The sequence below is a fragment of the Gigantopelta aegis genome, chromosome 3 (assembly GCF_016097555.1).
Source record: "Gigantopelta aegis isolate Gae_Host chromosome 3, Gae_host_genome, whole genome shotgun sequence".
Classification (NCBI taxonomy): domain Eukaryota; kingdom Metazoa; phylum Mollusca; class Gastropoda; order Neomphalida; family Peltospiridae; genus Gigantopelta; species Gigantopelta aegis.
The window spans coordinates 81,275,566-81,390,234 of NC_054701.1; the positions used below are offsets into that span (position 1 = coordinate 81,275,566).

The 114,669-nt window shown below is 37.2% G+C and overlaps 1 protein-coding gene across 5 annotated transcripts; it reads left to right on the plus strand.

The window, feature by feature from the left end:
- The first annotated feature begins 12,996 nt into the window (after positions 1-12,996).
- Positions 12,997-112,417, plus strand: LOC121369154 (protein kinase C delta type-like). Of its 5 annotated transcripts, none has more exons than XM_041494036.1 (18): positions 12,997-13,241; positions 62,685-62,766; positions 76,620-76,776; positions 93,911-94,107; positions 95,804-95,870; positions 96,639-96,801; positions 98,190-98,221; positions 98,792-98,877; positions 99,670-99,799; positions 100,459-100,595; positions 101,288-101,485; positions 102,927-103,100; positions 104,796-104,887; positions 105,844-105,906; positions 107,137-107,275; positions 107,855-108,043; positions 109,517-109,657; positions 110,374-112,417. In XM_041494036.1, exons 3-18 carry the CDS (start codon positions 76,656-76,658, stop codon positions 110,515-110,517), a joined length of 2,073 nt encoding a protein of 690 aa, XP_041349970.1. In that variant the 5' UTR covers positions 12,997-13,241; positions 62,685-62,766; positions 76,620-76,655; the 3' UTR covers positions 110,518-112,417. The 5 variants fall into 5 exon arrangements, with proteins under 5 accessions (XP_041349970.1, XP_041349973.1, XP_041349972.1 ...); XM_041494039.1 differs by lacking the exon at positions 12,997-13,241 and adding an exon at positions 29,268-29,883; XM_041494038.1 differs by lacking the exon at positions 12,997-13,241 and adding an exon at positions 38,308-38,915.
- Positions 112,418-114,669: the final 2,252 nt, after the last annotated feature.

Below are 114,669 nucleotides of genomic sequence, written 5' to 3' on the forward strand. Positions count from 1 at the left end.
GTCACCCGTGGCAACCTTTATTGGCTATGGGCGACTAAGAATTTTACAAATTTTACATGTGGATATAACACCAGCCAGTTGGAGCTCATGTCCACCAATCAAAACCTTACTTGTAGAATCCTGCCAGTGATTTAAAAATATTCCGAATTATCCTGAGGGTATACGACATGTTTCGTGTGAATTACAAATGCCTTAAAACATGTTTTATTTTATAAAATAAATAATTTGTAATGTAAAACTGAAGACTGATACGTATTGGTATGGTTCGCTGTACTAAAATAGACTCGCCCGATATTTTTTGAATTTGTATGCTCCCAAATAACATTATAAAAGGCGAAGTGTGATTGGTCAATATTTAAATTATTATTTACAGACGAAATGTTACCTGGACATTGGGGACTACGCAGTGTTGTTAGCAATCTGATTAAAATTAGTTCTACTGGTCTAAATAAGGCGTTCGTAATTCACATGAAACATATAGTATACACTCAGGATAATTCTGAATGTTTTCAAATTATTTTTAAATCACTGGCAGGATTCTGCAAGCAAGGTTTTGATTGGTGGACATGAGCTCCAACTGGCTGGTGTTAGATCCACATGTAATAGTGGAGCTAATTTTAATTAGATTGGTTTTTATTACAGCAAACAATCACTATCATTCATAGTCTGAAGGGACATAGAAAGTGTGGTTCTTAAGAAATCATTCATATCATATTTAAAGTGTTTGTGGCAGGCCCATAGCCACGATTCTTTTCTTTTTTTTGGGGGGGGGGGCGTTTAAGTTTATGATTAGTGCCTCACACCAGCACGCTTCTGCCCCCCAACCCACGCCACCCACCCCACCCCATGCCACCCTCCCCTCCAATGGCTATCACTTTTTAAATATGTTGCACCTTCCTATGCCACTGGCTACGTCCAGCCGGTCCAAACTTAAACAAAACAGATTGGTATGGGTTTCAGGTTTTCTATCCACCATTAATTATCCATTAATTATATTTAAACATGCCTGTAGTTGGGACACAATGTCTTGTCAGGGAACACAATTTCTAGTAGAGGGGCTTTCTTTTTATATAGAGTAGGTGTGTGGGTAGCCCGAGTACTCTGACTGTAAGAGAGCTAGACGGACATTTGGACATAAATACGCTCTCATTAGTCAGAGACCAACCTATGTATATTTTTGGCAATTCCCGACTACCAAACGGTAGGCAAAGATTCCCGTCAAATACCTTTAGATCGATCATTTTCGAGTTAACCGATATAAAAAAATCCACATATTAATCACTAATACATATGCTACAGAAAGAAATCCAACAGCACCCCCATTCAGCTACGCTTCGTGACACTCCGTCGCCATAATTACAAAGCTCGGCGATCTATTTCGAGACGTAGATCACGTGATCGCACACTGGGCGATTCTGCCTTGTGCAGCAGTTACAGGGGCCGTCTCATACCAAGCGACGTTACAACATGGAAGATTTGGCTAATGCCGTGTACAAATTCCTATTCTACGCAGCCGTCCACTTTTATCCTCGAAACGTTCTTTACAGCATGCACATTCCATCGCAGAAACACAAAAAGAAACTAATCCATGTTGTAACGTCGCTTGGTATGTGACGGCCCCTGTAACTGCTGCACATGGTGGAATCGCCCAGTGGCGATCACATGATCTACGTCTCGAAATAGATCGCGGAGCTTTGTAATTGTTGCAACGGAGTGTCACGAAGCGTAGCTGAATGTGAGTGCTGTCGGGTTTCTTTCTGTAGTATGTGTATTAGTGATTAATATGTGGATTTTTTTGTATCAGTTAACTCGAAAATTATCGATGTAAAAGTATTTGACGTCAAACATAGGATTGTTGTCGTATTAGAGCGGAAATCTTTGCCTACCGTTTGGTAGTCAGGAATTGCCAAAAATATACATAGGTTGGTCTACGACTGTAATGAGAGCGTATTTATGTCCAAATGTCTGTCTAGCTCTCTTACAGTTAGCCCGAGTACTCTGACTGTAAGAGAGCTAGACGGACATTTGGACATAAACATGCTCTCATTACAGTCAGAGACCAACCTATGTCTTTTTTTTTGCAATTCCTGACTACCAAACGGTAGGCAACGAGTCCCGCTCTAATACCACAACAATAGTATGTTTGACGTCAAATACCTTTACATCAATCATTTTCGAGTTAAGTGATACAAAAAAATCCACATATTAATCACTAATACACATACTACAGAAAGAAACCCGACAGCACCCACATTCAGCTACGCTTCGTGACACTCCGTCGCAACAATTACAAAGCTTGGCGATCTATTTCGAGACTGGGCGATTCCGCCTTGTGCAGCAGTTATTGGGGTCATCTCATAAGAGGAGGCAGTACGTAGCACATACCTTTGCCGTATCCTGTCGATAACACCCCAAATGTATCCTCCAAATTCAAAATGGAATCAATAATGTGTAATTGTTTTGGTTTAATGACGTAATGAAATCCAAATTCATCCAAAACGGCATTAGCCAACTCTTCCATGTTGTAACTTCGCTTGATATGAGACGGCCCCTGTAACTGCTGCACAAGGCGGAATCGCCCAGTGCGCGATCACGTGGTCTACGTCTCGAAATAAATCGCCGAGCTTTGCAATTGTTGCGACGGAGTGTCACGAAGCGTAGCTGAATGTGGGTGCTGTCGGGTTTCTTTCTGTATTAAGTGATTAATATGTGGATTTTTTTGTATCACTTAACTCGAAAATGATTGATGTAAAGGTATTTGACGTCAAACATAGGATTGTTGTGGTATTAGAGCGGGACTCGTTGCCTACCGTTTGGTAGTCAGGAATTGCCAAAAAAAGACATAGGTTGGTCTCTGACTGTAATGAGAGCGTGTTTATGTCCAAATGTCCGTCTAGCTCTCTTACAGTCAGAGTACTCGGGCTAACAGTCAGAGTACTCGGGCTAGTGTGTGGGGAGGGGAGAAAGGGAGGCACAAACATCCCATCCGTATACGGGCCGGTTAAATAATATTTTAATACAAAAGATAAGCCTACCGTTTTTGGACCATTTATGATACTAGCAAACATGTGCTTTAACTAGCTTATGAATATTCCAAATACTAAAACGCAGCCAAACGATGTCCCTTCAAAATGGTTTCGATGACGTCGATTTCCTGCACGTCCGTGCAGCACGTGTTTCAGAGGTGTCGCCAAAACATACCAGCAAGGGAGGTTACTGTGTATGGGTTAATATCCGCACGAATCTGGCATCAGATCACAATTAATTTCGCTATACGTTTCTATATAGCCTTAGTGGCTATAACATTTTTTATTAATATAAGCAGGCCCGTGGATTTTTGTATGTTTAAACAAACACACCCTCTAAACCAGGCCGGAGTACACCCATTTTACACAAAAAGCACTACTTTTGCATGGGCCGGAATTACCATAAACAAGTCTTCAATGTCAACAATTTACACATGTTTACAAACTACATGCTCTCCCCTATCACTTCAGTCAAATAGTAGCCACTTCATAATCACATGTTATAATCACAGTCAAACAGCAGACTACTTGCGCGGACAATGGGAAGATAACTGTAATCTGAGGCCATCTAAGCCAGAGTACTCTGACGTCATAACCGTCCAAATGTCCGTCTAGCTCTTTTACAGTCAAAGTACTCGGGCTATACTAGCATGAATCATGATTATGGGGTGCGCTCCTTTCACTCACCCGAAGAGCCAGAGTACTCCGCACAGCAATGGAGTGAACGGGAACACTGTCTAGGACTTACTCCACCTCTGCCAGTCGATGACTTGATGCAGCGAGAAGATAAGATGGCGGACAATTCAAGTTTTGTTTTTCAGGGAAGCAGAAATTACTAATTAGCTAGCCAAATGCGAGTAACAAATTCACAAGGACTAAGTAAACAATATAACCACCAGTCCAACAGGCGACATAGTTGTTCTGATTGACTGTAGTCTGCAATTTAAAGCGTTTATTTTATGTTGAATACTTGAAACGAATGCGTGACGACACAGTGACATTTCGCCGTGAAACCTATTGTGCTTCAAATTTAGATATTTTGTGTTGTGCATGGTTCATATTTGTTGTTGTCTGCGTTGTGAGGTCCCATCCTCCTACAAAATTGTTTTTGTAAATAATTTCAGTTTGGTTTGACGTAAGAAGAAAAGTAAAAGTGTTTTGGAAATAACAATATCGCCAACGAACCTAACTGCTTCCAACTCTGTTCGGTTTGTTTTCTCGTGCACTGTTCGCGCAATCAACATCCGATTTGTTGTCGTCTGCATGTCGTTCATTTGTGAGGTTTTTCTTCACAATTTATGAACATTTTGATTGACAATAAAGTGCAGACAAGTAAGTATCTCAATACAAAACGTTACAAACCCTTAAAACCAATAATTTTGCACAGTAACGATATCTGGAGAGGGGATACAACTTGGGGTTGGGGTGGGAGGGGGAAGGTGAGGTTACAACCTCTTGCATTTTCGTCCTTGTGGTGGCGGGGGGGGGGGGGTGCTGTTGATTAGCGTTACTTTATCATTACATTAATATATTTAAAAATTGCTTTGCAAACGTTTTCATTGCTACTTGGACCAACAATGCATAATTCAGGAGCGTACCCTGATCAAAATCCTGGGGATGGGAGGGAGGGGGCACTACTTTTTTTTATGAACAAATGAAACCCTATAGGCCTACAAATTAAACCCTGAGATGTGTATGCTATTTTCTGGAGTAAAAAGAAAGAAAAACAATGAGATTGCCCCCCCCCCCCCCCCCGGAGGGTACGTCCCTGTCATTAATGCCATCAAATGTGCAAACATGATTACAGTTGGTCTACCTTCGCTCACTGAACGAAGAAACGCAGGGGCCTAAGTTAATTTTTTCACTTAAATTTATTGTACATAACACTCAAAATGAGCAGGTACAAAAACAATAACAATTACATATATGTACATTGCATAGTAAAACATGTAGGCCTATGGTTAACAAAGTAACGATATCACGACTGCACTTCTGTGCTGTGAACTTAAACAAATTCTAGTAGTTTGCTTATGAAAAATACAAATGGCGCGACTTAACTGGGTGCGACTAAACAACAACTACTACTACTACTACTACTGCTGCTGCTACTACTACTACTACTACTACTACTACATGGGGGGGGGGTCGATGGGTTCGACCGAACCCCCCCCCCCCCCGAAATAGCTTTTTTATAATTTAATATATCTGACATTATTATATTTACTCAACATAGAAATATATGCCCAATATCTCTGCAATCTATTTTGGAACCCCCCTTTTCAAAATCCTATGTACGCCCATGTACTACTACTACTACTACTACTACTACTACTACTACTCAGGAGACAGAGCAGGGGGAGGGGCTGGGGATGTCTGAATAATAAATATTATTAGTGTTAAATTATCAGGGGTGGCGCAATGGTCCAGCCAGTGCACCACGACTGGTACATCAAAGGCCGTGGTATGTGCTATCATGTCTGTGGGGTGGTGCATATAAAAGATCCCTTGCTGCTAATCACAGAGTAGCCCGTAAGTGGCGACAGCGGGTTTCCTCCCTCAGTATATGTGTGGTTCTTAACCATATGTCCGACGCCATATAACCGTAAATAAACTATTGATGCCTTGGTCACAAATGGCCTGCGGAGTGTTGGCGGCGGCCTAAGTCCCCAAATTTGCCATAACCGTGCGGTGGCCTCACGGTAGAATACGGTAGCCGTGAGGCAATCTTAAGGTTTTTTGCTTGTCGAGGGGCTTACGATTTTTTAAATTTGACATTAAACTTCTTTTCGGAAATCGCAAGGCTAGCAACCCCACCGCATGTAGTATCGCACGGTCACTGTACGGTGGCCGTGAGGTGACCTTACCCTGTCTGGTGTGCCTAGAAAATCGTACGGCAGCCGCAACAACCGTGAGGCCTCTTTATTGTCACCTCACGGTGGTCTTGCGGCCTCCGTGAGATGACCGTACGATGTTCTATATATCGTACGGGGCTTACTCCCTGTGACGGTACATGCTCTTAATTTGTTTTCGCCTGTGGCGATTTTACTTGTGTTAGAGGGCCGTGTGCAGTTTAATTGCACTTAAGCCCAGATGGGCAACTTGTTACGTAATACTTCTGCGCGACGGTCCTCGATCGGTACGCCTAATACACACCCAGCCAGGTGCGGAGGCCATGTGGCTAGTAGTTACGTAATATCTCCGGTAGGGCTGTTTATGGCCAGGAGATTGCTCGCGGTTGGCGACAGCCAGACTGACGATCAGAGAGAAATATACCGACTCTAGTAGAGGTAGAATATGAGATGATACGTGAGGTACCGCCTTGTACCCCCAGGCAAAATCCTGATTTATAATAAATAGCTAGTGTTTTAGAGATATCGAGGAGAACGAAATGGACGGCTTCCAGGGAACGTAGTCCGTTGGACTTTGGTAAATATTTTTATTTCTGCTCTGTGTATAACCTTAATGTGATTGATGTGACTTTTAAATATTTTGATACTGTATTATACCAATATTCTTTAGACAGTGTCTTCGGTCATTGGACGAAGTAAATCGTAGACTTTTTGTTCTAACATTATACGAGTATTTGGTAATATAAAGCTTAGCCAGTCATCCTAGACGACCTAGGTAAACTGTAGGTTATTGTCTTTATTGTGATAGGTACCCATATTAATTCAGTGTCACAAAGTTACTGAATGAGTAGTAAGAGTTAACTAAAAATTAACCTGTTAGGAATAGAGCTGTAATTCCTTTATTAATTAAGTTCCCCTGGAAGCGTTTCTAAATTATCACACGTTACTGAACGAGTAGTAAGGGTTAATTAAAAATTAACCAGTTAGGAATGGTGTTGTAATTCCTTTATTAATTAACTTCTCCTGGAAGCGTTTCTCAATTATCACACGTGTGGGTGTGGTGTAACGGTGAAGTGATTCGCATATTGTGTAACTAGACACCTAGAGATTAACTAATTAAGTTATCAGTTCTGGGTTGTTATTATTGCTGTTATTAATTAACTACTACGGCTGTACATTTGTCAGCGTAGATTAATACAGATTCCAAAGTGTATTGTGTTTTTGTTGTGTTTTCTAGAGAACTAACGTGCTATAATAATATATACTTATATAAGATCGTATCTCTGATCATACCTAGAGACGAGCCATACTAGGGTTTAACCGCCTGTTACAGAGAGATCTAATAGATATACAGTTAGGAGAGATATTTTGATAATCGTGTTTTATTCAGTTACGGGTATTACAGAATCCCCGTGACACTCCCATTTGGTCGAATTCCCAACTGGTCGAACTGCTAAAACAACAATAGATATGGTTCAGTCTTCTTATTGACATGCATGTTGTTACCTTAAGTCATTATAATGAACTGTTCCAGATTATTTGGAAATCGATTATTATTGTATAAATGGTATAGATATTGCTTAACGCATAAAGTATGCAAATAATATGACAAATATCCAAATGAAAATTTGTATAAACAGAGTTTTATTCACAAGAGGCCATGGAAAAACTATGAAAAAACTGGAGAAAATATGTTTATGTACGGCAACCAGTTTATGTACATTGGTCAATAAACCATTGTCCGTCTATAATCAAAACTTGTATAAACATGAAGAGGTCATGTTCATTACATACACAGGTAACCAGGCAGTGGTTATATAACAGACGAGTACTTATTTTTCGACCAATTGGGAATTCGACCTTGCGATTGCCTTGCGGTCGCCGTGAGGGCGCCTCGCGGTTTGTTAACTAGCGCCTTGCGGTCTCCTCGCGCATTTTGATTTCATGACTTTTACGATTGCCGTGCGGACCCCGTAACATTTGTGAACACTGCTTCCGCAGCCCGCAAAGCCGTGCGATTTGTAAAAATCCCATCTACAAACCGCAGACCACAGAACCGTGCGGCGGCAGCATCATATGTGACCGAGGCATGAGTGTGTCGTCCTTCCTTCCTAATTGCTAATAACAATAGGTTAGGCACTCGTACTAAACCCGTGACCGGTGCGGTGCCGAATAGCGGTTTATACAAAATATATAAAATTTATTATTTCAAACATTGTAGCATAGTCAATATAGTCAGTGATGGACTATCATCATCATTATCGTCTTATTCCGATTTCAGTATCATGATTGCTGCAGTAGCCACATCCTCAACACAAGCAGCCATGTTGGTGAAGTAACTTCCTGTTCCAAACTCATTCCTTTCACTGTCCAGAACAGAACAATTGGAACATGTCCGGGTGGGGGGGGGGGGGGTGAAAGGATTGCACCCTAAATGTCCGACGCCATATAACCGTAAATAAAATGTGTTGAGTGCGTCGTTAAATAAAACTACGGCCGTGTATTTACGACACTACAAACGGCAGTGTTTAAAAGGCCTAGACCTATATTAAAGATGCTATGATACATTATATCAACGTTGCAGACTGGCGACATCCCCCAGAACTATTTATTCAGGCACGGCGAAGCAGGGGCGGGGGGGGGGGGGGGGCTATAGTCCCCCAATAATTTTGAATCAAAACTGTTGTTGGTAGTAGATATACTCTTCCAAAAAAGTGGGGGAACTCTAATAAGAATTTACAATTGCCAAAATTATAAGGTATATTAGCTGTGGGGAATGGTTATATGATAATTATATGATAATTAGAACCGGTAGTTCAGTATTACAGTAGGTTTTATGGCCACCAAAAATCTTGAAAGACGATTGGGGTCAGAAGTGAAATTTGAAAGTTAACCTCTTTTTTTACGCCGCATGGCAAATTCAAACAATAAAAATGACTAAACAAAACAATGGCAGCTGTATGATCAACAGAATGAACACGATTGACAGAAATAATATTCCACAGTGATTAATCGACCTTCCTGGAAATTGTCAAATTCGAGAATGACACCCCACGCACGTGTACGGGGCAACTGCGTGATGCACGTGCAAACTATGGAATGGTTTCGATGTGTTGATAAACAGACCTGAACGTTCTTTACTTGGAAAGAAAAAAAATGTTTTATTTAACGACGCACTCAACACATTGTATTTACGGTTATATGGTGAAGGACCACACAGATATTGAGAGAGGAAACCCGCTGTCGCCACTTCATGGGGTACTCTTTTCGATTAGCAGCAAGGGATCTTTTATATGCACCATCCCACAGACAGGGTAGTACACACCACGGCCTTTGATATACCAGTCGTGGTGCACTGGCAGGAACAAGAAATAGTCCAATAGGCTCACCGACGTTCTTTACTAGGATGTCTGTGGTCAAAACGTATATTCAGTCTAATAGTTGATATTAACATTAATATTTCAGGTTCCCCATCTTTTTTGAAGAGTATATTAAGGCAGAGATGAAATTTACTTGTAGAATGCAGGTTTATGCATTTCAGGACACCTAGTTTTGAAATTTTTACAGGGGAAAATACCCCCGAACCCCCTAGAAACTTTGCTTTGCACTCTCGATCTCATTCAGCCCCCACCCCACCCCCACCCCCATGTCTACTTGCTTCCACCGTGCCTGTTATTAGCATTTGTTTTGAAATGTAAACACTATTTATGCCCATAAGAAATTATACAACCAAACCCATTTTTATTCTTCGTCTTATTTTAATTCACAGATACCCTATTACAATTAAGTAACTGTCCCAAGATTGGGACAGGAAAGGAAGGAAGGAAGGAAATGTTTTATTTAGTGTGTTGAATGCGTCTTTAAATAAAACATTTCCTTTCTTCCTTCCTTTTCTGTCCCAATCCAGGGGGAAAGGGACAGGTCATCTACATGACTCAGGAATGATGTGGGCTGACAACCAAACAATTTAATTTTCTATTAGAAAAAAATGATTGAAGAATCCTAGCTTACTGGACAATCAACAGAATTGAGCGCGTTCATCTGAGGCAAAAACACGGAGGCGGGATTTGCTTGCGTCGTAGGATCGAACCACCTCGATGGATCAGTTCAACTGTTTGGATTTTTTTCTCTCTTTTTTAACCAGTGCACTACAACAGGTCAAAGGCTGTAGTATGTGCTTTCATGTCTGTGGGAAAGTGCATATAAAACATCCCTTGTTATACGTTAGGAAAAATGTATCGGGTTTCCGCTGATGACTACGTGTCAGATTTACCAAATGTTTGACATCCAATAGCTGATGATTAATTAATCAATGTGCTCTAGTGGTGTCGTTAAACAAAAAGACTTTTAAACTGTCGTTATCTTTACCGACGCCATATAAACGTAAATATAAATATATTGAATATGTCCTTAAGTCAAACATATATTGTTTTTATTCCTGGGCTCATTTGACTAGACTACTTCTTGTTCCAGCCGGTACACCACTATTGGTTTATTACAGATCGCGGTGTTATGTGTGCTGTCCAGTCTGTGGTAAGGTACATATAAAAGACCCTAGCTTAATTGCTACTAATGGAAAAATATAGCGGGTTTCCTCTCTAAAGACTGTATATCCTATTTACCAAATGTTTGATATCTAATAGCCGATGATGAATAAATCAATGTGCTCTAGTGGTGTCGTTAAACAAAAACAAAATTATTATAAATGCCTGGGTGGCGTAGTGGGTAAGCCATTAGTATATTTTTGAAGCTAAATAACGTTAAACAAAATTAACAAACTTTCACAGTAATTTAGCCATACTGAACGCGACTCTTTACAACGTGCAGGCACATGACATGAGAGAGAGAGAGAGAGAGAGAGAGAGAGAGAGAGAGAGAGAGAGAGAGAGAGAGAGGGGGGGGGGGGGGGGGTAATAACCATAAATATAATCTAAAATGCGAGAAAAAAACACCCCAAAAACCAAACATATAAAATGTATGTAAAAATGGGGGAAAAAGCAACTCCAACAATATATAAATGTTATGTGAAAAGCAAAACAACAACAACAAACAAAAAACCCAAACAAACAACAAAATATTTATGTAAAAATAGTGAAATACAGCACAGTAACTGTAATAGAGCACTTTCAAACAACACTATATACTTCACAATACTTGTAAAAGGTCGTGGTTTTCAATTATTATTTTTGTACTACAATTAGATTTTATAAACAAAACAGCAAATATTATTGTCACGGTAAGAACATAACTAATCAGTGCACTTTGACAAATAAATTTTTTTTTTTTAAAATCTTCTGTATTTGATATTAAAATATTGTATCTCAAATACGTATTTATAAATGTTTTATGTGTTTTTAAAAAGGTATTTTATTTTAAGCCCATAGCGTTAAGCTTACAGAATATTATGTTTCATATTACATGTAAGCCAGTAGAGATAATTTTAATCGGATTGCATATAAAGAGAACTAAAATACATTTTCGTAATAGGATACAGGATATGACATTAAATCTTTCCTTAGAAATAAATAGATTTCTTAAAACCATATTATTATTATTTTAAACAAATATAAATTACATTTGAAATTTCTAAGCGTGGGTGCTCATATATATAATGATAAAAGAAAACAAGTGTACAGTATATAGGAAAGGAAATGTTTTATTTAACAACGCACTCAACACATTTTATTTACGGTTATATGGCGTCAGACATATGGTTAAAGACCAAACAGATATAGAGAGGAAACCCGCTGTTGCCACTTCATGGGCTACTCTTTTCGATTAGCAGCAAGGGATCTTTTATATGCACTATCCCACAGACAGGATAACACATACCATGGCCTTTGATATACCAGTCGTGGTGCACTGTACAGTATTATATGTATTTAAAAATAATAATTAAGAAATAATATCCTTTTACATGTTTCAATTATTCATCTGCAGAAAGGAACTGCTATATTATAAAGAAATGAACAGGCACGGCGGAAGCATGTAGACATTGGCCTGATTGTGTGTGTGTGTGTGGGGGGGGGGGGGGGGGGGGGCTGACTAAGATCGAGGGCGCAAAACAAAGTACTTTTTTCCTAATTGAAAATTAAATGGTTTGGTTGTCAACCCACATCATTCATGGGTCATATAGACGACCTGTCCTTTTTTCCCTGGATTGGGACAGTTACTTAATTGTAATAGTGTATCTGTGAATTAAAATAATAAGAACAAAAATTGGTTTGGTTGTATAATTTCTTATGGACAAAACAAAATAATGCTAATAACAGGTACGGCCGAAGAAAGTAGACATGGGGAGATCGAGAGCGCAAAGCAAAGTTTTTAGGGGGATTCGTGGGGTATGCTCCCTCATAAAATTTGAAAATTAGATGTTCTGTAATGCATTTTCCTGCACTCTACTCGACTGGTATATCAAAGGCCATGGTATGTACTACCCTGTCTGTGGGATGGTGCATATAAAAGATCCTTGCTGCTAATCGAAAAAGAGTAGCCCGTGAAGTGGCGACAACGGGTTTCCTCTCTCAATATCTGTGTGGTCCTTAACCATGTCTGACGCCATATAACCGTAAATAAAATGTGTTGAGTGCGTCGTTAATATTTACTACCAGTACAGTTTTGGTTCAGAATTATGTGCCTGAATGAATGCCACAAACTTGTCATGTTACTATTTTATAACGTGAAAACAGACGACAAAAACCAAAACCAAGTTATTGCATGGGTAGTTATTATTCTTTAAAATATTTATTTAAAAGATCCCTTGCTGCTATTCTAAAAGAGTAGCCCATAGAGTGACCGCAACGGGTTTCCTCTCTCATTATCTGTGTGGTCCTTAGACATATGCCCGACGCAATAAAACCGTTTAAAATAAGCACGTGTTTGAATGCGTCGTTAGATAAAAAAAAGAAAAAAAGAGAAGAGTTTTTCCTTCCTTGTCCAGTGACTCCTTAAAAGGTATTTGTATTGACAATGACCAGCTAACAATAGTATCAACAATCACGTTCAATTTTAAGTACAGGCTATATTTAGCCTGTCCATGATTTCGTGTGCGTCACAGCGAGGTTACTTGAAGTGATTTAGCCCAAACAATGTGCGACTCTCCATGACAATTCACGTCTCCACGAATATTAATCTAAGATGTTGAATAAGTTATGTATGTAACGTCACACACACTTGTTGGAAATACCCTGTGACGTCACAGTGACTAACTGAAGCAAACTTTATTACGAAGAAAAACTCTTGGCGGAAATCCAAAAACAAAAAGAAGAGTCAAGCGAACTCGTGTGTCCGTGTTGACAGAAATAACCCGACAATATAAGTTATCAGAAGGTGCTGTTCAAAATACCGTTGGCGAAAGTATTAGTCTGTAAGTATGTTTTGAAAATGTTTTGGGTGACCTTTCGTTCTGTTTACTTGTTAAACAGTGATGTGTTTACTTGTAAAACTGACAGTGACATCCTTTGTAAGTTTTACACTCAACCAGGAACTGTTTAACAAAACACTGTGGTTGTCAAAATGTGTCCGTTGTATATTACCGGCCTTGGTGGCGTTGTGACAGGCCATCGGTCTACAGGCTGGTAGGTAATGGGTTCGGATCCCAGTCGAGGCATGGGATTTTTGAGTGAGTGCTCCGCAAGGCTCAATGGGTAGGTGTAAACCACTTGCACGGACCAGTGATCCATAACTGGTTCAACAAAGGCCATGGTTTGTGCTATCCTGCCTGTGGGAAGCGCAAATAAAAGATCCCTTGCTGCTAATCAGAAGAGTAGCCCATGTAGTGGCGACAGCGGGTTTCCTCTCAAAATCTGTGTGGTCCTTAACCATATGTCTGACACCATATAACCGTAAATAAAATGTGTTGAGTGCGTCATTAAATAAAACATTTCTTTCTTTCTTTCCGTTGTATATTGCACGACACAACACATCGACACATGACATGTACACAGTTATACTTAAGCAGTCATATCTTTACAATGAAACAACAGATATATATTATTATTATTATTATTTCAAAACATTTTGCTTATAAAATATCCGTTTGGTGTGTGGCATTAAGTTTTTATTTACAAGTAGTGTTAATTTTTGTCTTAATTGTTTAAAAATAATATCTAAATGGGTATTGTTGTACTGTATAACAATAAAATAAAAACTTATGAGCTAAATAATAGTAACATTTTATATCTGATGTTAAACATTATTTATTTTTTTGTTTTTGACATTATGTAGAATATCAATGTAGTAGGGCAGGGCACAGGGGTAGGGGATGTAGGGGAGGGATGTGGTGGGGGTTGTGTGCTAGAATAAAATCATGTAACTGATCCGCTTCTCTCTGAACTGTAGTCCGAAAGGATGATGTGGAGTCAAATGTAAATTCTAAGTATGGGGAGTAACTGATCACCATGTGACCCCTCAATTGTTTTCACAGTGAAATCTGAGAAGGGGGATTTTAACTGCATTATTTTTCATTTTAACTTGATTTTTGTGTTTGAAGCCTTGTTTATAAATATATACAATTAACTATTAAGGTTCATGTATTTAATCTGGGACATATATCTTAGCTGTCTGTCATGGACAACACTGTTGCTAGTGACAGAGATGTCAATATTTACAAGCAGGGCACAATATTATCAGTGAAATTCTGCTATGGTGATTGCTATTTACAAAACACTCGTCTTTTGACGAGTAGATTATTTGCCAGCACTTATCTATCATTATGGCATAATTTTTATTTTATGTACAGTATCAGTCAGCATCTGACTGTCAGACAACACTATAAATTGATGATCCTAACTACAAACTCCTGGTTTAGGACTGTTTGTTTTGTGTACAGTGTCAATCAGCGTCTGACTAGACAACACTGATGATCCTAACTACAAACTCCTGGTTTAGGACTGTTTATTTTGTGTACAGTGTCAGTCAGCGTCTGAGTGTCAGACAACACTATAAACTGATGATCCTAACTACAAACTCCTGGTTTAGGACTGTTTGTTTTGTGTACAGTATCAGTCAGCGTCTGACTGTCAGACAACACTATAAATTGATGATCCTAACTACAAACTCCTGGTTTAGGACTGTTTGTTTTGTGTACAGTGTCAGTCAGCATCTGACTGTCAGACAACACTATAAATTGATGATCCTAACTACAAACTCCTGGTTTAGGACTGTTTGTTTTGTTTAACACCACTAGACCATATTGATTTACTAATCATTGGTTAATGGATATCAAACATTTGGTTATTTTGACATATAGTCTTAGTGAGGAAATCCACTACATTTTTTCCATTAGTAGCAAGCCTTAACGGCATGCATTCGACATGTATGACAGCAATGCGACGGTAATTCAATTTCTGGAAGATCTGTAATTTGTTATTTTAACTTTGTAAAGTCTTTGAACCAAACCGACAATGCGTGTCAATTTGAATACACATGCCAGTTCAGTGCCGAAAGACACGTAGACTATCCCAAGAGCTGAGTTCAGCCAGATCGAGCGAAAACAAAACATTCGCTACACTGGTTTGTGCACTTCACGTTAAACCAAATGGACACGACGGACACCAATCAAATAGTTCGCGAACGTTAGGAAGAACGTTCATTGGCTGAACCGAGGAAAGCTCTCGACGCGAATATACGTCACGCTTCAGAGTCAGCTGACACCCACATGTCAAGAGGCTTCGTTGCGGACATTGAACAATATGATTACACAGAAGTAAATTTGTAGAAAAACAATAGTTGTTTGCATCAATGAATACCTAACGGCAGTTTCATTTATTTCCTTTGTCTTTGTTAATTTTGTACCTATGGTCGAGAGATCGCGATCGCGGGAAATGAACATGCAGTATAAATTTATACAATTTTACAATAATCATATTTGTTAAATAATGTTAGATATATATTTGTAAGAATGTGAGGTGACATTTAATAATTTAGCTGGATTTTAAAAAGACCGTAAATTTTTATTTTATTAACGGTTTTTTTGTTGTTGTTTTTTTAAATTTTGTAAATGGAATATACTGTGAAGTCGGCATTCTTAGCCTAGGTATTTACAAGCAGAAATCAACAGCAACAACATGGTACAAGTTATGAAATTGTTCGGGGTGGGGAATTGGTGGGCTACTTTAAAAAAAGCACGATTAACTGGACTGAAGGCAAACACTTAACTGTTTTCAACTCACTACCCCACTTATTTTGGTTTGATTTGTGTTATACTGATGTTAAAAATGTAAGCGCCTTAAAAAAATCCTGGGGAAAGGCCTGCAAGGGATCTTTTATATGCATCATCCCATGGACAGGGTAGCACAAACCACGGCCTTTAATATACAAGTCGTGGTGCACTGGCTGGAACGAAAAATAGCCAAATAGGCTCACTGATGGGGATCGATCCCAGACCGACCACGCATCAAGCAGGCACTTTACCACTGGGCTATATCCCGCCTCTGGGACAGTTTGTGAATCATGCATATGGAACGTCACATTCGGAATTTTCAACTGTTTAATACTTTCTTATTAACAGTGATTCAAATACATCCATATTATACTCAGGATATATATGTTGCCTAGCTAGTGATTGTATTCATTTACTAGCCAGTTGGCAAGTAAATAAAAAGTGCTGCTTAGTTTCCGGATAAATGGTCATACTCTAAGCTATTGCACCGTCAAAATCCAGTCAAGATAGTACCCCACACAGGGATGCAAACCCAGTACCTATCAGTCTTTGATTTGTCCACGAGTATGAATTGATGTCAAATCCTACAAAAAGTCACCACTACCTAATATCTGGAGCATTGAGGGGGCACAATCTCTGGTGTGGGGTCACAGTTTTTAGTGGGGGGGGGGGGGGCACAAACCAGATTTTTACCTTTTTGACAATAGAGTAAGACCCCAAAAACATACATTTTTGTGTTCAGTTTAGGTGAGGGACACCCTCCCCCCGCCCTGCCACCATCCAGTTTGTACAGTCCTGCCACCAAAGCCTATAATTGCATCAAGAGAAACCTGATTGTAAAGCCAAGCTGTGTACACTTGAGAATGTTCAACACCGAACCTGTTACCTGTCGTGTAACTGCATGCTTCAACAGGCCCATATGAACAATATCTGGATTTGTTGGGGTACAAATGTCAATGTCTAGGGAACTTCACAGCCTCGAGGGGTGGGGGGCACAAACCAGATTTTTATCTTTAATATATATATAGTGGGACAAAAACATGCATTTTTGTCCTTAAATGGGAAGGGGGAGGGGAAGCACCCTTTCAGCCTGCTGCTAAAACTCATAATTGCATTAAGAAAAACCTGATTATAAAACCAAGCTGTGTGCACTTCAGGCTGTTTAACACATAACCTGTTAACTGTTGTAACTGCAGGCTTCATTTAACAAGCCGAAGAACGTGTTTTTCTCCTTGTTGCATGATTCAGCTGATTCATTACACAATTCCTGCCAGCCCAGAGAAGGATCAACAACCGTAGCTGGTGCAGGTAACTAGATATTAAGACAATTGGCATGAAGATTTATAGTAGCTGGAAATGTAAACAGACAATAATGATGTTGCCACTGTTGGTCAAAGATATATGGTTAGATTTATTGCATGTGATTGTTGAGCTACTTACTGAAGATTTAGTTAATAGTTAAAGAGGACTTTACATTGCACATCAATGCTACTTAAGCAATAAATGCTGTACCTAAAATAAGTATACTCAAAACAAAGAGGCTCAAATTAGGTACAGACATGCTGACCTAAAAACAGTTCACCTTAAAACCACTGAAATATGCTTAAATTATATTAAAATAACTTGAAATGCATTTCTGAATTTCTACAATGCTTCAGTAGTTGTTAATGTTGTTAATAACATTATTGTGCGAAAAACGACCTTGCTGAACTTTGAAGAGACAGAAACCTTTTGTGCTCTAATTATTGAGATTGAAAGCCCTGTTGATGATTTCAATCTGAAACAAGTAAACTCATTTTTCTAAAAGTATTCTGATACCCCTCTCCAACTGGTATGGCCTTAAAAAAATAAAAATATATATAGTAATAATAATATGGCTGTATATCATTTTCCCTATAGCTGTGTATGTACATTCATGATGTACATGTGTGTGTGTGTGTATATATATATATATATATATATATATATATACACAGCTATAGGGAAAATGAAATACAGCCCTATTATTATTACTATTAAACAACCTGCAAAACTTGGTAAAGGATTATCACAGTTGGACAGTAAAAGAAGTTGAAACATAAGACCGGCCTCGATGGTGCAGTGGTTAAGCTATTGGACTACAGGCTTGTATAGTTACAGGTTCGCAGCCTGGTACCGGCTTCAACCCAGTGCGAGTTCTTAAGGATTCAATGGGTGGGTGTAAGGCCACTACACGCTCTTCTCTCTCACTAACAACTAACAACTAACCCACTGTCCTGGACAGACAACCCAGATAGTTGAGGTGTGTGCCCAGGACAGTGTGCTTGAACCTTAATTGGATATATAAACAAGAAAATAAGTTGAAATGAATGAATGAATGAAACATAAGAAGAGAAGCCAGATCAGGAAGAAATTAGATGGAATTCAATGGGAAAAAAAAAGGGAAGGTCTGTGATGGAATTCAATGAAAAAAAGGAAGGTCTGTCAGATTTGTTTTGGGTGGGGTTGCAGGAGGCACATTGTCATCTCTTTGTTTTGAAAACCTAAGTATTTTAACCCAAATTGCTCAAAACTATTTCACACATAGGGAACATTTTGTTCAGTATCACATCACACTTCGATATATGCCAGTTTCAGAAATCGTAACTCAATTTTAAAACATTAAACTTAAACAATAGTTGAGGGGCGATCTTGCAGTGCGATGCTAAAAGACTTGCAAAGAGGATGCTTTGTTGTCTAGCAGAGCCTAAGCGAGCTTTGTGAATTAGGCCCATCTCACAGTGCAATGCTAAAAGACTTGCAAAGAGGATGCTTTGTTGTCTAGCAGAGCCTAAGCAAGCTTTGTGAATTAGGCCCATCTCTCAGTGTAATGTTAAAAGACTTGCAAAGAGGATACTTTGTTGTCTAGCAGAGCCTAAGAGACCTTTGTGAATTAGGCCCCAGGCCTCTGATAATTGAACATTTGCGTGAACCAGTTATGGGTTACACAAAAACAAATTCAGGTAACCCATTTTGTTTTTAAGTAACCCGTCATGAACATGTAAATGATGTCATAAATTCAGGGCTTTCAGAATTTTTATAAAATCCTTCAGTGATTTTAAAAAAATTACTAGCCATGATTAAAAATTCACTAGCCCTACTTTACTGTAAGTAAATATAATTTTACTAATTAATAGTAATAATCACATATGTCACCTAAAAGGGAGATAGAGCTTGAAAACACTAACATTTGGGGGTGGTGGTAGGGCAGGATATATATATATTTACAAAATAGACTTAAAGGTAGGGTCAACTCAAACAAGAGCCTTATGTGTTGGAAAGATGCATACCCGGATCACCAACACATACTGACACTTTAACAAATGAAAAACGCGTAATTTTAGAGTTAATAAAAAAACATGATTATTCCTGCTAACTGGGGGCAGCCATTTTTTTTCATATTTGTGACGTCCGATGTCTAGCTTGGGGCGAAGTGACGTCAGCTCTGTCCATGTCCTCTGTGCACAATGTAAACAAACGCTCTAATTTACGACAAGGCGCTTCACTTTTATCAACCTGGCTTGTAAAACGACATAAATGACTTAACAGTATAATAAACTATTTAACTAAATATATTTCAATTTGCATCAATAGAACGAAATGGAGTTATAGTATTTTTCTTTTTAAAAAAATCCAAAGAAAAATGCATATTATTAGGCCTATTGGTAGGGTACTTTCGAGCAAAAACGACCACTCACGATACCCAAGTGATACTTTTTTTTTTTTTTGGTCAGTTTTGTGATTTTAGATGGGAAAGTACTTAATCAAGGGTTTTACAGAATTACTTACAGTAATAAAGTGATAATGTCCATTACGATTTGAGGGGTGTTCGCGCGGCTATCAGACAATACCTTGTGACCTTAATAAAAGAGGCATGTCTTTTTAGTGTGTCTAGACACAGTGTCTGGGCGACCGTCTAAATATACACCTGCCAATCAAGAACCACAGATACAGGCCACGGAAAAAAAAGACCAATTAACCAAGAACATTTTTGTTTCTTCAGTTCGAAGACTAATTCCTGATGTGACACGGTAGGTATTACGTAACCACCAGCTCGCCCGAGGGCGTATTCACTGGGATGGTACAAAATGGCTGTGCCCATTATATATAATAGCCGTCACATTTAACCGTTTTATGAATTAACTATACGATTATACTTGTTGATATTAAGCAATAATGTGCATTATATATCGTTTAATATGCATACCAGGCCAAATGCCTTAATTGTCCCCTCCTTTAACTGCAGCAATTGACAAATTACAAAACAGACATAACTGTAGCATTTGACAAATTACAAAATAAACTTAGCTGCACCATTTGACCCAAAAAAATCACTAGCCGTCGGGCATGGCAATAGTAGCTATTTACTAGCCCAACATGGAATATCACTAGGCATGGGAGTGGGGCTAACATAATCTAGAAGCCCTGAAATTCAATGTGCAAATGAAAAATTGGTTATGCACAAACTATACTTACGCAATCAACACATGAATGAAATTATCGCTCTCACAATTTTCAAAGGCCTGTAGTTGCTAATCATTTTTTAATTGACTTGAAATATTGTTAATTAAAATTGAAAAATACTAAAATGTTCCTTGCAAAGTAGAAAGAAAATCCTAGCATGCCCACCACTGGTTAAATGTTAGATTTGTCCCTGAATATATTTGTTTTGAACCCCATGTTTGACCTTTGGTATATTGGTATTGTACATTTGTAAATATTACGGTTTGTTTTGTTTGACGACACCACTAGAACACATTGATTTATTAATCATTGGCTATTGGGTGTCAAACATTTAGTAATTTTGGCATATAAGTCTTAAAGAGGAACCCACTACATGTTTCCATTAGTAGTAAGGGATCTTTTGTATGCACCATCCCACAGACAGGATAGCACATACCATGGCCTTTGATATACTAGTCCTGGAGCACTGGCTGGAATGAGAAATAGCCCAACCAACAGATATTGATCCCAGACCGACCATGCATTAAGCAAGCGCTTTACCACTGGACTACGTTCTGCCCTATTTGTAAATGTGCCGTGCAGTTGAATGAATGTTTAAACACATACACTCTAGCACAAAAAAAAACATATCCGCTTTTGGCTGTCATTTTTATTTATCTTGAATTATTGACATGCCATCAGCCTTAGATACAGGCAACAAAGGTATCTAGGATAATTTTTAATGCCTTTTTATGAAAAATGTCAAAATCATAGTTTCCTTAACATAATACTCACATACAAGTATGACCCTTTTACAAGTTTTATGCAAATGATTTTATATACTCTGTATTTTACTTCAGTAACATTCCATTGTCAGGGTTTCTGCCAAAGGATAAAACGGGTATGATGCCATACCCAAATGTTTTGGCAGATTTAATTTTTTTAAAGTTAACTTTTTGATTTTCTTAACCCTAACCCTAAACTTAACACATTTTTTTTCTGGGGGAGACTGCTTGCATTAAATTCCATAGCACCATACCCAAAAATTTCTTTCTGGCAGAAACACTGATTATGTCATTATTAAAAGGATGAATGCAGGATTTGTATTAGGGATGGGGTGCAACTTCAAAAAGAGCACATACAGCATACATAAAGTACAGTAATACTATGCCTTAAAAATATATCAATCTTCCACTAAAACACACAGCCTGGAAATATAAAAAAATTCACACTATAAAACCATTATATTTATTGGTTTAATACTGCATTTTCCAGGTTCTTCATTTGGGGTGAGGTGCATTCCATCACCACCTCCCCTTGGCTCTGCATCTGTAGTAGTAGTAGTATTAATTACATCCTAAATTTAATGCATGAACGAAAAATGAGTCGCGCAAAAGTAGATTTGCAGGAGTGACAAACAGACAAATATATCATTCTTGCCATTTCCAGAGATTTGTAACAGTGGTGTTGTAGGTCCAGTAATAAAATAAAATACTTTATTTGGTCAATGTTTGTAAAAATTATTTCCTGGCTTTATAAATCTGTGAGCTGTGATTGCTGTGATTGTCTAGCGGGTTTTAAAGCAAGTTCGCAAAATCTCGTGTTCATTGAGGCGTGAAAAGGTCTGACCTTTCATCTCTCGGAGGACAAAGAGTCCTAATTTGATAGAGCCTTGAATGGTTGAAATTAAGTACTATTGGAGATTAGAGCCAAAGATGTCTGCACAATAATATTAATTAACTTCAGGCCATTCCAGCTTTATTAGCCGTTGTGTAAAGGGAAATTTTATCCAAACAGTAGAAAACTGCTATTATAGTACTATAAACAAAAGAACGTTTTGGTTTGTACAGTACATGTATGTATGTAAAGTACATTGTTTTTGTCTTGCCTTTTAAGAAGTATAGTAAAACCTGTATAAACCAGACCCTGAAAAATCAGAATCAAAACCGGCCAAGTTCCATGGTGACATTGGTCCCGAATTTTCTAAATTCTAAAATGCGACCATCTAAACACTGGATTCTGTTTAAAACGAATAAGTATTAGGTCCCTGCCATGATGTGGTTTAGACATGTTTCACTGTACTTCTTTTCCGATGGCGGCAGCGATATCGCCAAGTTTTTGTGTTAAAGAAATTAACATTAAAGTTTCTTGTTTACATCAGTTTCTCATAAACTTTAAGTTCGGTCAGTCAAACTTGGTTTATAGTTGCAACTGTGGAGAGCACTGACAATTTTTGTGGCAAGCAAGACATTTAATTTTGCAGAATTCCTGTTAAACTTGGAATATATGGTGAAAACCTTAAAAATATAACTTATTTTCCTGATTTCAGCTTTATTGTGTAAAATGATTTTCATAAAGAACGTAGACCGGATTGATTTGAAATGCTGAAAAATTACTTTTATTTACATGTTGATATGGTAATAGAAATTTCAGTTCTTTAAAGATCATTTTCAGCTTTATTTTTAAATGGGGTTCATGTCTTTTATAGTGTCATGTTCCTCCAAGGCTTAATGAATGTCAAACTTGTACCAGGCTAATCAGTATGTTGAGTGAAAATTAGGCACATGCATGCAGGAACATAAACACATGCATTTCTCGATTGTCAAAGTCAACCATCTACACAAAACACAATGATATTCTTTATGTAGAACTATAGTCCATCCCATCCTCCTATAAAGATGTTTTTCGTAAATAATTTCAGTTTGGAGGTAAAAATCCCAGTAAAAGTGTTTTGAAAATAACAAAAAACAACAACAATTTTTGTGTGCAATTTAGGAAACAATCGGCTCAGAAATAAATAACTTGCAGGAAATTTCATAGTATGAAAGAAGGACTATAGGTTAACTTTGACAAACAATACAAAGTGGGGTATTTAGTCATTGTTTTTGCATAAACATCAGGGCTCGAACTTAACAACTGCGCCGACAGCAATTGCTGCTGTTGAGATATAAATTATTGTAGGTAGAGAGCATCACCGACGGCACTTTTGTGCCATCGGTAAAGCTCGTCAATGATGGCAAAGTGTATACACCTGGTGTACATTTTCTGCCAATATTTAACATTTGCACATTTGAAATATGTCTACATACAGCAAAATAACCCTTTAATCATGTGTATTTGCTGCAAATGTCACTTTAAAAAAATTGCCATAGGCAGACTCAAAATTGCCGTCGGTGGGCCGTTTCACCTTTGGAATTTCTTTTTAAAATTGCAGAGGGAGACAAATTCTTAAGTTCGAGCCCTGAAACATCAAGGATTGTTTTCTGCATTCTCTGTTTAATATACCGGCCTTGGTGGCGTCGTGGTTAGGCCATCTGTCTACAGGCTGGTAGGTACTGGGTTCGGATCCCAGTCGAGGCATGGGATTTTTAATCCAGATACAGACTCCAAGCCCTGAGTGAGTGCTCCGCAAGGCTCAATGGGTAGGTATAAACCACTTGCACCAGCCAGTGATCCATAACTGGTTCAACAAAGGCCATGGTTTGTGCTATCCTGCCTGTGGGAAGCACAACAAAAAGATCCCTTGCTGCTAATCGGAAAGAGTAGCCTATGTAGTGGCGACAGCGGGTTTCCTCTCAAAATCTGTGTGGTCCTTAACCATATGTCTGACGCCATATAACCATAAATAAAATGTGTTGAGTGCATCGTTAAATAAAACATTTCTTTTTTTCTTTTTTTCTTTCTCTGTTTAATAAAGCAGACATAAGTGTTCTATCTAGTCAATTGAAAGTTCATCTAACTTTTGATAGCGTGGTTAATACTACCAGTCTTGCCATAGGTGATAACTGTGACAGTGTGCGTTGTTAATAATTATGTATGCAGTTTTATTCCATCCTGTTCTACTCTGTCAAGTACCCTTGAGCTTTAAACACATGTGGAATACCTCTAAAACGATGTACAATAAAACCCCTTTAAACACATGTGGAATACCTCTAAAACAATGTACAATAAAACCCCTTTAAACACATCAGGAATACCTCTAAAACGATATACAATAAAACCCTTTAAACACATGTGGAATACCTCTAAAACGATGTACAATAAAAACCCTTTAAACACATGTGGAATACCTCTAAAACGATGTACAATAAAACCCCTTTAAACACATGTGGAATACCTCTAAAACGATGTACAATAAAACCCTTTAAACACATGTGGAATACCTCTAAAACGATGTACAATAAAAACCTTTAAACACATGTGGAATACCTCTAAAACGATGTACAATAAAACCCTTTAAACACATGTGGAATACCTCTAAAACGATGTACAATAAAAACCCTTTAAACACGTGGAATACCTCTAAAACGATGTACAATAAAACCCTTTAAACATATGTGGAATACCTCTAAAACGATGTACAATAAAAACCCTTTAAACTAGACACCCATGGAACCATACAAGTAAAAAATCCAGTTATAAGGATATCAGGTTTAAAGAGGTTCTGTTCTGCACTGATATTTAAAAGGGGACCCTGAAATCCAGAAAAGTGTCCGGTTTTGAGGAAATTCCAGTTTACTGAGGGTCCAGTTTAGAGGGGTTTTACAATACTATCATTTGTGCAAAACTAGAGGTGTGCTAAAAATAGTTATATTAAAAACAAGCCTTGGATATTGTCACCTGTGGGATTCTATTTGATATTTCTCAACCTATATATATATATATAACCAATTTATAAACCCGTGCGCGTGCTGTAACCTCACCGTGGTGCAGGAGTGTAACATTCTCTTTGAGAATGGCCAATACAGCACAAATTGAAATATTGAGTAAAAGTCAGTATCTATCTGTTATATTTGTATTTTTGCACAGTTCTTTACACTGTTTTTATTTAAATCTTGAATTTTTATATTGATGTTGATCATCACCTTATTTGTTTGCATTACCATAGTTTGACACCCAATAGCCGATGTATTTTTCGTGCTGGGGTGTCATTAAACATTCATTCATTCATTCATTCATTCAATTTATAAAATGCTAATTGTTATATTTTCCAGTGAGTGAAATCTAGGGGAAAAGTCCTTTTCTTAAACTACCAGTATTGTACATGTACATGTGTATATCAAATTCTAAATTTTAAACTTATTACAACTTCCGACAATAATTAATGTTTAAAGGGATTTATTTCTCATCAGTTTTCCATTGACATTTAGTAATCAATTTCACATCACGTTTTTTTTTTTTTTTCGTTTTTTTTTACAAGTGTTGTAGGTGATGTCTTTTCTGTCTGCCAAATGATAATTGCACTCTTAATAACAGTACTCTTCAAAGCTGCTGTTTGGTAGAACTGCCAACTAATCTGGTAACAAGATTGCAGATAGTCGCAGCTACAAGCCGACTTGGCTGAACTGGTATGGGGATTGATGCACAGTCGAATAACATCACTCAGTCAGTGTTGTCACATTCCAAATGATTTGTGATTTTCTTTGCTACTCTCGTAGCATTTCTGAGGTCTTCCACAGTGTTCATACCAAGTGCAAATGTATGACCTTACATAGTGAAAGAGCACACATGGCCTATGGGTTAAATGCAGAAACAAAGTTAGGTAACCCATTGTCTGGTAGATTATTAAAAGGAGGGAATATTTTGTTCAGTATCTTGTAGCGATTCGCTACACACGTTTTATAGATCGCTATGTAATTTTAAAACAATAAACAGTAGTTGCTAAATCAATTTTCATTTGACTAGAAATATTGCTAATCAAGAGTGAAAACAAAACGTTCTCTGTAAAGGCCATGGTATGTACTGTCTTGCCTATGGGGAAAAGCACATATGAAAGATTCCTTACTGCTTTATTTGTAGGAGTATGTTGTGGCAGCAACAGATTTCTTTTCTTTGACTATCTTGACTAAAATGTTAAAATACTAGTAACACCAAATAGCTGTAGTTTAAAATTTAAAATGTGTGCAAGTGTCGTTAAAAGCACAGACCCTAGTTTCAACCCTGTGAAAATGGACACTAAGTTTGGTTAATCTATAAACCTGTAATACATCGGAATAAAGTTACAAATAGTGTGAAAGGAGAGTCTGTGATGTTAAACAGGGAAAATAAGACTAGAGCTCATCTCTGTGACCGTTACTTCTCAGAGGTACATGTATGTGCATTTTGAGAATTATAAGAAATGCATTTTGTGTAATTACAAACATCAGGATGACCAGAAACACTGGATGTACACAAATGGATATAATCTAAACAAGAAAATGCAAGCAATGTCTAATTTCAGTTATCAAAAAAACACTGGCACTACAAATATTGAAAAAAACCTAGGATCTGTCACTTTAAACAAATATGGCCTCTTATTTCAGTTGTTGCCTAGCACAGTGTGCCAATTTGTTGTGGATCTAGAAAAATTCTGTGGTATATATTGTCAAAGTTAAAGTTTGTCTTTGTTTGACAACACCATTAGAACACATTGGTTTAAATAATCATCGACTATTGAATGCCAAACATTTGATAATTCTGACTCGTAGTCATCAGAGGAAACCTACTACGTTTTTCCATTAGCAACAAGGAATGTTTTATTGTTGTTGCCACTTTGGTTTTGATTTGAATCATTTGGTGACACTGTGATTGTGGAAGCATTTGCCTCAGTACACTCTGAAGAGGCCATTCACTTGTTTTTATCAACAAACAAACAGAAACACAGCAGGCATGTTATTAACTCTTTTGAACATGAAAGGAGAGACGTTAATGTAGGCAGCAATTAGCGTTTCTCTAATCAATATACAGCCGTTATTACCAACAGCACACTGCATATGCGTTCTGATTGCTGACCCGTGCAAAGGCTCTGACTTAATGGCTCCTAATGTTTGTCACTTGTTGATGGCCGTCCTTGAGAGAATGGGATGAACGCAAGTGCTTCATTACTTCAGGTGTGATGAAAAAGTAAAGGAATGTTAGCTTTAAACCAATGCTATGCAGCACTTGTTTAAACAATGGCTGTTTTGCTGGTGAACGTGCAGTAATTGTGACATTTGGTCTGAGGAGAGAAAAGGGGAATGTTAGCAAGAGGTATTTTATATGCACTTAGATCCATTAGTGTCATGCTGTAATTAACATAAAAGAGATAATGGCAGACTGTAATGTCAAAATGCCAGAAAATGGAATGAGCCACGGATTCTTTAATGATGGAATGATATTCTTAGAGAGATGCCATGGTGCCTAATTCTGAAATAGTAAAGACTCAGTCAGATATCTAGGATTTAAGCTGGATGACAAAAATTAATAGCAATTTGGTGAATTTGATCAGAAAATGTGTAGCCAAATGCAACTTTCAAGTAACATTTAGCCAAATAATTTTTTTAAATAGCTGTACATATGCAAATGACACAGTTTTCAAATGAACCTTATGGTGAATTGGTAATGACATATACATTGTATTTGCCAAATTCAACTTTAAAATCACTTTTGGTGATTTGTCTAATGACAATTTCTATTTGTGACATGAATTCAACCAATCAGACATCAATTCTGCCCTGGTATATGGAAAAATGCAGCCAGTGCTGAATTAACGATTTTGAGAAAATCATGTTTTATAGCTATAAAAGCTATAAAGGCTTTATCAAGCAGTTGAATAATTTTGTGTCTCTAGGTTAGTGTTTCAGGAAGGTATTTCTTGGGGGGGGGGGGGAGACGTAGCCGAGTGGTACAGCGCTCGCTCGATGCACGGTTGGTGTGAGATCGATCCCGGTCGGTGGCCCCATTGGGCTATTTCTCGTTCCATTCAGTGCACCACGACTAGTATATCAAAGGCTGTGGTATGTGCTGTCCTGTCTGTGGGATGGTGCATATAAAAGATCCCTTGCTGCTAATCGGAAAGAATAGCCCATGAAGTGGCGACAGCGAGTTTCCTCTCTCAATATCTGTGGTCCTTAAAGGTAGGGTCAACTCAAACAAGAGCCTTATGTGTTGGAAAGATGCACACCCGGACCACCAACACATACTGACACTCTAGCAAATGAAAAACGCGTAATTTTAGAGTTAATAAAAAACCATGATTATTCCTGCTAACTGGGGGCAGCCATTTTGTTTAATTTTTGTGACGTCCGGTGGGATAGCTTGGGACGAAGTGACATCAGCTCCTGACCATCTCCTGTATGTACAGTGTAAACAAAAGCAGTAATTTTCGACAAGGCGCTTCTCTTTGATCAACCTGACTTGTAAAACAGCATAAATGATGTCATAATATAATAAACTACTAGTATTTAACTAAATATATTTCAAGTTGCAGTAACGGAACAAAATGGGGTTATAGTATTTTTCTCTGTTTAATAATCCAAAGGAAAAATTTACACTATTAGGCCTATGGAATGCTATGTTGGAGCAAAAACGACAACCCACAATACCCAAGTGATAATTTTCTTTTCTTTGGGACTATGTAATTGGTCAGTTCTGTGGTTTTAGATGGAAAAGTCTACTTAATCAATAGTTTTACAGAACTATTTACAGTAATAAACCATTACAGAACATTGCAATGTATGACTATTTATCATCCCGCGAAAACCAGGTAGATTGTGTTTTTCTAGTTCTAAGGCTCATTCCTGACATTACGCATTAAGTATTACGTAACCACCAGCTCGCCAGAGGGCGTACTCACTGAGATAGTACAAAATGGCTGAGCCCGTTATATATAATAGCCGTCACATTTAACCATTTTATTAATTAACTATATGATTATACGTGTTGATATTAAGCAATAATGTGCTTTATATATCATTGAATATGCATACCAGCCCAAATGCCTTAATTGTCCTCTCCTTTAACAATATGTCCGACGCCATATAACCATAAATAAAATGTGTTAAGTGTGTTGTTAAATAAAACATTTCCTTCCTTCCTTCCCCTACCGGTCCTACTGGAGGGAACTAAAGGTTTCATATTCATCCTTATTTCTGTCTGAAGCGATTTTATAATTCAATTTGGCGAATACATACATGTACAATGTATATGTCTTTACCATTTCACCAAAAGGTTCATTTGAAAACCGTGTCATTTGTATAATTATGTACAGCTATTTTAAAAAATAATTTAGCTAAATGTTACTTAAAAGTTGCATTTATATAAAGTCAGTATGCAGTGTGTATCTAGGGGGAGGGGAAAGAGAGTGCACACCTCACCCCAACTCATCACTAGCAAAATTCAGCATCCACCCCTGGTGTGTAAGCTTGTAATCGTGAGAGAGTTTTCCTGGTGCTGCTGCATGTGATCTACGCGCACTCGCACACAATGAAGGGTGATTATCGGCAGTGGACCATGGCACCAGATGTGCTATAACCACTCCATGCTCTTGGTATGAGGCTTCCAGTGTTGTAATTACCTCACTATAGTGGAGTGGAATATTCACATTGTTTCAGTGGAGCTGCTTGTTTCAATAGCTGTATGAAATAAGGTAATTATAGTTGAGAGAGAATAGGAAAATTTGTAAGGAGGGGGGGGGGGGGGTGTAGACAAAGAGAGATAATGACTGAATTCTTTACATATGATGACATTTTCCACCCTCAAAAATAAATTGGTTGTTGTGAGTCAGTGGTAAGGAGGGTAGGTGGGGGAGAGATAGGGGAGGGGGAGAGGTAGGGGAGGGGGAGCGATAGGGGAGCAGGGAGAGTGTGAAAGAGAAAGGGGACAGAGATAGTGCAGGGCTTAGTAGCTCTGGCACTCGCTAAATTAAAGAGAGGAAGGGAGGGAGACAGACAGACAGACAGTGAGTGTGTGAGAGAGAGAGAAAGAGAGAGAGAGATATATAAAGAAAGAAAGAACGAGAACAGCAACATCCAGGTCTATTTACTTTCTTTTGGAGGGTGGGGTGGAGGGGTAGTGGTAACATTTAACTTGGTAGAAGAAGATTTTCTAAGATTTACAAGTTCTGTAATCACTATCTTATTGCAATTTTTAATTAATTCAATTTCTGTCTACTTATGTTATATATGTTAAAATATTTCCATTCCATTATATATTTAAATGTGATGAGAAATACTGAATTCATCCCAATATAATTTCAGTTCAGTATTATTTATCATGAATTGATGAACAGTTCAAGTTTAAAGACCATCTATAGACATTATGTGCGAGTATAATGTCCTTCATATCAGTGTACCACACAAGTATATACAGCTTTTAGTTGTATACATGTATAATAGTATATTTGTTTCTTCTATATGCTGTAAGACATGAGAATAAAATCCACTGTCATTGTCATGGTAATCTACTGTACTATGATAGGTATACTGAATGCTAACTGAACTTATTTGTTGAACAAAGATCCCTTCCATGTTGTTCGGGGTGTAAACAAATCTCTGTAGCCTGTTAAGATGACCTCATTTTAAAAGTATCACAGTGTTGTGTTTCCTATATTTAACGTTTCAGGTACAGTCTTCAACGGGTTAATATAGGCCTGAAGGAAAAGAAAAGAAAAACAATTTGTTTACTGACACATACATCAGCAACTTTTAAATGCTGAAATATCCACTGGCCCTTAATTGATTTTGTTGAATATACTAAAGATAATCTAATGATAGCAGCTTAAACTATTGGCTATTTCTATTCTATCACAGGGGATCAATCCCCTATAGCGGGCCCATTGGGTTATTTCTCGTTCCAGCCAGTGCACTACAACTGGTACATCCAAGGCTGTGGTATGTGCTATCCTGTCTATGGGATGGTGCATATAAAACATCCCTTGCTGCTAATTAGAAAGAGTAGCTTATCAAGTGGCAATGACAGGTTTCCTCTCTCAATATCTGTGTGGTCCTTAACCATATGTCCGACGCCATATATCCGTAAATAAAATGTGTCGAGTGCATCGTTAAATAAAAGATTTCCTTCCTTCTAATATAGGGTTATTTCAGCACTTGGTCAACTGACAAGAAACCTACTGCTGTCACATTGATTGTTCACAGCAAAAAGCAGCAAGTGATCGTTTATATGCACTTTATCCATGGACTGAATAATATAATTCCATGATCTTTGATGTACCAGTCATGAGGTAGGTAGCCTTACACCTACCCAATGAGTCATTGCACTCGCTCGGGGTGAGGGTGAGGGTGATGGTGGGGGTGGAGAGGAAGGACGGGCAGAACATAGCCTAGTGGTAAAATCCTTACCGTATCAATCCTTGTTGGTGGGTCCATTGGACTGTTTCTTGTTTCAGTCCGTGCTCTACAACTAGTGTTAAATTACAAAGGTCATGGTATGTACTGTTCTGTCTGTGGCATGGTAAAAATAAAAGATCCCATGAATTGAAAAGAGTAACCCATGACATGGATTTAGCAGTTTCCTTTCTCATTAATATGGTCCTTGACCATTTCTAATGTAATATAACTGTAATTATTAAAGTGTGTTTAATTCATTGTTAAATAAAAAAAATACTTCCTTTGTTGGAATGGAAAAAACCCAAGTTACTCGAGGGTGATCCGATCCCATTGCACATCAGATTAGCACTCTATCACTAAAGTTCACCCTGTCCTAATCAATCCCACAACCCTTTGCTCCTTGCTCCTTAGGCAAGGGACACTACACCTATTAACAGGGCTGTAGCTGATTCCAACCCCCATGAGGGGTGGGCGTGGGAGTGATGGTAGTAATCAATACTGATTGCTAATTGACATGTACTCATTTACGCACGCTGTGCTCATTGACAGGTTACAACATTCATCATGTCATCTGGGATCATCCGACACAACCATGTCTAGCTGCAGAACTAAACTGCCTCTGGCTGTGATATTATAAGCCATGTAGGTTTATCATTTACTTAGTAGCTAGACATGTGTTAAAAGTTTGCCTTATAGCTATCTATAGTTCAAAGTGTATTTACATCTAGGTGTCATTAAACATCTATTACTTTCCTCTCCTTATACTATAAGTGGCTCTTCATTTTTGTGCCTTCATTTATATTATAGTTAATTTTGTGCTTATATACCCAAGTAATGTTCAAGCATGCTTTCCTGGGCACACACCGTGACTATCTGGATTGTCTGTCCAGGACAGAGGGTTAGTGGTTAGTTGTTCATAGTTAGTGAGAGAGGACAGAGTGTAATGGTCTTACACCTACCCCACTGAGTCATTAAACTCACTTTGGGTGGGAACCGGTGTACCAGGAGGCGAGCCCAGGACTTACCAAGCCTTAATGTCTAATGGCTTAAGAACAACTCCACCAAGGTGATCTTAATAATTTTAATATCCCTTTTAAGTATACGGCAGGTATATTTTTCTTTTAATTATCCCTTTTTCCTTTTTTGAAATGCACTATCCATGGCAGACACAATATACAGTGTTGAAGTTGAATCAAATATATTTGTGTCTGAAATGTGTGCTCAAATAAAAATCTTATAAATCTTAGCCAAACAAAGTTCAACTTCAATTTTTATTTGTCAGTAAATATGTTGAACTTTCTGGTTATTACATTAAAGAGAAGACAGTGTGTCATATGGATTATATTTCCCTGTATATCTTGAAGGAAGGAAGGAAAGGTTTATTTAACGACGCACTCAACACATTTTATTTATGGTTATATGGTGTCAGATATATGGGTAAGGACCACACAGATATTGAGGGAGAAAACCCACTGTCGCCACTTCATGGGCTACTCTTTTTGGTTAGCAGCAAGGGATCATTTATATGCACCATCCCATAGACAGGATAGCACATACCACAGCCTTTGGTGTACCAGTCCTGGTGCACTGGCTGGAACGAGAAATAGCCCAATGGGCCCACTGACGGGGATCAATCCCAAACTGACCATGCATCAAGTGAGCTCTTTACCGCTGGGCTACGTCTCACCCCTTGTATATATGTTGAACTATGTGGATAATAAAAAGCAGAAACACCTTTTGTACTGTATTCTCTATGTATGTCACTGACCACTGTTCACAAAGCAAATCTGGAACTGTGCAATATATGTCTCCATACAAAACTGTCTATGGGATGGTGCATATAAAAGATCCCTTGCTGCTAATCGAAAAGAGTAGCCCATGAAGTAGTGACAGCAGGTTTCCTCCCTCAGTATCTGTGTGGTCCTTAACCATATGTCCGATGCCATATAACCATAAATAAAATGTGTTGAGTGCGTCATTAAATAAACCATTTCCTTCCTTCCTTCAAGATATACAGGAAAATATAATCCATATGACACACTGTCTTCTCTTTAATGTAATAACCAGAAAGTTCAATATATTTCCTGACAAATAAAAATTGAAGTTGAACTTTGTTTGGCTAATATTTAGTATAGAACATTTTGAACTGTGTAATATATGCCTCCATACAAAACTGTCTATGGGAGGGTGCATATAAAAGATCTCTTGCTGCTAATCGAAAAGAGTAGCCCATGAAGTGGCATCAGCAGGTTTCCTCTCTCAATATCTGTGTGGTCCTTAACCATAATATGTCTGACACCATATAACCATAAATAAAATGTGTTGAGTGCATCGTTAAATAAAACATTTCCTTCCTTCTCTACGTGTGTCACTGACCACTGTTCACAAAGAACATCTTGGATTGTGTAATATAATAATTATGTCTCCATACAAAAGTGGAATTACTATCAGCAGAACATGATACATGTAATTATGTGCTTCTGTATCTCATAACACGCACATGCTGTGCTAACTAACAGCAATAGGTAGTTTGTATAACTCTCTATCATGATGTTGAACCCGAATTGAATAAACCAGGAAGTAATATGAAGTAAAGTCAAATATCACCTGCACTTATTGAACATTAGATAAGAACTCTTTCCTGAGGTCAAAGCTATTTGCATTTGTTGACAGGTTGGTTCTAAGTCAGTGAAATTTGTTTTATAAAAGGTATGTGCTTTCCCGTCAGTGGGAAGTGCATATCAAATATCACTTGCTGCATTAAGAAAAATGTGACAGGTTTTCTCTGATGACTATGAGTGAGAATTACCAAATGTTTAACATCCAATAGCTGATGACTATGAGTCAGAATTACCAAATGTTTAACATCCAATAGCTGATGACTATGAGTCAGAATTACCAAATGTTTAACATCCAATAGCTGATGATTAAATTCACAATTAATCAATGTGCTCTAATGGTGTTGTAAAAACAAACTTTAAACTTTTGTTTTATAAAAAATCCAGCCAATCATTCTGATATCCAAAGCTGTGGTAGTGTGTGTCTGGGAAAGACCATGTAAAATATCACTTGCTGCTAACTAAAAAGAATAACTCATGTGGTGGGAACAAGTGAAATCCATCTGAACAGGACCCTCGTAAACTGAAATTCCATCAAAAGCGGATGTTTTTTCGTGGTCACTTTTTTAAATATCAGTACTAAACAGAACCTACATACATTTCAAGAAGTGTTCAATAACAGGCCTGAAGCTTACAAAACTTTTATAGTCTAGACTCAAGACTAATAAGAGTCAGACTTTAATATTATAGAAATGTCATACAAACTGCAAGCATGTGATGTTAAATTGGAGGTTGGAGTATAGACTAAACTGAAAGATGGGGATTTTTTAAAACTGAAAACCTTTTTTTTTTTTCAATTGTACTGACTTTTCAGTGCCAAACTGAACAAGTTTTAATTAAATTCTGGAGACCTAAGACTATAAAATGAGCAAAATTCTGGTCAGAAAATTTAATTAAAACTGGACAGATACAAACCAATATTCTACAAGTTGACAGTATATTATTGATTTAGCCAAATTCTTATCACGTGAAATGGTCTATGAATGTTTAAAAAGTTCATTTTATCCGTGACAGTGGTGAAAGATGACACAGAATTGACAGGCAATCAGCACAGTTATTTATTTGTTGTGATAACTGTTGCCTTTCCCACCGATGCCATCCTGGGAACACCAGTCCGATTTGGTGCCGATTTGGTCTAATGAGATTAGTTTCCCATGAGATATCAAGATGAACTCCACAAAACTTTTGGTGTAAGCAATCATCTAAAGTGGCTGCATTATCTAAGCTGAGGTGTAGACCCAATAGTCATTTTATTCCAGAGAGACGTCATAGTCATTTCATTTCAGAGGCCTCATAGTCATTTCATTTCAGAGGCCTCATAGTCATTTCATTTCAGAGGCCTCATAGTCATTTCATTTCAGAGACCCTATAGTCATTTCATTTCAGAGACCTCATAGTCATTTCATTTCAGAGACCTCATAGTCATTTCATTTCAGAGGCCTCATAGTCATTTCATTTCAGAGGCCTCATAGTCATTTCATTTCAGAGGCCTCATAGTCATTTCATTTCAGAGGCCTCATAGTCATTTCATTTCAGAGGCCTCATAGTCATTTCATTTCAGAGACCTCATAGTCATTTCATTTCAGAGGCCTCATAGTCATTTGAATTCAGAGACCTCATAGTCATTTAATTTCAGAGACCTCATAGTCATTTCATTTCAGAGGCCTCATAGTCATTTCATTTCAGAGGCCTCATAGTCATTTGAATTCAGAGACCTCATAGTCATTTCATTTCAGAGACCTCATAGTCATTTCATTTCAGAGGCCTCATAGTCATTTCATTTCAGAGGCCTCATAGTCATTTGAATTCAGAGACCTCATAGTCATTTAATTTCAGAGACCTCATAGTCGTTTGATTTCAGAGACCCCATAGACATTTCATTTCACTTTACATTCATGTTTCTGTTCTATTCAGTTTAAGGCACACTGTGCAATGCTGAGCTGGATGGTTAAAAAGTTTTGTTTTGTTTAAAAGTTAAAAGTTAAAGTCATTTGAATTCAGAGACCCCATAGTCATTTGATTTCAGAGTCCCCATGGTCATTTCATTCCAGAGACCTCATAGTCATTTCATTTCAGAGACCCCATAGTCATTTGAATTCAGAGACCCCATAGTCATTTGATTTCAGAGACCTCATAGTCATTTGATTTCAGAGACCTCGTAGTCATTTGATTTCAGAGACCCCATAGTCATTTGAATTCAGAGACCCCATAGTCGTTTGATTTCAGAGACCCCATAGACATTTCATTTCACTTTACATTCATGTTTCTGTTCTATTCAGTTTAAGGCACACTGTGCAATGCTGAGCTGGATGGTTAAAAAGTTTTGTTTTGTTTAAAAGTTAAAAGTTAAAGTTTGTTTTGTTTAATGACACCACTAGAGCACTTTTAGCTATTGATTATCCAATGTCAAACATTTGGTAATTATGACATATAGTCTTAGAGAGGAAACCTGCTACAGTTTTCCATTAGTAGCAAAGGATCTTTTATATGCACCTTCCCACAGACAGGATAGCACATACAATGGACTTTGATATACTAATCATGGTGTACTGGCTGGAATTAGAAATAACCCAATGGATCTACTGATGGGAACATATCCCAGACTGACCATGCATCAAGTGAGCACTTTACCACTGGGCTACGTCCATCTCCTTGTTTTGTATAATGACACAACTAGAGCAGATTGATTAATTAATCATTGGCTATTGGATATCAAACAGCAGGCAATTCCGACAAGTAATCAGAAGAAAACATGCTACTTTTTTCCATTAGCAGCAAAGGATATTTTATATGCACTTTCCCACAAATAGGACTGCACATACCATGGCCTTTGATATACCAGGTGTTTTTTTGGATGTGTGGGGTTGTTAGGTGTTTTTTTTTTTGGGGGGGGGTGTTGGTGGGGCGGGGGGTGCAGGTTAAGGACTAGTCTGACAGGCTTGTAGGTCAGCATTTGTCAATAACCTGACTTGAAAAAGCACTATCACATGTCGGACTAGTTTATTTTTCGAACTCTGTAGATAATGAGATAAGATAACAAATTGTAAACCTAATGAAGGTACATGTAGTGTAAGCTGTAAACCTCATAAAGAAGTGGGGCGGGACGTAGCCCAGTGGTAAAGCGCTCGATTGATGTGCGGTGGGTTTAGGATCGATCCCTGTCAAAAGCGTATATGTTTTTTTGTGCTAGGGTACATGTGTTTAAACATTCATTCAATTGCACGGCACATTTAAAAATAGGGCAGGATGTAGTCCAGTGGTAAAACACTCGATATCTGTTGGTGGGCCCATTGGGCTATTTCTCGTTCCGGCCAGTGCACTATGACTGGTATATCAAAGGCCGTGGTATGTGCTATCTTGTCTGTGGAATGGTGCATATAAAAGATCCCTTGCTACTAGTTGAAAACTGTAGCGTGTTTTCTCTCAATGACTGTGTCAAAATGATCATATGTTTGACATCCAATCGACAATGATTAATAAACAATAAATATACTCTAGTGGTGTTGTTAAACAAATACATTTTACAAAGAAGCAAAATTGTAAACTTCATACCTCACAGTTAGACTTGTGAAGTGCACAAATGGGAAAGTTTAGGTTAATTAGATTAGATTAATTAATCATTAGCTATTGGCTGTCAAACATTTTGTAATTTTGAATTGTAGTCTTCATGGGAAACCCCTAATTTTTTTTCTGTTAGCAGTAAGGTATCTTTTATATGCACTTTCCCATACACAGAACAGCACATGCGTTGGACTTTGATATACCAGTCATGGGACACTGGTTGGGATAGGGGAAAAAACAACAATCAGAGAATGGATCCACTGAGGAGGTTTGATCCTGCATCCAAAGCACCTCAGGCAATCACTCTGCCGACTGAGCTAAATCTCGTCCCATGTAGTTTTCAGAGGAAACCTGGTACATTTTTTTCTATTAGAAGTAAGGGATCTTTTATCTTTTATATACACTTTCACACAGACAGGACAGCACATAACATGACCTTTGATATACCAGTCATGCGACTCTGCTTGGGACGGGAAAAAATCCAATCAGAGAATGGGTCCACCGAGGTGGTTCGATCGTGCAACCAAAGCACATCAGGGAAACGTCGTAAATGTTTTCTATTAGAAGCAAGGGATTTTTTAAAGGCACTTTCCTACAGACAGGGCAGCACCTACCAGTCGTGGGGTGCTGGTCGGGACGGAGAAACACCCAATCAGAAAATGGGTCCTCCCTGGAGGTTTGATTCTACAACCAGAGCACCTCAAACGAGCGCTTTACCGACTGAGCCAGATCCCACCCTGATCATTTGATAAAGACGAGTAAACCTCACCGAGATGGAGCAAATTGTAAACTGACTTCACTGCTCTGATTGGCAACATTCCCAAGCCATTCATTGACTGACCCAATCTACACATCCTCGCCTCGATTAGCAGGCAAATAACGGGAACAGCAATTCCTCTATTTGATGTTTCCTTCTCCGCCAGGCAGAACTAACCTGTGTGATCGTTTGCATAGGACACACCTACACTCAATGCTTTAGCCATCTGTGAAGTGAGCGGGCTTCACATACATAGCTGGCTTGTCTCGAGGTGACTGGATTTGCATAATTAGTGAACCCAGAGTGGAATATATCTCATATATCCTACATGCGGAGTCATGTAGACAGGTGATATAAATCGAAGGCATTTTCTTCTAAGGTGTGGCTGTATATACAGGTAAGCAAAATAGTTTTTCTCTTTCTGTTTCTCTGTCTCTCTGTCTGTCTCTCTGTCTGTCTGTCTTTCTCACTCTGTCTCTGTCTCTGTCTCTCTCTCTCTCTCTCTCTCTCTCTCTCTCTCTCTCTCTCTCTCTCTCTCTCTCTCTCTCTCTCTCTCTCTCTCTCTCTCTCTTAAGTTTGTTCTTTTGTCTTTATTTGTGCTTGACAAAGACAGATTTTTGCCTGTTTGTACTATCTCACAGGTTGTGAAGTATTTAACCACAAAGTTTGCGAACAATGATTTTTTGCTTTGTAATGTCAGGGTCAGGTGTTTTGAATACAAGTGCTATAGTTGTTTGTGAAGTCTGTGTTGTCTGTGTTGTGTGTGTGAACACCTCCACATGAGCACTGAGTAATGCCCAACTCTTGGCTCTTTCATGTTACTGTTTATAATAACGGGCTTGTTTTCAGTGAACTTTAGTAACTACTACCGTAGTTGTTTAATGTTCATTCAGTACATTTGTGTATTTATCATATAGTGAGATACATCATTGTATTTTCAAAATGAATTTTCATATTTACAAAGGAAGGAACCTTTTCTGACACCCAATTGCTGATGGGTATTTTTTTTTGCTGGGGTGTTGTTAAACATTCATTCATTCATTCATTTTACAAAAGAGGTATGTCAATGTGTGTGTGTGTGTGTGTGTGTGTGTGTTATTTATTTTTGTTAAATTTGTATTTTTATTACATACCCATTCGGACCGGTAATAATAATAATGAAAAAATTTAACCTATTATGTTGAATAAAAACCTGAACTAGTTTTATGGGGAATTCCGTATGTTATATTGTTTGAGAGTTAACTCACTTGAATTAGTTTTATCAGGAATTCCGTATGTTATATTGTTTGAGAGTTAACTTACTTGAATTAGTTTTACAGGGAATTCTGTATGTTATATTGTTTGAGAGTTAACTTACTTCAATTAGTTCTATCGGGAATTGCTTATGTTATAATGTTTGAGAATTAACTTACTTCAATTAGTTTTACAGGGAATTGCATATGTTATATTGTTTGAGAGTTAACTTACTTGAATGTTTATTTTAAATTTTATTTTATTTTTGTAGAACAAACTATTATTTTTAAACATTAAATGTAATACTGGCTATATTATAAGTTTAAAACACAAAATATTTTTTAAAATAAAACTATAGCTCCATTAGTGTTTCACACAATCCACAATCTTCCAGTCACAGAGACTGCCAACAAGACTGGTTAATGGATTATTTTCATGTATATTACTCAAAAGAATTTAAGGGTCAAAAATTTATAACCAAATAAGTTTCAGAGTTTATTAGATTGATGATGTAAACTACATCAAAAATTTAATTTATTGTTCCATATTTACAAAAAACCACAAATAAACGTCACTGTATACAAGAAAGTCACATGACATGCTGTCAAAGTTGAAGGTTGTCAAACATGGATTTTACACATTAGAACATTCGTTTAATAGTGTGTGAATCCACCCCTGGCACAATACACTCGACAATACGTCTGAAGAACACTTGGGGAATGGCCTGCTACTCTGCCATAAGAAGTTGACCCAGATCATGAAGGTTGGCCGGAGGGGCATGGTTATCCCGAACTCTCCTGCCTAATTCGTCCCAGGCGTGCTCTATTGGGGCCAAGTCAGGCAAATATGCTGGCCAATCCATCCTGGCGATACCTTGTTGTCTGAGAAAGTCCGTTACCACCCTGGCGCGGTGGGGTCTGGCATTGTCATCCTGCAGAACTGCCCCGCCGCCAATCTGCTGAAGGCCTGGGAGAACCAACGGCCGGATAATCTCATTCAGATAGCGGATTCCATTCAGATTGCCATCCACCACATATAGGGGGGTCCTGTGGTGGATAGAGATGCCGCCCCATACCATGACGCTGCCACCACCGAACCGGTGACGTTGTCTAACGTTAACGTCAGCGAAGCGCTCCCCAGGACGTCTGTAGACACGAACCCGACCGTCGTTGAACTGGAGACTAAACCTGGACTCATCAGTGAACATCACTCGACCCCACTGAACACGTTGCCACCGCAGATGAAGTGTACACCAGTGATGTCTGGACGTTCTGTGACGTGGTAGGAGTGGTGGTCGAACAGCCTGGCGACGGCAGCGTAGATTATTGGCTCTCAGACGATTGCGTATGGTTTGATCAGACACTCGAGTTCCAGTCGCAGTCCGCAGATTGTCACGTAATCGGCGTGCAGTGTTTGTGCGTTGACGTAGAGCCATATTGGTGATGTAGCGGTCCTCTCTATTTGTAGTGCTTCGGGGTCTTCCCGAACGTGGACGATTTCGAACAGAATTCGTTGCTTGGTACCGTTGCCACAGTCGGCCAACGACACTCTGACTGACACCAAGTCTCAGAGCAACATTTCTTTGCGTATTGCCATCCTGAAGCCAAGCAATAGCCCTTCCTTGATCTTCGATAGTCAGTTGAAGTCGTACCATTGTCGAATTTGGAGTGTGCACCGTACACGAATGCAAGCTCCAATTATACGGAAATTCAGCATTGGGAACATGGAATACACGTGCAAAGCGTGCAAATGAAGCGCTTTGTGAAAAAGCAAGTTATGGGCACTTAGCAGACCTTTCTCTTTCGCCCTAATTTACGTGCAAATGTAAGCATGTTTTCGCCATTAGAACTAGTCGACAGTGTCAATGACAGTGGATTTTAATTCATTTATGGGTTGCTTAGACCCACTTTCGTCAAAATGGAACAGTACCATGCGTGACATTATGGTCTAGCTAATATAATTGACATTCAGAAAATAATGTCGAAAATATCGTCTGACCCTTAAATTCTTTTGAGTAGTATACAAACATCAGCAGTGGAATATTTAACATTTTTCTCTAAATATACTTGCAAAATGCATGTAAGTGATGCAGTTCTTTTCCCTCAATAATCGGGAAAATTTACTCTCACAATGAACAAAGCTGACTAAGAGCCAAACACAACAGATTTTCAAAACTTGTACACAGTACCAGCATCTGAAAGGTTTTAGGTGAAAACTTATACACAGTACCAGCATCTGAAAGGTTTTAGGGGAAAACTTATACACAGTACCAGCATCTGAAAGGTTTTAGGTGTGGGACATAGTCCAATGGTGAAGCACTTGCCTGATGCACGGTCAGTCTAGGATTGATCCCCATCTGTGGGCCAATTGGGCTATTTCTCGCTCAAGCCAGTGCACTATGACTGGTATATCAAAGGCCATGGTATGTGTTATTCTGTCCATGGGATGGTGCATATAAAAGATTTCTTGCTATTAATGGCAGCATGTAGCTGGTTTCCTCTCTAAGTCTATATGTCAGAATTATCAAATGTTTGACATCCAATAGCTGATGGTTAATAAATCAGTGCTCTAGTGGTGTCATTAAACAAAACAAACTTTAACTTAAAGATTTGTTGTTGGGTTTTTTTTGTTAAATTGAAAGTTTTAATCAAATGCTGAAGAATGGAGACTATAAAATATGCAACTAAACTATATATTTGATTATTCAGTTTGCTAATTTGTGTCCGCTGGTTGGAAATCCATTTTGTATGCATTTTGGATTTTAAAAAACCAACTAAAAAACCTAAAAAAAAAATTTAACATTATTTGAGCTGACGTCATGCTTTACTGTGGTTGAGTAATGCTGTTTTATTTATATCATAAATCTATAGTCTGTCCCATCATCCCACAAAAATGATTTTTGTAAATAATTTCAGTTTGGTTTGATGTAAAAAGAAAAGTACAAGTGTTTTGGAAATAACAAAAAGACCTCTTAATTTTGTGTCCAGTTTAGAAAACAATTGGCTCATAAATAAATAAGTTGTTTGAAATTTTATGCTATAAAAAAGGCGTTCCCTGTGGGACGGACTATAGTAGCGACCTATTAATACGTATGTGTTTGGTAATCTAAGTGTATTTACTATTACAGAATATTCAGGACCATGTGAAAATGTGTCCATTTAAAATTTAAAAGTGCACTATTTGGTTAGCTACAGAAAACACTTTTTTTTTATGTTTAATGACACCACTATTTATTAATCATCAGCTATTGGATAGGAAGGAAAGGAAATGGTTTAGTTAATGATACACTCAACACATTTTATTTACGGTTATATGATGTCGGTCAGCTATTGGATGTCAAACATTTGGTAATTTTGACATGTAGTCTTAGAAAAGAAATCTGCCACATTTTTCATTAGTAGAGCAAGAGATGTTTTATATACACCATCCTACAGACAGGATAGCACATGCCACAGCCCTTGATATATCAGTCTGGTGCACTGGCTGGAATGAGAAATATCCCAATGGGCCCACCAACAGGGATTGATCCCAGACCAACCATGCATTAGGCGAACACTTTACCACCGGGGTACGTCCCCACCCCACCAGAACCAGATTCTGTCAAGTTACTATAGGAAGTGCAGTTGGTGCTCAGTGTTATATCAGGGCCGTAAATAATAAAAACTGTAAAAAAAAAAATTCTCTTCTTAACCATTTGTCATGTGTAAAATATTGTAAGTGAGGAATGTATGGTGATTTTTATAAAGAAGAAAAAACCCCTGATTGCTATAATATATTTTTTAAACTGAAGAAAATAAAAAAAGATTGCTATATATCGATTTAAAGAAATAAGGGAACACATGTAATTTAACACTAAATGTAATTCACTACTAGAATAGTTCTATATTATGCCTGTATAAAACACAGATATGTACCGGTGATGTGGTATTGAATATCAGTAGAATAGTTCTATATTATTCCTGTATAAAACACAGATATGTACCGGTGATGTGGTATTGAATATCAGTAGAATAGTTCTATATTATGCCTGTATAAAACACAGATATGTACCGGTGATGTGGTATTGAATATCAGTAGAATAGTTCTATATTATGCCTGTATAAAACACAGATATGTACCAGTGATGTGGTATTGAATATCAGTAGAATAGTTCTATATTATGCCTGTATAAAACACAGATATGTACCGGTGATGTGGTATTGAATATCAGTAGAATAGTTCTATATTATGCCTGTATAAAACACAGATATGTACCGGTGATGTGGTATTGAATACCAGTACTGTGGTATTCACTGCCAGCAACACCGTTAACTTCCTGATACACATAATGAGAAAATAAATGCATTTTAATATTTTATTTATCTGGCTTGGTACATACAATAACGATCAGATGAATTCGATTCAGTCATTTGTTGAATAACTGTGTCATTGTAAAGTGATCTTGCTTCACGGAAGATATTAAACTTTTAAAGTGTACTTCGTGATCTGATGTCATTGTTGGGCTATAAATATACACATATCACGTTCAGGTTTCTATCACTTAGAAAACACTTCATGTGTTACAATTGTTTCCATATCTTTACTCAGGGGGTTTTCTCCATGGTAATGCTATTGATGCAAAGTTTTATCTTTCTTTCTTACTTTTTTTAAATACAAACCAAATATTGAAATAGTGTGAACTATGCAATGAAGAATATAAGAAGAATAGATGATTTGCAAACCTAGTAGTTAGGCAGCTGTTGATTAAATTGTAGAAAAATTGTCTACAGATAAATATGCAAGTATGAATTTATGAGATTAATCAAGACAGACTGTGCAAAACTGTTATTAAGATAAATTAAGGTATGGTTCATGACTATAGAATCAATCCTGATAACAATTTTTATTTCATTTTCTGTATTTTATTAAGCTTTTTAATTTCATTTTTATTTCAACTTATTTTTGTGCTCATATCCAATTAAGGTTCAAGCACATTGTCCTGGGCACACACCTCAACTATCTGGTCAATCTGTCTAGGACAGTGGGTTAGTTGTTAGTTGGTTAATGGTTAGTGAGAGAAGAGGGTGTAGTGGCCTTACACCACTGATCCCTTAAGAACTCGTTCTGGGTTGGAGCTGGTTCCGGGCTGCGAACCCTGTACCTACCAGCCTGTAGTCCGATGACTTAATCACTGTGCAACTGAGACCGGTGCTTTTTAATGATGTCATTCAGGCAGAATCGAGTTTTAAAAGAAAGGAAAAAAGAAAAGAAAAGAAAAGAAAAAAGTAACTCTTAATACTATAACAACAGAATATTTGTTCATACACTTACACATGTAGCAATTCCTTAATTATAAACTTTTTGATATAAACCTGTTATTAACACATTTTTCACTTCATTATAATTTAATTTTTGTGTTTATATAATAATTAATATATTCATTTAAGGTCCAAGCATGCTGTCTGGATTTACACATATCTTTCTGTTCTGTCTGTGCAGGACAGTGGGTTGATCTTTAGTGGTTGGTGGCGGATCCAGAAAATCCATTTAAGGGGCCCCAATGACATATGGCTGAAACAAAACAGAAAGAAAATTAAAATATAACTGTCGGGTGAGGTCGGTGCCTCTCCCCCCCCCCCCCCCCCCCCCCCCCGACCTGCCACTGATTATATAGTGATGGAGAGGAGTCATGTAGTACAAATTCACCGGGACACTTTAAAATACTCTGGGTATGAGCCAGTACCGGGATGAGAACCCAGTACCTTCCAGCCTTATAGCTAAGTATATATGCTCAGTCGGTAGAGTGCTCACCTGAGGTGCTTGGAACATAGGATTGAACCACCTTAGTGGACTCATACTCTGATTGGTTTTTTTTCCCCTTCTCAACCAGTGCATCACAGGCTGTAGTATGTTCTGCCCTGTTTGTGGAAAAGTGCATATAAATGATCCCCTGCTGCTTATTGAAAAATGTAGCAGGTTTTCTCTAAGACAATGAGTAAGAAATGACCGTCTTTGACATCCAGTAAATCAGTGTGCTCTAGTGTTGTTGTTAAACAAAAACAAGCAAACGTTTTACACCTTTCCATTATAACTCACTCTGAGTGAGAGCCAGTACCGGGATAAGAACCCAGTATCTTCCAGCCTTGTGTATTATATGCCATGCAGAGTACAGCATAGCATTTTTTATAAATATGTATTTCATGCTTTATCTAATTAAGGTTCAAGCATGCTGTCCTGGGCATACACCTGAGCTATCTGGGAAAGACAGTGGGTTAGTAAGAGAGAAGCCAGTACCGGGCTGCGAACCCAGTACCTACCAGCCTGATAGTTTAACCACTACACCACTGAGGCCAGGTTATATGTATTGGTATACAATGTAGTTCTGGCCCCGTAGTGTGTTAATGCACACATCTGTATGGCACTTGCGGTAATGTGTTTAATTATTTGCTCTCTGGCTTTGCTGTATCGGATAACATCAGTTCAATAATGCCTTGTCACAAGCCACTAGTCATTATCTTGGTCTGTAGTCTACACTGGCTCCTGTCTCTTCTGTCAGTCAGTGGTTAGAGTCGGTCAGTGGTTAGAGCACCTGTGTGAGATACGTGTTTGGTGAGTTGTGGAACCAGTTTCTCCTCATTTAGACAGACCAGTTGTTTTTCAAGTTTCACACCTGGTATGTTACAAGCCATATTATACAGCTATATGCCAACCAGGCGATAATATTGAGCAGGATATTGTAGTCCAGTCAGTACAGTGCATGCCTGAGGTGCTTTAGTTATGGGATCAATTTCATTGCTTGTTTTACCTCATTTCAGCCAGTATCTCACAACCGGTATATACATATGTCAAAGGTCATGGTATTTGCTGTCTTGTTTGGGACAGTACATATGGTACAGCTGCAGTATTTAAATATTTAAAAAGGGCAACTATATTGTTAGTCTTAATGCTGGTATGTACTGGGTTCACATCCCAGTATGCTGGCATCCACCCAAAGTGAGTTTAATGACTTGATCATTGGGTATGGGCGAGGCCATTTTACTAACTTCTCTCTCACTAACAACTAATTCACTGTCCTGGACAGGCAGCCCAGATAGCTGCGTTGTATGCCCAGGACAGCGTGCTTGAAACTTAACTGGATATTAGCACGAAATTAAGTATAAATCAAATGAAAATGAAATATTAAAAAATGCACTAAAATGCTTTATTTCACTACATGTATATGGCAGTCTTCCCTAGGAACATCAAGCAAACTAAGACATTACATGTACCCCACTAAAAACAAATTCATGATTTGCATTTGTTAACCACTAGGGGACGGGATGGTCTAGGATCAATCCCCGTTGGTGAGCCCATTGGGCTATTTCTTGTTCCAGCCAGTCCCATCACGACTGGTATATCAAAGGCTGTGGTGTGTGATATCCTGTCCGTGGGATGGTGCATATAAAAGATTCTTTGCTAATAATGAAAAAATGTAGCTAGTTTCCTCTATAAGACTATATGTCAGAATTACCAAGTATTGGACATCCCATAGCCTATGATTAATAGATCAATGTGCTCTAGAGGTTTTGTTAAAACATTAACAAACCATAACCACTTGTTAACCACTGCCTTTTGCAAAATTCTGGGGGAGAGGTTAGCACCCTGGCACTCGTCCTCTGGAATCTGCTCCTGATTCCTTTACTCTATCATTTTCCTGGTTTAACACTCTTGACAATGCTTTTATAAGAAATCATTTGTAAAAAATAACCCCAGTGTGAATGAGAGAATTTCTTTTTAAATGAAGACTGATTAGATGCAAGTTAAATCATTAATCACATTTCATTTCAACTTATTTTCATGCTTTTATCCAATTAAGGTTCAAGCATGCTGTCCTGGGCACACACCTCAGCTGTCTGGACTGTTTGTCCAGGATAGTGGGTTACTTGTTAATTGTTAATGGTTAGTGAGAGAGAAGAGGGTGTAGTGGCCTTACACCTATCCATTGAGCCCTTAAGAACTTGCTCTGAGTTGGAGCTGGTACCAGGCTGCGAACCCTATACCTACCAGCTTGTAGTCTGATGGCTTAACCACTGCTCCACCGAGGCCGGTCTGATTCCTTTACTGTTTGGCTTCACACTCTTGACAATGCTTTTATTAGAAATCGTTTGTAAAAAACCCAAAACAATGAATGAGAGAATTTCTTCTAAACAAAGACTGATTGATGCAGGTTACGTCATTAATAACAGCTCTGCTGACAAACAGTGGTTTATAACACACTTTAAGTACTTGTACTTGCTTAGAGGGGCATTATTATGCACATGTATTTTCCATTTTGAACTAATGTCTCCTACTCACGCTATACAACTTGAAGTAAATTATGAATTCAATTATTTCTGTGATGACAAACGGATTCATCTCCTCCTTTTTGGCATGGATGTTACATTCACAACTGGCAGTTTTGGCTTGAGTTATTTCTATTTGTGAACACGGCTTAATAAACTTCTTTAACCCCATAACATGTTAAAGTTGCCACATAAATGTACCAGTGGCATGCATGGTTATTCAGGCACGGTGGAAGCAAATAGACATTAGGTGTGGGATGGGGCTGACTGAGATCAAGGGAGAAAAGCTAAATTTCTAGGGAGTTTGGGAATATGTGCCCCCATAAAATTTTGAAAACTAGATGTCCTAAATGCAATTTCCTGCATTCTACAAGTAGAGACCGGCCACGATGGCATCGTGGTTAGGCCATTGGTCTACAGGCTGGTAGGTACTGAGTTCAGATCCCAGTTGAGGTATGGGATTTTTAACCCAGATACTAACTCCAAAACCAGAGTGAGTGCTCCACAAGGCTCAATGGGTAGGTGTAAACCACTTGCACCGACCAGTGATCTATAACTGGTTCAACAAAGGCCATGGTTTGTGCTATCCTGCCTGTGGGAAGCGCAAATAAAAGATCCCTTGCTGCTAATCGAAAAGAGTAGCCCATGAAGTGGCGACAGCAGGTTTCCTCTATATATGTGTGGTCCTTAACCATATGTCTGACGCCATATAACCGTAAATAAAACATTTCTTTCTTTCTACAAGTAAAACTCATCTCTGCCAATAATATTTTTGATTCAGAATTATTGGAGGGGCTAGAGGTTCCCCCCCCCCCCCCCAGCACACACATCCCCCGCTCCGCCGTGCCTGTTATTGCACACTTTCAATGCCTTGATTGAAAGCTGTTAGATGGTTCCATGTGCAGTTGATCAAAACATCAAAAGCATGCAATAACTATGCATACCATGTGGTAAGTTTCTGAAGTACATGTATCTGACGTACCATGCTTCTAAATGATGTGGCATGATGAGATAAGAAGTTTGGCTCTGTTGTGGTTTAAATATCCTCCAAGCATCATGCACCATTCCAGATTTCTGTCAGTGGTGGATTCAGAAAATCCCCTCTTTTTTTTGGGGGGGGGGAGCCCAATGACAACGTTCCTAAAGGAATTCCTCAGATTTTTCAATGTATAAAGTACAAAATAAATATATATATATAACTGTCGCAAAATATAGGGGAAGGGGGCCAGGCACTGCCTGTATTTGATCATAGCATGAAAAGTAAAATAGTGTTTGAAAGAAAAATCTAAAAAATAACTGCAGTGCAAGATAATGGAATACTGTATTAGTTTACACTTGTACGGTTACAGCTATTGAAAGAGTGTTAGATTGTTTGATTTAAAAAAATAAAAATAAACTTCATTTTTTTTTTTTTTTTTTATCCCACTCCTGACCCAACCCTGATTTATTTAAAAACAATTTTTCATTTATTATTTGCTAAGTGGTAACATTCTCCAGAAATGGAAAGGTTTTTCTTTCTTTTTTTCTTAGAAAATTAAAGTAGGCTAATTAAAGTAGTCTATTAACTTATTTAACCTTCGTGTCTTGAGTTTTCTTTTTCCTTGAAGTTTAAGAATAGGTGTGAAAAAAATGTTAATCAATCACAACTCTCTCTCTCTCTCTCTCTCTCTCTCTCTCTCTCTCTCTCTCTCTCTCTCTCTCTCTCTCGTTTAACACATTGTTATGTTGTTTAGCATGGTTAGTTATTTCTAACATTCTTTAGATTGTTTAAGATATTAGTTCTTTTAACATTGTCAGATGGGTTTTTTTAAAACATTGTTCTTTATAACATTGTTAGATTATTTATAACATTCTATATGTAAGTTGTCTATAATTGTTGGATTGTTTGACAGTTATGCTGTTTTGCATTCTTAGTTAATTAGGTTACTTACCGTTCATAGTTATTTAATATTGCTAGTTATTCAACATCATTCAGCTGTTTTATATTACTATGGTCATTGGTATGTCATGAAATATGTATGGAAATGCAAAACAGACCACATGTTACAATGTTTAACAGATAACTAAGTGGTCTATATTGTTGTTGCATGTACCTCATCCTTTTACAAGATATTACAAAACAGTTAATTATACCAGTGTGTTTTTGCTGAGTGGCCAGAATAATAGATCAACGGCATAGCCCAGTATCTTTACATTGCAGTCATCTGTAGTAAAACCTGTGGTGCATATATGCATTATGAATTGTGACACTTAACATATTGTTATCGACATAACCCAGACCTCAGCGTGAAAAAAAATGGCCGGGAGTGATTAATTGCTTCCCTAACTTAGATTGTGGAGAACCATTACCAAATTGATAACACATAAATTAACAGGCTATATAAAGGGGAGCTAAAAATCACTCTCCTTAGACTAGTCTCAGGAGAGTGATAGGGAATGAGAGTGACAGCTCCCCTTAAACACTGTGGTCTGGGACATTCCATGACTGGTATATAGAAAGGCTGTGGTATGTGCTGTCCTGTCTGTGGGAAAGTGTGTATAGAAGATACCTTGCTTTTAATTGAAAATATTTAGTGGATTTCCTTTGACGAATACTTGTCAAAATTAGTGAATTAATGTGCCCTAGTGGTGTTGTTAAACAAAACAACTGCCTGGTCATCTGTGACACATGGTCTAGAAAGTTGACAGTTCCAAATTATACACCAAATCACCTCATTAAAACTGCACAATCTTTTATATTTTGGACTTAATCCTACGGAATATTCAAAATTCAGGAGCACCACAAATGCCCCACCCGCTACCGACCCTGGTCGGGCTGCTGGTGCTCTCTTGCACTTTCCAGTATGGGCGGTCCATCCTCCCACCCACCCCAAACCCTTTCCTGTCCTGGACAGCAGGGCTAATACAAGTCTACACCTGTGCCCATGACAGGTGTGTGCTACAACAGCTTACTCTGAATGTGTACACTAAGCCCTATTAAAATTGGCCTATATGATGTGGCAGCAGCTTCCTTTTCTCACTTTTTAGACCATGTGTCACAGATGACCAGGCAGTTGTTTTGTTTAACGATAATTTGCAGATAATAAAGTTATTACAAGAAAAAACCCACACATATTGCTAATCACTAACATAGAACTTTAATGTTATGAAAAAAACTTGAAGAGTAACAAACTAAAGGCCTGTGCCATCAAATTTAGGAAAATATGTCTATTTTAGACTTGGTGTCCATTAGATTCTTAAAAACTGACAAATCTGTTACGTCTGCTTTCTAGCCATATTTGCATGTATAAACAGAATAAGACTAGAAGATATTCACCCCAACCACTACTAAAAATCATCAACTGATGACATACACACACACGATTTTCAGAGAACATCATGGTTCAAATTGTTAGATGAATATTCTCCCATTATCCTCCTTGGATCAGGAATAAGAAGGTAATGTGTTATTGAATGACACACTCAACACATTTTATTTATGGTTATATGGCGTCGGACATATGGTTAAGAACCACACAGATATTTAGAGAGGAAACCTGCTGTTGCCACTTATGGGCTACTTTTTTTCGATTAGCAGCAAGGGATCTTTTATGTGCATCATCCCATAGACAGGATAGTACATACCACGGCTTTTGTTACACCAGTTATGGAGCATTGGCTGGAACGAGAAATAGCCCATTGGGCCCACCAATGGGAATTGATCCTAGATCGATCGTGCATCAGGCAAGCTCTATACCACTGAGCTATGTCCCGCCCCCTCCCGTCCTCCCCTCCTCCCCTCTCCTCACCCTCCTACTCCTTGGATCAGTGCTTGTACAGTACTATATTGCCTGCACTGTGCTGTCAAGACTTACATTTAGTGGAGATGAAGTTACTGTTATTGTAAGACACAAATGAAACTGGATATATTGAGAAGGTGTAGAAGGTAAAGTGCAATATGCTGTGTTGAGCTGCTGCAATGTGCAGTATGTATGTAGAGTTAAGTGGTGATTTGTCAGATAAGGTGGTCTGCTGGAATGGTTGTACTGTTCCAGAAGTCTAGAATTCAGAAAATAGCTTCTCAAAACATATAAAAACAATATCTGGGTTGTATACTTTGAAATATATCGTCCTTTCTCAGATTCTCCTTATATTAATATTACGTTACTGTCCTGTGCTAGTTTAGATTTACCGTAGTAAACCACATATAGTTTGGGAGTAGCAGTCCTCTTTGTGTCAGTACAAGAAGATTGAAATCTCCAGTATAGAATCTCCCTGGAAGTGGCTCACCTATAGACGAGGCACTAGACAGGGATTAAAGGAATCACCACTATTTTGCTAAATGCCCATTTGACTCTGCATTGTGCAAAGATACAGCCTTGATCACATATTATGGTTTGGTTTTGTCCTTCAGATTAAAACCTATATTAATTTTTTTCTTTTTTTTTATTCTTCTGTTAGAACATGTATTACATTAAAGCACAATGTAGATCTATATTCTTAAATTCAGCTGGTAGTATGAAACATATATTGTATTTTCTTAGATTGTTAATATATTGAAACACTACATTTTTATAGTCCCCTATCTGTATTATATTAAAGTACATTGTACTTTTCTCAGATTCACCAATCTGTATTACATTCAGACACAATGTACTTTCTCCAAAATTCCACCTATATCTGTATTACATTGAAACACATATTGTAACTTCTCATATTCTGGTATTGTTTCTTCTATTACAATTTTTTTGCATTAATACCATAATCTCCAAAATTATCTAATACAGTACAATTTAACCTGTGTTAACTGAACTGCTTTAACAAGACCATTTTATATGCATACAAGCTTAGGTCACTGCTTACCGTAGGTTTAATTGTATATTAAAATTATTGCTTAAAATATAGTGTATCAAGAGTGCAGAGGGATCAAATGGCTGCAGGCACTATTTTAAAGTGCCAAATTAACAACCAGCTTACCAAAAGGTTACGTCTCCTATGAGATCACTGCTTATTAAAATGATTATGCTTGATGTCTGATATTAGATATCTCATCCGAAATATCATGCCTTGGAAAATCACTTAGTTTTATTGGTCATGACAAATTATGGTTTTCCCCTGGGCACCAGATCAACTTGCTATGTCACTGAATCTATAATTAGCTCTACAGACATATAATTGATCTCTCGTTTATTGCACTCTTATATCTCGGAAATTTTTTGCACCCCCCCTCCCCCCGCCATCCCCCCAAAAGTGAATAATTTAATGTTTGTGGAGTGGGTGTTATGGACTCACTGAAAATGATTGTCGTTAAAAAACAATTAGCTGCAATTTTATTTATTTTTAATGATTAATTCCTCCCAGTGGAGCTCTTGAATGATCAGAGTTCATCAAACAAAACCAGTAGATTTCCATCAGGTATACCGGCCTCGGTGGCATTGTGGCAGGCCATCGGTCTACAGGCTGGTAGGTACTGGGTTCAGATCCCAGTCGAGGCATGGTTTTTTTAATCCAGATACCGACTCCAAACCCTGAGTGAGTGCTCCGCAAGGCTCAATGGGTAGGTGTAAACCACTTGCACCGACCAGTGATCCATGACTGGTTCAACAAAGGCCATGGTTTGGGCTATCCTGCCTGTGGGAAGCGCAAATAAAAGATCCCTTGCTGCTAATCGGAAGAGTAGCCCACGTAGTGGCGACAGTGGGTTTCCTCTCAAAATCTGTGGTCCTTAACCATATGTCTGACGTCATATAACCATAAATAAAATGTGTTGAGTGCATTGTTAAATAAAACACTTCTTTCTTTCTTTCCATCAGGTATGTATCAAGATTAAAATAGAGGCTTAAAGTCAATATTAATCAGGCCTGGTATATATATATATATATATATATATATATATATATATATATATATATATATATACACGCACGCACGCACGCATGCACACACACACACACACACACAATACAGTATTCTTCCTGGTGTGGCTGGTATAGTGTTCTACCTCTTATGGAGCCAATATAAATATATATACTGTTACACGGTGTAATGGTATATATATTTATATATATATATATACTCTTAAAAAAAAAGTAGAACTCTAATAAGAGTTTACAATTGCCAAAATTGTAAGGTATATTAGCTGTGGGGAATGGTTATATGATAATAGTGAATTAATTGGTCAAACATTACAACTGGTAGTTCAGTATTACAATAGGTTTTATGACCACCAAAGATCTTGAAGGACGATTAATTGGGGTCAGAAGTGAAATTTGAAAGTTGACGGTTTTTTTATCAGTAAATCACAAATTCAAACAATAAAAATGACTAAAAACAAAACAATAACAACTCTATGATCAACAGAATGAAAAAGATTGACAGAAATCATGTACGGTATATTGAATCTATTACATGCCTAAACAGACTGGTTTAAACCCCTACAATAGCCCCACATTTAGCAATCAATAGCTTATTGATTTATATTTATATGTACTATTCATAATTATATTTATATTTATATGTACTATTCATAATTATATGAATGTCATTGTCAGGTTGTCATCTCATAGAAATTATATTTTGGATTTCAGATTTTTAATTCAGTACTGGTCACATATGGGAGTAAAATGTCAATGTAATAAAAGAAAAATAATTATAATGCAGCCCTGCAGTACAAGAGAAATGGGCAGTAATGGGGTAAATAAAATTATATATATTTTGGACAATGACATGGTGCGTGGGTGTATAACATCAAATTAGCTCCACAGAGGAAGAAAAGTAACGGCATTTCTGGTGGCAGAAATAGATAAAGCTGTAATGAAACGAGAATAATTAATGAATAACTCCTCATGGTAATGTCTTGCAAATAAACTGTGGTGTTAACCAAGAAAGACAAAAATTTCAAGGCCAGAATCACATACTACAGTGCAACCTCTCAAAACTGGACACTCTGTAAATCGGAATTCTCTCAAAACCGGACGTTTTTCATGGTCCCTTTTTAAATATCTGTGTAGAAGAGAACCTCTGTAAACCAGATACCTCTTAAAACTGGACTTTGTACTTGGTCCCGAGCATGTCTGTTTAGAGGAGTTTCATTGTATGTGGATCTGAATTTCCAGAAACAAATGAAATGCAAACACCTAGCTTTGTCGTAGAACAAGTAAAAGATCAAATTTAATGACCATCTTGTTTGGTAACTGTTTACAGACAAACTCGCTATCATTGCAGTCCAGGGGATATCACGGTGGAATCGGTTCAACCCCAGGGATGTGGAGTCACTTGCTTTCAATCACTTTTGACATTTGCGATAAAATTGTCTTTATACAACTCTCCCCAGAGACGAACAAATCAATGTACATGACTCTACATCTTCTCTTTGTATTGGCTGCTTTAAGATTGAGGTTTTCCCTTGGTCTTATCCATTTTCTTCAAATCTGTGCTAACTGCCACCCATTTCGTGCGAAACCAGAAAGAGATCTCGCTGAGGAAGTTGTATCGCACGTCCAGGGCATCAGATTAAAAAAAAAAAAAGCTTGTAGCTAATAATTAGAAAATGAAAGTGTCATTCAAAATGATAATCTTTTTTCCTTTTTAAAAAAAACAAAAACAAATTATGGGTTGACATTTGCTGGACTATTCACGTCTTTTTTTATAACTTAATATTGCTTACTAGTAAAATAGCAACTGTGTGTAGTCCAATGGTAGAGTGGTTGCCTGAAGTGTGATGGGTCAAAAAGTTTGTTTTGTTAGAGCACATTGATTTATTAATCACCGGCTATTAGATGTAAAAAAATTAGGTAATTCTGATTTATAGTCTTGCAGAGGAAACTCGCTATATTTTTCCATTAGTAACAAGGGATCTTTTATGTGCACCATCCCACAGACAGGATAGCACATACTACAGCTTTTGATATACCAGTCATAGTGCACTGACTGAAATTAGAAATAGTCCAACAGGCCCACTTAAGGGATCGATCCGAGACCAACCGTGCATCAAGTAAGTGCTTTACCACTGGGCTACGACATGCCTCGTGATGGTTCAAATAACTTTAGATGGAACTAATCAGGGCTCACGATGAAATGGATTTTACTTTGGCCAATTTTGATATATGTAGACTATTTCCTTGAAAATGATTAAACTGTGGCTAATAAACTATTCCTTAAATTAACCAAACTCTATATTTTGTAGTCACTTTGGTAATGGACAGGGTGAACCCTATTAATTGAGAATATAGGTTTCCATTATATGTCATCATGTTGGACAGAAAAATAGCCCATGCAAGACAGATTGATTCTCTATGGGCTGACATCATGGAATGGGTCTGTCTTGCATAATTCAGGATGGGTGAAAATGATGGCTGAGTCGACATGCACAGCATCCTTGAACCTTAATTGGATATAAGCATAAAAATTAAAATGTCATGAATGCCCATCTGGTACAGAACTGTATAATACAAGCACTAAAATAATTTGAATCCTTCTAAGCACTTAGAATTCAAATATCTTGAATCCTTATCTTGAACAAAGCTCTCTGGTGAAGTCGGAAGGTTAAGTCCATGATAGGCATGCTTTAACAGTACCCTGATCGAAGCATGCAAAACAATCACCCACAAGAGAGTAAGGGCTCGAGTACCCAAGGGTCAAACTCGACCCGGACCCGAGTACCCAACACTAGATACTAATGAGACTAAGGAATAAAGAAAAATAGCATTATGGGTCTTAATTCCAGTGCTGAACATGGGTGCCAAATCATGCCATTGATACAATGACCCATTATATTGCATTCCACACATGTCTCATAGCTCTATAATATAATCGGTGGCAGGCATAATACGGCAAAATGCATAAAACATATAATTAAATGAGAGTGCTCTTCCTTGCATGGGTACTCGAGTCCTGTGAACGGACTCGAGTCTTGCTAGACTCGACCTGTGCCCGAGTACTCTAATACTCGTGGAGACCCTACAAGAGAGAGAATTATTTTATTTAACAATGTATTCGGTACATTTTTATTTACATGTGACGTATGTTAAGATATTGAGAGAGGAAAACATGCTGCTACCTCTACATGGGCTACTCTTTTTGATTAGGGGGCGGGACATAGCCCAGTGCTAAAGCATTCACACGGTTGGTCTGGGATCAATCCCCATCGGTGGACCCATTGGGCTATTTCTCGCTTCAGCTAGTGAATCACGACTGGTATATCAAAGGCTGTGGTATGTACCACCCTGTCTGTGGGATGGTGCATATAAAAGATCCCTTGCTGCTAATCGGAAAAGAGTAGCCCATGAAGTGACGACAGCAGGTTTCCTCTCTCAATATCTGTGTGGTTCTTAACCATACGTCTGATGCCATATAACCGTAAATTAAATGTGTTGAGTGCGTCGTTAAATAAAACAGTTTTCTTTCTTTCTTTCTTTCTTTTTGATTAGTAGCAAAAAATCTTTTGTATGTACCATCCCTAAGACAAGATAGTATATACAATGTCCTTTATTACACCATTTGTGGAGTGCTGGAAGGAAAAAAAATTAGCTCAATGAGCCCACCGATGGGGATCGATCCTAGAGTGATCGCTCATCAGGGTAGTGCTTTATTACTGAGTTATGTTCATAACACACACAATATCATGAAACATTCAGCAGGTTGTTTAAACTTTTAAACAAATCTTTTAGTATCCTACTATGATCATCTTTGCTAATTAAAATAGGTTTTATAACCACGCATACAGGACAGCACATACCATAGCCTTTGATATACCAGTCATGTGGCATTGGGATGGTGAAAAAAAAAATACAGAATCGGTCCACCAAGGAGGTTCAATCCTATGACCAAAGCATCTCAACCAACTGAGCTAGATCACGTCCTGGAACATTTAATACAGATGCTGCTGTTTAAAGGGGTGTGTGTGTGTGTGTGTCTGTGTGTGTGTCTGTGTGTGTGTGTGTGTGTCTGTGTGTGTCTATGTGTGTGTGTATGTCTGTGTCTGTGTGTGTGTGTGTCTATGTGTGTCTATGTGTGTGTGTGTGTCTGTGTGTGTGTGTCTGTGTGTGTGTGTCTGTGTGTGTGTGTGTGTGTGTCTGTGTGTGTCTATGTGTGTGTCTGTGTGTGTGTGTGTCTATGTGTGTCTATGTGTGTGTGTATGTCTGTGTGTGTGTGTGTCTGTGTGTCTGTGTGTGTGTGTCTATGTGTGTCTATGTGTGTCTGTGTGTGTGTGTGTGTGTGTGTGTGTGTGTGTGTCTGTGTGTGTGTGTGTGTGTGTCTGTGTGTGTGTGTGTCTATGTGTGTCTATGTGTGTGTGTATGTCTGTGTCTGTGTGTGTCTGTGTGTGTGTGTGTGTCTGTGTGTGTGTGTCTGTGTGTGTGTGTGTGTGTGTGTGTGTGTGTCTGTGTGTGTGTGTGTGTGTGTGTGTGTGTGTGTGTGTCTGTGTGTGTATATGTGTGTGTCTGTGTGTGTCTATGTGTGTGTGTGTGTGTGTGTGTGTGTGTGTGTGTGTGTGTGTGTCTGTGTGTGTGTGTCTGTGTGTGTCTGTGTGTGTGTCTGTGTGTGTGTGTGTGTATGTCTGTGTGTGTGTGTCTGTGTGTCTGTGTGTGTGTGTGTCTGTGTGTGTGTGTGTGTGTCTGTGTGTGTGTGTTTCTGTGTGTATGTGTGTGTGTGTGTGTGTGTGTCTCTGTGTGTCTGTGTGTGTGTGTGTGTCTGTGTCTGTGTCTGTGTGTGTGTGTGTCTCTGTGTGTCTGTCTGTGTGTGTGTGTGTGTGTCTGTGTGTCTGTGTGTGTGTGTGTGTGTCTCTGTGTGTGTGTGTGTGCGCGTGTGTGTGTGTGTGTGTGTGTGTGTGTGTGTGTGTTATATGTGCAATATGATCCATATGTGCAGCCCATTGCCTCTACACACATGTACACAGAACATGGTGTAACTAGTCCACCAATGGCAGTCCAGCCTGTGTCATAATCACATGACTGAATACCAGTGTTCATTCTGTAAGTGATATTACACATACAGCATGTGTTTGTACTGCTAAAAGAGACCACGGTTGATGGCTATACAACTTGTATTGGTGTCTCTCTACAAGTACGTAGACAGAGTTTTAACACACCACTTTCTGCTAGCTTCCTTGATCAGTGTACCGCTTTCTAGATTCGAGTGCATTGGTTAGTTAGATAACGGATCAAGGGGATTGTACCGATTGTAGAAGAATGTGCTGCAGTGTGGTAGCAGATTAAAAAGTTACAGGATGTAACTTCCTGCTATCAAGGTAGTGTAGAGGTGGTGTGATTATTATTTTTTTCAACATCTGTTTGACTTGCTTGCTGTTCAGTGATTTTTCAACATCTGTTCCCATTTCTGGACATTATGTATGCCAAAAGTGTGTGGAAGCAAAGCAAGTATTTGTTTTATTGTTGCATTGTGTGGTGGACTGAAATTGGTTTAAAAAAAAAAGTTATCTAAGGTACATCGGTTATAAAATTACAGTGGTCTGTTTATATTTCCTTTGAAAAACTTTGTTACCTGTAAACACATATACAAAAGTATGTGTCTGTGTGTAAACTGAGTGTGTACATTTTCTTCCTGTTGCATTGTGTTGGACCTTTTTTTTTTTTTTTTTTTTTTTTTTTTTACAAATCTGTGTTACATCTGTGATGAAATTTCAGTAATACATTTTTGCTTTCTTTCAAACATTTTGTACCTCTAGCAGTTATTGTGTATGTGCAGCAGGCTTAGTCACTTGACAAAGCAGATATAAATACAAAGTTTGTTTTTGTTTAACAACAGGGCGGGACATAGCCCAGTGGTACAGCGCTCGCTCGATGCATGGTCAGTCTGGGATCAATCCCCATCAGTGGGTTCATTGGGCTATTTCTCGTTCCAGCTAGTGCACCATGACTGATATATCAAAGGCCATGGTATGTACTACCCTGTCTGTGGGATGGTGCATATAAAAGATCCCTTTCTGTTAATCAAAAAGAGTAGCCTATGAAGTAGCCTTAATCACTTAGCAGATATAACTACAGACATACTTTTCTTCTTGGAACACCTCTATACCTCTAGTCTGTATTGTGCATCTGCAGTTACCTGTAAGCTTAATCACTTAGCAGATATAACTACAGACATACTTGTCTTCTTGGAAAACCTCTATACCTCTAGTCTGTATTGTGCATCTGAAGTTACCTGTAAGCTTAATCACTTAGCAGATATAACTACAGACATACTTGTCTTCTTGGAACACCTCTATACCTCTAGTCTGTATTGTGCATCTGCAGTTACCTGTAAGCTTAATCACTTAGCAGATATAACTACAGACATACTTGTCATCTTGGAACACCTCTATACCTCTAGTCTGTATTGTGCATCTGAAGTTACCTGTAAGCTTAATCACTTAGCAGATATAACTACAGACATACTTGTCTTCTTGGAACACCTCTATACCTCTAGTCTGTATTGTGCATCTGAAGTTACCTGTAAGCTTAATCACTTAGCAGATATAACTACAGACATACTTGTCTTCTTGGAAAACCTCTATACCTCTAGTCTGTATTGTGCATCTGCAGTTACCTGTAAGCTTAATCACTTAGCAGATATAACTACAGACATACTTGTCTTCTTGGAAAACCTCTATACCTCTAGTCTCTATTGTGCATCTGCAGTTACCTGTAAGCTTAATCACTTAGCAGATATAACTACAGACATACTTGTCTTCTTGGAAAACCTCTATACCTCTAGTCTGTATTGTGCATCTGCAGTTACCTGTAAGCTTAATCACTTAGCAGATATAAAAAGAAAGAAATGTTTTATTTAACAACACACACAACACATTTTATTTACAGTTATATGGTGTCAGACATATGGTTAAGGACCACACAGATTTTGACAGGAAACCTGCTGTCACCACTTCATGGGCTACTCTTTCCGATTAGCAGCAAGGGATCTTTTATTTGTGCTTCCCACAGAAAGGATAGCACAAACCATGGCCTTTGTTGAACCAGTTATGGATCACTGGTCGATGCAAGTGGTTTTACACTTAACCACTGAGCCTTGCGGAGCACTCACTCAGGGTTTGGAGTTGGTATCTGGATTAAAAATCCCATACCTCGACTGAGATCTGAACCCAGTACCTACCAGCCTGTAGACCGATGGCCTAACCACGATGCCACCAAGGCCGGTCTAGCAGATATAAATACAGATGAGCTGTTTTCTTAGAGAAACTTTGTACTTCCAGCGTTTATTGTCCTGCAGTAGGCTTAGTCACATTTCAATAAATACATACATACAGAAGCTTGGGGTTTTTTCTTATCTGACAGCTGATATGATTTAGCTAAAGATACTTAGTCATATATTGGTATAAGCGTTCACCTGCTAAAACGAGTTACCTATACAAACATAAAATGTTACCTATGTTAAGCACCGATCTGTATTAAACAGTTGTGAATTAATCACCCACCTGCATTAATTAATCCATCATCTGTATTATGCAGTCACATGCGTAAAGCAGACATCAATATTAGGTGTACTCAGCAAAATTAATTAAGGGCCAGTAAACGTTTTGCAGATGATATGTTAAATAAATGTAGATGAATATTTTGTATTTTCAATGTTGAATTTAGGTTTGGTAACAGAAAATTAATGCTCCAAAAAATACATGTATTTTGTGGCAGAAAATTATAGTTTCGGAGGAAGTTCCATTATGTTTAAAATATATATGGGCTCATAAATTATTTTATTTAGTATTAAAGGTATGCTGCTGCAGTGGCGTGGGAGGGAAGACTTGGCCCCCCATCAAACCTTTTTTTTTTAAACTATTAAATTTATAAAACATATATACAAACATACATAGTGTGGATTCCCCACCCCACTTCCCCCGGCAATATAAAATCCTGTCTATGCCAGTGCACTGCTATCTAAACATATTGTATGGTAGTTCTAGTTGAAACTTGCACATTCGACCTTAGTGTTAAGTAGTTACCTGTATTACGCAACCACCTGTATTAATACATTTACAAGTCAGTGTGCTCTAGTGGTGTCATTAAACAAAACAAACTTCTTTTTTTAATACATTTACCTTGATTAAACAGTCACCAGTAATAAGAAGTTATCTGTAATAAATATAGTTAATTGTCTTCTACAAAATTGCATATAAATTGCATATATTAAACAATCACCTGGCTTAAGATATCTCATTGATACTTCCATTTAAATATATCTGAAATCATTTAGTAGAAGATTTACTGTATGTTGGAGACCATTTTGTTTTCAAAATCATGATAAACGATATTTCTAGTCAATTAAAAAATAAAAATTGATTACAAACTACTGTTTAATGTTTTAACATTGTGTAGCAATCTCTGAAACTTGTACAGCGAATTGTGACACGATACTGAACAAAATATTCCCTGTTTGTATCATATTTATAATTTAATATCAGTTAATGGACAAACTTAAGTAAAAAAACAATCTCAGCTGTTTTTCCCTTGAGGCAATGGTCGTAATGCATAAGATTTGCTCATCAACCTAAATTCAGAAGCATTGTTATCACTGAAATAAGAAACATTTGTAATTACCTATATCAAGTTTTCTGACATACAATATGGTAAAAGGTAGTGGTTGAGAAAATACCTTTGTGCTAGATAGTAATGCAGTAATGAGTTAATGCATTCTTTAAATTTCAGGTTAAGTTACTGTTGATGGCCACAGTGTACAGTTTACAGATGAAGTAATAACACATCTTTAGGCGGAAAATAATAATAACAGGTGAGTTTAACATTTCAAGCCTTATTTTCATCCCTTTTTTTCACACCTGGATTTCCTCCTTCCTATAAAGCACCACCCTATTAATAATAGATACTTAATTTATTTGTTATTGCATAGCATATTCTTTTATTTGAAGTTAAAGTGATAGAGATCAGTGCTTAAAGAGGTTTTGTACCATATGATTCGCTATCCAGCATTTCATCCCAGTTCTTGTCTCTCTGACATGCCCTGTCTGGGAATGGGGGTATAGCTCAAAGTTAAATTGGTTGCTTGATGTGTGATGAGCCATGAGATCTATTTTTACAATTGGTTTACCATGACTGATATATCAAATTTTAAAGTTAAACTTTGTTTTATTTAATGACACCACTAGAGCATATTGATTTGCTAATCATTGGCTATTGGATATTAGATTCTTCTGATATGTAGTCTTAGAGAAAATGTGTTTCATTTTTCCATTAGTAGCATGAGATCTTTTGTATGCACACTTCTACAGACAGGACAGAACATACCATGGCACTGGTTGTGTTAAGAAAACCCTGAGAATAAGTCAATAATCAAAGCACCACAGGCAAGTGCTTTACTGACTGAGCTAGATTTCACCCCCCCTGACTAGTACATCAAAGGCTGTACGTGGTATGTGAAGTGCATACCAAAAGAAAACCTTGCTGATCTCTGGTACTGGTGCAGTGGTTAAGCCATCAGACTACTGGCTGGTAGGTACAGGGTAGTACAGGGTTCAGAACTGCGATGATGACAGCAAGCAACACAATAGGACGTCATGGAAGGCATATCCATCCGATGACGGTCATCACCGACTCAGAATGGCTGGACTCAGATGCAGACGCCCGTACAACGGCACCATCATGACACCGCGACATCGTGCTGCAAGACTACAGTTTGCTCTACAGAATGGTAATCATCCACCAGAATCTCTCTCAGATGAGTCCCATTTCTCTGTCTCCTTTGCCAATGGAAGAGCACGTGTGTATAGGAGACGCCATGAACGGTGCGCTGACAGATGTGTGAGGGAACGTGATCGGTTTGGCGGCGGTTGTCTGATGGTATGGGGGGCAATCAACTGTGATTTCAGGAGTGATCTCATCATTGTCCACAATGCCCTTACAGCCCAGCGTTATGTTGACGTTATTCTAAGACCAGTTCTCCAGCCACTTTTGCGCCGTCACCGAAGACCAGGAGGTCCCGTTCTGTTTCAACAAGACAATGCCCATCCACATACTGCAAGAATTACCCAGGCATTCCTACAACAAGCCGGTATCACCGTTGTGAACTGGCCCGCCGTTTCACCGGATTTGAACCCAACTGAACACATGTGGGATGAGTTAGGACGTGGTGTATGTCGCAGCCAGCCACCACTGCGTAACGTCGCTGAGCTTGCACAGGCATTGCAGGAGGAGTGGAGGAACATTCCTGTGGCTTATTTGAGATGTTTGTGCCAATCCTTTCCCTTCGTCTTCACACATGCTCACGGGCCAATGGTGGACACACCAGATACTGACCTTAATATGGAGGGGGGGGGGGGGGGGAGGTGTTGAACTTTTTGATTACGAATGCAACTCAATTATTGATGATAACTGGCCATGTTTCCATGTGAATGTATCTCATGAATACCAGTCATTAATGTCATATTACATTATCCATCAATTCATTAATAGTTTGTCGTTATTTGCAATGAAAAGTTGTTTTTGTGTTTTCATTGTGTGTCAGTATATATATATATATATATATGAGAAAACAAGTCTACAGTATATATGTATTTGAAAACAATTTTAAGAAATAATATCCTTTTACATGTTTCAATTATTCATCTTCAGAAAGGAATATATATATATAGAATCTCCAGCAACTATGTCATACATGGTCTTGGTGTTGCTTCTTCAGATAATACATGTACAGGTTGTTAGTAATTGCTGTTGGAGATAGCAGCTAATTTAAATCAAAGAAGATCTCATCATGGGAAGAAATGTAGAGTGGATGATCTATTCCATGTGATTAAATATCAAGTACATTATACCAGAGATTTCAGACTAGTGCATATTTCCAGTAGGCACTAGATAGAGATTCACAGAATCAATCACTATTTTGCCAAATTCCCATTCGAGTCTGCATTGTGCAGATATACGGCCCTGACCATGTGTTACAGTTTTGTCATTCAGATTCCATGTGGGTTTTTTCCAAGTAATAAATACACATGTACATGCATTAACCTAGATCATAAATAAGAATGGACCATACTGCTTCCTGCTTTTACTGACATAATGCCAAATGTGTCACAGAACATATATTTGGTGCCAGATTTTAATTAAACCAACATCATAAATAATCTCTTGGAACTTAACAGCTACATCTTCGTGTACTGCTCTGTCAGGTACCATTTGAAAAACACAATATTCCAGAGACAAAATATTTATTTGCTAGTCTTTAATTCATACTCTTTTAAAAAATGCAATATCTCAGAAAGAAAATATTTATTTACTATAGTTGTTTATCCATGTATTGAAAAATTAAATGTTCTCAGAAAGAAAATATTTATTTACCAGTCTTTCATACTAATGTTAACAGAAAGAAGGAAATGTTTTATTTAACGACACACTCAACACATTTTATTTATGGTTATATGGCATCAGACATGGTTAAGGACCACACAAATATTGAGAGATAAAACCCGCTGTCTCCACTTCATCAGCTACTCTTTTCAATTAGCAGCAAGGGATCTTTTACATGCATCATCCCACAGACAGGGTAGTATATACCACGACCTTTGGTGCACTGGCTGGAATGAGAAATAGCCCAATGGGCCCACCAATGGGGATCGATCCCAGACCGACCACACATCAAGCGAGCACTTTACCACTGGGCTACATCCCGCCCCTCTTGTTACCAATGCAATGTCAGAGAGAAATGTTTTGATTTACTAGTCTTTCATATTCTTTTTAAAAAATGCAGTAATATTCCAGACAGAAAATATTATTTACCAGTCTTTCATACTCGTTTTGAAAAATGCAGTTTCCCAAAGAGAATATTTTATTTACAAGTCTTTCAAACTCTTTTTTAAAAGTGTGATGACCCAGACAGAAAATGTTTATTTGCTAGTCTTTCATATTCTTCTTAGAAATGCGATGTCTGAAACAGACAATTTTATTTATCGGTCTTTCATACTTTTTTCTAAAAAATGCAATGTCCCAGAAAGAAATCATTCATTTGCTAGTCTTTCATACTCTGTTTTGAAAACTGCAGACTCCCAGACAGAAAATATTTGATATTAAATGTTGGCGTTTAATTATCTTCATCCTGAATGTTTGTTACAAGAATGGAACTGTTTTCACAGCAATCAGTGTGTTGGTTTTGAAATAACTGTGACGTATGACTCAGGGGAAAAGATAAGATGTCACTCTTTTCAGACAGGACAGATGTCAGATATCATGGTGCTATACTCGGTGAAAGAAGAAAACCATTCAGACAGAATAATTGAATTTAGATATGTCAGCAGGTTCAGACAAGATATGTTAGCATGATTGGTTGAGAAATCAGTGCTGTCAGATACTGTCTGACACTCACTGTGTATAAGAACCACCTGTCTACAAAGGAGATTTCAGATATTTTCCTTTTGGACAAAAATTGCTAAAATTTACCTCTGGTTAAAGAGCACCTGCTCATAAAGGCTACAGTTTAGCCTTTGCTTAAGTGTGGATCTAGGATTTGGTAAAGAAGGGTCACAAATTCTAAAAAGGAAGGAAGGTAATGTTTTATTTAACGATGCACTCAACACATTTTATTTACGGCTATATGGCGTCAGACATATGGTTAAGGACCACACAGATATTGAGAGGAAACCCACTGTCGCCACTTCATGGGCTACTCTTCGATTAGCAGCAAGGGATCTTTTATATGCACCATCCCATAGACAGGGTAGTACATACCACGGCCTTTGATATACCAGTCGTAGTGCACTGGCTGGAATGAGAAATAGCCCAATGGGCCCACCGATGGGGATCGATCCCATACCGACCGTGCATCGAGCCAGTCTCTTGTGGCTATCCATACCACGTACCAGCCATTTCCTATCAGGTGTAGCTGTGGGCTTAGTCTGACCACTTTGGACAGTGTTCAGTAGTGACTTAAGAGGCACTTCATTACAGTTTTGATATTCTTAAATTATACGTTAGTATATATCACAGGAAATAGTAAAATATGACCCTTGTAACTTTGAGAATTTGCCTTTAAATATAAAATTTACCTTTACTATATATATATATATACTCTTCAAAAAAAGAAACGCAAAAGGGTACAAATGGGTTATAACTCCGATTTTATGTTTCCTACCGGTTCATGCTTTGTGAATATAAGGTCATTGCATGTCCCAAACACATTCCCACGGTTACATTCGATAAAACGCAGCTACTGTACAATAAAGTTCCAAAATGTGAATATTCACAGCCACGTGCAAACCATGTCACCACTGCACGTGCGTTGTCTGCACGTGCAACATGAACACCGACAGTATAAAAGTGCAGGGTGTTCGCTTGCCTGGCCTCTGTATCTGGCCGACAGTTGACAATCCAGGACATGCCACGTCTCAGTGAACCGTAGAGAAACAATGCCATCGGCCGACTAGACGCAGGCGAATTCAGAACGGCCGTTGCCAGGGCATTCCATGTGTCCCCAAGCACCATCTCCAGACTGTGGGACCGTTACCAGCAACATGGATCAACACGTGACCTCCCTAGATCCGGTCGACCACGGGTCACTACCCCCGGGCAGGACCGCTACATCCGGGTATGCCACCTTCGGGAACGATTGACTACTGCCACCTCCACAGCCGCAGCAATACCAGGTTTGCGCAGGATATCTGACCAGACCGTACGGAACCGCCTACGTGAGGTAGGAATTCGTGCCAGACGTCCAGTTCGAGGTGTCATCTTAACACCACAACACCGTCGACTCCGACTGCAGTGGTGCCAGATTCATCAACAATGGCCTCAACTGCGATGGAGACTTGTGTGGTTCAGTGACGAGTCCCGATTTCTGCTCCGACGTCATGATGGAAGATGTCGCGTGTATAGGCGTCGTGGTGAACGTTATGCGGCAAACTGCGTGCAGGAAGTGGACAGATTCGGCGGGGGTAGTGTCATGGTGTGGGCAGCCATCTCACACACTGGCAAAACTGACCTGGTCCACGTGCAGGGCAACCTGAATGCACAGGGCTACATTGACCAGATCCTCCGGCCACACATCGTTCCAGTTATGGCCAACGCCAACACAGTGTTCCAACATGACAACGCCAGGCCTCACACAGCACGTCTCACAACGGCTTTCCTACAGAACAACAACATTAATGTCCTTCCTTGGCCATCGATATCACCGGATTTGAACCCAATTGAGCATCTATGGGACGAGTTGGACCGACGCCTCCGACAGCGACAACCACAGCCCCAGACCCTGCCCGAGCTGGCAGCAGCCTTGCAGGCCGAGTGGGCCACCATCCCCCGGGACGTCATCCGTACTCTGGTTGCTTCAATGGGCAGGCGGTGCCAGGCAGTTGTCAACACACGCGGAGGCCACACCCGGTATTGACTCCAGATGACCTTGACCTTGGTGGTGTGTCCTATCACTTACTCACAATGGACTAGAGTGAATTGTGAACAATCCTGCAACATTTGGTAATTATCGGACTCACCATTCAATAATTAAATCAATTCTCCAAATGTTACGACAATGTGGTTTTGCGTTTCTTCTTTTGAAGAATATATATATATATATATATACATGTATATATATATATATATATATATATATATATATATATATATATATATATATATATATATATATATATATATATATACATATATATAAAAATTTGACATTCATGGTAAACACCAAAGGTCTTACATATACTGTAACATGGTACTTAGTACATACCAAATGACATTTCAGGACAGCACTTACCACAGCCTTTGATATACCAGTATGACCTATTTCATCCCAGTCCACTGAACTACATCTAACCCCATTAAAAAAATGTGCTGTTAATTTTTGGCATCAGACCTGAAGACTGTTAAACATCCATCATGTCAGGAACTATAACCGGTCCTTTTCTATTTAGGTTAAAGTGTAAATACACTACATTGTACATTGTTTTGCAGAACAATAAACATTTAACATTTTGCCACATAAACAATAGTCTGCATTTATTCCTTACACTTACGTTTTGATGGAGGCATTAAACTATAAAGTAAATGGTGTAATGAGGTAAAAAAAAAATTATGAGGTGAAAGAAGTGGAACATATCGGGCAAAATATCTTAACTGCACAAAGTAATTACACACTTAATAGGTTGTTAACAGCAGGTAGCTTTTTTGGGATAATTTTTCTTGTCTGTTGTTTATATCACTATGACGATGAACAGAGTTATTTAAAGGAACCACATGGTTATGGTAACCTTGTATGACGCACACTATCTGGCTTTACAGCACAATATTTAGGTTCTGTGAAACACTAGCAGAAGAATCCGATTTGTGGTGACTGCAATGGTTTTTGTTGGCAAAGGTTCGTGAATTGTGAATCTCAGAAAAAACCACCTTCAACTCAACTGTTAAGACTGGCTTGGTGTCTACATCTGTAGATGCAATGAAAACCAAAATAGCATTTTCGTTTACACCATGGTAAAAGAGTTGCTGAGCTGTTTGATCTTTGTGTGTGTGTGTTACCTGTAATTAAACTTTCCTGACATGATGTGCAGTGCAGAACAGAACAGATGAAAAAGAACAGTTCAGTAAGGCAGTATATTTCAATGCAGTACAGTTCAGCTTAGTTCTGTTCAAGGAAGGAAATGTTTTATTTAACAATGCACTCAACACATTTTATTTAAGGTTATATGGTGTCGGACATGGTTAAGGACCACACAGATATTGAGAAAGGAAACCTGCTATCGCCACTCTTTCCGATTAGCAGCAAGGGATCTTTTATATGCACCATCCCACAGACAGGATAGCAGATACCACAGCCTTTGATATACCTGTCGTGGTGCACTAGCTGGAACGAGAAATAGCACATTGGACCCACCGATGGGGATCGATCCCAGACCTACCATGCATCAAGCGGACACTTTACCCTGGGCTATGTCCCACTCCCCTAGTTCTGTTTAGTACAGTACAATCAAGTACGGTACACTTGTAGTCCGTCCCACTCCCCTAGTTCTGTTTAGTACAGTACAATCAAGTACGGTACACTTGTAGTCCGTCCCACTCCCCTAGTTCTGTTTAGTACAGTACAATCAAGTACGGTACACTTGTAGTCCGTCCCACTCCCCTAGTTCTGTTTAGTACAGTACAATCAAGTACGGTACACTTGTAGTCCGTCCCACTCCCCTAGTTCTGTTTAGTACAGTACAATCAAGTACGGTACACTTGTAGTCCGTCCCACTCCCCTAGTTCTGTTTAGTACAGTACAATCAAGTACGGTACACTTGTAGTCCGTCCCACTCCCCTAGTTCTGTTTACAGTACAATCAAGTACGGTACACTTGTAGTCCGTCCCACTCCCCTAGTTCTGTTTAGTACAGTACAATCAAGTACGGTACACTTGTAGTCCGTCCCACTCCCCTAGTTCTGTTTAGTACAGTACAATCAAGTACGGTACACTTGTAGTCCGTCCCACTCCCCTAGTTCTGTTTACAGTACAATCAAGTACGGTACACTTGTAGTCCGTCCCACTCCCCTAGTTCTGTTTAGTACAGTACAATCAAGTACGGTACACTTGTAGTCCGTCCCACTCCCCTAGTTCTGTTTAGTACAGTACAATCAAGTACGGTACACTTGTAGTCCGTCCCACTCCCCTAGTTCTGTTTAGTACAGTACAATCAAGTACGGTACACTTGTAGTCCGTCCCACTCCCCTAGTTCTGTTTAGTACAGTACAATCAAGTACGGTACACTTGTAGTCCGTCCCACTCCCCTAGTTCTGTTTATTACAGTACAATCAAGTACGGTACACTTGTAGTCCGTCCCACTCCCCTAGTTCTGTTTAGTACAGTACAATCAAGTACGGTACACTTGTAGTCCGTCCCACTCCCCTAGTTCTGTTTATTACAGTACAATCAAGTACGGTACACTTGTAGTCCGTCCCACTCCCCTAGTTCTGTTTAGTACAGTACAATCAAGTACGGTACACTTGTAGTCCGTCCCACTCCCCTAGTTCTGTTTAGTACAGTACAATCAAGTACGGTACACTTGTAGTCCGTCCCACTCCCCTAGTTCTGTTTAGTACAGTACAATCAAGTACGGTACACTTATAGTCTGTCCCACAGGGATTGCCTTTTATCATACTATGAAATTTAACACAAATTATTTATTTCTGAACCGATTGTTTTCTAAATTGCACACACAAATAGTTGGGTGTTTTTTTTTTCCAAAACTCTTTTACTTTTCTTCTTGCGTCAAACCAAACTGAAATTATTTAGAAAAAACATTTTTGTAGGTGGATGGGATGGACTGTAGTTCAGTTCAATACAGTACAAACTACAATGAAACCTGTCTATACCAGACCATGCCAGGGATCAAATATTTATCTCATTTACCAAGGATCCTGTGTTCAGAAGGTCACATTTTAGAATTGAGAAAATTGAGGATCTTTAAACTTTTTGCTATACAGGTTTCTCTGTACAGTTTATTTCATTTCAAATTGAATTCAATACAGCATGGCTATTTACCATTCTAGCCAGTGCACCACGACTAGTATATCAAAGGCTGTGGTATGTGCTATCCTGTCTGTGGGACGGTACATATAAAAGATCCCTTCCTCTCTAAGACTATGTCAGAATTGTCAAATGTATGACATCCAATAGCCGATGATTAATAAATCAATGTGCTCTAGTGGTGTTGTTAAACAAAACAAACTTTCATAGAATAAAATACAATTCAGTTTTGTTCAGTTCCATTTTGTTCATTTCAGTTCAGTTAGTTTCATTTGGTTAATTGAGTTCAATATAATAAAATACAGTATAGTACAGTAAAAAAAAATTGTTTTGTTTGCATATGAATTGTTTACATACAAGGGGGCGGGATTTAGCTCAGTCAGTTGAGTTCTCGCTTGAGGTGCTTGCGTCGCAGGATCGAACCACCTAGGTGGATCCATTCAACTGACTGAGTTTTTTCTCGTTCCAACCAGTGCACCTACAACTGGACAGAGGCTTTCCTGTCTGTGGGAAGTGCATATTAAAGATCCCTTGCTGCATTAGGAAAAATGTACTGGTAGCGGGTTTCTTCTGTTGACTACGAGTCATAATTATCACATGTTTGACATCCAGTAGCCGATGATTAATTAATCAATGTGCTCTAGTGGTATCATTAAACAAAACAAACTTTCATAGCGTACAATACCTTTCAGTTTTATCAGTTCGGTTAGTTCAGTTCAATATATAGTAAAATACAGTATTGTACAGTACAGTGGGGTGTTTTTTTTACATATGACTACATACATAGTATAGATGATATTATCATAATCATCATTATCATTACTTTATTGATTATCATCATTATACCATCATCATCATCATCATCACCACCACCACTATCACTAGGTACTAATGGGTGTATTCCTCGAGAGCACCCAATGAGCAGTACATAATACCGTATCTTGATGCAACAGCTGCTGAGTTAACATTTCCTGCTGGGCTGGAAACTCTGTGGCCGTTTTGCCATATCAAGTGATTTGTCCTCACTTTCTCGTAATCCAAACATGTAGCGGCACTGTTGATATTGGTTGGGTAATTAAGTTTACCTTTGTAAACAATCATGCATCAGTAAGAGTCTGCTTCCACTGATGGTGCAAAGTAAAAAAAAAAATTACTTCCTCCTTAATGAACTCTTCAACAAGAAGGTAAAAATAGTGAATGCTATCTGTACATGTATCTTATGTTTTAAATAAGTACATGCACCAAGTGTTATGGAGAAGAGCAGTATCTCATTAATTGAAAGGTTGTCTTTTATATTGGCACAGAAATACAAGAAATGTGGTTTTTGGGTGGGGGGTTGTCTTCACTGCAATGATAAATTAATGTAAAAATTGTCAGAATTTTGTTAACCCTTTTGTAGCATGGTGCACAGTTGTGAGCCACCATCTCTATATTAGAACACAAACAACTAACACCAAACGACATGAACAGAACTTTACTATACAGACAGCATTTAACAAGTAACCAGCTGATCCACACGACACAGGAAACATGAAAAATGAAACATGCGCACTCACATAACATCATACTATACCGAAGTATAACAAAGGTTCACAACACCGAACAATGACGGACAATGACAAGTGTTCATGATATATTGACTTGTTAAGTCCCACACAATCAATTTAATTACGTTGTAATTTAACGTCACTCCAGCTCAGACACGAACAAGGTAAAAAATCATGTTAAATTGTGAGGACATACCTTACTCGAAGAAAGACTTTTTTCAATGTTTGGCTTTTGGATGTGAAATTTAGGTTATGTGCATATGATGTGTTTTCTGCTGCTTCGTAGCCCAGTGGTAAAGTGCTCGCCTTATGCGCGGTCAGTCTGGTATCGATCCCCGTCGGTGGTCCCATTGGGCCATTTCTTTTTCCAGCCAGTGCACCATGACTGGTATATCAAAGGCTGTGGTATGTGCTATCCTGTCTGTGAGATGGTGCATGTAAAAGATCCCTTGCTGCTAATGGAAAAATGTAGCGGGTTTCCTCTCTAAGACTATATGTCAAAATGACTAAATGTGTGACATCCAATAGCCGATGATTATTAAATCAATGTGCTCTAGTGGTGTCATTAAAAAAAACAATTTTAACATCATGTTAAATTGTGAGTACATGTCTCACATGAAAAAGAGCAAATGATGCATCCTTTGCAGCTTGGCTATTCTTCATTCTAGACAGTGCACCACGACTGGTATATCAAAGGCCGTGGTATATACTACCCTGTCTGTGGGATGGTGCATATAAAAGATCCCTTGCTGCTAATCAAAAAGAGTAGCCCATGAAGTGGTGACAGCGGGTTTCCTCTCTCATATCTGTGTGGTTCTTAACCATATGTCTGACGCCATATAACCGTAAATAAAATGTGTTGAGTGGTGCGTTGTTAAATAAAGCATTTCTTTCTTTCTTTCCTTTGCAGCTTTTTCTTTGAGGTGGCAGCAGGTTTCGTCTCTTTCTCTATTTCAGCCACATGTCAGAATCATGATATGCCTAACACAAAATAGCCAAATTTAAAATCTACTGAGATGGCATTCCTTTGTTTTCTTTCCTATTTTATTATACAGTGCAGATTTCTGTCTTGGCAATGCCCTAGGAAGATCAAATCTGCATGGCCAAGTTACTTATAGGTGCACTCAACATTTCAAGTTCATTTCCATGAATTGTTCATGTACTGCCATCAGTTGAATTTTATTATTAAATTATTAAATTAAATCCATTAAAATTATAAGTTTCTGACATTAGGGACAAGTCAGGATGGGTCTAGAATTAATGTAATTAACAAAGATAATTAAGGCATCCAAGACATTCTGGATGTATTGCCACTGGAGAAACACTGGTTGATATTTACAATATTATATATACTAGTATTGATATATGCAATATTCACTAGAATAATGTTGGATGTCGAATCCCCTCGGTGGACCCTTTCTCTGATTGGGGTTTTCCCATTCCAACCATGACTGGTATTTCATAGGCAGTGGTATGTGCTGTCTTGTCTGGTAAAGGGATCTAGCTCAGTTGGTAGAGCACTCGCCTGAGATTCTTGCATCATAGGATCAAATCACCTCAGTGGACCTATTTTCTGATTGTTTTCCCCCCCCCCCCCAAAGGCCATGGTATATGCTGTCCTGTCGGGAAAATACATATAAAATATGCAGCAGATTTTGTCGGACGACCATATGTCACAATGTTTGACAACCAATAGCTGATAATTACTTAACCAATGTACTCTAGAGAGTATACTACCAAACCAAATCCCATAGACGACAATAGTAACATATGTGGCTAAAACGTCAAGCTGCTCATTTCTGAGATAACAGGTAGCATCTATGACTACCCTAATTCTGCACAAAATTCGAGTACTTTTTTTTACAGGTACCCCATACATGTAATTAAGCACAAGGCTACTTGACACAGTGGTACTAGATGAAATAAAATTGCATACATTTTTTGCCCAGTTGAAACTATTTTTTTTTACAACCAACACACTCACATTTATCACCAATCACAGGGTATTTAGTTTAGCACTACCTATATCTAGTGGTGTTGTCGAACAAAACAGTCTTTTACCTTTCTTTTCTTTTTTTTGTTCTCTTACTAAATAACATCGCTCTCATGCTCTGTAACATGTACTAATTAATATACTGGATGTCTGGAAAGAGTTCGAACGTACCCCTCTATATTAAACTCTCGAAAGACTAACCCTAACCGTATCCCTAAAACTACCTTAACCATTGAAAGGGGGGGGGGGGGGTACAGGTTGAACTCATGATGCATGTTTCTCAAAGCTGATGTATTCACAAGTTCATCGCCGTTTGTATGTTGAACAAATTTACGCATTTCGAAACAATACATCCCCCCCCCCCCCCGATGCCATGAAAAGCCCATCACTATTGATTAATAAGAACACAAGCAGGCTAATGTCCATTACAATGGCATTGTACTAATCCATGTGAAGATGTTTAATGTGATTGAAAAAACCATAGCGATGTTGATTAGAGTTTGATTAACCCTGACACTGTACAAAAGGTGAACACTCATCCATCAATATGATTAATGGCCACAGCCACGTACCATCGGCTTGACCACAGTGACAGTTAACATCTGTATTAACTCTCCCTGTAATGGAAATCTGCTAAACCTAAGGTGGATGGAGAAAGGCATCTGTGGGTTCAAGATGCGTGTATGGTTTCTGTCTTGTCATGATGAATTTGGGAGGCAAGATGTACAAGTCAGTGGTCATCTTAAATCACATTAAATCAAAAATTAATCAATGGAAAAAAACCCCACACCCACACTTTAAAAGCATCCATCCTTCCCGCCCTCCCTCCATTCACTCCCTCCATTCATCCATCCATCCATTCATCCATCTGTCCATCCATTCATCAATCCATTCAACCATCCATCCATCCATCCATCCATCCATTCACTTATCCATCCACTCCTTCCATCCATCCATCCATCCATCCATTCATCCATCCATCCATTCATCCTTCCATCCATCCATCCACTCCTTCCATCCATCCATCCATCCATCCATCCACTCCTTCCATCCATCCATCCACTCCTTCCATCCATCCATCCACTCCTATCTGTCCATCCATCCATCATCCATCCATCCATCCATCCATCCACTCCTTCCATCCATCCATCCACTCCTATCCGTCCATCCATCCATCATCCATCCATCCATCCATCCATCCATCCACCCACTCCTTCCATCCATCCATCCATCCATCCATCCAATTATCCACTCCGTCCGTCCGTCCGTCCGTCCGTCCGTCCGTCCATCTGTCTGTCCATCCGTCCATTCATCCAGATGATGTGCCTAATTTTTAAACTGAACCTATGAACTTGGTACCAAAAATCCATAACCGAATCTCATTACCGATACCCAATAGCCGATGTATTTTTCTTGCTGGGGTGTCGTTACGGGTAAGATATGACAAAATCATTCATTCTTCATTTCTAATGAGTTTTGTTATCTTACTTTCATATTAATATGTAGTGATGAGAACAAAATCCTTATAGGTATTATTTGTCTGGTTAATGAAACTGAGCTTATATCATGATTAATTTTCTCGTTCTTTTTGCTTTTCAGATTAAGGTTACTTGAGACGGACATCAGACAAGAAGAATGACGGGTTTTATCCGCGTCAAGCTGTTACAGGTGGAGAAAGGTTCCACAATGCAGACGGGACTAGAGACGTTTGATCCCTTCATTGCCATCAATGTTAAAGAAGCAGTGGACACACCAGGTAAATATCAGTGTCTTCGTTGGGGGTGTGTGGGCGGGGTGCGGGTGAGATGAGTTGGGGTGGGGTGATGGTGAGATGAGTTGGGGTGGTCGTTGAGAAAGGATCGACAATGCAGACCACGGTGGAGACGTTTGATCCATTTATTGCTATCAACATCAAAGATAAAGTAGACACACCAGGTAACTGTCAAGTGTTCAATGGGAGAGGGGTCAGGGTGAAATGAGTTTGGGTGGCAGGTGAGATAGGATCCACAATGCAGATGGGACTAGAGACGTTTGATCCCTTCATTGCTATCAAGGTTAAAGAAGCAGTGGACACACCAGGTAAATATCAGTGTCTTTGTTTGGGTGTGTGGGTGGGGTGCGGGTGAGATGAATTGGGGTGGTTGTTGAGAAAGGATCGACAATGCAGACCACGGTGGAGACGTTTGATCCCTTTATTGCTATCAACATCAAAGATAAAGTAGACACACCAGGTAACTGTCAAGTGTTCGTTGGGAGAGGGGTCAGGGTGAAATGATTTTGGGTGGCAGGTGAGATAGGATCCACAATACAGACGGGAGTGGAGACATTTGATCCCTTCATTGCTATCAAGGTTAAAGAAGCAGTGGACACACCAGGTAAATATCAGTGTCTTCGTTTGGGGGAGGGGAGCGGGATGAAGGTGAGATGAATTGGGGCAGGGTGATGGTAAAATGAGTTGGGGTGGTAGATGAGAAAGGAACCTCCATGCAGACAGGACTGTAGACATTTGATCCCTTCATTGCTATCATCCTTAAAGAGGCAGGTAACTGTCAGTGTTTGGTGGGGTGGGGCCACAGGGTGAGGGTGAGATGAGTTGGGATGGATGGGGTGGTAGGTGAGAAAGGGATGGAAGGAAATAGGAAGAAAATGTTTTATTTAATGACTCACTCAACACATTTTATTTTTGGTTATATGGCGTTGGACATAAGGTTAAGCACCACACAGATATTGAGAAACCTGCTGTCGCCACTTAATGGGCTACTTTTTTTTTTTTCGATTAGCAGCAAGGGATCTTTTATATGCACCATCCCACAGACAGAATAGCACATACCACAGCCTTTGATATATCAGTCGTGGTGCACTGGCTGGAGCAAGAAATAGCCCAATGGACCCACTGACGGGGATTGATCCGAGACTGACCACACATCAAGTGAATGCTTTACCACTGAAAGGGGTGGAGGCATTTGATCCCTTTGATCCATTCATTGCTATCAACGTTAAAGAGGCAGTGGACATACCAAACACATGTCAGTGTTTGTTTTGGGGGAGGGGTGAATTAAGTAAAATAAGAAAAAATCCACAGTTCAAACAGGGCTGGAGATGTTTTTACTATTAATATTAAACCAGCAGTGGACACACTAGATAACTACTACTGTCTGTTTATTGGGGTTGGAGGTGGGGGGATGGGGACAGGAGGATAATGAGTAAGGTAAGTTGGGGTGAGATGGTAGATAAGAAAGGATTCACAATGCAGACTGAGCTGGGGCCAATGGGTTGAGACATTTGTTGCTTTTGTTGATAGTTGTTGTAGATGGGGTATTGTGGAAATATGTTGATCTGTATACAACTGCTACTTCAAATCCTTGTACTGATAGGGTATAGAATTTACCTCAGTGGTAGTGCTTGCCTTAGAAACAATGTTATTCCTCCTGTCCCAACCATGGTATGTACTGTCCTGTCTTGGGAAAGTGTATATAAAAGATCCCTTGCTTGTTGTGGAAGGACTAGCCTCACACTAGGCTCTCCCTCTCTCTCACTCTCACTCTCACTCTCTCTCTCTCTCTCTCTCTCTCTCTCTCTCTCTCTCTCTCTCTCTCTCTCTTTCCATCCATCTTCTCTCCATTTTCCCTTCCTGTCTTCTCTTTCCATTTCTCCCTTCTCCCTGTCTCTCTCCCATACCCCCACCTTTCTTCCTCCTTCCCTCCCTCTTTCACCCTCTCTATCTTTCTGTCCCCCCCTCTCTTTCCCTCCCTCTTCTTTCCCCTCACTCTTTCTCTCCTTCCTCCCACCTTTCTTCCTCCTTCCCTCCCTCTTTCACCCTCTCTATCTTTCTGTCCCCCCCTCTCTCTTTTCCCTCCCTCTTCTTTTCCCCTCACTCTTTCTCTCCTTCCTCCCACCTTTCTTCCTCCTTCCCTCCCTCTTTCACCCTCTCTATCTTTCTGTCCCCCCCTCTCTCTTTCCCTCCCTCTTCTTTCCCCTCACTCTTTCTCTCCTTCCTCCCACCTTTCTTCCTCCTTCCCTCCCTCTTTCACCCTCTCTATCTTTCTGTCCCCCCCCCTCTCTTTCCCTCCCTCTTCTTTCCCCTCACTCTTTCTCTCCTTCCTCCCACCTTTCTTTCTCCCTACCTCTCTCTCTTCCTCCCACTCGCTTCTCTCTCCATATCTCCCTTTTAACTCTACCAAGTACACCAATGTCAATGTCAATGTAAAAACATGATAATAAAACCAGCACCCACCTGCTTTGACAGATATCTAATCAGACATGTTGGATGGTATAGCATATGACCACATACAATAATACATTGTCAAATGTTCATGCTGGGTTTTTAACGAGCACCAAATGAATGACAGGTAGACACACTGTGGCATCAAACACTAGAGATGAAACCAGCAATAATAAGCTTAATGAACACTGGTTTAATTAGTCAGAGTATTGATTCTGCATACAATGTCAATTTCCTATTAATTTTTTATACAAAATGGAACAGATGTGTACAGTTTTACCATACACGGTCGATCTTGATATCGACTTTATTTGGTGAGTTGTAGATGACCTGTAATTGGAGAGTTTGTGCATGTTTTTATTTTTATGTGATGAGGTCCGTTATTTGCATTTATTTGAATGTTTACTTTGCATTTGTTTGAATGTTTACTTTACTTTGCATTTGTTTGAATGTTTACTTTGCATTTGTTTGAATGTTTACTTTACTTTGCATTTGTTTGAATGTTTACTTTGCATTTGTTTGAATGTTTACTTTGCATTTGTTTGAATGTTTACTTTACTTTGGATTTGTTTGAATGTTTACTTTGCATTTGTTTGGCTCCTTTGGGCAGGACGTAGCCCTGTGGTAAATCGCTCGCTCAATGTGCGGTTGATCTGGGAACAATCCCCGTTGATGGGCCCATTGGGCTATTTTTCATTCCAGCCAGTGCACCACAACTGGTATATCAAAGCCTGTGGTATGTACTACCCTGTCTGTGGGATGGTGCATATAAAAGAACCCTTGCTGCTAATGAAAAAGAGTAGCCTATGAAGTGGTGACAGCGGGTTTCCTTTCTCAATATATGTGTGGCCCTTAACCATATGTCTGATGCCATATAACCATAAATAAAATGTGTTGAGTGCGTCGTTAAATAAAACATTTCTTTTTTAGGCTCCATTTTTAATTAACTATATCAATGAAACCTGTCCTTTTAATGTATTAAATTAAATATATTTTATGGATAGACTTAGATTAATTATGAATTTTATGTCAGAAATCTTTTTAAAAGTTATTTTAAAATGTCATGTTATTAATGCTTTAACATTTACAACATGCCTTAAGCTGAACATCTATGGTTTCAACTATAAGTGGTACCAAATCAGTTTATGGTAGGCAAGAATTTTAATCTATTGGAATTTTTAATCTACATAATTTTCATTCAAATACCCATGGTGTAAAAAATGATACAAAATATAAAAAAATTGTATTGAAATCCATGTTAAGATTTTTTGTATTAATGTAAGTACAAAGAAGGCAGTCAGCAGTACAAAGCAAAAGAGGAGGAGAAGTCAGAACGATGGGAAAATGTTAAAAAGGCCTTGCATATTTATATTATATTATATAGTATTATCTTAAAAAATACAAACACTAGGTCAAATTAAACTTCACTTTCACTAGGAATTAAAACCAAAAAGTCTTTATCTAAAATCATCTACTTTAAAAAAAAACACAACACAAAGTTAAAACTCGACATTTCATCTGTATAATACAGACTTTTTCAAGAGTATGTTTTTATGTTGTGTTTTCACTTGGAATAAAAACAAAAGAAGAAAAAAAAAAAAAAAGAAAAGTAAAAAAAGAAAAGAAAAAAAAGAAAAGTAAAAAGAGAAAATCCATTAATACTATGTCATTAATGCACACAAGACATCCCAGTGGTGTAGCAGATAAGTGACAAGTGAGACACACATTGCATTAGTTTAACATGTATTTCTGTGCTCCACATTTTAAAGATTAATAACCACGCCATCTTCCATGAACCCAGTCATGTACTTCCTAGAAACCCGATAGAGGCTTGTTTTCGTGTGGGTGTGTTCGTGACTTGTGGTCATGGTATAGCCATTGTGTTTTCCACAGGTACTAGAATTACTGTTACATGATACAATAAAAAGAAATCGCCTCTTCCTTATTGTAACCGACATATTATTATCATCTCTGGGATTTGATTTTGTGGCATACACCCTGCAGCGCCATCAAGTCTACAAAGTACACAGATATAAAAGAATATTAGTCATCTGACATTCATAATAACAAAAATGTCTTTTCATACAGACATGTTAATTTAATGTTCCATCTGCTGGGTATTTCTGCAGATGCTAATGACAAAAATCCAGCAGCAATAAGTAGAAACATATATGCACCAAGTTGACACAACTCTAATAAGACGTGTTAATCAGTGTGATTTTAGCTCCTTCTGCTCTCGGGATACCATGCACCGTACTCACTTGATATTATCCTTTATTCACAGCCTGTAATAAACACTGAGTTTTTATCTTTGTTGGCGACACAACTATTCATGATATAAATTGTTTGCCACTGCTTACTGTTCATGTTTAATGCAGCAGTCTCGTCATATAATCCGAAATAATCAATAACACAAAATATTAATTGGCTATTTTGTCAGCTTTGGGTTCTCACACGATCTTAATTTTTTTTTTTTTTGCCAGAATTTGCTTACATTATAAACAGCAATCTATGATATAATATGCAAGGCCATTTTAAAAGTCACCCATCGTTCTGACCACTTCTGCTCTTTTGATTTGTACTGCCGACCACCTTTTTTGTACTTACCTGATGCCGAATTTCGCAAGGTTCTTTTTGCGCTCAGGTCCAGTCGACTACCGTGCACACATCATGCTAAATATTGCATACGGAGATGAATTCCATAAATACAACCGTAATGGAGGTCACCATATTTGTTAATACAGAAGTGGCTATATAAATGATGGCTAAGTATATAGCCTCAGCTAGCGAGGCCTGGCAATCTACACTGTGATCATATTTTGGGGGAAAAGTCCAGTGTAAAGTCACCTCACCCCATCTAAACTTTCCATAGTACAAATTATGTCTAGTAGAGAATAATATAGCCTGAGAAATGATCTCCAAAATAATAGGAGATCACTTCTGAGGCTTATGACAAGCGACATATTAGTTTCTATATACAGTAGAATCTTGTTGAGTCGAACTTGGAAGGGTCGAATACACCGCCACGCTCGAACCAAAAACGAAGTCCCGAGCTACACTTACATGTTGTTGAGCAAATAGTTAGGTCGAACTACCCGATGGGTGGAACACTTTCTCGAGCACCGACGGGGTTCGAGCCAACACGATTCAACTGTATCTTGGAAACAATCGGTGAACTCTTACATGGGTGTGTTAGAAAATAACTATCCGAAAATTTCGGAACTTTTTCTATTAAAGCTGTGATCTTACCTGACCATATTATAACATCATTTATTAACACAAAATACTAATACAACTACTCTTCTAATAAACTCTGTCTTATCGCTATCAACAGTTATCATCATCGGTGACATTCATACAGCATATATAATGAAGTCTGTCGCTGTGATTTTCTGTACTTTGCAATACATATAAGTTGTATAGAACTTCAGTTCTCAGTGTGATAATAGAGAATACTATATTATCAATAGTGATGTAGATTAATGATATTGAAGAATAGTGTAATGATAAGAAAATTTAAAAAGATGATCTATTCTAAACACACACACACAAACAATATATACACACACACACATATATACAAACACACATATACACACATATACACACACATATATACACACATACACATAGCCACACACATACACACACATATATATATATATATATATAAATATAAAAACACACACACACACACACACATATACACACACACACACTCACACACACACTCACACACACATACACACAAGATTGGAACTTTGAAAAGATTTAGAACTACATTGATAAATATTTGCACTTAAATTCCTCCTTTTTATTTCAATCTTCTAAGATGTGTAAATATAAGGATTATCAGGTTGCCACCCATGACTGGTACATCAAAGGCCATGGTATGTTCTATCCTGTCTGGGAGAAGGTGCATATAAAACATCTGCTTACTAACGGAAAAATGTAGTGGGTTACCAAATGTTTGATATCCAATAGCCAATGATTAATTAATCAATGTGCTCTTGTGGCTAGGTCTATAGGAACAATATGTGAAGTGGGGGTGGCACAAGATCTAAAAGGGGAGCAAAATCTGGATTTAAAAAAAAAAACTTTTTTAGTGTAGGGCAAAAAAAAGACAACATTTTCATCTTCAAGTGTGTATATGGATGGGCTGGAGGCACAGCCCACCCGCAATTTCTAAAGGCTTGGTGTCATTAAACAAAACAAACTGTTTACTTTTAATACATTGTAGGCTGTGACTACTTAGTTTTATATATATCAGCTGCCTTTGTAATCTGCACATTTCTGAAGCGGATTGAATGTGTACTTTTAGGTTCTGTCTGTAAATTCATGTTATATTCATTACTAGTTTATGTTATGTTGATTTTATCAACCCAGCTTGTTGAAGTGGATACTTCAAACACAACTCAAAGATAATCCATTATAAATCAATAATTTGATTTTTAAAATTTTAAAATCACCATTAACCTTGTTTTTGATACAGAAAATAGACGTGATCAATTCTTGGAAAATAGATGTAGGAAGCTTCAAACACTGACACGTAGACTGTATGTCACTGTACACCAATTCTAAAATGGTTTTTCTTCATTAATATAAGTAAATGGTAATGATTGAACATCAGGCTTGGAATATTATAACTGTCATACGTCTGTTATAAATACAAGATAGATTTAGAAAGTTTCAAACACCTACACATAAACTTTCTAACATGTCTAGATGAAGACATTTCGTTAATAAAACATTGATCCTTTTGTACACCAATTCTAACATGGTTTATCTTCATTAATATAAGTAAATGATATTAATTGAACATCAGACTTGGAATATTATAACTGTCATAAGTCTGTTATACAAGATAGATGTAGAAAGTTTCAAACACTTGCACATGAACTGTCTAACCTCTCTAAATGAAGACTTTGTTAAAACATTGATCCTTTTGTACACCAATTCTAACATGGTTTCTCTTCATTAATATAAGTAAATGGTAATGATTGAACATCAGGCTTAGAATATTACAGCTGTCATACATCTGTTATACAAGATAGATGTAGAAAGTTTCAAACACTTGCACATGAACTGTCTAACCTCTCTAAATGAAGACTTTGTTAAAACATTGATCCTTTTGTACACCAATTCTAACATGGTTTCTCTTCATTAATATAAGTAAATGATATTAATTGAACATCAGACTTGGAATATTATAACTGTCATAAGTCTGTTATACAAGATAGATGTAGAAAGTTTCAAACACTTGCACATGAACTGTCTAACCTCTCTAAATGAAGACTTTGTTAAAACATTGATCCTTTTGTACACCAATTCTAACATGGTTTCTCTTCATTAATATAAGTAAATGGTAATGATTGAACATCAGGCTTAGAATATTACAGCTGTCATACATCTGTTATACAAGATAGATGTAGAAAGTTATATATGATACAGGGCTCACACAGTGGGTGAAGTGAGCCCAAACTTCGCTTTGACCAGCCTGACTTAGCCGTGCCAGTCATTGGAGGGCGAAATCTATGTTGTCTTTTAAAAATAGTGGCCACTTGCATTGTACACAATCACAGATGAATGGTGAAGAACATGAGGAAAACCTATTCATAGACAATAAATAAGTGTCTGAGAATTTGACCTGACGCTGGCAGCACAAAATCATGTGTCAGGCTCACAAACAAATGGCATTAAAAGTATGGCATTAAAAGTAGGCCAACAGTTGCTACTAACTGTTGAAGGACGTTTAATTCTATTGTCAGGCATGTGTGCTGGAAATTGCACAAGGGTGGGGATCCAAACTATGGCAAGCAAATATTTTAGGGAGGTTGGGTCATACTCTACTGGAAAATACACTGAAAAATAATATTTGTTTGGATCTCGAGCAACAGACTTCGATGTGTGAAAAAAAATGTGGCGAGTGATTGACTAGTTTCATGAAGACTTTCTCATAACAAATAAATTCAAACAAAGATGTTGAAATTATAAAATAACACAGGAAAACCTGTCCTAGCGGCCTCCTGTAATCAGCAGTTTTCTGCTGTAAGTGGTCACTTTTTTTCTACTAAAATATTTTTAATGTAAATGCACTCCCAGGTCGCTAAAATGCTGGCGTTAAGCGGCCACTGTAAATTCTTGGAATATTACAGCTGATCCATGTGGAAAGTTTCAAACACCTACACGTAAACTTTCTAACCTGTCTACCATAAACGAAGACATTTTATGAATAAAACATGAATCCTTTTGTACACCGATTCTATGTTAGCTTCTCTTCATTAATATGAATAATTGGAAATGACTGACTATCCGACTGAACATGTTACAGCTGTCATGTATGTCTGTTATACAAGTAATGTGCTGTGCCTTATGACCTGCATACATACTCAAGTTTTCTTCAACTCTAGAATGGACATTTAAATGTACATCTCATAGCATTCTTCTTCTTTTTTCATTTAAACTTATATCCAGGTTCAAGGATATCCTGGGCACACAACTTAGCTATCTGGGCAGTCTGTCCAGGACGGGGGGAGGGGGGGGGGGGTATTTGTTAATTGTTAGTGGTTAGTGAGAGAGAAGAGGGTGTAGTACACCTACACACTGAGTCATTAACAGTTGCTCTGGGTGGGAGCCAGTACCAGGCTGCGAACCCTGTACCTACCAGCCTTATGTCTGATGGCTTAACCACGAACCACACCGAGGCCGATCATCTTGTAGCAGTGCTTTTCTTTATAACTATTACCGTATCACAACTTAGCTGCAGAGAAATAAGATTTTTGTTCATTATACTCATCAAAATTAATACAGGGCCAGTAGATTGTTGATAATTCTTTTCATATTATTTTAGCAAATTTTGGTAACAGATGATTTCTAAGCATTGTTTCATTTGATTCATTACACAATTATGTAATTTTGTGTTTGATCTAAATTGCTGTTTAAATCATTAATTTTAAAAACATGTCGCAACATGGACACCTTACAATGGAAGAAGATGGTGGGGTTTTTGTGGGTTTTCTAACCATATTAAAGAAAAATACCGAAAATATGTTCTGGCTTTTAATTTTATTGAGTATATATTCCAGAAATAGTGTATAACTAATAGAGAAAAAAAAAATCAAATTTTGATTAGGGATAGATGTAATCAATTAAAAAATTAATTAGCAACTATTATTTAATGTTTTAGAACTGTGTAGCAATCTCTGAGACTTGCAAAGTGAATTGTGACATGAATCTCAGGAACAAAATGTTCTTAGTCTAATTAGTTTTATTACCTTTACAGGGACTATCTTTAGTTTCCAACCATTGTAAGATATTTACAAATAATAAATCCTTTTTTATAACTAAACTTACATCTTGAATATGGTTTATTGTTTAGAATATCAGTTTTTGTATATCAAATGTGTTTCTGGTTCTCATAATGTTTGTAGTAGCTAAAGTTTTATTTCAGTTCTAAAAATATTTTAAAAATTTTTCAAATGTACAAAATTATTTATAGATAAAATACAGTTTGGGCTACTATAAACATCAATGATAACAAGAATCATATTGTATATGCAGATACTGATATTTTAAACAAGAAAATGTATCTAATATGTAGTTTTAATTGTTAGAAGCTCAGTGGAAAAGCGCTCGCTGATGCAAAGTTGGTTTAGGATCGATTTCCGTCGGTAGACCCATTGGGATATTTTTTGTTCTGGCCAGTGCACCATTATATCAAAGGCTGTGCTACCCTGTCTATGGGATGGTGCATGTAAAAGATGCCTTGCTGCTAATGAAAAAATGTGGCTGCATGCTTTCTTCTAATACTATATGTCAAAAGTACCAAATATTTGACATCCAATAGCCAATGATTAATAAATCAATGTGCTCTAGTGGTGTCATTAAACAAACAAACTTTAATTTGTCACAAACATGTTACAATGGTAGTAAATACAGGATAGTCTCTTTTAATCTTGTTAAAGATGAATATTTTCTGTACCATATTAAGTTCTGGCACTACAATATTTTCTGTACCATATTAAGTTCTGGCACTACAATATTTTCTGTACCATGTTACGTTCTGGCACTACAATATTTTCTGTACCATGTTACGTTCTGGCACTACAATATTTTCTGTACCATGTTACGTTCTGGCACTACAATATTTTCTGTACCATGTTACGTTCTGGCACTACAATATTTTCTGTACCATGTTACGTTCTGGCACTACAATATTTTCTGTACCATGTTACGTTCTGGCACTACAATATTTTCTGTACCATGTTACGTTCTGGCACTACAAGATTTTCCTTTATGGTTGCCTTGCTCCAACTGTAATTTCCCATGCTGGTTATGTTAACACCTGATTAAACCGATATAAGCCATACATTAACTCACTAAGGAAATACACCTAGAATGGCTTACACGTTTAATCTCTTTCCCAAGAAAATAGTGTATGAAATGACGTTTCATAGAGTTAAAGAATATTTGCACTAAAACGCATAAATTTCACAGAAATATGTAGTAGCTACTGCACTATACCAGAGTTTGATAAATGTTTGAGAAAGTCACTAGCTGTCACAATAGCTTTGGTCAGTGCCCTATGTATTTTTAGTAATATAGCTGATCATTTCCTCTAGCTCAGACCAAACATTCCATAGCCTGAACTGAGAATGAGTGGATTATATAGCTCTTTCAATTATCACAATTTTGTCCTGCTGAGGCAAAAAGTAGTAAGTGGTGAATTAACTATTTTGAGAAAATACCTTATTGTGGGGTTTTTTATACATTCAGTAAATAGAGATTACAGGGCCGTAGCTAGGATTTTTTTTTTTTGGGGGGGGGTGGGGGGGGTGGGGGAGGGGGCAACTGAGTAGTTAATAGTTAAAACTCCTTTTCTTTAAGTTTCTATAATGCTTTACGGATTTTTTCTAGCTAGCTATGGCCCTGGATTATTAAATGAGCTTTGTGTTGTGCTGATTTTACAAAACTTTCTTGTATTTGTCTGCGCGACAGCAATGGTAATACATGTATATGAATCCTGACACAAGTTTCATAAAATCAGTACTGTTCACTTGCAAGTGTAATAATTTCTTTATTATCAATATTATTATTTTTCTGAATAACAAAAACCATGTCAAACATTTCAAATGTAATTAACTCTGCAGGCCTGTAGGAACCGGGGGTGGGGGTGGGGGGCACATTAACGTTTGCCATTGTAACCAAAATCTGATATACAGTTTGTACCCGATCTGTCAGTGCCACCCCCCTCCCCCTCCTCCCTAAGTCGTTCATTCGGGCCTGCTTTGTTATGTTAAACCATGTGGACAATATTTAATAAAGGCTTAATTTATTAATATTATGTGGGAAAAATGATTTTGCTTCTCAAGGTTAAAGTGTGCGATGTTGGCCATTTGAAAAATTTACACTTTGCGAACATGCTCTATGTTGAAATATGAATCTGGTTTACAGAAGTCTTTTCCTTTTCCATTTTCTACAAGCAGTAACTGCCACCTGTTACTTCGAATTACAGGTGCTTGGTTCACCTCAAACCCTGACCAGGAAACTGATGTTTTGGTGTGTTGCAGCCTTCCAACATTTAACACTGTACACTACAAACAACAAGAATTTTATAGGGGTTGACTAGTAACACATGAAGCATGACTAGTAAATAGAAATGGCATATACTTGACAAAAATAGTAAGAACTATAGTCCTTCCCACAGGGATCACCCTTTTTTATACTATGGAATTTACTGCAAGTTATTTCTAGGATTTGAACCCATTACCTATGACTTGATATAACTGTGCCCATCATCAAGACCTGTTATTTTGAATGTAATTGTGATGTGTGGTCTCTTTAGTCAGGTGTGGTCAGAGTATTATTACAGCATTCAAGAATAATGTCAAAACAAAGGTATTCCGAAATGTTGGCACAATTTGATGTATTGCCATCCAGTAACAGAAACAATATGTCAACATATCCTGTTGCATGTATACTGATGGGGAAAAAATAAGGAATCACATAAACACTAACGGCTAAAGGTCTCTGCATCTAAAACACTCGCCCATAGTGTCAGGAAGTTAACTATGTTACTGGTAGTAATTCAATCCTATATTATATCTTTGGGTTTTATGCAGACATTATCACACTAACAGTAAATATATATGTATATATTTGTTAATTTGGTTTTGTATAATGACCACACTATAGCACATTGATTAATCGTTAATTAATTAATCATCAGTTAATGGATGTCAAACATTTGGATATTTTTATTTGTAGTCTTCAAAGAAAACCCACTTAATTTTTCCATTAGCAGCAAGAGATCTTTTATATGCACTTTCCAACAGACAGGGCAGTACATACCATGGCTTTTAATGTACCAGTTGTGTGACACTGGTTGGGATGGGGGAAAAAACCCAATGAGAGAATGGGTCCATCAAGGAGGTTGGATCCTGTGACGAAAGTCTCATAATTATTTCCCTTACAAAGATTTGTTGGGCCTTTCAGCAATACTCTCACAATGCTTGTTTTTTTTCTCTCAGTATAGTATATTTTGCTGCATACAGTGTGGTACAAAGATAATATTTTCATGACAAACACCTGTACTTTACCTTTGTTTTGATTTGGCTTCCTGCCTTACAGAATAATAATACCTCGGTTTAGATCAATCATTACCCTTTGATTTACATCGGAAACAAAATACAGTTCATCCTACAATAACAATTGATGGCTTTCAGTAAATATTGCTTTTTCTTTACCCATCCCTAACTTTTTTTTCTTTTCTTTTTTCATATCCTGTTTTGGGAAAAGATTTGTACCTCATGAATGCGGATAGCTCTTCAAAAATCTTTTATAATATATTGTGCAACATTGACATAAATGATGTAATATCTTCTCTTTTTTTTCTCTCATAGAAAAATGAAAAATAGCTTGAAAAACTAAGTGGTTTTGTAATAAAAACAGTGTTTGACAAATGTTTGAGGGTAAAATATCTTGACTGTCTCCCCCCCCCCCCCCATTGTTAAGGTTAGTTTTAGATTTAGGGTTAGGGTTAGTGTTCTTTTTTGGGTTAGGGTGAGGTTCCCTCTTTATACATGTATCAATATAATGGGAGGTAACAAGCAGAAATCTTTTCTTTAAGTTACTATATTTTGATGCGTTTCTTCACTTGAGTTTTCATGCTCATAGCCAATTAAAGTTACGGTAATGGTAAAGTTTGCTATCCAGTGATAGTAATAATCAGAATTTTCCATTTGTCATCCGGACAAGTATGTCAAGAAATCTACTTGTCCAGCAATATTTTCACTTGTCCAGCAATATTTTCACTTGTCCAAGTAAATGTTTTGTTTTATTCAAATACAAGGACTGGATTTTTGATTTCTCAAAATTAAACTGCATGGAACATTTTCACTTGTCCCATTGGGCTATTTCTCGCACCAGCAAATGCACCACGACTGGTATATCAAAGGCCGTGGTATGTGTTATCTTGTCTGTGGGATGATGCATATAAAAGATCCCTTGCTGCTAATTAAAAAGAGTAGCCCATGAAGTGGTGACAGCAGGTTTTCTTTCTCAATATGTGTGGTCCTTAATTATATGTCCGACACCATATAACAATAAATAAAATGTGTTGAGTGCATCGTTAAATAAAATAATTCCTTTCCTTTCCTAACTCTAATTACTAAGCATTGTAAGATATTACAAGCTGTTGCAACTATTTTTGAAATTATCTCACACATTATTTATATTTTGCTTACATTTTTAATCTTGGCAAGTCCAACATGTATCTGGAGTTTGTCTAATAGCTAAAAATTAATTTTATTTGAAACAAAAAAGGTACGTATCACTGTGACTTTCAAGGCAGGACATAACTCAGTGGTACTTGCACCGACCAGTGATCCATAACTGGTTCAACAAAGGCCATGGTTTGTGCTATCCTGCCTGTGGGAAGTGCAAATAAAAGATCCCTTGCTGCCTGTCGTAAAAAGAGTAGCATATGTGGCGACAGCTGGTTTCCTCTAAAAACAGTGTCAGAATGACCATATGTTTGACTTCCAATAGCCGATGATAAGATAAAAAAAATCAATGTGCTCTAGCGGTGTCGTTAAATAAAACAAACTTTTTTTTAACTCAGTGGTAAAGCACCTGCATGATGCACGATCAGACTGGGATCAGTCCCTGTAGGTTGGGCTATTTCTATATTCACCTACTGTTCCACAACTAGTGTAAGAAAGGCCATTGTATGTATTTATAGGATATTAAATGAGCTTCCATTTCTTATCATATTTATGTCCCAAGTGAAATAATTTTCAGTTGTCACAAGCTTGAGCTGTAGATGTTACGTCCCACTTGAAGGTCTAGTGGGGCATAACACTTTGATATGAACCAAGATATTTTGAACCATATGGGTGATAACATATATTCCTGTATGTGGGATGTTGCATATACAAGATCCCTTGCTGGTAATTAAAAAGATTAACCCATGACAGTGGGTTTTCTCTCTCATTATCTGTGAGGTCCTTAACCGTATGTCTGACACCACATAATCATATATAAAAGTGTGTTGAGTGCATCATTAATAAAACATTTATTTTCTTTCTTTCTTTTTTTTCTTTTTTGTTTTCTTTTTTTTCTTTCTTTCTTTCTTTTTTTTTTTTTCTTTCTTTTTTTCTTTTTTTTCTTTCTTTCTTTCTTTCTTTTTTTTCTTTCTTTCATTCTTTATTTGTTTGTTTGTTTGTTTGTTTGTTTCAAAAACTAGGGTCAGCTGCTTTAAGTCTGATGGCTTAAAAGTTAATATTAACATATAATTATGAATTATGAACCGAACAGTTTAAATCTATTGTACTGTATACTTTATATTCCAAATAACAAGTAAAAATGTTATTCCTAATTTTGCTTTTACATAAGTGCTGCAAAATGTCTTTAAAAATACTTATGCTAAACATTCCAAACTATCCATAAACAAAGATACCTTTTAAGTGATTTCATTTTAATGTTTTCAGTATATACACTATACCATACACAAATCAAGACAAAACGAAACTCTTGGTCCTTTTTCCTTTTAGCCAAAAAGAAATCTGTATGCAGAATTTTCAATATTTTTTTCATTATAAAATTGAAATAGCCTTTATTGAAAATGGAGACATACATATGTAATGTCATCTTAGCAAAGCATATTTTTGTATGGTTTTAACTTTACGGCATTATGAAGTTAACCATTGATCACTAGACCATTGAAACGACATGAAATCACTGATTAAGCTAGGGGCAGGATTTAGCTCAGTCAGTTGAGTGCTCACCTGAGGTATTTGCGTCGTAGGACTGAACCACCTCAGTGGATCCATTCAGCTGATTGGGTGTTTTCTCGTTCCAACCAGTGCACCACAACTGATGAAAGGCCGTGGTATGTGCTTTCCTATCTTTGGGAAAGTGCATATAAAAGATCCCTTGATGCAGTAGGAAAATTTAGTGGGTTTCCTGTGTTAAATTACGAATCAGAATTACCAAATGTTTGACATCCAATAGCCGATGATTAATTAATCTGCCCTAGTGGTGTCGTTAAACAAAATAAACTTTTTAACTGATTAAGCTACTTGTTTATACAGGTACAGTCAAACCTGTATATAACGGCCACCCAAAGGACCTGACAAAAGTGGCCATTATAGACAGGTGACCCTTATATACAGGTTCACAATTAGAACCCATATATTAAATTACAACTCATAAAAAAAAGATGTTGCAGTTTTAAACCATTCCACGCTAGCTTGTTTATGTCATCATTGCCTGTTGCTTTCTTCTGCCTTTTTCTTTCGGCTGAAACATTATTGTCAAAATTGGCCAGAAGGAAGGAAATGTTTTATTTAACGACGCGCTCAACACATTTTATTTACTTTTATATGGCGGCCAGAACATCAGCTTTCCTTTTTAAAATAGAATTAATCTGAAAACGTCCTACACCAAAATAATTGGCGATCTTTCGCACACTTAAATTGCCTTTCTCAGATTTGTTAATAACGTCGATTCTTTGTTCTAATGTTAAAGCATTATGATTTTTTCGGTGGCATTTTGCATGCAAATGTATTCATTAATACATTTTGCAAACACTGACATTGACTTGCAGAAGTTATTTTGATTAATTGAAGGTTATTACCCATGTGGCATGTTTAACTCATTTGTTTGTTTCATGTCACCGTTAATCCTTCAGTGGAGTATGACCGTTGAATAGAGCTGAATAAGACCCTAACACGGGGCATCTTTAAAGGCAAAGTGGGTTGTAGGCAAAATGGGAGGACACCTCTTTAATGACTGCCGCCTTCAGCAATTCATGTTTATTTACCAATCTTATCTGGCTAGAAACAATCAGACACCTAACATAACACCTCATTTGTTTTGTTTCTCGAGACTCAATAGAGTGACCATACATCTTCTACTGTTCAGTGAGGACGCTGAGAACCAATCGAATTACACCACTAGTAACTGCGTGTCACGGAAGTTATTGAGTGCCTGTTTGTTTTTTAATTATGGTCGGCATATCACAGTGGAACTTTACTTTGACGGAAAATAAACCTAAAGCTACATACATGGCCTACGAATAAACACATTTAATTTATAATTTTTAAGATGATTGAAAAAGTAAAGATATAACCACGTTAATAGAAGGAATATTTTCTGTGTTTTCCAGGTCGAGGTATAACATTTGTACAGAAGAAGCGAACTCTATATCCGGAGTGGAACACTTGCTTTGATGCCCACCTGTACGAGGGGCGTGTCATTCAGATGGTTGTCATGGAGAGACCCAATAAATTCCTGGCAGATATCACGATTGGGGCAAAGCTACTGGCGGACAAATGTAGCAACAGCAATTTAGTGACAGCCTGGGTGAGTGCTTGACAAACACAGTTATCAGCAGTATTAAGATGTGACGTAATCCAAGTATGAAAAAAGAAAATGTTTAGTACAAGGGCCTGATCTAGTGGGAAGTTGCCATTCCTTCTCTCCTGCCCCCACCCACCCACCCCTGGAAAACCCCCCAATAAAAAGTGTCCTTTTAAGGGACATACCCTAGTTTTTAAACACTACGGCATATTTTTTACTATTAGAGCCATTTTTGATAACTGAAATCATATTTTACTTAGATTTTATTGTTTAGATTATCCATTTCCATGCATTCAGAGTGTTTTTGGTCATCCTAGTGTTTTTATTATCACAAAATGCATTTCTCATATTTTTAAAAACTCATGTGCCTCTGAGAAGTAACAGCTATGGAGTCCAGTTTTAATCTATTTTTTAGAGGGTATTTCACCATTTCAAAGTCACAGACTCATGTTTGACACAATTGTAACTTTATCCAAATGTGTTACAGGTTTGTAAATTAACTAAACTTAGTGTTAATTTTCACGGGTTGAAACTAGGGCATGGCCCTTTAAGCACCCATTTTGTCTAGCTGGAGAAAACCCTATATTACTGTGCCAGCTATTTTTAAAATGTGAGGTAGTCCAAGTGTGAAAAAAACACCCAGTACAAGGGTCTAATCTAGTGGGAAGTTGCCATTCCTGCCTTTCCTCCCCCCCCCCCCCCCCCCCCCCCCCAAAAAAAAATCCCAAAAAGTGCCATCTTTTAAAATTTTATTTTCCTCAGATCAGCTGTTTTCCTCTTGTGGAACATTGTTCACATTTTAACCGTCCTTTCCTCCAAAATGTGTCAGATGGCACAGATTTTAACTTAGGATTTCAAGAATTTCCGGGACTCCTAGATTTCCTCTTTTTTTTACAGTTCACCAATTCCCACCCCTGTATATTAGGCTAGGTATGACCCTAAGTAGTATAGTCAAGTACAGTGAAACCTGTCTAAAGCGGATCACACTGGGGACCTAATATTTATCCAATTTAGATAGCGTCCGCTGTTTAGAGGGTTGCATTTTAGAATTTAGAAAATTCGGGACCATAAAACTGCCAGTTTTGACAGGATTCTGGTTTGTTCAGGTTCCGGTTTAAACAGGTTTCACTGTATATTTGTGAAAAATATCAGTATTTAAGGTGTTGTTATCCATTTTCTTATCCAATATTTGGCACTATTTCACTATTCTAAATAAAAGCTATTTCATGTTTTGTTCCAATTTTAAAATAGAAAATTCCCGAATGAGGGTTAAAAATTGCCAAAAATGTTTTTTGTTTTTACAGAATGACACAATTACAATATATAACATACAATTTAGTCACAACATAAAACAACAACCAAATGATAAAAATGTTTTTTGTTTTTACAGAATGACACAATTACAATATATAACATACAATTTAGTCACAACATAAAACAACAACCAAATGATAAAAATGTTTTTTGTTTTTACAGAATGACACAATTACAATATATAACATACAATTTAGTCACAACATAAAACAACAACCAAATGATAAAAATGTCAAATACAATATTATGAAAAGAGAAAATCCACAAAAACTATTTACATTAGGGACTATTAACGTGACTTGTCAATGTAATTGTGAATAAACTGAAACTCCCTAACTTTAAAGTTAGTATGTATTAACGTTTTTCTTCCCTCTGTTTTTGTCAGCTTGACTTGCGACCATCTGGTCGGTTACAAGTGCAGATTAGATATTTCCGAGGGGAGGCTGGAGATGGTAAGTGTTTTTTAACTTCATAATAACAAGAGGTATGTAGGAGAAGCTAACTCAATTTTATGACCAGTAGGTCACTAATACAATAAATACCATCTCTGTAATTGCTATTTCCCCACAGGCTCTTGCTAACTGTATTTTAACAACAGATTTTGACCTTTTTGAATTGAATTTGTTTTCAGACATCAACTGTTGTTATTAGATGAAAATAATTAGCTGAATTTACGACACCTGTTTTGAACTTACACACATCTAACTACATGCATTTACAGTGCTTAAACACCTGCATTAAAAAAAAACCCAGGCGTCGTAAATTCGGTCCAGGATGATTATGTTTCATCATACAAAATGAAGCTGATGAATTTTATGGTATTCTATGATGAATATTTAAAAAATTTGTATTAAAAAGTTATTATTTTGTTTTAAACCTATTCAAACTCTTAATAAAAAAAATTTACCATAAATTTCAGTGTAATTTTTTTTTTAAATTCCAAAACAAATTTCCATCAAACAGCATAGTTTAAATCTTCTTTTGGGGGCTTTTGTATGAGTTAAATGAATCATTCTTTGTCATTTCTACAGACCAAATACATGTACTAAAATCTGTTGATTAAAATGGGTTATTTTTGCAAATATTTGTACAGTGAAAACTAAATTAAATCAGTCATTATGATACATAAATTTATTAATGAAATTTAGATTTTTACTAATATATGTACAATATGCAATAAAAATTAAATTAAGTTAATCTTTATTCTTTGACTTTTCCAGACCAAATACAGAAATCTATTGATGATAGCCGGACTGTTAAACAAGCGTTCGTCCGCCGCGGTGCGATGAAACAACAGAAAGTGCATGAGGTCCGGGGCCACGAGTTTATTGCAAAATTCTTCAGACAGTTTACTTACTGTTCATTCTGCAACACCTTCATGTGGTATGTATACCAATGTAACATAACCATCAGGGTTCGAAACTCACTACAAAATATGATAGCCCAAAAATAATAATGCATGTTGGCAAATTATGGTAAGCGAACCACGAGCAAGATTTTAATGTGGAATACAAATATTAATAGTGGCTCATGTGTTATAGCTCTAAAGAAGATAATATTATTTGGACGACATTATTTTTTTAATATATAAGTCGCCCAAACAGGACAATGGTCGCATTTGGCAACTTGGCCACAGGCTGTTTCGAGTCCTGAACCATGGATACAAAACAAAACCTGTTACCACATTCAAAAAGTGAAGATGTATCCTCAGAATCATTGGAAGTATGTACACAATATTTTGTGATAGTGTATTATAAATTATTATAATTAGATTTAACAATGTGGGGAAAATGAAAGTGAATAAGACCAATTTTTTATGAATATGTTTGACCATGTACATGCAGGTAACCATGGTCTGTCTAGTTAAAAAAACGTTTTTATAAATGTGAATAAGGTAAATTTTCATGAATAAATCTGACCAAATAAATAACCATGATCAAGGCCTTGAGATTGCACCTACATGTAGGTCAAGGCAATAAACATTGACCCCAAAATATGTTTGCCTAAAATAATCATGCCCAAATTAAGTACAAGCATGCTGACATCAAAATATTTGAACTCCAAATCACTGAAATATTAATCTTTAATTAGATTTAATTAACTTGAAATGCATTTCTGGATGTTCACACCTCTTCAGCAATTGTTAATAGCTTTACTGCATGAAAAAAGACCTCTGCTCAGAACAGATTAAAACCCTGTTGCACCCAAATTAGTGAAATCTAAGGTCCTAATGATCTATCTGCTATAAAAGATCCCATGTGTTAAAAGTACCTGGCTATAAAGAGAACTTCATACATATCCCTTCTCAATAAAAATTGTCTTTTCCTGACAGCAATGTGTTTAAACAATATTTATTTCACTAAAGAAATGGATGTACAGGCCATTGGCCTCTATTAATGCCTCTCCACACATACTTTGTTACATACAATTTATAATATACACATATATCAGTTGACATGTTCTTCAGAGAATTAAAAACAATTACATAATTTGCACTCGATCATAAAAACAAGTCTAAAATACCATGATATTAGTATACTTGTCCATGCTGACACATACCCACGTACATAAATATACCCGATTTCCTAAGATTAACTTACATCAGTGATTCTCACCCACCGCCCACAGTACAGCAGCCAAACTTGTAAGTGACATTGTGATGTAGGATAAATGGCTTTAAGAAATTAAAATGTCAAGCCTTCTGACAATTCGAAACAGTTATGTGTCCTTTATAAACATGTTGATTCTGTATAAACAACTCTTAATTTCAGGGGACTAAACAAGCAAGGATACCAATGTAAAGGTAATATTACTGTTATATTTCTTAAATCCATTTTATACTTCTAGTTCTACATATTGCAGTACCGTACATATATTATGTAGGTTTCATATGATTAATTTTATAATAAAAATAGGTTTAATCCGGGCTCTTCGTCTAGTAACCAGTAGCTCTGTTTTGGTACAGATTTTATTTGAAATTGTGGAACATTTTAATTTAAGTTTTGTGACTTAAATTACATATTAAAGATATTTTCTTGTTTGTGATATCAGTCTGTATAAACAAGGTCTTTGTTGTCATCCTAATGTTTGTAATAGCTCAAATCGGATTTTACCTTCCAATACCTGCACAATACCTGTATATACAAAATGAATATTTACTGTGAGGTAAAATGAAAAATAAATGGTACAAGCATTAATACATGACCACAAACATTGAATATACAAACACTGGTAAACAATAAAAAAGTATGTTTAATATGTAATTTCAGTCACCAAAAAGCCTCTGTTAGTTGGAAACATCATACAATGACTGCATACTCAGCAGTGCCTTTAAAACCAGTGTTGTAATATGTTATTAAAATGTATTTTTCAGTTTGTAATTGTGCAGTTCATAAGAAGTGCCATGACAAGATCCTCGGCCGCTGTCCTGGTAGCGCCAAAGATAGCCGGGAAACAAAGGTAAGTTATCTAGCCAGTGCACGACTGGTATATCAAAGGCCATGGTATGTGCTATCCTGTCTGTGGGATGGTGCATAAAAAAGATATTTTTTTACCAATGGAAAAATGTAGCGGGTTTCCTCTCTAAGTGTCGAAATGGTCAAAATGCCTGACAGCTAATAGTTGATGGTTAATAAATCAATATGCTCTAGTGGTGTTGTTAAACAAAATAAACTTTACAAAGGTAAGTTAGTTTTCAAAGCATAATTTTAACAATTCATTCTGTGTCACACTAATCACAAATGATTATTCAGGTTCTGCATGAAGAACAAAATAACTACTTTCACAGAGAATTTCTTATTTTGACGTAAAATATTTCTAACTTGACAATGGATATTCATTCAGGCTTTCAGGATCTGCATTAAAAATAAAGTAACCTCAACTTTTACAGAGAATTTCTTATTTTGACCTGAAATATTTTTAATGTGTCTATGGTGGCCATATATTAAAAAAGGCAGAACCATTTTGCAGAAACATTGCTTTTATCCAAAGCATTTTCGAAGTCTTTTATGTAGTTCAGAACATGAACTCTTTCTGTGTAGGCAAAAGTGAATGCAGATGGTGGTCCCTTGATATCCACATCTAGCTTCTATTAGTTTTCCACAAACAGTTATTTATTTTCTAGTTCAATTTTGTTGAATGGTGCTGACTTGCAGTCTCATCATTATCACATAATATTAAACCATCTACAGATAAAGAGTTGGAAAATGCATTAATTTATAATTATTGTTATTATTATTGTTTTTGTTTCAGATGCTGACAAAGCGATTCAACATCAATGTACCACACCGATTCAAAGTGAATAACTACATGACGCCAACATTCTGTGCGCAATGTGGTCAAATGTTGTATGGCCTCTTCCGACAGGGGCTCAAGTGTGAAGGTACAAAATGATTAGGACTGCAAATATTTAAAATATATATTGAGTTGTTACTAAATGTTTTATTTTGTAGAGAAAAGTGCTGCATGACTGGTAGGTCAACGATCTTAGCAAGTACTATTTGACAAATTCTTTTTTTGTTTGTTTATGGGAAAGTGTTTATAAAAGATTTCTTTCTGTTTTGTGCAAAGAATACCTGTATATGAGTGGGGTTTTTTTTTTTACTTTTTTTTTATTATGTATTAGAATACTTCATAAATTACTATTTGACAAATTCCTTTTTTTTGTCTATGGGAAAGTGTTTATAAAAGATTTCTTTCTGTTTTGTGCAAAGAATACCTGTATATGAGTGGGTTTTTAATTTTTTTAATTTTTTTTTTATTATGTATTAGAGTACTTCATAAATTACTATTTGACATTCTTTTTTTTTTTTTCTTTTTTTTAACTAAACAAAGAATTATGAGTATTTTTTATTTTTAATTGAATATTTTATAAATTCTTGACTTATTAAATTTTGATGATTTAACTAAACTGAGTTTTGGCGGGGGTTTTTGGGAGTGTTTTTTTTCTTCATATTATGCAGTGGAATATTTCATAAATTAATCACTATTTGACCATTTTTATTTCTTGTATTTTAGTTTCTATTTCTGTATTATTTTCAGTGTGTGGTGTTAACTGCCACAAGAAGTGTGAGAAGAACATGCCCAATCTGTGTGGAATCAACCAAAGACTGCTCGCCGAGGCTCTCAGCCATGTGCACGGGACACCATCCTCCATGAAATCTCCGTCCACTGCTAACGTATGGGATTTTAAAACGTTTATTTTCTTTAATAATTCAGTGCAATGATGTACTAGTTACTACAGTGAAACCCCTCTAAACCGGACACCCGAAATACCAAGTAAAATGTCTGATTTTAAGAGGTATCCAGTTTAGAGAGATTAAGTTATTTAATGATTTTTTAAAAAGGACCATAAAAAATGTCAGGTTTTAAGGGAATTCCGGTTTACAGAGGGTTTTGAGAGGTTTCACTGTAATAATAAAAAATATATTTTTAATAAAATGTGTATTTTCAGTCATCAGCAATGATTTAATGTAAAGTTTACATGTTAGGCCAAAACTGAAATTGTATTTTCAGTTGTGAACAATGATTTTACGTCTTAAGACCAATACTGAAATTGTATTTTCAGTTGGGAACAACGATATTACATCTAAGACCAATACCAAAATTATATTTTCAGTTATCAACAATTTTACATCTAAGACCAATACCAAAATTATATTTTCAGTTATCATCAACAATTTTACATCTAAGACCAATACTAAAATTATATTTTCAGTTATCATCAACAATTTTACATCTAAGACCAATACTAAAATTATATTTTCAGTTATCATCAACAATTTTACATCTAAGACCAATACTAAAATTGTATTTTCAGTTGTGAACAATGATATTACATATAAGACTAATACTGAACTTGTTATTTCAGTCGGCGAGTACCGAGCTGGCAATCGCCGCCCCCGACGACGATGACCAGGACAGCGATGATGAGAGCTACATGATGGTGTGGGAGAAACCTGGAGCTCCGCTAGATGGACCAACGCCGGTAGTTGTACCACCCAGGAAAAAATTCACTCCTGATGATTTCATTTTAATCAAAGTGTTAGGAAAAGGAAGCTTTGGAAAGGTATTTTTGTTTTACTGATTAATGTACTATTGTAGTGTAACCAGTGTTGATGAATTAGTTACTAATGCTTACTTTATCTTATTAAGAGTAGACAGCAAAAGCAAGGTGCCACAAAATCCTAACTTCTCTGGAGATCAAGTGTAGATAGGATCCAAGCTAATGTATTTAACTGGATATTAAGATAAAGTCTATAAAATGGTAATGGCGTATCCAGCATGAGGCAGACGAGGTGCTTGCCTCATCTGGAATTTTCCCAGATTTATTTTATTTTTCCCATGACACTGATATTTATTTTACAGGTCTTGGTTTGCCTCGGCGTTTTTTCCTCTCTGGCTATACCCCAGGATGGTATAAAATATGTAAAAAATGTAGATAGTTTTAAGACATTTTTTACATATTTTTTGTCTTATTAACTAAAACCTTGAGTCTGTAAGCTAAATCTTATTTTATAGTGGTCTAGATTTTCAGCTACTGTTATTGATGTATGGGAAATAGTCAACATAACTTTCAAAATGGAAAGGAGGACCACTTTGTGGTAACACATGCTCCGACATCTCATGATCAGTCTAGCACTGATGTGCATCTGGACATTACTGGAAGATAATAAAGTTTGTTTTGTTTAACAACACCACTAGAGCACATTGATTAATTAATCATCGGCTATTGGTTCAAACAATTGGTAATTCTGACACTTATTATCGGAGGAAACCTGCTACATTTTTCCATTAGCAGCAAGGGATCTTTTATATGCACTTTCCCACAGACAGGAAAGCACATACCACTGCCTTTGACCAGTTGCCATGCACTGGTTGTCACGAGAAAACCCCCAATCAGTTGGATGGATCCACCAAGGTGGTTCCATCCTGCGACACAAGCACTTAGGCAAACACTCAACCAATTGAGCTAAATCCCACCTCCTGGAAGAAAATGGACAGATGTCAATGGTTTAGCAGTGCAGGTGCATGTTAAAGTTGTTTAATTTGAAAATTAGCCAATTTGACATGTGGTCCACCTGTTCCAGGTTCTGCTGGCCGAGATGAAGTGTATGTTAAAGGTGTTTTAATTCGATAATTAGCCAATTTGACATGTGGTCCACCTGTTCCAGGTTCTGCTGGCCGAGATGAAGTGTATGTTAAAGGTGTTTTAATTCGATAATTAGCCAATTTGACATGTGGTCCACCTGTTCCAGGTTCTGCTGGCCGAGATGAAGTGTATGTTAAAGGTGTTTTAATTCGATAATTAGCCAATTTGACATGTGGTCCACCTGTTCCAGGTTCTGCTGGCTGAGATGAAGTGTATGTTAAAGGTGTTTTAATTCGATAATTAGCCAATTTGACATGTGGTCCACCTGTTCCAGGTTCTGCTGGCTGAGATGAAGTGTATGTTAAAGGTGTTTTAATTCGATAATTAGCCAATTTGACATGTGGTCCACCTGTTCCAGGTTCTGCTGGCTGAGGTGAAGGCCGACAAGACATATGTGGCCATCAAAGCCCTCAGGAAGGACGTTGTGCTGGAGGATGATGATGTTGAGTGTACGTTGATTGAGAGACGGGTTCTAGCACTGGGCTCCAAGCACCCGTTCCTCACCTATCTTTACAGCACTTTCCAGTCAAAGGTAAGAGATCCCATACCGTCTAGTTTATTCCAGTCAAAGGTAAGAGATCCCACACCGTCTAGTTTATTCCAGTCAAAGGTAAGAGATCCCACACCGTCTAGTTTATTCCAGTCAAAGGTAAGAGATCCCACACCGTCTAGTTTATTCCAGTCAAAGGTAAGAGATCCCACACCGTCTAGTTTATTCCAGTCAAAGGTAAGAGATCCCACACCGTCTAGTTTATTCCAGTCAAAGGTAAGAGATCCCACACCGTCTAGTTTATTCCAGTCAAAGGTAAGAGATCCCATACCGTCTAAAAGGAACTCTTCTCAAAGAAAAGGAAATGTTTTTTTATTTAACGACATGCTCAACACATTTTATTTACGGTTCTATGGCATCAGACATATGGTTACGGACCACACAGATATTGAGAGAGGAAACCCGCTGTCGCCACATCATGGGTTACTCTTTTCAAATGGGGAATGGGAGATTGTTTAACGTGCACATTCAGAGCAAGCTGTTGTAGCGCACACCTGTCCTGGGCACAAGTACCAGCCTCAGCCGGTTCTTCCGTCCAGGACAGAAAAGGGTTGGGGTGGGTGAAGGAGGGACCGTCTGCACTGGCAGGTACAAGGGAGCACCAGCAATCCAACCGTAGCCGATAACAAGCGGAAGGTGCTTTTCAAATTAGCAGCAAGAGATCTTTTATATGCATTATCCCACGGACATTGTAGTACATACCACGGCCTTGATATGCCAGTCGTGGTGCACTGGCTGGAACAAGAAATAGCCCAATGGGCCCACCGACGGGAATTGATCTCAGACTGACTGCACATCGAGCGAACACTTTACCATTGGGCTACGTCCCACCCCAAATTTTTGCTGCCAATGTGAAGATGTTTTTTTGGTTTCTACAGTATTTATTCATTTACAACAGTAATGTTTTGAGTTCCCATTCCCAGTGTTTTGTACCTGTAATACTATTGTTAAATACATGTACAAAAAAAAAGACTTTTTGTCAGATCTGGAAAATATTTTGCATTCTAAAATATTTCATCTAATCTGGCTACCTACCAGGACAATATGTAAAATGGATAGCATTGTCGTTAATCTCTGTGAAATGATTTTAAAAACTGACACCATGTGATAACCGGTTTATTTCCATGATCAAGGTTGTTACGTCTTATAACAGGCATTATTAGATATATAGAGGATATTTCATGTTTTTTGTCAAATATGATTTATATCTCATCTCGTGAAGTTTGCAATCATATCACACTCGTCGCGCAAATGCGACTCATGTAAACTTCACAAGATGAGATATAAAACATATTTGACAAAAAACATGAAATTTTCTATTTATTATATAACTTTTGGCAATTTACCTTTATTTTTAAAATGCCAGTAGCAAAATAGTTCCGGCTTTCTTTCAGTGAAAATAACACTTTCTGCAGTGATGATAACACATTTTAGAGTAAAATAGTGAAATTTTCACTCTAAAATGTGTTATCGTCACTGAGTGGCTGATAACACTTTTATTTCACTGATATTTTAAGATATTTCACTAAATGTTATATAATAATACTTTGTATATGACAATTCTTTGATGTAACACTTAGTGGGAGTAATGTTTTAGTTTGAAAATTCCTTTTTTTTTGTCTAGCTAAATTAAAAAACCTTTTATAACTGTACCCTGTTGTTTGTTTTTCTCTACAGAGTCACCTGTACTTTGTGATGGAATATTTAAACGGAGGTGATCTCATGTTTCATATACAAGTGTCTGGCAAGTTTGACTTCCACCGTTCACAGTAAGTTTATAGTTTGACTTCCACCGTTCACAGTAAGTTTATAGTTTGACTTCAACCATTCACAGTAAATTTATAGTTTGACTTCAACCATTCATAGTATGTTTATAGTTTGACTTCAACCATTCACAGTAAGTTTATAGTTTGACTTCAACCATTCACAGTAAGTTTATAGTTTGACTTCAACCATTCACAGTAAGTTTATAGTTTGACTTCAACCATTCACAGTAAGTTTATAGTTTGACTTCAACCATTCATAGTATGTTTATAGTTTGACTTCAACCATTCACAGTAAGTTTATAGTTTGATTTCAACCATTCACAGTAAGTTTATAGTTTGACTTCAACCATTCATAGTATGTTTATAGTTTGACTTCAACCATTCACAGTAAGTTTATAGTTTGATTTCAAACATTCATAGTAAGTTTATAGTTTGACTTCAACCATTCATAGTATGTTTATAGTTTGACTTCAACCATTCACAGTGAGTTTATAGTTTAAGACAAGAACTAAGTCATTGGATATTATTCCCCATTTTAGCACTCAGAGGTAGGTGTTATTACACTGTTTTGTGTTACAGTCATAAAAAAACATGGGAAAAAGTTTGCATGTTGTATGATACCATACACTGACATAGTCAGGATTTTATATTGGGGAGGGGTGGGGGGCAATGACATGAGGGCAGTTGCACTGTCTATGAGTCAGGTTATGGGGATCAGAAAATATATAACATGGTATGGAAAATAGAGGTGTAATTGGAAAAGACATGCCCCCCTCCCCCCCCCCCCCCCCCCCCCAGCTATACCAGTGGTATTACAGCAGTTGACCACAACCACTGATAAACAAAGTAAAGACATAAGTTTGTTAAAACTATAGTTATGTTTGTATTTTCCATTATTAAGTTATATGGTGAGGTGAAAGATGTGCGTTTTTATTTTCTACTTCTCTGATTGTTTGCAGGTTTTATTCAGCTGAAATAGTTTGTGGTCTCCAGTACTTACATTCCCATGGAGTAATATACAGGTTAGTCTCAATACATCTTTTTGTTCATGATACTTTGTTTACTAGCCCAGATATGCGTAGATATTTTTTTAACAATAACAAGATTATTCTTTTAACACAGATGTCTATTGTCAATGTTTTTGGGGGGGATTGTTGTTCAAGAAGCTAGGTTTCATTAAATCTGTGACAGGGCTTCTAGAATTTTATAAAAATCCACTAGCCATGGGATCAGTCATTTTAAAAATGTACTAGCTATGATTAAAAATTCACTAGCCCTACTTTAAATAAATATAATTTTACTAATAGTAATAATCAGATATGTCACCTAAAGAGGGAGATTGAGCTTACAAATCCTTAGATTGGGGTGGAAAGAGGGGCAGGATATTCACATTTACGAAATATAAAAATGGAGCATTTGACAAGGTTGTGTTTCTACTAGCCGTCGGGCTAGTTATAGTAATTATTTACTAGCCCAACACTGAATATCACTAGCCATGGGTGTGGGGCTACCATAATCTAGAAGCCCTGTCTGTGATCAATTATGTTGTAGCCAGGATTTTAGTTAACATGAAAAATTTGAAGATTGGAATATACAAAAAGGTTTTTATGTGACTTAGAGTGTAATTGTCATGTCAACTTTAATTTCAGAGATCTAAATAACTAGTTTAGCATGAAGTTATTAAATATTTAATTTTGAATATTTAGGTAACTTAGTATTATAAAATATTCAATTTCACAGATCTGAATAACCAGATTTCAAGTGGCCTAGCTTATAGTTATCGTTAATATTTCATTTTGGATATCAGAATAACTAGTTTTTATATGGCTCAGCATATAGTTAAAATTATAATTTGATTTTGAATATCTGAATTTTGATTTTTATAAGGCTTAGCATGTAATTAGATCATTAAAATTTGATTTTAGATATATGAAAAATTTGTTTTTAAGTGGCTTAATAATTATCAATAAAATCTGAAGGATCCTAGCATGTAGTTGGCATTAAACATTTCATTTCAAATTCTTATTCTAGCCAAGTCAACACGACTGATATATCAAAGGCCGTGGTATGTGCCATCCTGACTGGGATGTATAAAAGATTTCCTGCTATTAATGGAAAGTGTTGCAGATTTCCTCTGTTAAACTATGTGTCAGAATTAACAAAGGTTTGACATCCAATAGCCGATGATTAATAAATCAATGTGCTCTAGTTGTATCGTTAAACAAAAACGAAACATTTAACTTTGATTTCAGAGATCTGAAGCTGGACAATGTGATGTTAGACAAAGATGGCCACATCAAACTGGCTGACTTCGGTATGTGCAAGGAGAACATCTATGGTGACAACAAGGCGTCCACGTTCTGTGGTACCCCAGACTACATCGCCCCAGAGGTAAGTCCTGTCGGAGTCATCTCTTACAACTAATAAAATGTCATTCTGAATTACCTTTGTACCATTATGTGTAGCAAAAATGTGATTTACCAAACTAATATTATAGGGAAAGATTTTATATTCTTTTAATACTCAGATTTTAGACATGTAATTTTAGGTGAGAGCATTTGAGCAGTTGTTAATCATTTAATTACAAGGCTAAGTAAGATTTACTAGCAGTTATGAGTTTTCCATCATTTAGGACCGTTTAGAATTGTCAACATTTTCACAAGAATGCCAAGAGGAATGGGGGTTTTTGTAGGGGGAGAGGGCTATGCTACATTTTAAAGGCATACATACAAACATGACTTAAACAAGGAATATTTTTTTTTTTTAAACTTCAGTCATTTTAAAAACACATTGAAATTGACCACCTCCTCCCAGTGTATGACTTTTATACTTGTGAAAAAAATTATACTTGAAAACAGCCCCTAACCAATGTGCCTTTTTCATAAATGTTTGGACTGATGTAAATTTGTTCACGGTAACTATACACATTAAGTAGTTTAATATATAAAATTGTTGTTTGAATTTATTCAGATTTTGAAAGGCCTGCGTTACAACTCGTCTGTGGACTGGTGGTCGTTTGGGGTGTTGCTGTACGAGATGTTGATTGGTCAGTCGCCTTTCCATGGCGATGACGAAGAGGATCTGTTTCACTCCATCATGCACGACACTCCTCGTTACCCGGGATCCATGTCCAAGGAGGCAGCCATTCTCCTCAGTCTGGTTGGTAGATTAACTTGTGTATATATATATATATATATATATTTTATCAATTATTGCCCGCCGTTGAGGGCAATAGCATGTTTTATGGACCGATGAAATTGATATTGCCGAAAATGTGGTCAATAATTGTTTTATTACATAATGTCATCCATAAGACTCGTACATTCCTGCTTCGTTTATTAGAATCAAAATATGCCAACGCTTATAATTTCCCGCAGTGCGTTAAAACTGATGGGATTTAGTGACGTCATGTAATCCTATGACGTTGTATGACATGCAGAGGAATGCGGAAATAGACAGTTGAAACATTACCAAGACAAAAAAATCATATTCGAGATATTATAACCAGCAAGAGTGCCAAAATCATATTAATAGCAAAATAAAACACAAAATGTGATAAATCTGAACATACATTTATACTGAACAGTTACCGATTACCTTCAAATGCATTTTTAAAATTAATTTTGTAACATAAAATCCTGTGAGTGTCGATTCCAACTGCATTTTGTTGTACCATGTACGTTTCTAAATCTGCGATATATTCCATAAAAAATTTGCCGATTACTGACCTTGTTTTTGTCGTATTTACGGAATTAAACTTGGTATGACTAAAGATGTTATCTTTTTGCTGAAGGACATCAAAGCGTTTTGTCACAAGTTTGTGCTTGTTTACATTAGAATTAGCAATTGACGTTGCATTACGTTACCTACTCATTTGTTGGATAGAATTTTGTTTCATCTTTATTTCATTGGTCAGGGCAATATCACTTTTGATGGACCGGTGAGACCGTCTCAGGGCAATATCACTATTTACGGACGGTCATGTGACTGGTTTTTGACTAATAAGAATAGAGATATATTTTCATTATGTAATAAATATATATATATATATATATATATATACTGGACAACAAAATAATCACAAATATTAATTTAGTTAAAATCTTTAAGCTATTTAAAATTGTTCAATTTGAATCTTGTTAGGTTTTGTGTCTGTTAAAATTATCATTGTCTTGAGAACAGTTTAGGTCCATTTTGACCAAATTACGTTTATCATGAAATAAATAAAAAACACTAAGTCATGTACCGGTAATCTCACTGACTGTATTTAGTTAACATGTATTCTTCTTTTTCTACAGCCCTAAGAAGTCCAGGTGTAAATGTTTTGGAATATATTTAGTTACCATGTATTCTTTTCTGTTTTTACAGCCATAAGAAATCCCAAGTGTATATGTATTGAAATGTATTTAGTTGCAGGTACCATTTATTCTGTGTGTATGTTTTGGAATGTATTTTGTTAATGTGTGTTCTTTTTACTTCCATTTGTTTAAAAGATGTACCAAGTGTATAGGTTTTGGAATGTATATTTTGTTTACTGTATTTTCGTTTTACTTCCAATTGTTTAAAAGAAGTCCAGGTGTATAGGTTTTCGAATGTTTTTTTTTTTTTACCGTATTTTCTTTTTACTTCCAGTTGTTTGAAAGAAATCCAAGTGTGCGTTTAGGAATGCCAGGATGTCCGTCTGGTCCACTCCGATCTCAAGCCTTCTTTAGGAACATTGACTGGGAAAAACTGGAACGTCGGGAACTTCCACCAGTCTTTAAACCAAAGATTGTAAGTTATCAGACACATTTATTTTTCTTTTGTTTGAAGAAAGGTCTCACATACCATCAAGTATTCTGTGTTTGATATATCAAAAACCAAGAATATTTGTTGTTCTGACTGTGTAGTGGGGAAAGTATACAAAGTTATTTTTAAGTAATAAAAAATCTGGAATGAGTTTACAATATTTTCTTCTGTGGTGACAGGTGGATTCATCTATAGTCTTCCAAATTATATATGTTACCAGAAAAAAAACCTATTGCCATCTGACATCTGTTAGCCATTAATGTTCTGGGCAATCATGAAACTTCTTTTTTTTCCAGTTGCTAATATTGATACCCAATTAAGAAAAACATTATTATTTCTATTTGATCATTTTTTTAATATTTGATTTAATGAAGATTGGGATGTAGCTCAGTGGTAGAATACTTACATGAAGTGTGATGGGTTGTAGGATCGATCACCCTCAGTGGACTCTGGGTTATTTCCTATCCCAACCAACTGGTGCATCAAGGGTCACTGTATGTAATGCCCTGTTTATAAGAAAGTGCATATAAAAGATCCTTGCCGCTTTATCAGTAGGAACAGCCTATGCTGCAGCAAGTGATATCAACTCCATATTATTTTAATGACTTTTGACAAAACAGTAACTCAATTGAGAAAATTATAATCAAATATATTTGTTAGTAGAAGATTTCATCATTTCCTTTTTCCCGTATTGTCTTCAGAAATCACCCAGCGATGCTTCAAACTTTGATGTCGACTTCACAATGGAGCAGCCCAATCTGACCCCGCCCGACAAAGAATTGCTTAAAACGATGAACCAGGCGGTGTTCAAACATTTCTCATTCACAAATCCGGACATAGTCTGAAGCGGGCTACCAATCTACGCAAAGAACACCAGTCTACAAGTGTACAACCATGGACATCAGTATTAAATAATGAAACAAAACAAAAAGAAGAAAAAAAGTTTGGACTTAATGCCGGCCTCATAACTGATGTCTCGATTCAGGGCTTACAATTGGTGCCTGGACATGGGGATCTAAATGGATTAAGGTCTTTGATGCTTTGAACCAGTCTTTGCTAGCACTGCATCCATGGGGATCTAACTGTATGCAGGTTTCAATGGATTAATGTCCAAATGCTATGAGCCAATCTTTGTTAGCACTGCATCCATGAACAGACGTTTAAAATCTCTTTCAGAATGGATCAACAGAAATGTGTATTTCTTGTTGCTGATAAGATTTTTATATTCGATGTAGATTCCTCTAAAATGAAAATAAATTGCCCTTATAATTGGTGATTTAAGTATTGATTCAGGACAATTTGACTGACTTTGCTGTGTGATTTGGGGATAAAACAGGTCCATGACATGATGTTGACCCAAACTTAAGCAGTTGGAAATTATATGTGATTCATGAATGAAAAACCAGCTCTATAGCTGAGTCTGAGGTGAGACAATAAGAGGTTTATGAAACTGAGGTCGGGGAACATTTTGGTGGAAAACACAAAAAGAATGTGTATCGAACAATAATTATCTTGGCAGCAAATATAGGACAAATTACTTTGGCCTATGGTAACATGGCCTGTGTTAAATACAAGATAAATTAGTGAGACAGTGGTGACCTTTGACCCATGTAAACCAGCTGATATGCTGGTGCAGAGTAAGAAAGATTAAAAACAAGATAAATTAGTGAGACAGTGGTGACCTTTGACCCATGTAAACCAGCTGATATGCTGGTGCAGAGTAAGAAAGATTAAAAACAAGATAAGTTAGTGAGACAGTGGTGACCATTGACCAATGTAATTTGTAAACCAGCTGATATGCTGGTGCAGAGTAAGAAAGATTAAAAAGAAGACAAACTACATTTTAAAGAATCCTTCCGACACAGTTTTATAACAACAAAAATTAAACAAATGGTTTTGGAACTTTTTTGATAATCATTTCCAGGTGATAAATTAATGAGGACTGGCTGCAAGCAGATATATGACGGCTATATCTCATCTTGGGAATAGACCTTAGAAATATATTGAAGACATTCAAAACATAAAGAACGAAGAAGCTAGATAGTTAATGTCATGTCAATACCTGAGACAAACTAATGAATAGCATTCTTCTTAGGCACCGTTAACATGTGTCGTGCCCTTCATAGAAGATGCCAATAACTTCCTATGTTTCATTTTCATCTGCTATTTCTGTTATTAATGACGATATCACTGATTACCAACATAGAAATTCATGATTTCAATATGTCATGATCAACCCAACTATAAAGGATATGTTGCCTCCATATAAAGATCCCCTGTAATTAAAATCTATATTCAATAAAAGTACTGGCACTTCGTGGCCTGAATAAACATCTTTGAAATTCTTTGAAATTCCATGGTGAAATATTTGTTAAATATGCAATGAACAAAAAAAAAAAAAAAACCCCAAACAAACAACCAAACTCACCCCACCCCCCACCCCCAAAGAAACAAAAGCACTGCCTACCACTTACAGGCATTAACATCTTTGGTAACGCAAGAAAGCAAGCTGATACAGCAGTCGGTTTGTCTTCAGCAATAATCTAATTTGCATTGTCAGGGTTTTCTACCCATGGTGGTCATTGATGGTCAGTTGTCAGTAGTGGTCTTGCACATACGGCACTTTAATCATGCAGCTGACCACCACTTAAAATACTATATTGGTGTAATTAAATTTTAAAAACCCCCGCTATATTGGTGTCATTAAAGTTGGTGCAATTAAAGTAATGAATTTTATTACTGTTTTAAAAAAAGAAATGGCAATTTATTTCCACCACTGATGAATTTCTAGGCAGAACACTGCACAGTGTGTCGCAGAATAGTTACTCATGTGGAAGAAATTCAGTATTCATTTACTATTTGATCATGGTATACTTACAAAGTTTATTAATTTTGTTACTCAATTTGTGTGTGTGTTATTAGTAATACTTAGTATATACATGTATGCATAATATCATATATCTTAACTATTCTTGTTTCATTGTATGTAGAACTTATCAGAGAACATTGTGCATCACTGGGGCCGTATACATCTATCTCCATAAATAGTGATTAACATTTGTAATGGAAAACTATGAGATTTGTTGTGGGGGTTTTATTGAGATAATGCAGACATCGCCTTTTGAGGGAAGCTATCACTTTGGCTAAAGAAAAGTAATTGTTTTTAGCTCCCCTTGGCATCAGTATGGTAATATCTTAAATGGTTTCACTTAATCTAAGGAAGGGGAACAATCGTTCACTTCCCTGAATTTGTTTTAGGTTGAAGTCTCGGAATGTGCTTCTGTGGAAGATTTCATAACTAAAGATACACTTGGGTGTATTCTTGATGCATTTTAAATCTGCTTTCTATCATTTTAAAATGGGTGGTTACGGAAGGAAATGTTTTATTTTATTTAGTTATTTGGCATCAGACATATGGTTAAGGACCACACAGATATTGAGTGAGGAAACCCGCTGTCGCCACTTCATGGGCTACTCTTTTTCGATTAGCAGGAAGGGATCTTTTATATGCATCATCCCATAGAAAGGATAGCACATACCACAGCCTTTGATATACCAGTCATGGTGCACTGGCTGGAATGAGAAATAACCAGACAGGGATCAATCCCAGACTGACCACACATCACGCGAATGCATTACCACTGGGCTATGTCCCACCCCAGGTGGTTAAGGTGGCTATGGGCTTGTACTGTAACGTATACTGATTAAAAGATGGCATCATCAACATACTGCAGCACAAACATCAAACAATACAGTTCATTATGTCTCAGGATATTTGTATTATTTCTTTAATATCAGAACTTCATTATGTGTACAGGTTTGCATATTTCTATTATATCTTTGCAAATTAAACTACAATAAGTATTGTGTATGTCTATACAAATACTTTTTTTTTTTTTTTCTGTTTTACATAGCAGCCATTTACATTTTTAATGGGTTTTTTTTCTTTTAATTTAATTATATCTGTTTTATATCTTTACCATAATAAAGGTCTTTTTCTTAACCTTTGTAATGTACCTTTGATCTTATACATGTATTTAAAAGTATTTAAACTTAGTGTCCACATTCATTACATCTTGTTTTATTAAGTGAATAAGTGTTAAAATAGGTCAACCCTAAAAAAAAGTTCAATATATTATTATTTAATTTTTTAATGTATATGCGGTTGAAAAGAGTAAAAATGTAGTAAAATAATAATAATTTAATTTAAAAAGTTGACATACTTTACCTTTTTTTTCCCTTCTTTTTTTTCGGAGGGGGGGGGGGGGAGACTTCCCCATAATGCAATTTATTTAGGTCATGTTCCAAGTGCGTGTTTGTGTGGGTTTTCTGTATATGTGTGATTGTGCGTGTGTGTGTGTGTGTGTGTGTCTAAATACAATAAATTTAAAATTAGTTTTGCTACACACTAATAAAACATGGGGAAGTAAAAAAAAATTAAATGTTAATATGTATTGATATTTAAATACTATTTATCACTAAGCTCTTTGTCTATGCAGATTTAATTCTTGAAATCCATAACTGTGATGTGAGACCCATTGTTTAGGACTATGTTTCATACTTTTCATTGTTAAACATTTATTAGGCGTGATTTTTGTTAGATTGCACTCTGGTTGTTCACCGTTAATAATTAAATCACTGCCTCAATCGAATTTTCAACATATATAATGTTGTTATTGTTAATTGTTTGTTTTTTGATAATAAAAGTATAATTATATACCCAAGTACTTACCAATGTGGTACTTAACATTTTGTTTACTTACCCATGTACTTATTGGTGGTATATAGCATTGTATTATGCATTGATGTACTTAGTGTTGTATTTAGTGAATTTTGTTATGAAATCATATTTAACCATTTTATTATGTACTGATGTATATGCACTTACTAATTTTCTATTTAGAATGTACATTTAGCCAGATATTCTATGGTACTATTGCGTGTTTGAAATATGTGTTGTATATATTTTGTGTGGTTATTTACATTTGGAAAAAAAG

What these genes read in the sequence shown, in the direction of transcription:
- LOC121369154 (XM_041494036.1), top strand. Translation starts at nt 76,656, where the DNA reads ATGACGGGTTTTATCCGCGTCAAGCTGTTACAGGTGGAGAAAGGTTCC. An exon ending in GAAAAGGAAGCTTTGGAAAG is followed by an intron (nt 101,486 to 102,926) that starts GTATTTTTGTTT and finishes CACCTGTTCCAG; the next exon opens with GTTCTGCTGGCTGAGGTGAA. An exon ending in CAGACTACATCGCCCCAGAG is followed by an intron (nt 107,276 to 107,854) that starts GTAAGTCCTGTC and finishes GAATTTATTCAG; the next exon opens with ATTTTGAAAGGCCTGCGTTA.